We start from the raw sequence: 143,760 nt of genomic DNA, 5'->3' as shown, positions 1-143,760 counted from the left end.
AAGTGGCATGCTTGTATAGATTTCTGTGAATTCCTTGTTTGTGTTGCTTTTAAGAGTAGCCTGTAGCTAAAAAGAAAGCTGGTAGAAAACTAGGTATGTGATTTCACTGGATTTAATTGGCATGGGTTTAAAAATAATTTTTCATAACAAAAATATTATTTGAAGCATGTGCCTCTACCCAGCTAAATACCTTTTTTAAAGGATTCAGTATTCTGTTTCAACAAGGATATGCTGTAGGCTGGATATAGAAATAATAATCAGGAATGTGTACTAAGGGGAGAATTCTAAAGAAGCAAGCTTTAAAGAGAATTTCCTGCAACAGAAAGGAAGGGGGGAACATGGAAAGAATGGGAAAAAGAGAAACAAAAGAGATTCTCAACTGATACTCTGTTCTAGTGTGGATAGTACCCATTGAGAAGGCGCATACACCGCTTGGAATTACTTGAATAGTGCTCTTGTGCCATTTAACACTACCAGACATTAAAAAGTAAAGAAATTCAGTAGCAATTATTCCATTAAGTAAAGCATTTCAGCACAAGATTGGTATAATTTTAATATTTAAAGTTATCAATACAAAACTGATCAATTTCTTTTTGTAGTGGCAAACAGAGTAGCCAAAATGTTAGCAAAAGGCTGCAGAACCATTACATATAAAAATAAGGTTTGTATTCAGTAGTAATCAAGCAAGGTAAGTCTTTTTGCAAAGCGTTGAAGGATTCTCACACTAACCCTTCTTGTGCCTTCAGTTGATAAAAGAAACAGGAGTTTTGTGGACTAGAGGCCACTTCAGTGGAAGGTGTGACAAAAATAAACAGGTTCAGGGGCCCATGAAATGCAGGAAGTGCAGGGGTGAAATGTAATTATTTAGTGGAAGATCTAACCAGCTTTTTCGCTCAGTTCTTCTCCTTGCTATAGCCCCTATCCCACATTGCTTTTATCCTTAGTCCCATGATTTCTAGGATAGTCTTTTTAGATAGGGTCCCCTTGTCACTTGTACGAAACCCAGGCTGGGGTTTGTATGATAAGGTACCATTTTAGAGTCATTATTCTTGCTTATGCTTTATATGTCTGCCATTGCTGTTACTGAAGATGTGTTTTAACCTTGTTGTAAACCTTCCTGAGCCCTACCTTGGCAGGAGGAAGGTGGGATATAAATAAAGTGTTGTTGTTATTATTATTATTATTATCCAGCAGAAAAGCTGGTTAGATCTAACCCATAGCATTCAAATCTGATTGAAAAAACAGAGACCATTGACTAGTTTCACTAAGCAGCACAAGACCTGTAATGGTGGTGGTGGGGGTGATGGAGGGAGTCCTGGGTTTTGCTCAGATAGCTAACACCTGTAATGAGAAAGAGGCTGTTGGGAACGTCTGAGCCAGTTGAATAAGGTCTGGGCTGAACAGCTGCTCTCCCTTTTTGCAGGGAACTTGAACTTCCATTAAATGTGTGCATGTGCATAATAAATTGCTCTCTAGGACACACTGTAAGTGTGGAAAATGTGACAATGACTTTGGTTGGTGCCACAGCATTGAAAGGTATAAAGGTATTAAGAACATAAGAAGAACCCTGCTGGATCAGAAAAGTGGTCCATCTACATTTTCATACAGTGGTCAACCAGTTGCCCTGGAGGGCCTACAAACAGGGCACAGAGGACAAGTCATCCCCTGATGATGCTTCCCAGCAATGGTATTGAGAGGTTTTCTGCCTCTGTACATAGAAGTTTCCTTTACTCATGATGGCTAGTATCCATTGATGGATTGATCCTTCATGAATCTAACTCCCATTTAAAGCCATCTATGCTTGTGAGCATCAAGGGGCAATCAATTCCAGGATTCAATTACTTGTTGAATAAATAAATGTTTATTTTTGTCTGTCTTGTACCTCTTGTCCATTAACTTCATTGAGTACCCCTGAGTTCTTGTATAATGGGAGAGGGAGAAGAAGCTCCTATCCACTTTCACCACCCCATGCATAATTTTATAAATCTCTGTCTCTTCTGCCTTTCCTCATTAGAAAGGTGCTCCAAGCCCTTGATGGTTGCCCTCTTCTACACTTTTTTTCCAGTTTTGCAATATCCTTTTGGAGATATAGCAACCACACATGTCCACAGCATTCCAAAGAGGCTACCCCATGGCTCTGTACAAAAGCATCCCCATATTGGCTATTTTATTCTCAATCCCTGTCCTAATAAACCCCAACATAGAGTTTCCCTTTTTTGCTGCTGCTGCACGCTGAGGCATGCTTTTTTATTTCTGAATTGAACCTGAGCACACCCTTTGTTTTGGCTGAGTCACTGTTCTGATGGGCCTAAACGCCTGTCACACTGTTTCTAGACCCATACCAGGTCCTGTCAAATCACACATTCTGAATACAGAACTCCCAGGGGTTCCTGCAATTTAATTTTCACGTGAAGGGTCCTGATTCAGATTGTAACTACAACACATGGGTAGAAGGGACTTTAGCTGATGGGCCATGTATGCACTGGTCATATGTTTCTCCATTGGGGCTGTTTCCGGTTGGGAAAACAACATACCCTCTTCCTTCATGCTGTGATCCAAATCTGAATTAGGCCCTCCATGTTCCTGTAAATGTAATTTCAACAGGGATCTCCCAGAGCATATCTGCTTGACAAGACTCCAGGACTTGGAAACCGTAATGTGAGGTTAGGGCCTGAGAGTGTCTTTTGATCTGGAAGGAGGCAACCCCAGAGTAGTGATTACTGCAGAGAGTCAGTAATTAGCATTGGGTGTGATTGTATGATTGCATGATATAATCATGCATGATGAATACACACAGCAGAATTACATACCCCTGCCACAGGCAGACCAGGAAGAGGCGTAGCCAGAGCAATGAATCATGCCCTGGTGGTTCACAGAAGATTTTCATTTATTTCTTCCAGCACGCTAACAGTCCACTCACCAGTATTAATGTGTCCCAGCACACAGTTTGAGAAGTACAGCTAGAATGTATTAAACTATCCACCAAGCCAGAGCTGGTATTGTGTCGCTGATTACAAGCAGATGCTCTCCACCTTCTTCTGCAGTCTGTTTGCAACTGGAAGATGGAGGTTTGTTTATATAATGGCCCCTTGAAAAAGAGTTGATGACTGGGGAAACTTATTAAGGAATCCAGGATTGGCAACAGTGGGATGCTTTAAGAGTTAAGGTTCAGACTCCTGGCTGTTGCAGTCCTGAGACTGACAGCTTGCTTATAAGCTATCTTTATCCTCTTCTGTCCTTCATTTTTGTTATCCATGACTGTTGTTGTCTCAAGCTGGAATCCTGAAGGGGGGGCGAAGCTCCTTAGGGGCCGGCATGACCCTGTGCTGGTGTAAGTGCCCATTTAACCCAGACTAAGGGGTGGTTACACCATCACGGGTGGCACCCCCGCCGGCACCAGGACACCATGCAGTGGCATGGGGCTTGGGTGCCAGTGCTGCCTCCTGGTAGCGTTCCAGTGGCGCAAGTCCCCTCTGGCATCCTGGGAGGTGTTCTTGGGGTGTTTCTGAGGGTGGAGCTGCCTTTAGGCAGCTTCCTGACCCCTTTTGCCCCGGGAACGCCCCCTTACACTGCGGCATTGCTATGCCACCTTTTTCGATGGTGCAGCCTCACTGCAATCAATGGGGACATTTTTTTTTTAATTTTAAAAATGTTTTACATTTATTTTCAGTGGCTGGGAAGCCTCTGTGGAGGCTCTGTGGCAGCTCTGCTCCTGGCCTTTGCCTAACTGCCCCCCCCTTCAGAAATGGGCTGCCTGACAGTGTGCCACTGGTGATCTAGTGGGAATGTCCTCCAGTCCTGGTTTGGTTCAGAGCTCACCCTTTAGCTGCAGACCGTGTTGTAGGTGATTTTAATGGCAACTTTCATTCAACTTTCCAGGTGAGAGGCAGGCAATAATCCCCTTTCTCTTTGCTACTGCAGTCTTCATTTCTAGGCAGTTCCTATCACTAGCCAGTCTGGGAATGGCAAATGTTGACTTCCAACAAAATGAGTGCTTTCCCTTGTCGATTTGTGTAAAAGTGCCTGGGCCCTCACATTGGTAACATGAAAACTTTATTAAGCAAGAAGCCAGTAGCAGCGGAAGCAAGGCAGTTCCACTCTGCTCTTCTAGCTTGGGACAAGCATAATTCCTGCAAAATTTAAACACTGACATTGTGTGCAAGTAAATCTTGGATGGGGAAACAGTTGGTCTAACTTGAAGGTCCAACAAGGCAAGATGGAAATGTAGGGGGGTGGAGTAAGGAGGGTTGACATAGTTGAGGACTAAATTACATGTGGCACTAATGTTCTGTGACTGGAGCAGCTGTGGGGGGGGGGACTCTGGATTGGGGCTGGGGAAGTAGTAGTGTTTAGAGAGAAAACACGGCAGGGGAAAGAACTGTATTTTTTAAAGTTTACATTATTTTTGGGAAATGAAAAAATGATTGTTTCCTTAAGTGAAAGTCAGTGGCAGTTTTTTAATGGCATAGTCAATATCATGTGGAAACAGGTTCTAAAGATTAAAACCATGAATAGTGTTTGGAGTTATTCTCTCCTTTAATGATACCTTCTCAATCTCAAGCTTACTTCTGCTTAATTAAGCTTATCTCTCACTCTTTCCAGTGTAGAGAGCTTAGAGTTCCATTCTGGACATCTTAACCAAGTGGATCTTTCATTTCTTTCAAGATTTGTTTGGTTTAATTCACATGCAAGATAGTTCTACTCTTCCTCTCACGATCTTCAGTTTTTGGTAATAGTAGCCTTCCTTGCAGTAGCAGCTTCCTTTGAATAAATGAATAGCTATTAACTTGGACCAAGCCATTATGAAGAGCCCCCAGACAGTATTTCCAAGACAGCTGTGTAATTTAAACCTGACTGCTTCAGTATGTTCCGTTTCATCTCACTTGTTGCATGCAAAAGGAGGGAAAGGGAGGATAACAAAGATGGAAACCAACTGTCTTGTATAATTTCTCAGTTGTTGGCATTGCTGTGTGATGACAAGAACAGGACAGATGGCTATACAGTCTTTGTGTACATTTTATAACTAGAACATTTACTCAGTATTATGAACACAAGCCTAGTTTATTGGCCTGGAAATTATCATTTCCAGAGTAACAAAACTTGGTAAAACAATTCAAGTCCTATTCCCCTCCATCTTTAAAAGTTAGTGGCTCAGGGCAAGAGGGGGAGTTCTTTGCTTGTTTTGTAGGGCCAACTGAATGCAAGAATTTGGGACCATTTTATCAATGAGTAGTTGAGGATTGTCAGTATTTAATGGCTTCATGCAGGACAGGTCTATCAGCGGTTGTTAGTCCTGAAGGCCAAATGGACCCTCTGTTTAAAGAGACAGTATACCTCTGCATATCGGGGTGTGGTCATAAACCGTAGGGAATGGTCACCGCTTTCTTGTGTTCGTTGTTAACATCTGTCTGGCCAATGTTGGAAACAAAGGGAATTTGGACCATAATTCAATCCAGAAAGGGAGTTCTCCTGAATCAGGTTCATCTAGAAGGGACTTAGGCAGCCGCTACTACAAGATCATGGGTTGGTTGAAATCCAGAGAGCCCAAATCAGCATCTTGTGTTGAAAAGGTCAGACAGTGGAAAGCGCCCTGCATGGTGGGCAGGACATGGAATCTGAAACCCATTCGGGGAGCTGTCCAACACACGTGAAATGTGGAAGAGTTTGCATAGGCAAACTACATTCTCTGCTAGTGATAGTTCATTAAATTATTTTCCATGTGTTTGTTACTCTTGGCTGCAATGACCTGTTCCTTAAAACTGGAAAACTAGGGGATCAGAAGGATATTTTAAAGAGGTGCTACACAAAAATGATGAAAATTCCCTTTTGGGAGGGGGGAATTGTTTGAGTCACACTATGAAGATCAAGCAAAACTGCTTATGTTTATTATAAACCACAATCCATATTGTAGGGACCAGCTACAATGAACCACTACACCATGATCAAAAGTATTCTTGAACTGGACAGGAAATTGATAACAAATTGGTAATTTTGGATAGGCTGTATTATCTGGATGTACAGCTGTGCATAGGGATGGACAGCTGTGCATAGACATGCTCGAACCTCTGCCATTTTGGTTCATGTCCTGTCCACCAGTCATGAACAGGGAGCCAGTTTTCTGACAGTCGACCCATTTGTGGTGTTCAGCAGGTTCTTCATCTGCACAATTGGATTTTTGAGCATGTGAGTTCTCATTCAGTCCGATGGAGTTCAACTCCACCCCACCTCACCTGATTAAATAGTTAAATCAGTCACAAATCATAAAAATCTGCCATTAATTAATGGTGTTTTAAAAAAATCCTACAATTCAGTGTTAATCTAAGCAGGCCTTAGCAGCATTAATGGTTGCCAATCTATTTGGATCAGCAGGGTTTTCATGCATACAAACTTTGCAAAAAAAAAAAAAAAACTAATGCTAACTGTTTGGCAGCTATTTGAGTCATTTGGTGTTGAACCAAACATACCTGATGATTGGCTCACATCCGACTGCCACAGTCAAACATGGTTTTTGTGAATGTAAATTTTGTGAGTTCTGTGTTCTGTAATAGAAGACTTCTATTATATTAAAACATTCTGTGCCTTTCTTTCCTCCAAGATGCACCTACACACATGAATTTTGTGGTGAATGTGTTCAACAGTCAAATATACCACGTGGTAACTGTTGAACACATTCACCACAAAATTCATATGTGTAGGTGCATCTTGGAGGAAAGAAAGGCACAAAATGTTTCAATATAATAGAAGTCTTCTATTTCAGAACACAGAACTCACAAAATATAAACATCCAACCACAAATAAATGCTGAGGTATTTAATTAATTAGACATGTGTCTCCATCTAGTGTAGCCAATCTCTGTTTAATATTTTCATGTGGTTTGGCCCCAGAAGACTGCTACACAGAAGGGAAAAACCCACATCCAGTACTTTGGATCCAAGCTCTAAATCTTGGTAGCAAACTACTGAAAAAAACATTAAAATATCCTAGTTTACATAATATAATCCAAGAACAGAACAGATTCAGCAAACCCATCCCCAGCATTGAGATGCCTCTCCCTGAAGCAAAGGGTCCAACTATATCTTACATGTGACATAAATTGGGTTGGGGGCTCATTTGACCTAGGACTTGGGGAGCCCGAGGAAGGGGCAAACATTTCAACTAGGGAGAATGGTATGGGATTGAAGGCACAACCCCCCCGCCCCCTGCCTAGGGCCCTGAACATAAGAACATAAGAAGAAGAACATAAGAGAAGCCCCGCTGGATCAGACCAAGGCCCATCAAGTCCAGCAGTCTGCTCACACAGTGGCCAACCAGCTGCAGCAAGTGACAGAGCAGTTTTTAAGGGGAATCCCCCCCCCAAGGTACATGTGACTAAGTCAGGCCTGGGGACCCCCCAACCCAACTTGTGTCATGTATAGTCAGACCCTAGGAAGAAAGAAATGATGTAGAAGTAAGAAGTATGAGAGTCTTCATCATCAAAGCCCATTCAACTATTAAGCAAAAATAGATGTATGGTGGGTTATAGCTGCTGTTGCCACTTACAAATTATCAGTGGTTTAACTTTTTTTTTTTATTGCAAGAGGAGGCAATAATAAGCTCCTTTGCCTGGAAGGAAGTCTTCATTGAATGTGCATAGGGCTGCAGCCTTTGTTTAGTTGGTACTTGTTCCTAGCAGCTATACCAAGCTGAGTGAATATTAACTAACTTCAGTCTTTTTGGCTATGTGCTATTGACACTGGTTGTCATTAACAAAACATGCAAGCCTACTTTCAAAGGCCTCCTGAAAACTTTATGTTTTTGCTGCAATCTTTTAAAATCTTTTTTTTTAATTTGATCGTTTAAGATCACAAGGAGAATGATTTAAGATCACAAGAGTCCACTCCCAGGCTTCTAAGATGTCAGATATACATACTTTTCTTCAACTTTTAAAGCATTGGGTTGTCAGTTAACATTTATTTAAATTAACTGAAAGTATTTTATTGTTCAGCTTTGATACCATATTTATCTGGCAGTTACACAGTAAGCCCTCTTGGAGCCTTTACAGTTAATAAACATGGTATGGAAACATGTAGTTGCCACTCTCCACAGGAAGAGTGAGCTACCACAGGCAAACCCAGGCATGCTGATGCAGAGAAGGCATAAAATGGTAGTCCTTAAAATGCCATTTTTGGTTTTGGCATGCACTGTGGTCCACTTCACATGAAACAAAATATCAATGTAAAAGGGACTTCAGTCACTTCACACTTTGCTGATGCAGGGGTATAACAGTGAGCATGAAAATGTACACCCTTGTCTGGAGATTACATACATGCCTATTTTGTGGTATATATACACTAGGAAGCCATGATTTACAATGGATTTCTAAGCTGTGCACCAGCTGCAAAACCAACATCATGCTGATCTTCAGACACAAGGCATGATCTCCATACATTTCCTTCCCTTTCTTGCAGTGGCACCCAGATCATAAGAAGTGATCCTAGAACAAGGGGACATTCTTTAAAAAGGGAGTTGGATTTGGTTGGAGAGCCCACACATACAAGCCAGCATCCCAGTTTTGCAAGAAGAGTTCGGCTTGCTAACCATCTGTCAGTCTGCATGTAATTCAATCCATTCCAGGCTACAAAATAGTGCTATTCTTAATTATTGTCTTGTGGAGTGTGGCCTCCTGCTGCCTCCCTGCATTTATCCTCAGAAGGTGTGGCCATCTCGGGGAGCTCTCCTCCTCTTCTTCAAACATTACATACAGAGCCAGCTGCGGGAAGGAGATAGGGTTGCCAGGAACCCCCTGACAACTGATGGGGGAGTGGGGGAAGACTTGGGGGAGACTTACTGGCAGCAACCTCTGTCACCAGTGAAGTGTTGATGTCACTTCTGGTGCACACTGGAAGTGATGTCATCACATTGCTGGTGACAGGGGAACGCTCTGGTATTTGGGCAAAACATAGGGTTGCCAACTGCCAGGTAGTAGCAGGAGATCTCCTGCTAATTCAACTCATCTCCAGCCGATAGAGATCAGATTACCTGGAGAAAAATGGCCGCTTTGGCAATTGAACTCTATGGCATTGAAGTCCCTCCCCTCCCCAACCCCACCCTCCTCAGGCTCCGCCCAAAAAATCTCCCACCGGTGGCGAAGAGGGACTTGGCAACCCTAGCAAAACTCTATGGTGGAAGCCGTTTTTACCATAGAGTTTTTGCCCAAATACCAGAGCACCCCCACATCACCGGTGACATGATGATGTCACTTGCGGTGACTGACAGAAGTGACATTGCTGCATCATCACCAGCAACAGAGGCCTAGGCCTCAGTTTTCTGCTGGCAAGTCACCCCACTGGCCAGCCGAACAGAAGGAGACCTGAGCCAGGACAGCTCCAGCTGAAACTTGCATGTGAAAAATTGGAGCTGATCAGTGTTTATGGTCTTAATTTCCTTTATCTCTTGGCTTCTGCCAGGCACTCCCAAAGCAGCTTGGATAACTAACAGAAAGACAGGACTGGGGCAGGCTTATATGTGTATAAGAGACATACTTTTGTATAATTAGTGGGGATATGGGTATTAAAGAACAAATGGTCACAGGTTATAAAAGTTCAGAGAAGAAAACTGGGAGTGTTGCAGCTTATAGGCCCCCTCACACATACCTGTAGTAATGCGGGTGATGCTGTCGGGTAAGAAGATCTTGCAGTACTGCCATGCTGGTGTGGATCCCAGGACCTCTTGGGTCCCTCCCAGCCATGAAATGGTCAACAAGGAAGGACTGATAACATTCTAGTATTCTCACACACACTCAGAAAAGCTCGCACCATAAGTGGTATGTGTGTGTAGGATAATGCAATGCCTGCTGAAGCTGCCTGGAGCAATTTGCTCTGCTAACACCTCTTTTTTGTTGTTGTTCATGTTGATCCCATATGATAGCCTGGGTAATGTGGGCTGATTTTTGGGGCTGATGAGTAGATTGTCTTCTCTTGCATCAAGATGTGAGGAAGCTAAATGGGCAGAGGGAAGAACCAGAGATAGGAATGAGCTAGATTACTTAAAGATAATGTTTTCTTGCCTGCCCACCTGATGTAATTGCTTGGTGGCTTCTACTCTTCCTACCTGCTTACCCATTTCCTTTTCTGCCACATGAGCAATATTTTCTCAGCTATAAAAGAGCCTTGTAGCGTTCTCTGGCCTGTGATGTCCTGGCAGCGTTCTAGCCGGCTGCAATTGTTTCCCACCTGAAAAGATCAGGAGGAGGAAGAATGGGTAGAAGGGGGGTTATGGGTTGGAACCATTGCGCAGGATTAAGCCTGCGTCCCTTCCTCCTTTCTGCTTCTTCCTCCTTGCAGATTCCTTCATGGATACATTAACATTACAATGGAAAGATGGATTTGGGACTCTCATGTATGCTTCCTAACATGTCTTTCCAACCTTAGAGAGCAGGAAACAGGAAGAAGACTAAGAGCACAGCCAGTCTTATTCTGGCACCTTTATAATAAACTTGGAGTAGCATCGTATTCACTCTGCTCCAGATACTCTTCTAGCAGGACAGAATAGAGATGTTTATGCTGCTTGTTTTGAAATGGCTTGCTAAATGAAGAAGTCTCCAGGGCTGTCAATCTGGCCCCATTCTCTAGTGCTGACCTTTAACACCCCATAATAATGAATTTCAGAGCATTAAGTTACATCCAGGGCTTAGGAAGGAGCCCTGCAAGAAACACAATTTTTTAGTCCAGATGGTCTTAATTTACTTTTTTTTTGTAAGGCCTGCTTTGCCTCACAAAAACCCCAGACTTGAACCACGCCGAGGGGGGGGGGACTTTTTAAAAAACAAAGCACCATTCTGACCTGGGTTTACTCCCCCTCCCCCACCAGCCATAGAAGTGTTTCTTCTTTCATAAGTAACCTGCATTGCTTGAGCCTTTCAGTACTTGTAAAATGAAAGAGTCAAATTGAGGTTAAAGTGAACTGTGGGGGCAAATATGGTATGGGCTCTCACTTTAGAGGATCCCGGCTTTGTTACTGTTTTGAGATAATTCTAGCGGGGTAGCTATGTTCGTCTATTGTAGCAAAAAAACAAAAAACAAAAAAACAAAACACAAGTCCAGTGGTACCTTAATGACCAACAACATTTATTCCTGTACGAGACAGTTCCAGGGGACTGGATCAAGAAATATGGGTGTGTATGCAAACTCCCCACCCCACAAACTGGCAGAGATATTTTAATTATCCTTGTTGCTGCTGCTTGTTTTACTCTGTGGACTATACTACTGTGGATTGCTGTAAGTATGTTCCTACTGTGAAATTTCTGCACATCATTGAACACATCATGTTTAAATGCTTATGCTTTGTTTTAACTCTATTTCAGATTTCTACTATCCAAATCCTATGGTATTGTTTATTGAATGTCCCATCCTGTTGATTTTTATTATTTTTATTTTCAGTGGCTGCCATGCAAAAGTGACAAAATTACGCTTGCTCACTCACCCCAAATCAGCAAGGGAGTTCTGTGCACTGCAGCAGATTTTTAAGATTAAAAAGGGGTCTGGTGTCTGAGTATTGTGATTTTTAATGGCATATTTGTGCCCTTTTATTCCTTTGGGTACAGACTGAAACCAGTAGTGAATCATTTTAATATTTCAAGGCATTCTGTTGCTGGTCTAAAAGTTACAGCCCTCTTACAAAGGAACTTCAACAGGAGAATCCAATATGAAATTGTTAAATTAGAAGTAATTAACAAATTCCACATAGTGTAACCCCAAGTTAGGAGCGCCGTGGCACAGAGTGGTAAGCTGCAGTACTGCAGTCAAAAGCTCTGCTCACAACCTGAGTTTGATCCCAACGGAAGTCGGTTTCAGGTAGCCGGCTCAAGGTTGACTCAGCCTTCCATCCTTCCGAGGTCAGTCAAATGAGGACCCAGCTTGCTGGGGGTCAAGGGAAGATGACTGGGGAAGGGAGTGGCAAACCACCCCGTAAACAAAGTCTGCCTAGGAATGTCGGGATGTGACATCACCCCATGGGTCAGGAATGACCCAGTGCTTGCACCGGGGATCTTTACCTTTTTAACCCCAAGTTAATAGAGACTGGTTATTCCTAACTCACTATAGGTTTTAATCTCTTTCACATCCCACCCCTTGCAGTTATTTACTTTGGCTATTTTCATGTAACTTCCTATTTTGTCTGCTTTTAAAATTTCATCCTGCATTAGGTTCTACTTTGCTTAATGGGAGTGTCTTACACCCATTCTGAGTGAACTGATTACTCTTTGGATTGGATGGTGTCTTGAGTTGGCCTCTCTTTGTAACATTCCCTTCCCCCCACGTTTGTGTGGTACATGTAAGTCAGCCTGATGGATTTGCACTCATGTGTGTCTGAAGAAGTGAGCTCTGACTCATGAAAGCTTATGTGAGAATAAACTGTTAGTCTTTAAAGGGCCACTGGATCCCTGTTTTATTCTGCTGCTGCAGATTAACACCCCATCTGGACTTTCCCTACATTGTTGTCACTTCTATGTGAAAGAAAGAATGTACAACTACAGACCTATTGAAGAATGTCTGTTTTCTGCAATATACAAAGTTTGTATCATGTAACTCTTTGTTGCTCGGCCATTTTCTCCAGGTGAACTGATCTCTGTCGCCTGAAGATCAGTCATAATAGCAGCAGATCTCTAGCTACCACCTGGAGGTTGGCAACCCTACCAGTATACCAGCATGTAGTTGTTGGTTTAAAAGTCTAGGAAAAAAAGCACACATTACCCCCTGAGTAGGCTCTCGGATCAGTGCTTAAGTACACAGCTGAGATCCCGCCACCAATCCTCCAAAAGGGCTATGCATCCTTTTCATTATAATTCTTAATTTGGTCTTGCCCCAAATTTGAAATAGAAGGGAATATGTTTCTCTAATCTGAAGGCAGAAGGGAATCCCAGTGCAGCAAAGCATGCCCTCCACTTCAAAGAAAGGAAGGAAGGTAATAAGCAATATGCTTGGGAAAGGAACGAATACCTGCAAGCTCACTCCTCGCCCCAAAATTCAAAGGTAGTAACAGTGTCTCAATTAAATGCAGCATTCCACAAACACTCTGTCCATGATTTAGGAATGACACATCATCCATCTCTGGTTTTGATACATTTCCTTCACGATATCTCCCCCCTATTCAGTCTAGCCAAATGGAGACCATATAAGCTTAGCGTGTTATTTCATTCGGGCCATAAACCTCATCAGATAAGACATTTCCTCAATTTCCTCCTCCCTTAAGAGATATTTTTCCTTGTGCACCCATTGCACAGATCCACCAGTGACGTTTAAAACTTTGGGCTCCAATCCATTTCAGGAAGTATCCTCTTTCCCTCTCTATCTTAGAACATAAGGACATAAGGCCATGATGGATCAGACCTAGGCCCATCAAGTCCACCAGTCTATTCACACAGTGGCCAACCAGGTGCCTCTAGGAAGCCCACAAACAAGATGACTGCAGCAGCACCATCCTGCCTGTGTTCCAAAGCACCTAATATAATAGGCATGCTCCTCTGATACTGGAGAGAACAGGCATGCATCATGATGAGTAGCCATTTTCACTAGTAGCCATGGATAGCCCTATCCTCCATGAACATGTCCACTCCCCTCTTAAAGCCTTCCAAGTTGGCATCTGACACAAAGGGGGCATTCTCCTGCGGTCAGGGTATATACATGTGTAGGCCCTTTGAGTAACACACAGGTCATATCTACATTTTTATAAAGTTTTTTGCCTCCTGGCTTCATGCATCCCTTCTTTACATATGCATATATGTCCTGGTCCTCCCTGAGGCATAGTGGTCCCTGAGGTGATAGACCTGTGTCTGGGCTGTACCGCTTTAGACTAGAGGTGAGGGGCTCCTCCATAAAAGCAGTTATCTGCCCATAGAAACCCACTCTTCAGAGAGAAGGTTAGGTTAGAAACTTCCATATGCTTTTTTTAATATGGGCAAATATGAGCACACACTTATGGTCTGAAGTAGCCCAACATAGGCACAGATTTGCTACCTCATGGCCAGACAGACATGATAGAAATCAATCTGGTGAAGGTCAATGGTGCACACAGAGTGGTGATTTGAACTGGGATCATACGGAACACAAACCAGGTTTCAAGTTGCACGTGAGGTTAGAGAAGCAGAAAGTAGAGCGCCCCCCTCAGAAATGGTCTGTCAAATTTGTATCCTGTCTTTTCTCAAAGAAGCTCAGGATGGTGTATTCTCCTTTTTATCTTCACAACAACCCTGTGAGATGGGTTCGGCTAAAAGAGAGCGAGAGAGACTGGCCCAGCGTCACTCAGTGAGCATTGTGTCTGAGAGGGTTTAAACCTGGGTCTTCCGACTACTAGTCTGAAACATTTTAACCACTACGACCACAGTGGCTGTCAGCCACCATGCCAGCAGAACTATTATGAAGCATGGATCATTTGGGTCAAATAAATGAGGAATACTAGCATATAGGGGAGGGGAAGGCTCTTGTTTATTAATTCAACCCTATCCTGAAGATAATTTAAGAAACCCAGTTCACATAAATTATGTATACATTGATTAGAACAGTCTGTACTGCATGTAATTCCCCCCAGATAAGTGGTGTGTAACATTATGAATAAAAAGAAATACTGCATTGCCACTAGTAATATAAGATTCATAAACAAAAACACTCTTCTTCAGAAGAAAAAGAATCTTGTTAAAAACCTTTTCCTGTGTGTACAAACCATAAAACAACATGGTTATAACTGGCTATAACCCTACACGTTGAATCAGCCAGGAACAAGCATATGGTGAGTAAACTGAAGCTATGCCAAGTTATGTCTTTTCACAGTTCTGCTGGTATGGCTTTTATAGCCAATTATTAGAAGCCATTTGTGGTGTGACATGCTGTGTAAGATGTAAAGTATACAGCGTGTGTGTTCAATGCAAAAAGAAAATGCCATCCAGTATAATCCCTTGGAGTCACAGTGGTCCAGGGCTGGCATTCCCAGCTATTCAGGTAAATTGAAGTTTGCATCAGATGCTTCAGTAATGTTGGATAGCAAGGAGATTTTGGTTAACTGAAGTGTGTATAACAGTGGTTCCATTAAATGTGAACTGTGTAGAGCAGTAGCTAAAGTATTGGTTTGGGTTAGAAAAAGAAACCTAGACTCAAATTCCTTCTCAGGGCCAAAGGACATGTCACATAGCAGCCAGGGGTCATGTTTGCCCAACAGCACTTTCTCCATGGAAAATGCTTTGCAGTGGATAGACTAGTGTTTAACCCTTCCCCTGCCAGGTACTGTGGCCCATAGAAAAAGTGCTCAGAAGTGATGGATATAGGAACAGGATGTCACATTTGCGGTGGCAGCACAAAATGTCTTTGCCTACCGATACCACAACAAACCTAAACTTGTAAGGTCAGAGAGACATTTGAGTATACATATATTTTTATATATTAGAACAACAAATCAAGAGGTTGAGCATAAGTATCAGAAGTCGAACTTTCACCTGTAGTAAAAAAATAGTCTTATCATACTTCCGCATGCATGAAGCTCCCAGTCCAACATGAGGAGCTACCAGACCATTTGCTAGGCCCTCTCATTTATCGAATGGTGTTTTTATCCCAGCCATCTGACAACCAGTCCAGTCCAAAGGGCTTGCGGTGGTTCTGAAATATGCTCAGTTTTTTGTGCTGGGGGAGATCCACCAAGAGTGCCTCTGCCTACATGCCCTCACTTTTCTAACGTAGCAAAATATATTAAACTCAAGAGGGGCCTTTTCCTTAGAGGTCACAACCTGACATAAATTAGGATTTTTTTCTAGATGGAGTCTGGCTGTTAAAAATACTCAGGTATATCACTATTATTAGTGGTGTGAAAGGTCTGAGCCTTTTCATCCAGCATAGTTGTTCATTCTTTTGTCCCAAGCAGGTCTCCAGTTGCCTGTGGTTCTGTCATTCAGCCAGGATCATAAATGAACTGTGAAATTGGAGGGATAGGATTCCGTGATTCTTTCATTCCCAGCCTGTACAGATTTTCCACTTCACCAGCAGCCCAAACAGCAGCTGACATTTAACAAGATAGGAACACTGAAGGTTCAGGTAATATTTGGAGGATTTTCTCGACCCCTTTAGCTGTCAGTTAATCAGCAACACTGAGCAAGGCAGGCAAATCTCTTGGCAACCTCTTGAGACAAAGTATCCAGTAAAGAGAGATTCTTCTCCCCAGTTGTTTCCAAACCGTCAGCAGGTCATTTCTCAGTTACTCAAGGCTTTATGGGGAGCCGGAGGCTGGGTTTATTCATAGTCCTCACCTTTTCATCCTTATTTTGTGTTCCATATATTCAAAATGCTCTGATCTGGATGGCCCAGGCTAGCCCAATTTCATCAGACCTTGGATGCAAGGGTCAGCCCTGGTTAGTACTTGCATGGTAGACTACCAAGGGTTGCTATGCAGAGGCAGGCAATAGCACAAACAACCATCCCTTGTCTTTAAAACCATATGGGGTACCATAAATCAGCTGTGACTTGTCATCACTTTCCTCCGCCACCATATTCAAAACAAATAGGGGGAAAATCATGTTTCTCTCCTTTCATATAGGGGGGTTACCCTGAATGTATTAGCAGAAAATCTGAGATAGGAATTGGAGATTCTTGGCCAAAACCCAGCTAATCACTGCAAAGCCCATAATGTTAGGGGAGGAGCTAAACAAACTCTCGAATCGAAACACTTGGTCATAAAAAGCACTCCTTGGCATATTCTAGAGCCTTTCAGAAAACCTGATATGTGTAAATTGAATATTTAGATATTTATCTAATATCTGTGAAAGGTATAATTTTGCCAAATGGGAGACCTACTGATATTGGCTGAAACTTTGAGGGGTCGTCGTAAATGATTTCCATCAGTTTATCCTCCCCCTCTGCTGTGAAGTATGAGCAGCCTCATTAGTTCCCCCCATCCATTTTATCCTCACAAAAACCCTGAGAGGTCATTTAGGCTGAGAGAGAAGGTCTTGCCCAAGATCTCGCAGTGAGCTTCCTGGCTACATGAGAACGTGAACCCACATCTCCTCAATCCTAATCCAACATTCTATTGTGCCCTATTGATCAAGTAGAAATAAACAAGTTGGTGGGCAGTAGCTTCAGGACAAAAACAATGGATAATTAATGTGTGGAATTCACTACCTGCTGCTTATATGTTGTTAAAAGGTGATTAAACCAATTCACGGAGGATGGGCACATTAATGGTTTTTATCCATGATGGCTAAATGGAACATCCATGTCCAGAGACAGTTTACCTCTGAATCCCTGCTGCGGGAGATGACAACAGAAGGAGGCTTTGGCCTATGTGTTGTTTGCAAACCACCTGCTTGACTGCTGTGGGAAACAGAATGCTGGACTAGATGGCATTGGTCTGATCCAACAGGGCTCACACTATTAAGTAAGCCCCTGGACTGAAGGTGGGCAAACCCTTCAGCTTCCACGCAGCCTAGTCTGACAGCTGACTTCTGTTCTCCAGCCCTGAGCACTCTGCAAGAACGTAAACTGAATAGTATGCATGCAACCTTCTCTTGCATTCATGGGTTTGTGGAATGGGCCCAAAGTAATTGTAGGACTGAGTTGTAAATGCATGAATCATTATAGGACTATTTGGGATACAGCTAGGCATGCAGGTCGCAGAAAAGTGAAAGGTGAAATCTAGGGTATCTTGAATGTTTCTTTTACTGACACACTGCCTTTTATTCCTCCTCTGCATAGCTGCTTCTGCTCCAGTAACTAAACCTGAACTCCTTACCTGTTGCCCTGTCCTCCCTCCCCATCCCTGTCACTGAACTTTCTCTCACCCATGACCTCAGTAGCTTGTAAAAAACCCATTATCCTAATGAGTCTGGGTTTATTGTTACCTAGCACAGTACACTGTTCAACTGGAAGCATGAAAGACAAAACAGAATTTTGTCCATTTTGAGCTTCTTAACATTCACAGTTGACATAGGCCTTGAAGACCTAAAGCACAGCTAAGATGGCTGTTGTGACGAGAGTGGGCTGAACGTTTAGCGAGATATCATCCAGTTTATGTTTTGAATCTACAAAGTTGATTTATATTGTTGTTCCAACAATATACATATAAAATTCCAGATGTGTCAAATGCCATCTGCTGCTGCATGTCCACTTTTCCACACCATCAAACAAAAATAGCATGGCATGTAATCTTTTAAAGACTGTATGCTATTAATTTGCCCAATACCAAGCATGGCTAGTATTGAATATAGTCATAAGAGGATTTTGAGGATGGGAAAATGTATTTCAATGTCACATGAGGCTTCTAGGGCTTCATACTTAAAGTAGAATTAATATTTGCATTAGGGTTCCAAATAGTGCTTTCAGAGCTATTTCCCAAACTTCATTCAAGTGTTATTAATTCATGCTTAATCGGTGACATTAATACAAAATGCTACCAAGTTCCTGTAGACAGATTTCTGCTTTAATCTCCCTTCTACCCTGTTATCTTCTGTGCTTTTGAAGAGGTGTCTTGTGTAGATGCCAGTTTAAATCACTGCCCCATGGTTAAAGAAGGGCTTCGTCTGAACACTACCCTGGATTCCTCTGATCACCTTTCATCTTACATGTAAAGTTCAAAGAAGACAAAATAGGTTTTTTTAAAAGTTGGTGACAGCCTGGCCTTCCCTGTCTGTAACAAAATCCTCTCAGAATGTGTTTGTGTGCTGGTGGAGAAGGAGGGAGAGCCGTCAGGATGTCTTGCCAATGAAAAGGAGGAATTGAAATGAAAAAGTTCCTTCTGGCGTGCAAAATTGAGACATAATCACTGCTCTCCATAACTAGCTGTTATTTCAGGACGGGTGTGAGCCAGAGGAGTGGAGGCTTCTTGGCTGAGGAACAGACCCCCCCCCATTCCTATCTCACCCTCAGGAGGGGAGTGTGTGTGAGGGGAAGATTAATCCACTGTCGGTGTGGATTAATCCTGACAGGAGGGCCTGGACCGTGACAAGATAGATGACATGGTTACACGGCACTGCGTGAGAACCCTGTCCCCTTGGAGCCAGCGCTGTTTTCATTGCGTGACTGCCTTCCTTCTCCCTTCCAGCCAGCTTCCACCGTGTGACAGGCTCCGCTTAACTCTTTGCTTTCCATCTGCAAGAGAAGAGAGGTGGCAAAAGATTCCAGGGGAAACTGTGACCAGTTTCTGAGAACCACCAGGTACTGGGAACTTTAACGTCTTGTTAGTGATTCCTGCTGTACGACTGACTTTGTTCATTAGGCCTGCCATGATGCAGAGGCCCAAGGGAGCTGTAAACTTTCAGGACCAACTTTCAACAGCGGAAGGTTCTCACAGATCCCGAGTTGCTCTGAAAATCATTAAACAAACATATGTGCATGGAGCTGAAACTAGTGCCTGGATACATGAAACTCACATTCAAATCACCACTCAGCTATGCGTGTTGGGAAAGGCACTGCTTCTCACCCCAATTTACAAAAAACAACAAAAACTACTGATCAGTGAACAGAGGCCACCAATGTAACAATGTTTACTGAGAACACAGGCTCGAGGGTTAAGCAAGTGAAGTTTTACTGCTATATATGTGTGCGTGTGTGTGTGTGTGTGTATATATATATATGCATGAATTTAAATAGTTACTCTATCCTTGAGGTGGGTGAGCCTACAAATGCAAGCATATATTTACAGACCCATAACCATTCTTTTGCAGAGGTGAACTGTGAGTATACTAGAGTCAGCGTGGAGTAGTAGTTAAAAATGGTGGACTCTAATCTGGAGAACCGGGTTTGATTCCCCACTCCTCCACATGAGCGGCGGACACTAATCTGGTGAACTGGGTTGGTTTCCCCAGCTGGGTGACCTTGGGCTAGTCACAGCTCTCTTAGAGCTCTCTCAGTCTTACCTACCTCACAAGGTGTCTGTTGTGGGAGAGGAAGGAAAGGTGATTGTAAGACGGTTTGATTCTCCTTAAAAGGTAGAGTAAATCGGCATATAAAAACCAACTCTTCTTCTTTTGCACAGCTCCCATTCATTTCAGTGAGGTTTATGCAAGAAATATTAGTGGATTGTGCCCAGCCTGCCTATTGCTTCTGATGCTCTGACTATAAAGGAGAAAAATGGGGTAAGATCTGACTCCAAATACAACAGAGGATCACAAACTGACACTAGACCAAGGGGCTGTGCCAGCAAATCAGGGGCTCGCCTGGGTTGCTTGGGCAGAGAACTGGCCCTGTGTGCCAAGCTAAACAGCCTGGTGTGTTACAGGCTGGAGGTTGCCTACACCCACCCCCCAGGTCCAGTAAATCAATATCCATTAAACATAATGCAGTTGTAATGCAAGTATTCCTCAGCTGATTGTAGCCCATTATTGGCAAAATTAAAAGATAGATGGCATGTCTTAGCATATCCTCTATATTTACACCAATTAAGTCCACATATGAAAAAAATTAGCATATGCTTCTGAAAGCTGGGCAGAGAACTAGACTGCGCTGACCACACACAGTGTCAACTCCAGCCAATTCCTTGCCCACAAACTTGTAACAAGATGTGGGTTTTCTTTTCTAGAAATGAGAGAACAGATTTCTTAACAATGCAAGACAACTGGGAGTCTGGTTCAGTTCCTCTGGCCCTGCTGTTCATCCGCATCTCACGTATATTAGGCATTTTAATTTGCGTACAACATGCTAATTGCACAGTCATTGGCGCTGCCAGTTCTTCAGGATCTGCACAGCAGATGTGACAGACCTCCAAAGAGTGGCAAGCAGGATGTTCGTGACTGGTAAACTCAACCAGTGTACCAAAAACATTCTGGGTCAGTCTAGGCAGCAGGATGCCTCTTCTCCCTTCCAACTGTCAAGTAACTCTCAGGGGGAAAGGAGCACGCACAAAAACTCATTCACAAAGAATGAGGTTTTGATTTGTCCAACCTCTTCAGACTTTTTTTCCTGCCTGCTAGCCCTTGAGAACTCCTACAGCAATACGACAAGTGTCATGCAGGTAGTGTCTAAAGTCTTGCTAATATGGAGCCTTTCAAATTAGTCACAGATAAGGCTCAAACGGTGTTGGGAAAGTGAGCGGATGTGAACAAGATGCAGTTCAACAAGGACAAGTGCAGAGTTCTACATCTACAAAAATGAGAAGCACACATACTGGATGTGGGATACACTTCTGGGCAGAAGTGTGTGTGAACAAGATCTTGGGGTACTGGTTGATCATAAGCTAAACGGAACTTTGGCTTACCTGTGAGGGTTTCCTTCAGCTCTGAGGAAAGGAGGACATCTTCAGCAGTGAAGAAAAGCTGAAGGACTTGGGAATGTTCAGTCTGGAGAAGAGGAGGTTGAGGGGGGACATGATTGCTCTCTTCAAATATTTTAAGGGCTGTCACTTAGAGGAGGGCAGGGAGCTGTTCCTTCTTGGCAGCAAAGGATAGGACTTGCAATAATTGGTTTAAATTGCAGGCAGAAAGGTATTGTCTGGATATGAGGAAATTGTTTTTACAATGAGAGTAGTTCTACAGTGGAATCAGTTGCCTAGGAAGGTGGTGAGCTCCCCCTCTGGCAGTCTTCAAGCAGTGGCTGGATAAACACTGGTCAGGGATTCTCTAAGCTGCTCTTGCATTGAGCAGGGGGTTGGAATAGATAGCCTATATGGCCCCTTCCAACTCTATGGGCGAAAACGCATGGTCGCTTTATCCTCCTTTAATCTGTTTCAGCCAGGATCGAAAGCATGTGTTTTGCTTAATGTGCGTTCGATCCTGGCTAAAACAGGGAATAGAGGACGATAAAGCGACCATGCGTTTTCACCCTATGATTCTGTGATTATCTGGGCTGCCACTTGAAAACAAACAAGCGCTACCTGCAAGGGTGGACTGGGATGTTAACAATCCTGGAGCAGGCTGAATTAAAGTGTCCCTGAAGTGCTGGCTGATCTGCTCAACTCAGACCCCGGCTGCAGCAACAGTAAGAATGGGTACAGTCACTGCTATTGTGGGCCACGATTGAGCCAAGTGGATATTTTGGTGCCCATGGGCACCATTGTGCCCGTTGACACCTTTTCTGGTGCCCACCAAGTGTTTTTAGGAAGTGGGTGGCACCAGGTAGAGCTTTTGCCCAGCAAGGCTTTTGAATGCACAGAAGGCTGTGCAGACTTCTTTTTTTAATGTTGCTTTGGGAGGAGCTGCCACCACAGAAAAAGGATCTACACATTGTTACTGAAGTTAAATTGTGGCAATCATTTTATGACTTGCTCCGCCTCCTGCAGCAGCCATTTTGTTGCTGCACCCACCAAGCCATGTCAGAATTCCAAATGTGCCTCTGCGGGCTCATAAAGACTGGGGACCTCTGCACTACACCACATTAGGCTCCCAAAAAAGAATCCCTGAAATTGGTGTATGTTAGTGGCTGGATGTGAGGCTGGTATTGTGTAAGTGATAAAGATCCTTCCAAGCATGTTTACCAGCTACATGTCTCATGTGGCCACTATCTGACCATTTAGCTTCCTAAAATTGTACATCTATAGCTATTTGTGGGTTGTCTTCTAATGTGTATGTTAAGACAGTGCACGCATGGGGGGAAATCAGCAATAGTCTCATAGTACTCTCCAACATGCACAAGTATTCATGTTTGTGTATTATTACATACTTTGTTTAGGTATAAAAACCCAGCTTGCAGAGATCAAATCTACTATACCGGCTCAAAGCTGAAGAATTAAGAGTGAAGATTAATGGAGCTGCCCTTTGAACAGCTTTTCCCTTCCTGCCAGTCCTCTACAGACTTGTACATTTCTTCCTGGCTCACTCTTCATTGCCCTAACAGCTTCAGTCCTCCAGACTTGCAAAACTTAGATACCGCAAAGGAAACATTTACAGACATTCGCATAGTAGGAGTCACAAAATTTGAATTCTTAAGATCCAGAGCATGCCCCAGACCATTTATATTAGTTATCTACCTGAACCTAATGTTACTGTTTTGCATGGCTATCTTCCTAACAGAGACAAACAGGTAAATGGATACAAAAAGGCAGAGATCTCCACAGCCAACATATATAGGTATAAGATTTAATTTAATCAGTCTTAAATGTTGGCACAATCAAGATGCCTTGGAAGTATTTACAAGCAGAAGATATGACCTCACCAATGCTGTCAGAAGGACACCTGTAATTTGTTTATCACAAGAATAACACAATGCCTAGCTTTTTTGGGATAAGGCAAAGAAGGAATTAATTTAGAAGACAGATTCAAAAAAATAAAGTTGCAACTAGTAATTTCCATTCTGAAGTTGCAATTCAACAAATTTTCTGCTCACATTTTCAACAATAAAGTTTCTAATCAGAACTTTATTGTCATAGCTTCTTTGCTCAAATTCTCAGCCAATGCTAAATAGATTTAAAAAACAAACAAAATAATAGTTAAGACACAGTACACTCTCAGCCATCACAAATAATTTCTTCCCGAACTTTTACCAATCCTTAACATGCCATTCTTCCAGACTTGTTCCACAGTTTTGGACATTTGACTAAAGTTACGCAAGAGTGCAGTATTTCACTCTTCATATAGCCATCAGTCCTGCAAATAAGGTGTTTCTCAGAGTTCTGGCCACACTACATTAAGAATGAAATTATTCAACACAGCAAAAGATGTCAGGAGGTCAACAGGACAAGAGGTCCAAGGGTTTTTTTTTAAGCTAAGTATAGAAACTCCAACAAGGAGGATCAGATGTTCAGTCAGAGCATCCCTAGCTAATGACAGCTTCCTCTGGCAGTCACAAAACTTGAGGAGAATCATCAGCAGAAGAACAGCTGCCTTTCATTAGTCCGTTGTCATAAGATGAACACTTTGGGTTACTCAGTCCTTAGCATCTCCCACTCCATCAGCATTAATGGCAAACATAGCTTCTGCTTCAGGAAGACAAGGTGAATCATAGATTTTACATATCCTTGTTTCACCCCGACCTTTCCTCAGGTACAGTCTAAAAGGAATCAATTAGAGCATGTATTAGAACCAGGACCCTCTACAGCTTAAGAAAAAAAATCACCTGGCTTTACGGCAATTATCTGCACATTAATTACCATTTTCCCACCCCCACTCTATCAGATAACCTACCAGAACCTAAGAAAAGCCACATCAATTCAAGCTATCGTTTGGAACACAGGCAGGACAATGCTGCTGCAGTCGTCTTGTTTGGGGGCTTCCTAGAGGCACCTGGTTGGCCACTGTGTGAGCAGACTGCTGGACTTGATGGGCCTTGGTCTGATCCAGCATGATTATGTTCTGTCTTACCTGGTGGTTGAAGCATGTGCAATGATGTTCCCTCCAATAGGCTTCTTGGGATCTGCAGCAAACATCGCTGCTCCATCTACTTGGGCGACCACCTGGTTTGTAATCACTACTGCCACACCAAACTGTCACAAGAGAGGGATAAAATTGCGATTTCTTTGCCAGAAATGGAAAGAGCCCCAAGTGATCTGTCATTGCCTACTTATACAATATAATCACATTCATCCCTATGACTACCTAGAGAATACTGTAAATGGAACAAAATAAGAGAACAGAATGCAGTCAGATTAGCTCACCTCATCTGCAAGTCGAAGAAGCATGCGCAAAAATCTGGCCAAATGCATCTGTCTGGCTGACAATTCACCTCGGCCTGAGTAATCTGTCCGGTAAAGGGCTGTGGCACTGTCTACGATCAGCAAAGCATATCTGGAGAACATAGCATATATATATTACTGTGTATTCATTCCAGCTCTTGGCCTCAAACAGAACAGCCTAATCATTTGTCAGAGACAGACAAGAAGGGTAACAGAATGTGTTCTAAAATAGACTCAGGTGGTCTGTACCAGCCATACCAGGTAGAAACCTACCAAGGTTTCAGCCAATAAAACCCTCATTTCCTTTTTGTACTGGCTCGATTCTATGTCCGTTAAATTCTACTATCAGACACTCCTTAATAAGGTAACCCAGACTGCCTATCGTCCTTCATCAAAAAATTAAAGTAATAAAACTGTGATTGGTTAAAAACTCCAGGCGGTAGTCCTTGAAAACTACTTTTCTTAGTGTAAAAAAGAAGCAGCTGTGGAAATGTATGTTTCAAACTCAGCTTGTCAGAAGCTGTGCAAGTGAGGCATATGTTTTACTGTTGAAAAGAATGTCATCTATTGGCAAACTGAGAGGTGACTTTCTAAACAATTATTACCTTGCTCTAACTTAGATATCATTGCTATTATCAGAATTCTGGCTAAATTAGCATGCTATTTTGGTGTTTATTTTCTTATATATTAATTTGTATTCTATTTCCCCCTCCGAGGTATTTTCTAAGATCACTCATTTTGCTTCTATTATTCTGAAGATACTTGGATACAATATTCTTTGCGAGACTGGAAAGACTTCTACATTATACAAGAAAAGGGTGCATGTAACTTATCCACATTAAGCATTTCTAGCGTGTTACCTACATGTTTTTGTCTACCTGGCTACACTGTATGGCAGAATGGAGGCTGTTATTCTGAATAAAGCATTAATGTGAAACTGGTTTGTCTAGGCCTGGTTCATACATTCTTGGGCTGGAAATGGACTTTGCACAGTGGAATGAATGCCCCTCCACAGACATAGCTTCTGAGCTAAATGCTCCACATAATCATATAATTGCTCAGTCTTCTACTTGCATTTCCTCTTCCCCTTTAACAAAGGGTGAAGAAGCAGGTTAGCACGAAGCGCTTGGTTCACGTGTGACATTACCTGGATGGTAAGAGGAAGGGTGCTTCTAGTGTGGTGGCCCAGTTATGCCTGAACAGTCTTTCAAATGTTAAGATCATCCTAGGGCCGGATCAGAGCGTGAAAAGCACAAGCGTTCAACTGGATGAACCCATATTTGTGGCGCATAAGATACCTTTCATGAAGAACAGGATTAAGTTCTGGATGAGGACTAATGTGTGTCCCATAATCTGTTACGATAAGACCTTAGATAAATGTACTTGGCTTTACTTTAACACTACTAAAAAAACTGTGTGGGAGCTAGCTACTTTTTAGTTGATGAAAAAGGAAGGAGGGGTCCCCTCCCCACACCTGACCTCCAAAAAAAGCTCTGCTGAGGATCATGGAACCTACATGGGATGGGGACTGTAGTAAAGAAAGGGATTTGGTGAGACGGACTGAAAAATCTGGCTGGATCCAATCCACTGTCTTTTATTTGTTCAACCACATGTATTCCACACAAAACATCTCTTTGAAGAGAGGCATCAAGTTTATTGCTGCCATCTTTTACTTACTTAATTGACATTTTAAGAAATTCTGAAAATTTCAACTATAGTAACAGAATGTTGCAAACTGGGAAAACTGTCTGTAGCGAGAGTAAGGCCCATTTCACAGGGCAGTTATACAATCAAAAGGGTTCTGGTGAAAAAATGCCAAAGACTCTTACGAGGCCATTATCCTGCCACCTTTAGAGGAAGTGTATAAAATGCTACAATTGTTGTGTCATGTACGTTCAACATAAAGATAGCACGCTTACGTTAAAGGAAGCAACCCTCTCTGAACATGCTACATTTGTTACCTTGATTCTGTCATCATAGCAGAGGCTTGGTATAGGAGCTGCGTCTGGTGGTCCGTATTAAAACCTCGAGCATATGCCACATTATCGAGCACATCGCTGCCAGATAAGCCATACCTAGGGAGGCAAATCAGACAAAAGGCAAGTCCAGCTTTGAGGAGCATCCAGTCGGGTCTGATGCCCCTGCCTGACTGTTCCAGATGGTTTCTGTTTGCCTCATCCCTCCCTCTTCCAATTGTTTCTGTGCAGCTCCCTCTGCATCAAAGAAACCTTGTTCCTGTTGATTGGATAACCTGGAGTGGAAGCTGCATTCAGCCGTGTTGGACGTTGCTTTTTTTTTTGGTTGCCAAAAATCTATATATGCGTGCTCTCTCATTTTTGTTTATCTCCATTTTTTTAAAAAGAAAGAACAGATTGCATTTTGGGTAGTAATAGTGATTTATAATCCTATTTCATCTTTTTATATATGCTTAGTGAAAAATATACCCTAAGGATTTATCTTGCAGCTGTACCTGTTTTCTGATCTCTGTCCATTTTTAAAGGTCTGAATAGCATCTCAGAAGAAACTCTAAATAAAGAATCTCCATAAATTAAGTCATCAGTATGTTATCTCAACCCATGAGTAGCTCACCAGTGTTTTTTTAAAAAAATATCAAAGTAGCCTACTGGAAAAAAGTTGACATTTCTTTAGTTATAACTGACAACATGCAGCGCATTTAGTTCTGTGTTTTATCATCAAACAATGACCCATGCCTTAATTACATCTAGACTGGAATATTGCAATGCACTCTACTTGGGGCTACCCTTGAAACGCGCTTGGAAGCTGCAACAAGACTGCTGGTTGGGGCCAGCTATCGGGAGCACATGACCCCGATACTACAGCAATTACACTGGTTACCAATCCACTCCAGAGTCCAATTCAAGGGGTTGGTTTTGACCATTAAAGCCCTAAAAGATTTGGGACTGAGGATTGTCTTCTTCTTTATGTTTCTGCCTGGGAGTTAAGATAACAGGGAGAGGCCCTCCTGACTATTCCATCACTCAAAAAAGTACAGAGAGAGGGACTTTTCAGTGGCAGCCCCACAATTATGAATCAAACTCCCCAGGGAAGTGTGCCTGGCCCCTTCACTCTCAAACTTTAAGAGGCAGCAGAAGAAGGGTTTATTCACGATGGCATTCAATCAGTTTCAGTTCTTCTGCCTACCGGTAGTTTTAAATTATTGATTTTAAAGTCATGGTTTTTATGATTTTTATTGTGTATTGTTATTATTTATATTTTATGCCACCTCGAGTTCCTGTAAGGTAGAAAGGCAGCTAATGTTTTAAACCAATTAAGCAGTAAATAAATAGTAGTTATGGAATGAACAGGGGCATAGTTAGAATAGTTCCATGGATCCTAGAAAACAAAAGCTTGGTTGGCACACAGTCAAATATATATAATTCCTTTAAAAATTACATGGACATTTATACACGTGTCCTTTAAAAAAAGGAAAAACAAAGTGTCTTTCCAACTAATACAGATACTTCTACAATATTCAGAAAGCTGTAATTTGGCAAATTTGTGCCTGATTCAACCTGATTACAATAATCTGAAATGGAAAGTTTTGTACATCTACCCCCCAAAACATAGACATAAAGTCTAGGCCTGCACTGTTGCACAGAGAAAGTCTATTCCAATGGGAATTACACTACCTCTTAAATCACTCTTTGTGGCACAGGGGATTTGCAGCCAGGAACATGTTTTCAATGCTTGTTGAACGCAAGTTATGTGTATACAGTCACTGTTAGAAAAATACACATCTTGTACAATTCTGTACTAATCTTACCTTTAAGCTGACTAAAACAAACAGTAAAGAGCTTTCAATAACAAAGCAAGCGACTTAAAAATAAACAAGGCTTATCACACATTTGCTTTGTCATCAGGAGATGGCGCTATTGTGACACAGCATTATGGAGCAGCATAGGGTACAGTCACAGACCTTTCAGCCACAGCAAGCAAACGCTCTGGACGGAAAGTGCCCTCCGTGTCAATGTACATGGCTTTCCCTTCACCACCACCTCGGTCAATAGGAAGCTAAGAAAGGGGGAGAAAACCCCAGATTGTCACAAAAGTGCTTTGATCTCAGAAAAGATAAACCAGTAAGCTTGATATCGTAAAACGTGAAATAGAACGTTTAAACATTGCAATCCTGGGAGTGGGCTGGATTAGGACATTTTCACTCAGAAAATTATGACTTGTCTTACTGTGGAAATGACGAAACCAGAAGAAATTGAGTTGCTCTAATAGTGAGGCAAGATGTGGCACAAGCAATCAGAGGCTGTAACTCAAAGACAGACGAGAAGCAAAAGTAAAAGGTGACAGAAACAAAATCAGAAGTCTAAATGCAGCATTCCAGCAGCTTGTGCATAGACACAATTATAGTAACCAATGCAGAGAAATTGAAGACAACAAAAAAGGAAGAACGAAAGATCTGTTCCACAAGATCCAAGAAATCAAAGGGAAATTTAAAGCACAGTTAGGCAGGCTGAAAGTTCAACATGGAAACACATTAACTGAACAGGACAAAATAAAGAAAAGATGGGAACAATACACTGAAGAACTATACAGAAGAGATGAAAGGATGACAGATTCCTTCCAAGAAGAATCTTTTGAAGAAGAACCTGCAATTTTATAAAGCAAAGTGAAAGCTGCACTCAAAGCAGTTGTGAGAAACAAATCACCAGGAGAAGATGGGATATCACTGGAGCTATTCCAGGCCACAGAAACTGAGAAGTTTGCCTCATTGTGGTGACAGTGGCTGGAGGAAGTGGATTAGAGACAAAAGTGGCAGATACAGAAAGGAATAAACATCCTTTCCCCATCCGCTAATTCTCTGCTGCAAATTACACTTTCCCATCTTTGCAGCTCTGTTCCGCAGTAAACAGGATCCCAGACTCAAGTCTGTTGCTGAACCTCTAGCTAAGTCCTCAGTGTCAAAAGGTCTACACAGCTACAGTTCTCTTGCATCATGGGAATTATATCCCATTGAGGAAGACTATTTTATTTATAATATTTGATTTCCGTTGGAGTTTCATTTACTTACCTGGCAGGTTACGGCCAGTGTGTGACACAACTGAGTCTTGCCTGTGCGGAATTCTCCAAACATTTCTGTTATAGACCCGGTTTCTATTCCTCCTGAATAAGAAACAATGATTTTCAAGCTCATTCACAAATAATATCTAAAACAGATACATATTACAAATGCATGAATATCAGTTCATGGGTATCTTGAGGTCATATGGGTTTCTTATTTTTGCACAGTGGCTTTTGCTGAGTGATTACTTCTGGAAAACTCAACAGGTTCCAAGCACAAAATACATGGTGAATAGAGTTTAGATGGAGAAAGGCTCTTAGAGGGCAAATCAGTAACACTGTGCCACAGATCTTTTTAATCATATTTACTTACTAAAGATTTATATCCTGCACCTTCCATAAAGCTCAAGGTCTGAAACTGGCAAGATTTGCTTTTTCCAAAACTAACTTCTTTAGCAATTGCCTTAAAACATCTTCCTTCACACACTTCATAAAAGTCATTTCCACCAGAAGAAAATTTACTATTATGGCAAGCAGCCATGTAAATTCAACCAGGATAAGCAAAGATCTGCTTTGCAAGTGGTGGGCTTCCAAAGCCCAAGGACCCTGCCTGTATCAGTCAAAAACATCAATCCAAAACTAGACATTTATGACAAATATCTAGTAATATTCAATATCTAAATATGGATCTGTATGCAACACTATTTGTGTGCTTCTTTTTCTCAGTCACTATTTTTGAATAGGTTCTCTTGCTATGGAATATGACACAAACAGGTATTTTCATGAACCAGTGAGGCTAGTATTAGACAGGAATCTGTTTTAAGACCACACAGTCTTTAAGAGTAAGTCCAGTAGATGACAGGAAGATCCTGGATCTTTTGAAAAGGTGGTTTCCTTTTCAAAAGATCCAGGATCTTCCTGTCATCTACAGGGCTTACTCTGTAAAGACTGTGCGGTCTCAAAACAGATTCCTGTCTAATACTAGCACTTAGAATCTATGTGATGCAAGTTTTGCATGTGTTTGTCTATGTTCCATTATGAATGCAAACATTTAATAGACATATTAGAGGAAGCAAGAATTCTAAGCAAAGATCTGCACCTTGAAGGAGCTTATCAAGTTCTTTGGACCCAGTGGTGATCTGAATGATCTCTGACCTCCGCTGATGAAACTCTGTTGCTGTGGTGAAACCCATCGGAACCAATTTTGCTGCTTCTGCCTGAAAGTGATAGGAAGGGTAAGTGACAGTGGTAGAATAAGCCTGTTTCTCAATAAGAGCATCTACATGGAGCAACAAAGGCAATTGTTTACTGAAACAAGGCATAACGCAGCATCTAGGTGCAAAGTCACAGGGATCTTTTGTCTTTGACTTCAGAGGTGGTAAGTGAACCATTAGAAATGTACCATTATACTTTGCAGCAGTACCAACACGAACATGCTACTCCAGTTCTCTGCTGTGTCTTCCTACCCCCTGAATTGCTGTAATACTTTGAGGAAAATGTTAAGAAGCCCTTAAATTTCTAGATACTTTCAAATCTAATCTTACTTGAAAAAGCTCATGGAGCACAGTTTGCAAGAAGCAGTCTTCTTAACATTTTAATAACTTTAATGTATAATTACCAAGATTTTGTCAGCTTTAGCTTCACTAATGCCTTTAATATTGAGCAATTCTTTCTTTGGTGCATAAGCAACAGCTTCAACAGTGTGAAATCCAGCTTCTTCTAATTTCTTCACATCATTTGCATTTATACCACATTGCTATGCAAAAGAAAACATGGTTATTGGGTATGAAGCATTTGGAACAGAAGCGAGACACATCAATTATATGACAAAATACTAAGTGCTACTATTCCACTCAACCAAATTAAGCATAAGCTGATAAATATACTTCTTTGGATATATTTCAGTTATTTATTCTAATATTAATATAAGAAACAGTGATGCAAAGTTAGTTCTCCTCCTAGATTGCCTGCTCAACAGCATAATACATTAAGACATACAATTTAGTCCCCCCTTAAGAATTAGATTGATGGTTATTTACTCCTTAGTAAATGATAAATCATCACCTTTTAAACACTGTTTCAATTGTTAATAATCAAAACATTATGTGACAAAAATTGAATTTAAGATTAACTCACATTTCTGCACCTTCATTCCTTCAGACTGGTAAGAATAGGAGCAGAAATGAAAATGCCCTTTGTCTCAGAAACATACCCAGCATCATGGCAACTTTAAAACTTTTTTAGAATGAGGAAATTAATTTCACACAAAAATTAAGTCATAGTTATAATGCTTGAAAATGAGTATGGCATAACATTTAATGTCTGAAACAGCCGTAAGCTGTGGTTCCAGCTTGAACCACAAAGAAAGGGGGGGGGGGCATAAATGTTTAAATAAATAAATAAAACAAATAAGCCCCAGTATATATTTTACAACAAGCTCATGATTATGCGAGGGTCTTTTTCCTGCATGCACAGACATTATGAACGTGCTACACACAGAAACGTTAATGCATGATGCAGCCCTGAAAATCAATAGCTCCTAGTGGAGTCACTGATGATATACCTCCAGCCGTGAAATGGGTTGAGGACCAAAGCTTCCCTCATCTGTCGACAAATCTGTGCTTTCATCACACTGCATTTGCATGGCCATGGCACAAAGTATTCAGTCAACGTTCCTACAAGAGTAAGACGTGGTCAATAACACTCGCCGTTTTGTGTTCCAATCACAGCACATACATTTGTTTGCTGTAATCAACACATCTGACAACTTCGACTGCACCCTGGATCAAGCCTCATTCTTAGGCAGCGCCATTCCTTTCTCACCGCACCCCACGCCTTCTGACCCAGATAGAAGGACTGATGGATCTTTGTTCTCATTTGTATCTGACAAAGTGAGCGTTGACTCACAAAAGCTTACACCTTGGAAAATATTGTTGGTCTTTCAGGTGATACTCAACTTGAATTTTGTTTCCCTAAGCAGAGTTATACCCTTCTAAGCCCATTGAGGTCGATGGGCTTTAATAAGTGCAAATGCTTAGGATGGCACACACCACAAAAAGCGACTTTTTATCAAGTATTACATCATGTTTAGATTCAAGAGAAAAGCTGTAGGCATGCACCCCTTCAGACTCTCTATGCCCCCAGCTGTTTACCTACTAACAAGTAGATGTAACTTGTTGCTAAAATCAGTCTCTGTGCTGCATGACTGGCAAACAGCAAATGTCAACCCAATTTTTAAAAAAGGGTCCAGGGGGGATCCCGGAAATTACGGGGCAGTTAGCCTAACATCTGTTCTAGGTAAATTAGTATAAACTGTTATTAAAAATAGAATTATTAAGCACATTGAGGAACAAAGTCTGCTGAGGGAAAATCACCCTGGCTTCTGCAAAGGAAAGTATTGCCTCACCAACCTGTTGGAGTTCTTTGAGCAAGTTAACAAGTATGTGGATAGGGCAATCCAGTAGACATCATATACCTGGATTTCCAAAAGGCTCTAGATAAGGTACTTCACCAAAAACCCCAGAGTAACCTTACCAATCATGGGATAAAAGGACTGGTCCTCCCATAGATTAAAAGTTGGTTAAAAGGCAGTAAACAGAATATCAATAAATGTACCGTTTGTGCAATGGAGGGAAGTGAGCAATGGGGTCCCAAAGGATTGGTATTGGGACCTGGGCAATTTAACTTATTCATAAGTGATTTGGACTTGTGTCTGAGTAGCATAGTAGCCAAGTTTGCAGATGATACCAAATTATTCAGGATGTTGAAAATCAAGGTGGATTGTGAAAAGCTACCAGAAAATCCCTCTAAATTGGGTGATTGGGCAACAACGTGGCAAATGAAGTTCAATGTGGATAAGTGCAAAATGATGCATATTGGAACAAAAAAATCCTAATTTTAAATATATGCTAATAGGGTCTGAGATGACTGAGATGGAAAGAGATCTTGGGGTTTGTTGTGGAATCAAAATGAAAATGTTGACCCAGTGTGCAGTAGTAATGAAAAAGGCAAACTTCATGCTAGGAATTTTTACGAAAGGGACTGAAAATAAAACAAATATTGTTATGCCCTTGTACAAAACTATGGTGTAGCCTCATTTGGAATACAGAGTGCAGTTCTGGTCATTGGACCTTGCAGAGCTAGCAAAAGTACATAAGAGGGCAACCAAGATAATTAGGGGCTTGGAGTACCTTTCCTATTTAGAAAGGTTGGAGAGACTGGACCTTTTCAGTTTAGAAAGAAGACAACTAACGGGAGATAAGAACATAAGAAAAGCCATACTGGATCAGACCAAGGCCCATCAAGTCCAGTGGTCTGTTCACACGGTGGCAAACCCGGTGCCTGTAGGAAGCCGACAAACAAGATGACTGCAGCAGCATTATCCTGCCTGTGTTCCACAGCACCTAATATAATAGGCATGCTCCTCTGATCCTGGAGAGAACAGGTATGCATCATGGCACATATTCATTTTTACTAGCTGTCACGAATAGCCCTATCCTCCATGAATGTGTCCACACCCCTCTCAAAAGTCTTCCAAGTTGGCAGCCATCACCACATCCTGGGGCAGGAAGATCCACAATTTAACTACAATATGCTAGATGTTTATCAAATTATGCAGTGGTGGAGAAAGTGGACAGCGGGAGCCTTTTCTCCCTCTTCCATAATATTAGAATTCAGAGGCATCCAATCGAATTGTTGGGAAACGGGCACAGAACAGTCAAAAGCAAATATTTCTTTACTCAATGAGTAATTAACCGTGGAATTCACTACTGGTAGACACAGTAATGGCCCCAAGGATGGATAGCTTAAAAAGAGGACTAGACCGACTCATGGAGGAAAGCTCCGTGTATAACTACCATCCATAACGACTAAAGGGAGCCTCCATTTCCAGAGGCATTAAACCTCTGTATACCAATGCTGGAAGGCAGCAGCAGAGGGAAGGCCTCAGCCTCTACGAACTGTTAGTTTCTTCTTCCAGAACAACAGGCTGCTCGACCATATGGACTAGTGGCCCGACCCAGCAAGCCTTTCTTGTTCTCCGGAGCTCCGTTCAGTTCATTAACGGCTGAAAACGACGCCAGGCCGAGAAACCTCTTACGAACCGCTAACAGCACCTCGCTCTCCGCCTTGCCTCGTCAGGTAATCCAGCAACGACGAGCCTCCCCCCCTTTCCCGCTCTTGCCCCCGCTTCTCGCAACGGGGAAGGAAAAGCTCCTGGCCTTACGGAGGAAGGGCGGCGGTCACCGGCTCACCTCGGAAGCCTCCCGCAACCACCTCGGCGGGCCCGTCCGCCTCCGGTTTCATAAGAGCCCGCCACTGCCTCACGTGACAGTACGTATCTACGCAGCGACGCTTCGCTTGCTCGCTGATTGGCTGAAGGCGATCCTCTGGCGCATGCGGGCCGCCGTAGGGCTGTGCTTCGTGTTGTATTTCCCAATGGGAAAGCGGCGCGCGTGTTCCTGGCCCTGGCCGAGATCGCGAGTGGGGTGCCGGGAAAATTAGCTGTGTCAACCCACCCATTATTTATATACACGCACACGCTAAAGAGGGTGAAAGAGGTGAAGCGCGGCGCAGCAGTCGTACGAAAGGAACCGGCTGCCAAGGACCGGAAGAAGGGGGGAGGGGGTCAGTAACCTTGCCAAGCGGTTTTCCACTATGTGCATGTTGTCACGCAAACCTAAGTGACAGCCACATTATTAAAAGGAGTAGTGAAATCGCCAAGGTACGTCGACAACAGTCGATAAGCTCCGCGACCCACTGTAGTGTAAAAAAAGGGTGAAGTCTGAGCATCTCACTGTCTCTTGAAAGCTGGGATACAATGCCTGTGGCAGCTGCCTCCCTGAAGCAAGCCAAGGCAATTTAGATTTCCTCTTTCGTATGGTTGCCGCTCCCTGCCACTTTAGTAGGTAATGTTATTTGCCGTATCAATCACTGCTTTAATTGAGCCTGTATGTACTGTTTTTCTATATGATAACAGTATATAAATGCAGGCAGGAGAGAATTCTGGTGAAGTTTTTGAAATAATTTCACATTCGCGAAAGCTAGTCAGGATGTGGTGATGGCTGCCAACTTAAAGCCTTCTAAGAGGGGAGTGGACATGTTCATGGAGAAGAGGGCTATTCATGGCTACTAGTCATGGTGCCTGCCTATTCTTTCCAGTACCAGAGGAGCATGCCTATTATATTAGGTGCTTTGGAACACAGGTAGGACAATGCTGCTCCAGTTGTCTTGTTTGTGGGCTTCCTGGAGGCACCTGGTTGGCCAATGTGTGAACAGACTGCTGTTGAATATGAAGCCTTTTGTACAGTGCTACCCTCTTGAATAATTAAGTTTTGCAGTTTGCAGAAAATTTCAAGTCAAACAATTAAATTTACATCACAGAAAGCCAGAGAGGCTCCTGAAGATCAAGATCCAGTTTACAATTTAGACACAAAACCTGATACAACCTAGCTATGTAAAAATCATGCAATGTTTTGTATTGCAGAAAATAGACACAATTGCCATTTTGGGACAAGAGTAGTCAAGCAAATACATGTTTAGGACTGTGTATAACAAGCACAGACTCAATCTGTTACCCTATAGCAGCATCCAGACAGCAAAAGTGGAATCAATTGAACCCGATTACACGCTAGACATCAGTGATTAGCCTAGGTCTCTAAATCAAGTTAAGAATGTACTTGCTTTTGGGATGAAACCCTTATAAGGATTGTAATGAAAAAAATTAATATAGAACTACATATTTCCAGCACACACATTTCCCACATGTATTCTATCACCTTTGTCCCACTAGCCTTAACCATTATGAAATATTGTAAGAGTGCCCTCTGCTGATTAATTACTGCTATAACATTTAAACTTCAGTTTATGTTCAGTAGCCCCAAGCCTTGGGTCCAGTTATTCCTACCAATAATTTCCTTACTTCTGTAGAACCACTACAGCAGTGAAGAAGTTAAGCATCAAAAAGCATCTCTTTTCAGCAGATTTTATGGGAATTTTGAAAATATTTGAAATTTACTTCATTTATTAACTGACATTTCTTCCCAGCAGGGACCAAATTGCTTACATTGCTCTCCTTTCCTCCATTTATCCTTACAACAACCCTGTGAGGTAGGGTCAGCTGAGAGTGTGTGACTAGCCCAAGGTCACCCAGTAAGCTTCTGTGGCAGAGTGGGAATTCGAACCTGGATCTCCCAGATCCTAATCCAACACTAATCACTACACCAACACCTGAGTTTATTTACTAATAAATTCATGTTAACTTTGGTACGATGGCACAATTAGTAGACAAGTAATATACTGCTGTGGACATGAGTTTTGGCATAGCAAGACATTAAGTAGATAAACATCAAGATAAGGAAAATGAAAGTACCACGTGTAGTGAAGATATTTTCTCTAATGAATTAAATGATTTTGATGGAAGAGCCAAGAGAAATGAACAATGAACAAAAAGATTGGGGGGGAAGAACTACCTAGAAAGGGATCAGGAGATAAAAACTGGGAAGCTGGAAGCAACAGTGATATTATCCTACTACTGAATACAACTAAGAGTGGAATGTTATTACAAAGAGCCTTTTGTGCCAACAGAAAACACCTATAGTTGCACACGGTCATAGGATACAGCCATTTAAAAACTGCTGACACACAAGTTAAGGCAATAAAAGAAATAAATGCAAACACACAGAAAATACAAATGCATTCTGTGAGGAAAAATGTGAAAAAATAAAGACAAAGGGACAGTTCAGAAATTGTGTTTCTAATAATTAACAGATAAAATGGAAAGCTCTTGAAAGCAAAAGTTTTAACATGGTTTTATTACACAAGTACTTCTGAAACAGGTTCAGGAAATACCTTTTCTAGTACTAGATGAAAAGGCTATACAAAAAATGTCCGAAGTAGGGGGGGAAAGGGGGGATCTAAATAATCTCTGAAAATGAAGTTATGAGAAACACAATACTAAACCTAGGGATAAAGAGTAGATTTTAATTCTGTTAAGTCACTTCAAATACAAGTTTATTAGTATAGGAGTATTTATTAAACTTCTGTCTTCAACAGAAAAAAACAATACTTCATAAAAATACCAATTCTCCACCTTAAAAAAAACATTATAAAATACTATAATTTACATACATACAGAAACTGTCAGGCAACTATACAACAGAGTGGAGCAATTCTGGGTGCTACAGTGTGGTAATACCAGCTGTGTGTACCTATGTTGAAGCCACATCAGCAACAATCTAAAATACTTCACTAGTGACATAATTGAAATCTTTTCAAAAACTGAAGAATTCTTTCAAAACACGTATGAAAACAATATTACACAACTTCATCCTGGAATCAAGCCTACTTTTCATAGGTCTTGGAAGGCACTTCTAGTTTTCCTGAGTGCAATATTTTAATTTTCTAGTGCCAATTCATGAGATTTCAGTTTAGGAGGTATTCCAGCAAGTTTATGAAAATAAAAATTCATTATTTGTGCTGGGGGTCAAAGGCTAATGCTACTCATCTACATACACACAAACCTTGGAAGGTACCTGTAACTGGAGTAAAGAACTTTCAAACTGAAAACACTGAAATTGAATTACACCAGTTTGGTAGCTTAGAGGAACTGGTTTCCTAGAAATAAAAAAAGCCATGGGCAGCACCAGAAGCTATGAAAAAGGGACGGGGGGAAAAACACAACAAAACCAAAAAGGAGCCATGTGAAATTCTTCTGTCATTACTGTTTTCAATAGGCTTTGCAGTACTAAGTACTCATGCTTATATTGCGTGTAAAGATCTAACCACAAATATTGCTCTCTTGGCAGCTGACATCATCTTTCTCAGCATTCAAGAATCAGAGTGTCCCATTTGAGAGCAGCACATAGAATTATTTTCGTTGTTGGTGAATTCTTGAGGGATTCTGGAGTAAACTATGATGAATCTGATTGACCATTCTCTTCAAATAGTCAGCCCCCACTGGAACGCTAGACAAAACCTCAGAAATTTCTTCTTGGCTGGGAAGAGCAAACACACAGATGTACGGTGCTGGGAATACAATTATTTTCTTAAAACAATTCCACAGAACTGTAGATCTCTGCTTTGTTTTACTTACCCAAGATTGCCTGTGTAGTTTTGAACAGTGAAAGCCATTGGAGATATAGGGTAGCTGGCAGAAAGAGACAGCTCAACTTCAAACTTTGCAAAAGCCAGAGAACTGGAAAATAGTAGTTTCACTCTATGTATGAAACAAAATATAGATACAAAAGTTAAGAGTTATATTTCATTACTTGAATATTGCTGAGATGAAATGTGCCAATTTTGCATTGTGCACACAAAGTCCTCAAAAATCACTACCAATCTTAACTTTAACAGGGTTATTTGAGTCAATACATTTTATATGATTAGACATCAACCACTTACTTGCTATCATTCACTGCTGTCTTCAGAAGATTAAATTTCCCACCCCATCTGTTCAGAAACTCTATCTCTTCTCCTAGGCGCTTACAGCGACTCACCACAAGGGAGAGGTCATGCAGCAACTGTTTTGACAATAAGAAGTCACAATCAATGACAATGTTTTAAAATGGCAGCTCTATAACGCATTATTTCATTGCCAAGACAAGATTTGAATGAATTATTTGGGCAATCAGAAATATGAATCAAGTATCAAATTAAAGCACAGAATACACAGAGTTTTGTAGAAAAGCAGTGATATACTGTTCCTCAAATTTTGGAAATTTGCAAAACAACAACAACAACCCCCCCCAAAAAAAACCCCAGCATCTGCATCAAATAAACACAGACTGCAATCAACTACTGTCTGCAATAGTTCTGGCTTTGCTTTTTTTCTTCAAGTGAGTTGTGCTCCCCTCACCCTGCCAAGCTGCTAGGGATGTAAATAACTGTTGTAATTGCCCAGCAGTGAAGACTGACAGCATGCAGGGCCTATGCCCAGAATAGACTAGTGTCTGTTCATGGAAAAGGACACAGAGAAGCAAGGAGTGCTGATCAGCTAAGGAGCTTGGCAACCTTCAAAGCTTCACTGTGTGCACGCTCTGAGAGATCGGAGCGCGCGCACAGCAGGGCTAGGAGGAAGGCTCCAGCCTCCCTTTCCACGCTACAAGCCAGATCAGAACCGATCTGGCATGCAGTTTGGAACGAGAGGCTGGAGTGTTCCTGGGAGCGCACAGAGGGGAGCAATCCCCCCCTTACTGCTTCTGCCCACTGACCATCAGCTGGTCAGCAGGCAGCCCAGTTGATTGGCGGGCAATTGCCCACCACAACAGAGCAGTTGGCAACCTTAGCCTGCGGTGGGCAGCAACAGGCAATCAGGATCAGGCAATTTTTAAATGGCTATTTTCTCCTCTAAAATGGCCTCGGTGGCCATGGGTTAGCGCCGTGGCTGTTGTCATATTTAGTTTGGCCCTAAGCCACTCCTCTTCTGCACTGTCTTCAAAAAATTGGCACTGAGTGCTTAGCTGGATTCTATCCTATTCTAGATATGACAGGATGCAAGATAAGCCACTGGCTTCTCCTGTTATTTTCTCATTTATTCACATTGATTTCTTAACATTACAACTAAAATAAGGGAGATGTGTAGAAAGTTACAATCTGAAGCTAATCTAAGTGCCTACTACCAACACAGGCAGCAAATACTGCTGCCAAAGTGAATACTATTCTGCATTTAGAATTCAGCTCTCTACCTCCACTCCCAATCCTACGTTTTAAGTAAATAAACAAGACAATGGACCGATTAAATCTGCAGAATTTAAAGAGGTTATTGGTTTTACCAGCATGCCCTGGTACAGACCACATTTTAAGCTTTACTTGGAAAAATGTTTCTTGTTACCGGTAAATTACCTGATGAAGGTGGTGCACTTCTGAGTATTTCTCCTGCCATGAACTCTGATCATTAATAAACTGGAAAATGAGTCTTTGCACTAGTTTGGAAGAAGCTGGAGCTTTTCCTTCTGCAAGAACAACCAAACCATTATGGTAATTTAAATTATATCCAAGGCATTTCATTCACAGCTGAAAAATTATAACTATTTGGCTACTGGCTTAGTTCTCACTGAGGTAGCAAACCTGTGCCATATAAGACTGAATGGTTCCCAGGAGAAGGGTTCTAGCCTAGTCTTCTCCCAAACATGCTAGTTTTCTATGTGCAGGGATTTTTTAAAATGGAGAAACATGTGAACCCTTACGTACAGACTAAAATATCCCAGGTATCATGGTGGGATGGCAGACCTATTGCAGGCATCCCCCAACCTTTTTGAACCTGTGGGCTTCTTTGGAAGCATGGAGGGCTCAGCTACAAAATGGCTGCCACAGGAAGCGGAGCTAGCAACAAAATGGCTGCCATAGCTTACTTTTGGTCACACAGTGAAGATCCTTGTGCTGTGGTGGCAGCTGCTGCCAAAGCAACATTTTTAAAAATCTGCACAGCCAATCAAATCTCCAATGGTCCATCAGAAGACTTGCTGGGCAGAAGCCCCACCCACTTTCTAAAACACTTGGCAGGCATCAGGAAAGGTGTTGGCAGGCATGATGGGCACCATGTTAGGGACCCCTGGCCTACTGAGTAGGTCTACTGAAGCGAAGGAAATCCCTAGGCTGGAAAGCTTCCAGAATACTGTAAAGAAAGAGTTTCCAATTGAAGCTTCTATGGTCATTTATGCATGGCCACTTCAACCTCCTTTATTCCCCATTTCAGCCAGGATCAAAGTAACCCGGGCTGGGGGAAACTGTATGCATTGGCTGGAATGATCAGGGACAAAACTGTGCTAATGGAGGCATGAATACAGAAAAGCAGCCTCCCAAGTTCAAATCAAGCCCCACCCCTTTAAATGCTGCTCTGTAATCGGCTGACTTTGCAACTCACACTGAGAGAAGACTTCCTCCCCCCCCGACCCAATTGCCGCATAAAAAAGCATTTTAAGAACAAAAAATGGAGCCATCTGAAAGGGGGGGGGGAGAAATCCAAGCCTCGTTTTAAAAAAGCCTTTCTTTTGCTCAGAAAGAGCTCCGAGGTAACAGGAAGCACTTGAATCCCTGCCTCTTTACACACTGCTTCGTGATTGGCTGTGAGAGAAGCCAATCTTCTGTGCTTCCCCTGTTTGGCTGCCTTGAAGAAGGGTTTGGAAAAGGGTGGAGCAAAGCTCAACCTGAGAAAGGTGTACACTCGCTCTGTGGCTCTGGAATGAGCCAGGAAGAATAGTTTGACTCGGTCCAGAAGAGGAATGGGAAAAGCCGGGTTCGTTTTGTGTTAAAGCAGCGTTGAGCTTCCAAGGATTGAGCTAACGTGCATTCCCAAAAATTTGATCCTGGCTAAAACAGGGAATAAAGGAGGGTTAAGCAACCATGCATAAAACACTTTTGTCTGCGGAAACTGGTAGACGTGTAGAATTAAGAACTGCTTTCTGGTCTCCATTTTTCTTCAGAGCTGTGAAAAAGGTGGATAAAATGCCACCACATGACTCTTGTACGGATTCTTTCGATTGCCTGAACACAAGTTGTTGCAATCTGGTCTCTACTATTAGTCTAGTTTCTTTGACCTGAGTACCCAATGAACTTGTAGCAGGGAAGGCGTGTCAATTCCATTCAGAAGCTCTTTGAATGGTCTCCAGCAGCCACAGGATGGTGGTAAACATTTACCACGTTTGAAAGAACTGTTCAGAATTTGCCTCCTATGGGTAGGATCCTGGCATCAGGCTGATGTTACTGCTGGGTAAGTTTGCAGCTGCAAGTTCTTGGAGAACTGCTGGTTCCTAGAGGTAGAAAACTTGAGCCATGCTCAAGAACAGAAATCCCTATGTTTGGGATGAAAGGAACTGAAGACAGGTTTGAAAGTTTTGCGCAACTCTTGTTGGGGAGAGAACACCATGTGCTTTTTTTCTTTAATTCTGAGGTAGTACTGGTTTCAGCCAGGTTCAATCTAAAGTGTCTGCCCATTTTCCAGTTGGGGAACAAATCACTTCTGCCAGAACTTTAGATAAGTACTGTGTACAGACTTGTCTCAAAACTGTCAGAAGGCAGCTATTTTAACTAATTTGTTAAATGCATTCTTTCACATGCCTAAGATTAGGGGAAGGGGTGGGTTGATCTCCACGAGGATCACAATCCTGAAAATGGACAAAGTATTCACTTACTGTGAATTTCCTTTCTCAGTGGTTCCAGGGTGCTGCAGTCTAGACTGCTGGGAGAAGCACCTCTTCCTGGACACAGGCTGCATTGTGATCTGACTCCAGTAGGAGAGGCTTCATACATACAGGAAAAGGTGCTTAATAGTCTACACTGCAGCATCCCAGGATCCACTGGAGAACTGAACTGGTAGAAGCCTCATGCACCTCTCTATTTTTGCCCCAATTGTCCTTGATCAAAGGACACAATCCTGAGGAAAGAGAGCCCTAGTTAAGCACAAAGACTCGTAAAAGTAGATTTTTTTTTCATATTTTACTGAAGGGCATGCTGGCAGGACATTTCAGCGGCTGAAATTTTTAAATCCATTTCAGGGGGGCGGGGCGGGAAATGGTTTCAAAAGCAAAAGAGTTCAGAACCTTACCATCCAACACTGATTCAAAGTTCATACCAACTATCTTCCTGTAGAGCTTTTTGGCGGTGAAAGCAGCAGCATCTATGAAAAAGTAGAAGCAAGGTAAAGAACAAGATGGATTTCTGAGGTAATAAACTTTCTCTGGGCAATATCACTTTAAAGTGCAAAGGGGGGCTCACATCAATAAATATCAAAACTCTGAACACAAAAACCTAGCATGCCCAGGAGAAGGTTGGCTGGAACTTTTCTCCCTGACATCTAGCTTTCTGTATGGAAGAATTGGCTTTGTAGGAACCAAATTCGTATCTAAAGTTGTACAACTTTGACACAGGGTGACTACCTCAGTTATGAATTGAGAATGGAAGGCAAAATACTTCAGTCTGCAACCATGCAGTTTTTACAGATTTGAAAGTCTGATCAAAAAGATCTCCAGCTGCTCCCCAGTTAGTTATGCCTTACCTGATCTGGTGTTTAAAGTTATTAAAACAGTGTTAATGATATTTTCACAGCTACTGTGAGGATTTTGTCAAACCCTACTACAGGCCGAGTATCCCTTATCCGGACTGCTTAAAACCAGAAGTGGTCCGTATTTCGGATCTTTCCGTATTTTGGAACATTCTGAAATTTTTGCATATACATAATGAGATATCTTGTGGATGGGACCCAAGTCTAAACACGAAATTCATTTATGTTTTATATATACTTTATACACAAAGCCTGAATGTAATTTTAAACAATATTTTTAATAATTTTGTGTACACTGAACCATCAATGGCGCTGAGGAGGACCTTTGAGTAATGCCTGCATGCCAGCTCAAAAGGTCTGGTTTTCAGATCAATCCAGATATAGGCTGTCCTGATAAGGGATACTCAACCTGTACTTGTAACAGATAATAATTTAGATTTTTATTTTGTTTTTGTCGTCAAGGTGCAGCCAACTTATGGTGACTCCGGAGGCTTTTCAAAGCAAGAGATGTCCAGAGGTGGTTTGCCATTGCCTGCCTCTGCATAGCGAACCTAGTATTACTTGGTGGTCTCCCATTACTAATCAGGGCCAACCCTGTTTAGCTTCCAAGATCAGACGAGATTGGGCTAGCCTGAGGTATCTAGGTCAGGGCAATAATTTAGTACACTGGAACATAAAAACATACATTCAGCAATGATGCTGTCAAGCAATCCTTTATAAAGCAGGAACAATTTCTTCCAGTTTTTGTTACTTACCCACAGGGCATTCAAGTGCAACAGTGAGTTTAATAGAGTCACAAAGGAAGGTGAAAACTGCCTGCTGATCATTCCATTCTTTCATTACCCACTCAGAGAAGCTACAAAAAGATATTGCAACCATAATTTATCAAAAGACAATCAGGACAAGGCAAATATACACACTAGTAAGGTTCTGTGGCTTATTGTTAAGTTGCTTCTTTTAAAAGACAGGAGTTTCTTAACGTAAGAGTATTAAAAATGCAATTCATAAAATGGAACGCCGGCATCCGAGCAATTTATGCCAGTATTAGTGGCCCGAATGCCAGCAGGAAGGCCCAGGCGCTGGCCGCTGCCACACCATCCCAGGACACCGACGGGGTCTTCAGCCAGCATCCCACTGCTGTAAAAGCCCGTGCCAGCGTCCTGGTAGGCATCCCGGAAGGCATTCCCAGGGCGTTCCAGTGCCGGGCTGGGGGAGGAGCAGCCTTTAGGTGGCCTCCAAAGCACTTTCGGGCTGGGAACGTCCCTTTTTTATTTTAGGTGTATCTCGCCTTTTTAGGTGGCGTATCTCCCGTGCAACCCTATGAAGGGTTGCATGGATTTTTCACGCCGCGGGGAGGTACTTTTGTCATTTGAAGCTCCAAACAAACTTTCCTATATTGTAACTCTTATTCTCTCGAGATCAGTAGCACCTGTTCACAAAAAGGCAAAGTTTCAATTTCATGCTTCAATTAAAGTTGAGATCTCAGTCTCTAATGAAACATAATGTAGTATCTTTATGTTAATCTAAGTCTTAAGTGTATTCTCAAGACAGTAAAAAATTATCCATAAAAAAACCTGCCCCCCCCTCTTTAAAAGGTGACAGGGAGACCTGAATCCTAGATTCACTGCTACTGAGGATGAAACTCAAAGACATCACTAATCATAAATACATTGCAACAAGATCTACTACTACAGAACTAATTGGCTGTTGGGGTAGCACCAGCTCTTTTAATTTAACCTTCTTACTTGTATTTCTCCATAAGTTCCTGACAACTTTTGGCTTCTTCCTGGAGACAGCTTATTTCAGAAATTCTCTGTTGCTGTTGTCCTCTAAGATTTGACTGATTTCTGCAAGTATGCAATTGAAAAAGCACATTATGAACAAAATATCCTTAATAAGTTAACCAGTAAACTTTTTGTGGGATGCAAATGTGGGTCAAAATCTACCTTTGAAGTTCCTCCTCTTGAGCTTTGTAGTTTTCTAGTTCTATGAATGGGGAAAAGGCAGTAAGAGTCTAGCACTAGACAATAAATACATAATATATAACTATTTGATTAACCCAGTCAGTTCTCAACAAGACTCAAATGCACGTTCCTAAAGAACAATGTGCGCATGAAGTTCCTACGTGGAAATAATTTCAATATTATGCGATTCATATAATCATAAATGATGATCCTACAAACAAGCAGTTTGCAGTATTACACAAAATGTAAATGTACATGTTCTGAGAAGCTACAGCCAATCATAGCTTTCCAGCGCATTACACAATTATGATAGAGGGATTCACCATGTAGAAAGCTGACCTGAATGTACAAGATCAACTTTATTTTTAACAATACTAAGACAGTCCTTGAAGTAGTTAAAAAGGTGGACACACCAATTCAGAACATTTATTCACAACTGACAATACATTTACCATGTAATGCAAAACAGCCCCATTACCTTGCTCAGTCTGTCTTAATCTGGACTCATACTCTGCCACAGAGTCATTGATCCCTAACTCAGACTCTTCAAGTTTAGCAGTTTCTGAAAAGCAAGCAGTACAAGAATAGTCAATCAAAAAATCTCACTTTTACTCAAGTGAACCCAGCAGGAATTGCAACCTGTGTAACAAAGTAATAATTTGGGGGATTCAACTTCCAATAAATTGAAGTTTTATTTACATTAACTTTACTTCACATTTTTGCCAAACAGCTTAACAGAATAAATGAGTATACAAGAACGTCTCAGACAACAGTAAATTAGAGATATTTTTGCTCTCATGGTATCATTAAATATATATTAGGACATGAGTAAAAATAGAACTCTCCCATATATTAGTTATCCTACCACAGGAAGTCCTGTAAGAAGGGGTGCAGTTTAACTGGTTTAGGTTTTTAAAAAGAAAGCAAGTTCAGCCATTGGGGCTGTCATAGGAAGAGGTGCCCCCTTCCTCTTCAGCCCCAAGCAGGCAAAGGCCTTTGTTAGCAGCACCACTCTGGTTCTAGGGCTTGACTAGAGAGGCCCACAGCACCCTCCCTGCCCCTTGCCAGCAGCTGACTCTTTGGCCAGGGTACGCCTTGTTGTATGGCTGAATATGAGGCATAAAGGACCCAGACAGAGTTAAAAAAAGGACCAATTTGATAAACAAAACAAGTATTTAGAAAGAGCAGATCAACACAGGGTACGTTACAGACACACAGGGCAAAATTCCAGGAAAAGAAGCCGGCTGGAAAACAAGGTTCCCTAACATGACTATCTGTCTGGATTCCTGTCACTATCTCCATACCTGATCCCCTTCAGGTCAGACTCGCCCCCACCATGGGGTTAAGGGATCAGCTCCCTCTAATAACAGCCCCACTGCAAACCCACTTCCCTTCTGGTGCAGAACCTTATATGCTCCCTCCCTCCTTAACAGCAATTGGTTCTGTTTTTCCCTTTATTTTCCCCAGCCCAGTCCTGAGGCTTGAAGAGTGCCTGGGACACATAAGCCTGCAGGAAAATTTGCAGCAAAGTATGTGAGTAAAAGGCTGTCCTGAGGCCTACTAGCCACTCTTTCGCTCAGCCTCAGTTTTAGGCTCATGAGAGGGGCCCAGAGGGAAAATAAGGAATATCAAACCATATAGGAACTATATGGGGCTCCAGCAAAGACGTTTATTGATCAGAAGGAATAGGTATAGGGGGGGGGGGGAGATGAGACCTAATCTCTGGTATTTCTCATTCAAATTCTGACTACAGGAATTAGATTTACTGTTGATAAAAAGCACCATCAGCTGTACTTCAATTCAATTCTAAATCAAATTAATGTTTTGGGGCCATAAGACTTTCAGCATGTAGTTGTAGCTAATGGGGAAAGAGATCATTGCAGTTAGATCTACCAGAAAACAGAGTGTTGAGGCTGTACCTGCTTCTAGAGCAACAAGACAGTTATCAATTTCTTTGAAAAGTTCATCCATTTCATTTAGTCTTGATTGCAGTTTCTCCCACTGAAGCTTAAATGGAAGAATAATGGATACTTAGAATCTAATTTTTATTTGTGGGTGGATTAAATCTTGGCAAGAACTCTATTGGCTTACCTCCCGCATAAAACCAGTTTTAAAAAATTCATTATCTTTTCATGTAACTGTTACACAAAACTTCCATCTAGGAAACTGGATCAGTTCCACACCTGCTTATCTTTAAAATTACCACTGTGTTAGCTGTTCCTATACCATTTACTGGTCCCCTTGTCCTTTTGATTTGCAAGAGGGGAAAAGGCCATGGTGGTTAACTTGCTGCCTTAGGTAGACAACTAAGTTTTGATGCACTAGATTTGAGTCCAGTAGCACCTTAGAGACCAACCATGGAGACCAACCATATTTTCGGGCTATAAGCTTTCGAGAATCAAAGCTCCCTTTGTCATATGGTAGCTGACAGAGAGAGCTTTGACTGTCAAAAGCTTATACCCCAAAAAGCTGGTTGATCTCTAAAGTGCTAATAGACTGGAATCTAGCTGTTCTACTCCAGACCAACATGGCTATCATCTGAAACTAGGTTTTGATGGGGAACTCTGTTCAAAGTTAAAGCTCATTTTACAAGGGTAGCCCTGAATGTCATTCTCACTCACCTCACATGTCTGTGGAGAGAATTAGAAAATACCCTGCAAACTAGGAGAGACTAGAAATGATAAAAACAAAAAGGATAACCAACAAGACTACATACTTTAATGAGTGATATAGGCTAAAGTATAGCTTCAAGCTACCCCCATGCTCTGCTGAGATGCCCTACCATTACTCTAGCCTCTGTATTTACTCCCTCTCAAAGTTAACTGCAAACCCTATAATCCAATGCCTTCCATCCATTTACATAGTTATTCCTTGTTGTAACTGAACAGAAACATTCAGGGGCATTTAGAGTATCTATCCAAGAATGCATGAGGAAAAGCCTCTCTCTCAACAGGAGTTCCTGCTCTAACCAAGAGGTAAGCTGTAAAGAAGCTGAGCTGTAATAAAATATATGTTGCCCTAGATTTGTTCTACGCAATTATGGATAGTTAGTCATTTTGTAGGATTTGAAAATCCTGAGTTCCTGCTCAGCCATAAATCATCCTTGGACCCAGTCTAGCTTACCCCATGTGATTCTTAACAGAAAAAAGAACCAAAACCCCTGTTGGAGAAATGGCAGGAAACAAATGTATTAAAAACAGCTTTGTATGCCAGAAAAAAAGCCAGATTGACCTCACACTGGCTTCGTGAAATAGTTTTACCTGTGCATTCTGCACCAGCTTCAGGTATAATTTTGCTTTCCCTCTGTGAGCCAGTACTTTACTCTTCTTGGTGTAACAAGATTTCATTTTGTTCAGCTCTGCTCCAAAATTTTTCAGCTGCAGTGGAATTCAAGAAAGTACCAGCAAGAGTAAAAAAGAAAAGTGATCCAGTTGAGAACATGGCAACAGCACATAGCAGCCATGGAAGAATAAAGTTTCGAGCCCAGAGGTGCCTAAATACTTACTTAAATTGGAATCAACCTGTACTTGGAAAAAAACAAAACGAATTGTGGTGTTTCTGCAACATTAAGTAGGATTTTTAACCCAATACATTTCTGGGCAGCTTTTGTTTCTGGAGTACTCAGCAAAAGGTTTAGAGTATGCCCAGATTACCTTGGATAACAGACTTAGAATGATTAGGCCTAGTCACTATTCTACGGGTATGTCTGCCCCAGATTCTTTTGCTCTATTTGTGACTGATTCAGTTTGCACTTCATCCAGTGCCCTGTTGAATGCTGCACATCTGGATTTAGTGAGCAAGTGAATTCCCTCCCATCCCTCTGTGCATATGTGCATACACATAAAGTCAACAGGTACTTTTGTACATCATGCTGGTTTGGACAATCTCTCCACAGTGTCGCTTGCTGGCCACTTCCTGATGTTCTTTCTTCTCTTTAAGGAGTACTGAATAAGTGTATTTCCACCTGTTCAACTATATCTATCAACAGGCAATTGATTTTGCTCATTTTTCTTTGCATAGCTCCTTGTAACTTCTGAATTCCAAGCCATTAAATCCCACCTTCTAGAAAAAATATTATCATAAGGGTGCTGAGCCATCTGTGTACATGTACACATCTTTATTTTTAAAAGATACACCTCTGAAGAATAGCCTATAGTTCTAAAAAAAATCAGTGTGTTGGCAGACAAGCAGTGCACAAAGAACAGCTGACACAACCATATATAGATGAAACAATACACAACAAATACCAGCACTGGACTGTAAAGACAACTCAATAGCTACAGTTACACAAATACATGCCCATACCTCCACATCAGAGCAGGTTCTCATTACTTCCCACATACTTTTATACACATTCACCAGAAGTTTATCTTTGTTATCAGCACACAACTTGAGTCTGAAACATTAATAAAAAGTGCATATTTTGAATGAGTCTGCAGATTTGGAGTATCAAGTGACTTAAACCATGTTTTCAACTAACTTTACAATCCTACAGTATTTTCTGGTATTCATTATCTTTTCTATAAAACTATTAAGGGCTGCTGTATTACTTGTAGATTATTTGCACTTGACTACAGGATTCTTCCCATGGTTCTAGTAGAACCCCTCAAAAGTTCTAAGAGAAATAGCCCTAAGTGAAGGGGGTGGTCCCTAACCAGTTTTAACGAATAAAGCTGCAGAAATTGTGTTTGTTCCTAACTCCTCCAATTTAAGAAGTATTGTTTCAAGAAGCTTATGTTCATTCAACTAAGCAATGACTTCCGAGTGAACTCTCTCAGTAAACATCAAAAGTATCAACACCTGTCTGTGAAATACATCCTAATTACAAAATATATATTGTGTATAAACCTCTTAAGTTTCCTCATTCTTGTTGTTGTTACCAGCCAAGTTTATTTTCTGAATCCTCCTCGCTAATCTGACCTTTCCATTTCCCCCCAAGCAGTCAAATAAAACCATTTGAGTTTTTATTTCAATAAGCCTCTCTTGTGCCATATCTGACGACTGCAGCAAGGATAGTACTAGCAGCATCATGGAAACAAGAGACTGTTCTGGATTTATAAAAGTGGCAACAAAAAATGGAAGAATATGCGGTGATGGCCGGACTAACTAACATCTTGAAAGAAAGAATGATTGAAGACTCATTGAAGAAATGGGAATGTTATTTTGAATATGCTAACTGGAAACTGTAGAATAAAAATTTAATAGAGATAGAAAATAATAGTCATATATCTTGAATAAGTTGTAAATAAAGATAATTTTTTGAGTAAAAATAGTTAAGTTCAGCAATGTTTAAGTAAATATAATAACTACAATGTTCATGTAAACTGATAATCTGAAGTAAGCACAAAATGTATGAATGGAAGTGTTTGTATGTTTGTTATTTTATTAACATTTTGAAAAGCAAAGATATCTTTTTTTAAAAAGCCTCTCTTGTGCCATATATTTCTGACTTTTAGAAAGAAAGGGTTTTCCTTGGCAGATCCTCCAACCATCCTAAGTGTGGGACAGAAAAACAACACGAGACAAGTCATAAGTCTCTGAAATGATAGTGGTAGTTGGAGAGGGAATAAATAATTAAAACAAAAAGGAGGTCTGTCAGAAGGCACTATGGAGGATCCCTCAAGCCTTGAGAACAGCTTTTAGGCAGATGGGAGAGGGGGTTCAAATGCCCTGGTAAATATGTATAAGAAGCTTACTCTACATTTGGAGCTTCCCCCCTTTGCTTACGGCTTTATATAAATATTTATCTGCATAAAGCTGTTCAAGCTTTCCTTAACAGTTCAAATATTCTTTTGTAAAAAAGGCCAAAGATCTACAATACTATGGCACATTTTACCTACTATTTACTCAGACCTCCTGGCATTCAATTGCACTGAGCTTTCTATAACTCAAAACCTACACCACCTCCCTTTTTCTCAGTTCTGCTCCGTAGGCATGCACAAACTCCAAAGGTATTGTGGAAAAGTTTCTACCTGATAATGTTTGACCACTGAAGACCACCACATGTTAATTAACTCGATGTTAACTTTAATGTTAATTAACAAGAGAGTTTTGCTGATGGCTAAGGCAAGGTGTTTCTACTATACTCTTGAAAGTCAGGAGTACCATAACAGGAGGGAGGGAGGAAGGTAAAGCTCAATACAGGAAAGCGACTAGGCTTGTATTACAGTCTGGACATATTCTATGAAGGGTAGGAAACCTCAACCCACATTTCAAAGAACTTGCAAAACTCAGCAGCTAATGTCAAGCAAACACTATTGATAGGAAACAGAAATCTTCTGAATGCCAATGATACTGCAGCTCTGTCAGGTGTAAGTTACATGTTAACACATTTACAAAAACTCTAAGTAGCTTACTCTTCTATTATCTTAGAGAGAGCTTGACAATCTTCATTGTAAATCTGCAACTTGGGATGGTAAACATACTCTGTGAGAATCAAATCTTCTGGGGCATTGACTGTGTACTAGAAAAGAGAGGAAAAAGCAGACACAACATGGTTCTATGTATTTCAGATCCAAAAACATGATGCACATGCACAGCCAGAGGAAATAATAAGCAGCTTATCAAATTGTGTAGTGGCTTGCCTCTTCCAAATTGCTACAGCAAGAAATAGGAAGTCTGCATGCACAGGCTGGCTGCAGAGTATTCTGGACCTCACTGGAGTATGAGCTGCCCCTCCCTTCACTCTAGTGACTTTTCTTGCTTTTGGGTTACATGAAGGGTACATATCTCACTCCTAAGTTCTTTTGAGAGGCTGCAAAACATAAATATTTTTTGTTACAGAGCCTATAAGGAGGGAAGTGGGACAGCACAGATGATCACTGGGATGAACATCAGTTACAGGCAAGAACAGCAGATTTCTGTCAAGAATAAACAAGCATGCTGTATTATTTTGACAGTACAGCTGAGAAGGAACTGTCAGATCTACTTGATCTTGCTGATGCAAGGTGTAGTAATGACTTGCACCAGCAGAGTGGACTGGAGAGAACTGGATGGAAGCGGTGGTGTGATGCAATACACCAGGTGGCCAGGCAATTAACTATACCTGAGATGTGTATATAAGGAGCACAGCTTCTAGGGTTTAGTGTTGGACTGAATATACTTCTAAGCCGGAGGCTCTGCTGGAATTTGTATACAGAGCATACTAACTGCACTGAGAATAAAGGAGCACTTTTGTATAAGCTGCCGTCTGGAGGAGTTTCTTGGGCATCTGATTAAATCCGCTGAACTTGCGCTAGGGTTATGGGCCCAGAAGGAACCGCTGTACCGCAGGTGTGAGTGTGGTAGCAGCACTACAGAGTCCAAGACGTCCAGAGGCCACAATTGCAGGAGCTGAGCCAGGGAAATGGCACAGACACAGACGTTCTTCCCGGTGGAGAGGCTCACAGCTGAAAACTACAGCGTATGGTCAGTACGGCTGGAGCAGTATTTAAAGAGGGAAGGTCTGTGGGAGGCAGTTGAAGCAGCACCAACCACTGCCCAGAGAGAGAAAGAAATAAGAAGGCTCTCGCCAATATAATTTTGTCTGTCTCAGATAGCCAGTTGGTCTACGTGGCGAAACAGACAGAGGCAAAAACAGCATGGGAAGCATTACAAGCTGTTTATCAAAGAGAGACTGCGGGTACTATTTTGTCCTTGACAAGGAAATTGTACAGGAGTCATAAATCACCCGGCACAGCTGTGGCGGAGCACCTCAGAGTGTTGGCTGTCCTGTTCCAGCAGTTGGAGTTAAGGGGAAAAACGTACTCAGCCGAAGACAAGGTGCATATAATGCTTGGTTCTTTGGACAGTAGCTTTGACATGTTAATTACAGCATTGGAATGCATGTCAAAAGCTCAGCTAACCTTTGAGTACGTGAGTGGACGGATCCTGGAAGACGAGGAGCGTCGGCGAGAGGGAAGGAGTCAGATGACCTCAGCCGAGCTGAGATACACCCCTGAGGTTAAATCAACGAATAGCCCATCTGCCAAGACCTCAGCCCCCCAGAGCGTTTTTCATCCCAGGCAGAGAGACCGGATAGAGTCTACGCCGAGGGCTGCAGCCGAGCTGTTTAGACAACCCTGAGACGGGCAAGAGGTCTACTCAGCGCAGAGACAGTGGCAGCAGCAGAGGGGAGGCGACGGAAGGCAGAGACGGAGCTTCAAGCAAGAGCCCGAGGAGCATGCTCTGTTTGTCAGAAAATGTTTTTCCTGTGGAAGCGCACGTCACCTGATACGAGACTGTCCTCAGACGCACAAGAAGAAGCAGCTGGCTGAGAGGCAGGTCCAGGGAGCTACACACACGGCCATGGTGCTAGCAGACTCTGGAGGTGGTGAGGAATTATGGCTTTTGGAACACTGTCTGCAAGTCAGTTAAGAGCAGACGTCACCCAGTGGCCAAAGAAAGCAAAAGAGTGACAGACCCCTAGAAGTGGTCCATTTGGATCTCTGCGGCCCTTTCCCAGAGAGTGTGTCCAAGAACCGGTGGGCATCGTCCATAACAGATGATTACACTCGTTTTGGATGGTTTTATGTTCTGAAACATAAAAGTGAAACTGCAAAGACCATAAAGTACTGGATAAGGAGGGTGGAGAGACAGTTAGGTCTCCAGGTGGCCAGTTTACAAACTGACGGGGGGGGGGGAGAAAATCTATCCCATGAACTAACCAGGTGGTTAGAGAGCAAGGGCATAGAGCACAGGTTGGCTAACCCATGTGTCCCCCAAGAAAATTCCATAGCAGAGAGGAGGATACAGTATCTCAAAGCAATGACTCAGGCATTGCTAGAGGATGCCAACTTAAAGCCGAGGTACTGGGCAGAAGCTATAAAGGTGTCCAATTATTTTATTAACCGTCTATGGACTTCCAGCATAGACAACATTCCATAGAGCCCTGTACAAAAGGAATCCGTGTTTAAAGCACTTGAGATTGTTTAGTGTGAAGGCATGGGTTAATATCCCTTTAAAGCACAGAAGGACAGGAGGACACAGATCAAAGCCTTTAACTTTTGTGGAATACCAGAATGCAGCAAAATCCTATCGGTTTGCAGATCAGTTCAATCGCATAATTTTTAGTAGATCTGCTACCTTTGGGGAGTCAATTAACTGGAACCGGCTTCATGGCTTAGAGGAGCCTGACTTAATCACTTTGCCAATTAGTGAGCAGCTGGAATCCAGAGCTGATAACAGCATTTCTCCTGGAAGAAGCCCAGGGAGGGTGGCAGTGCAGCCAGAACCTCCAGCAACAGAAGAAGAAAGGGCAGAGGGAGAAATGGTTAGAGTTTCAAGCCGCAGCACAAAAGGAATCAAACCAGTGAGATTTGGGTTTGAAGATTGTGAACTTGAGTTTAATGTGCAAGCTGTGGAACCAAGCAGCTATGAGGAGGTTTTATCACTGAGAGAGTCTGAAAGGAACTTATGGCTAGGTGCCATGGACAGTGAAATTGCTTCCTTGAAAGAGCACAAGGTCGTTACACCCACACAGCTACCTCAAGGTGCAAAGGTAATAGGCTGCAGGTGGTTTACAAACTGAAGCCATTGGCAAATGGCAACATTAAGAGAAAAGCAAGGCTGGTGTGTATCAGCAGAAACATGTTAATTACGATGAAGTTTTTAGCCCAGCTGCTCGAAATGAATCGGTTAAGTCTTTGCTAGCAGTGGCTGGTCTAAAGGGTCTAAATGTCTATCACTATGACATAGAGACAGCCTACTTAAACGCCCCATTAAAAGAAACATTTTTTATGCAGCAAATTCCTGGTTATGAGCTACAACAGGAGAACATGGTTTTAAAGCTGAACAGAGCTTTATATGGGCTGCATCAGTCAGCAAGGGAATGGAACATTTGCTTGACTGAGGCTATTAAGCAAATGGGTTTTGAACAGTGTGAAGCTGATGCCTGTTTGTTTAAAAGGTGTTCTGGAACAAAGGAAATGTATTTATTGGTGTATATAGATGATCTTTGTTTAGCCACAAATAATCAAAGTGAGAAGGCATACTTTGAAGAGAAACTCAGCAGCCAGTTTAAGCTGAAGTTTATGGGGCCAATAAAACACTACTTAGGTGAGACAGTGAGCAGAGACTCAGATGGCATGTATTCTTTGTCTCAAGCTGATAAAATAGAACAGCTACTGGTGAAGTTCAGTATGCTAGATGCCAACACATTAGAAACCCCTATGGTGCCAGGTTTTGAGAGCAGTACAACAGAGTCACAGGCTTGTGACAGGACAGAGTAACAGTCCCTGGTGGGAAGCCTATTGTACCTGTCATGTTGGACCAGGCCAGATATATTCCAGGCAGTGCATTGCCTGAGCAAGAAAACTATAAATCCAACACAAGGTGATTGGAAGGCGGCAAAAAGGGTCCTAAGGTACCTTAAGGGGACAGCAAATAAACAACTGTGCCTAGATGCAAGCGGTGGGAACTTGTTTGGTTTCGCGGATGCTTCATGGGGCGATGAAGAAGGTGCAAAATCCACTTCAGGTTTCATAATATATCTAGGCAAAGCTCCAATTCATTGGAGGTCGCAGAAGCAAACATTTGTGGCACTAAGTACATGTGAAGCCGAGTTTAGTGCGTTAAGTGAAGTTGTAACACAAATGGAATGGTTCAAATGTATATTGACAGAACTAAATGTAACTGTAGAAATGCCAATAATAATATATACAGACAATGCAGCAGCCATGCAGCTTGGAACAGAGCAAAGTTTCAAGAATAGAAGCAAGCATATCAGAATAAGATATGGGAATGTGGTAGACGCTGTAAACAGAAATGATGTATGTATTATGAAATGTAAAGGTGAAGACAACGTGGCAGATCTGTTCACTAAGATTGTGACCTGTGACAGATTTAAACAACTGGTAAAAATAATATAGATGTTTGAGAAGGAGTGTCAAGAATAAACAAGCATGCTGTATTATTTTGACAGTACAGCTGAGAAGGAGCTGTCAGATCTACTTGATCTTGCTGATGCAAGGTGTAGTAATGACTTGCACCAGCAGAGTGGACTGGAGAGAACTGGATGGAACCGGTGGTGTGATGCAATACACCAGGTGGCCAGGCAACTAACTATACCTGAGATGTGTATATAAGGAACACAGCCTCTAGGGTTTACTGTTGGACTGAATATACTTCTAAGCCGGAGGCTCTGCTGGAATTTGTATATAGAGCATACTAACTGCACTGTGAATAAAGGAGCACTTTTGTATAAGCTGCCGTCTGGAGGAGTTTCTTGGGCATCTGATTAAATCAGCTGAACTCGCGATAATTTCTTCATCATGGTCTCTGGACAGTCCCGCATGAGAAATTAGCAAGCTAACACTGAATTAGATGGTGGGTGTGCGGCTCACTGTTGAATAAGCTATGGTAACAGTTTTCTCCACTTCTATTTCCCTCCTGAACATTATTTCTGTTGAGCAATGATTGATAAATGCAGGCCTACCAAAAGCAACCCTGCATGCACCTTCTACAGAAACTCCCCTCTGAAAGGCAGCCGAAGATGCTTGAGTTCTGGTTGAATGGTCAAGGATCCACAACGGGCACTTAACTTCTGCTATCCTACAGCATGTTTTTATCAAGAGAACAATCCAGCAGAAGTAAGGAGGATCTGCCCCATCTGGCCTTTCATTTTATCATCATAACAAACAGAACTTTCTGATAAGCTTCTCCACAACAGCAAACAACAAGGCATGGTCCCCCCACCATCTCAAATGACTGGCAGGTGGGAAAAATAGTTAGCAGGAGAAGGGGGAGCATCTCATGCTCCAATTAGCTCCAGAACATTCCATGGCTGGCCTTTGCAGTTCCTATGTGAGGTTGTACTGCTGAACTGGTTTTCAGTCAAATGAAAAATTAACATTGTCTGTGCCATGTATAAGATATAAACATGTATATTTATACACTTACTTTGGGTGGGAGTAGGCTCTGGCGAGGTTTCTGTATGAGAATGTGAACTTGGAGAAGTGTAAAAAATTCTCCAACCGTGATAACGCCATCCTGCAGTTTCTGAAAATCAAAAGTTCAAATTTCCACAGTAGACTTATATGAATAAACTTAGGAATTTACATCAAAGACATCAATACAGTTCTTGTTAGAAAAGAGAATTAAGGGTTATTAAGCTTCTTACATACCTCCTGCAAATTTTGTTCACAAGTACTGTTCATAAGAAGCTCAGCTTCCATTTCAGCATTTCGCTGAACTAGGAAAGAAAAGGAAGCATGATCAACAAGACCCGCGCGTGCCCACACACACACAGTATGGGATGCCATGAGTACAAGGCATAAAGGACCAGGGAGGAAAAGATGTATTTACTAACCAAGTACTGTAACAATTGACTGAGTAACAGAACAATTATAAAAATAAAAGTTGAAAACACAGGAATGTTATCATTACACAGGGTGATATTCCTATGAAAAACTTAATGTGAATGAACTCTTCCCTGTGCTTCAATACCTGATCCTCTTTAGCTCAACACACTGTATTGAGGGATCAGTTCCTTCAAATAGCAGCCTCATGGCAGCCCAACTTTGAGGAGTGAACAGCCTCTCTCCCAGTGCAGGGTCTCTAAATGAACTTTCAAGGCTCTGCCTCTTCAACAGTAACTGGTTCCTGTTTTGCCCTCCGTTTCCTCTGATCTACTCCAGAGGCTTGGAGCCTGACAATTTATGCCTGCAAAAAAACTTTTTGTAGAAAGGCCAGGGATGGGTATGTGAGGGGAAGGCAATCACGGGTGATTTCACTCTTCAACTTCATTATTTTCCCATAACGGCTTTGGATCACTGAAGGTACTGACCAGAGAGAGGGTAAGAGAGACTGCTAGTATGGAGATCTTTGTCTCATTTGCATTGTCCTCATTTACATACGCGTAAGTCACACACTCACACCCAACATGGTAGAGTTCCTTTACCTACTGGATTAGCTGAAGTTAAAATAATCAGTTTAGAAAGAATTCTTACTGCTGAGATCTGAATCAGCTTTCATTGAATCCAAAGAGCTGCCATTACTGCTGTGTGTCCTTTCCATATTTGAAGCCATCATGTCCTGGTTGTTTTTACCTTCAAGAGTTTCTTCATTAACTACTATAGTACTGGAAAATGGCTGAAAATAATAATTATTCAATACACATTTGGTCGGTGAAATAAGAAATAGTTTGAAGTATAATTTGCTGTGCATCATCATAAGAATCAGGTTTTTTAGGTTATCCAAAACAGCAAGATCACACATGAGGTAATCACAAGTCCCCCCCCTCCCCAGACTGTTGTATTTGAAAAACTTCTGTAGTAAAAGCAAACATTCAACTGTTGCTGGTCGACTTAAAATGTCACTATATCAATTGATCTGCAAAGTACAAACTTAAACTACATTCATTAGAAGAAACACTAAAAATAAAATCTGGTACCTGCATGTTCCTTCAAGCCTGATTTCACTAGATCACTTGGGGGGGGGGGGGAATTAAGCACACAACATACAATAAAAGCCAATATAAAATCTAGAAAAAAATGAGGCTCAATTAGGTATGCATGTTTATCATAGACTTCCAAAATAAGGCCATGGGCTGACTTGAAGCTTTGCTCATTCATCACCTAACTAGTCCCAACAACTATGACTGAAAAGGGAAATAGAACTGTTTTAAAATAACAAATGCTTGACATAAATGAACCATGTGGACTAACAGGTATATTTTATTAATCATATTCAGCACAGGTATCACAAAATAAAAAGCCAGTTCAAAAGCTGGTTCTGTGTAATTTTTTTGGGAAGTCCATACTCCATTGCCCTAATTTCCTTCCCAAAAATCTCATGCCTTTCCTTCAATGCAAAAAAAATGAAACATGGAGAGGCAGTTAAAGGAAAGCTTCACTATAATATTGCTTATATGTTTCTATATATTACCTTAGTCACTGTTACAGTAATACAGTACAGTAGCTGGATATTATCCCCATGGTGCTTGGTGGGGGGATTATTAGCTTATCACTAAGTGAGTTTGTAGCCACTGTAACACATTAGCTTCCTTCAGGATAAAACCAACTATGGCTTGGACAGAGCAATTCCCACCCAAGGAGCACAAGTTGCTCTGTTCCCTCTGCAGCCTTCAGGGGGGCATTATGGGCTACAACAGGAGAGAAAACACACTCTGCAGGCAGAAATGCTCCAGTGGATCCAAGCCCTTGAATTCACTCCCCTACACTGTAGAAAAGCTGATACTACAGACTTAACAAGAGTGACCATGTGCCAGCGGTCTTACACAGAGCTGTAAACACAACACCACCATGCCTGTGACTGAATCGTGATTCCCACACAGCCCATGACACAGCACCACCTTTGCCAAACAAGCATCACAGAGCTGGCATTGTGCATCCCTGGCCGCCTTCAGAACCAAGCTCTAATGACACCATCACACCAAACACTGGGTTCTGGCCACAATGCAGCACATCATCAAATACCCTTTAAGCAACAGGAGGTACAGAGTGGTATGAGTGCTGGAGCATTTTAGAAATATACATGTAATATGTTTCATTTGGTCTTTTATTCCCCAAGTCATCTCATTACCTGCATTGCGAGCTACATGAGGACAGTGTTCACATTGGGGGGGGGGTGTCCTGCTGTATCTCCAAGGGAACCTATACCATATTATACATTTAATTTTTAAAAAAATCAACACACCTACCTGCTTCAGCTCTGTAGTATCACCCCAGCCCTCATCAACTCTGAGCTTCTTTTCTTTCTGAAGCTCTTCTCCCTCTTGATTCCGAACTCTTTTTTGCCTATTAGTTTCTTTTAGATGTCTTTCATCAGTGATCTCTTTTTCATCCATCACATCACAACCCTTTTCCTGTAATTCACAATTTAGAAGCTCACTAGAATCCATTTCCTCTACACATGGAGGAAGTAATTCTTCACTTATATAGTGAGATGGACTCAAATATTGTGTAATTCTATCTGAGGATTTCCTAATGGGCAGAGAATTTTCTGAATCTTGAGGCTTTGTTCTTTCACCAATGTCTTCTACAGTAGAAACATTGAGTTTTCGTTTGTTTGGCAGTTTAGGTGGAAAGATACCCAGGGGTAACTTTTTTATTTGACAGTTGTTCGTTTGCGTACTACTGAAGGGTACACTGAAGGGATCACACTCTGTAAAAGACTTATTTTGCAGTTCAATGGAAACAACAGAATTACTGGATTCTATTCCAATACCTTCTGTTAACTTCATAGGATCTTTTGGCTTCATTAGCTCTTCTCCAAGACTGGGCCTAGTATTTTGAGATGTTAAGCCAAACTCTGGCTTCTTCCCAATGTCAATTATCTTTGAACAATCATTACCAGGTAGTTTAGGCCGAAGGACTAGATCTTCCTCTGAGCAGAAGTTATTGATGGGAGGATCAAAATTAGTTTGCCGATCTTTTGTAATATGACCTAGTTCACACAGCACAGCCCTGCCCATCTCAGTTGCTGTGTCAGCACCTGGAAGATCTTCTCTAACTCCAGTGGGGTTATTTTCATGTCTTGATAGAAATAATTTTCCTGGATAATCTTTTGAAGTTCCACTTCCAGCAACTAGCATGCACGTTCTCTGTGTGTTCAAATTAAGAGTAGTTTCACCATGCAACTCTAGATGTTGAACTAGCATTTCAGCTGGCAACATGCGCTCATTTTCTTCACTACAATGCACATAATTTGCAGCAACTGCTGAAAGATTATTAATTCTAGATGTATGGGATTCTAGTTGGTTCTCTTGGATTCTCACCAAATTCTGTCTGTTGACATTATTTACAGGTACAGACAGTTCCATATTAGAAGATGAAATTGGCTTTTCAAGCATATGTTTGTCAGTTTTAGTAATGCCTAATTCCTTTTCATTTGGGTCAACCAAAAGTGAAAGTTCAGAGCGAGATCTGGCCTGGGAACAAGAGCTGAGTTCTTTGTTACTATCGTTTATATTCATAAACTCAATTCCAATTGTGTGATTTCTAGTCATCTCCATGGTCTCACCATCTGAAAATGCAATTGTCTTTTCTCTTGATTTTGTGGCCGAGTTTAGTATTGGTTTTTCAGGATTAGGTACATAACAACTGGGACCATAAATATTAACTGTGTGATTTCTAGTAATGTCTATATCTTGTGCTATTCTATGACTGGTAAAGAACGACATATTACCAAAGTCCTGCTTTGTGTTTTTATTTGGTGCTTGTTTCTCCAACAAGCATGGATCAGCAGTAGCATTAGGAGAAAACTTAGTGATTTCTTTGCCATCCTGGTAACATGTGAACACACTACTTTTACTGGGAGGAATTAGGAGCCCAGGTTTGCTAACTGATTGACGATGCTGAACTGTTTGGTTATTCATCGGCACTGTATGCCTTTTAGCACTCTCCATATTATCACCAGTAGCTAATGCCAACATTTGGTTTGAGGATGCTTTCCATTTCGATTCCTTTCCCAATTTCACTATGATCGCATGCATACTTTTCCTTTCGTTATGAGATCCTCTAATGTCTAAACTATCCTGACAAAATGGCACTGGGGGTCTTCTTTCACACTGAGCAAAAACATCAGGGTTCGCTTCAGCTGTGAGACACTTAGTAACCTCCTCCGTTTCATTATCATGCAGCTTAACAATCGTAGCATTGCCTTTAACTGGCCCAGATAACATTGCCTGGTGACTTTCCTTCTCCTTTGGTGGCAAAGCATTGGAACTGGTATTTTTCAGTGATTTATCTGTTAAGGATTCCGTTATTTCCATGTCATTACTGTGCATCCACATCAAAGTTTTATCTGCAGGAACAAAACTTGTGGCCATGTTACCATTATGTCCAGAAAGCTTGGTTTTCTCTGTAGGAATCAAGGACAGCTCTTGGGGTGCAACCTCCATTTGCTGGACATCATGGTTTACTGCAACTGTATGGCTCTTAGTAATCTCCATCTCATTGTCTTCGCATAAAAATGTAACTGTCTCTTCCTCGACAAATCCTGGTAGGGTTACCTTATCAGTTTCTTTTTCATTACTTTTCTGCAATGAATCTGTTACACATTCTATAGGTTTAGTTACTTCCATGTCATTGTTGTGAATAAGCATCTTTATTTTGTCTGCAGGAGTATAACTTGTAGATTTATTTACTGCCATGTTACTGTTATGTACCACTACGTAAGATCTCTGTGCAGGAAATGCGGAGGGTGCTTGAGGAGTTCCCTCCATTTGTTGGATAGTATCATGATTAACTACCACTGTATGACTACTGGTAATTTCTATTTTACCATCTTCACTAAGAGAGAATATAACAGTCTTGTCTCCGGTTGATCCAATGAGAGTTCTTCCATCAGCCTCATTATCTAGTTTGTGCACAGCTTGGGCACTGGCATTATCCAATGACTGACCTATCATACTTGCAGGTGGCTTAGTCCTGTCCATTTCATGTGAGGCATAAACAGTCTTATCAACAGGCTTTAAGGGCAATACTTGAGGGTCTCTCTCACAATGCTGCATAAAGTTATGGTTTACTGCCACTGTACAGCTCTTTGTAATCTCCATTTCATTATCTTCACCGAGGGAAAATACAACAGTCTTGTCACTAGCTACCCCAGTGAGCCTTGTCTTTCCAGCAAGAGAACCAGTCACACTTTTCAGAGATTTATCCATTGCCCCTGCAACAGGTCTAGTCATCTCCATATCCTCACTAAATGTAAACATTACAGTTTTATCTGGAGGCACATATGTTGCAATGGAGATTTTGCCACTTTGGGGGGCATCCCCATAGTTTAGTGCCACTGTATGGCTCCTAGTAATTTCCATTTCATTCTCATCACTAAGAGAAAATACAACAGTCTTGTCCTTCGTCGACCTCGTGGGAGTTTTCCCATCAGCCTCATTATCTAGTTTGTGCACAGGTTGGGCATCAGCATTTTCCAGAGATTGATCTATTATGCATGTATTTGGTTCAGTCATATCCATGTCATTGTGTGGTGCGTAAACAACAGTCTTATCAACAGGTTGCAAGGGCAACACGTGAGGATCTCTCTCACAATGCTGCATAAAGTTATGGTTTACTGCCACTGTGCAGCTCTTGGTAATCTCCATTTCATTGTCTTCAAGGGAAAATACAACAGTCTTGTCACTAGTTGGTCCAATTACATTATGGTTATCAGATCTTGTTTCTTTCTGTGGCTTCTTGTAAAATCCAGCAGTTTTCAGAGATTTATCTATTAGGTATGCTGTGGGTTTAGTTAGTTCCATGTCTTCGTTGATTGTGAACATAATGGTTTTATCTGCGGGAACTGGAGGTACACCATTGTTTGAACAGCAACTTTTTCTATTACTTTTATGGTTTACTGCTGTTTTACCACTCAGCTCAGCAAAGGCTGCCTTGTCATCAGACAGAAGAGATTGACATTCTACTTGCTTTCCTTCACTCCAGGCAACATAATTTCTACTGACATCTACACCTTTTGCAGAGAAGACAGCTGACATGTCACTTGGTAATGATACAAGCAGAGTGTCTTCTTTCCTCTCAAGAAGGGAGGATCTTTGCAGCTCCTTATTTCTATATATAGCCTCTTGCTTTGAGGCCGCCATTTCATTGTAGGGGATGGAATGAGGCATATCATTCATATTAGCATTTGTAGAAGCTTGATTTTCCATAGTGTCCATATTATAGTCTCCCAAAACAGTTCTTTCCATCAGCCTAGAGACAGTCTTGTTCTGTTTTTCAGAAGTTCTATGGACAAGTTCGCTCATTTCCTTAGAATTAGAATCACAAATGAAACCTGTGCAATTTCTAGTAATGTCCATATCTGAACAGATGCTAGAAGAAATAGTTGTTTTATTAATACACATAGCTGGTTGCTGGTGACTAGAAGGCTTTGATTTGCAACCATCATAAGAAACTGAATAATCACTTTCAAGGTTCTGATGTTGTTTTGCTACAGTAAATGAGGCAGGTCCAGCTGGGATAACTCTTTCTGTACTGGCAATAGTCATGTCCATACTTTCATCTCTACAATGCAGAGCAACCGCCCCACATCCTGTCTGCTTTGAAGCATGACAAGTAGGAGGTGCAATGCTCTCATTAGATAAGCAATACTGCGTAACAGCTGTTTTATTATCAAGTCCACCAAAGACTTTAGCAGTGTTGCTTTTCCCTTGCAACTGGAAAGATGCATTCACCTCTGAAGAGTGCGGTTTTCTTTCTGAGACCTCTGAAGGCAGAAAAGATACTTCAGCAACGGTTGTGGGAAAGAGTTTAGTTGATTTCAAGCTTTTCAAAAAGTCATCAAATTTAATTTTCTGTGTGCTACCAACGTTTGTCTTCTGTTGAGATAGAGAAGTCTCATTCCCTTTTACAGGCCCGCGGAGGAAACTGAACTCATTCACCTCAGAGTTTTCCTTATTTGGTTTTAATTCAGCTGAAAATGATTTGAAATCTATTTTTCTGGGCTTGTCGGTTTCTTCAAAGATCCCAATATCATGTGTAATCATTACAGTGTGACCAGCTGTCATATCCATTTCATTTTCTTCAGAGAAGAGAAGTGTTCTACTCATTTTGTTCCATTCCTGACCATGGCACTGTAATAAAAACAAAACCGTTAGTGATGTTTCTAAATATTATATTGCAAATTACATTTAACAAAGGTTTCACTAACACAGGAACTATACAGCCAGTTTTCCCTATTGACCTTTTTTAAACACATACACATAAACCAAACCTTATGTTCTATGAAGTGCCATACTTTGGTCAAAGTACCACCGGACCAATCTTACTGCTCTTTTTAAAAAATAGAGGGAGTAAAAGAACCTGAAAACCATATCAGTGATGTCTGTACATTCACAGATATTGCAGAAGGCAGCCAAAGTTCTTTGGTGCCAACATCACCCAAATACTTCTGTGCCTTTGTTGTCCCTTTAGGACTGTGAATACTTCACAGGATCTTAGTCCCCTCATAATGATGAGGCTTTTGCCTAACATTGTGTTATATGAATTAACTGTAGGTTTAGTGCCCTTTGCCAAGCACTAGGTAACAAGCAGCTCACCTGATGCTTAGTAGAAGCAATGTAAACTTTTAAGTGGATTGCCAAAACTGCAATAGCTTCATTACTGTGAGAGGCTGCTTGGCAACGCAGAATACTGTAGTGACAAGGGCTACGAGAGGGGAGGCGAGGTCCATGGGAACTGAGAAAAAGCTAGTGGAGAGGGAAATGAATGCAAGAGGGGCGGAGGAGTGATTTCTCCCTTGCCTGTTTATCCATGTGTTTAGACCTCTTGTTTAAAATATTATTTGAATGTAAGAAAGTTCTGTATTTTACCTCCACTTGTTGCAAAGGTTTCTGGATTGGGGCATGAAGTAAAGTGTTCATCCCTTTTAGGAAAAAGATAAAGATTAATTTCCAGTCACTGTATTATAAAGATTTTGGAACAAGGAGCTTGTAGCCATCAAATTGACTGGTTAGTTAAAATTAACATGTGAAACTCAACCCTGCTATCATCACTGCTTCTATGCCTTTGTTGCTCCTTTGGGATTGTTCAGATCACAATACTGCAGTGACCGTAGAGGCTACAATTATTAAGGTCTCTACTAGGGTCCAGACACTAAACCTAAACCCTTTGCCCTTGGCTGTAACCACTGCCTAAATTCCTTCCTGCCAGTAGCACATGTGGGTCTAGAGAAAAGTAGATGTTTTTACACCAGTCCTACTTTCTCATTCTCTTTTCCCTTTCAGTTACTTCTCTCACTTGGCTCATTGTTTTCTCAAGCTCCTGTTTTTCAGGTAACTGCCTGCTTTGTTTCATTTCCTTTAGCTACCTTCTCTTGAGTAGCCTTCTTAGCATTGTTCTACCCTTCAACAGCATTGAGTCCTCCTGATTTCGAATGCTGAGCCAGTGACATTTCTTCAGAGCTTTCCCTGTGATTATCCTTTTGCCACCTCAGTTCCCTGGGTGCTCTGCTGTTTTCCCTCAAGCCTCATTCTACACCTAACCTCCCTTGGGTTCCTTTCAGTCTGATGTCTACTTTGCACCTTTCCTTTTTGGCTCCTTGTCTTTTAACTTCCCTACTACTAATGACCTCTTGCCAGTCCTGGGCCTTCCTGTATTAAGGATTATGTTCCAGGCAAACTGACAATTTCCCCTAATGTGACTGAAAACGTTTTAGTTTCCTAAGCAACTGAACATTCCATGCAGCCACACGATCTATGCTAATCAGGATCAGAGGAATCACTGGTGCAACAAAATACGGGTTACTTTGATTGCCTGTAGCAATAATTATCTTTAGGTAGCATGATTCGGAACAGGGTCTAATTACTTCAAAATTGCTCAACAATTTACAAAGATTGTTAAAAAATACAACTTTTAAAAGAACAGCTCTATACTTACCAGTGATCTCACACTGCACCATCTCTGGTTTTTCTTTTCTTTAAAAAAGCCAACACATTTTTGCAATGTAATTATTACAAAGAGGACTTCAGCAGCAAATGTGAGCATTAACAGAAAACTGAATTGGACCTCCTCTGATGTAACCTAAAATCTCAATAACTGAAGGGATATTTTTTAGAATGGTTACAGCTTGGCCAATGTCACAGCAAAATTAAATATCTGCTGTAGCAAGCAGTAACTTACCTACCAATTCCAAAAGCTTGCAATTAGAAGAAGAGTTGGTTTTTATATGCCGACTTTCTTTACCACTTAAGGGAGACTCAAACCTGCTTACAATCACCTTCCCTTCCCCTCCCCACAACAGACACCCTGTGAGGTAGGTGGGGCTGAGAGAGCTCTAAGAGAGCTGTGACTAGCCCAAGGTCACCCAGCTGGCTTCACGTGGAAGAGTGGGGAAACCAACCCGGTTCACCAGATTAGCATCCACCGCTCATGTGGAGGAGTGTGCAATCCCCAGATTAAAGTCCACTGCCCCAAACCACTGCTCTTAACCACTACACCATGCTGGCTCTCTTTCCTATACTGTAGATCTGATAATTCCCAAACTATATTTGGGGGCATACTAGAATGCAATGAGGAATAAACAGTTAAAGGCTGCTGTAGATTTGAAGCTTTGTAGCTCAAATGTCAGATGAGGCTGTCCATGGCACATCTACATTATTTACTGCTCTAGGCCTTCCTCTTCAGTTGGGGTTTAATGTTGCTGCATCTCTTCACTTGCTGTGATTAGAGCACAAGGATACAACAGAATTAGCCGCTGTCAGAAGATGCTACCAATTACCATTTTAGAATATTCTAGAAATAAATCTTAGTGGGCGAAACAATGAAGTCTGGAGAATTAAATTGGGACCATTTTAAACTGGAAGATTTGTTCAGTCAGTGAATTAATTCAAAACTTACTGATTAAGCGATTCTTGGTGCCTTGCTTCTACAGTTTCCTCTAAAATTAGAAAACCAAACTCTGTGAAAAGCATCAGTATAATGGCATGCATTTATCACAACTCTGCATGTAAAAAGGCTTCTTTTATTATTCCTAGTCAACTAAGAATGCAAATATTAACAGAGGTTCTCACCTGCATGACCTGACTCCGCATTTGTTTGAAGATCTGCTGGAAAAACCCTAAAAACCCACAAACAATTTTAATAACTTGGAAACAATCTGTTTATGAACACACACACACAAACCCTCTCCCATCAAATGATTTCATCGGGTCCCTGGCCAGTATTTAAATAGCACCAAGCAAGTTGCCTAGTACCCCTCCCATTACAAGAGGGGGGGATTAAGAAGCCAGATTTCTCAGTCAAATCACCCTGCATTCTAAGATCCTGGGCTTAATCTGGAATTGTACAGTATCAACTATTTTCAAAACATATGAGAAAAGTAACGTTGGTGGAGAATTACTATCACAGCTCCAACATAGCCAATGTCTTTGCAAAGATTCATTCAAAATTGTGGTTTTGGCAGTTTTTAAAGGAGTTGAACAAGAATATATCTTTGTATTCATTGAAATGAAAACATGGTTTGATTTAGATATGATGCTGGTGGGCAAGAATTTACAAGCACAACATCTGCATAGGAGAGATCCATAGCCTGGCGGGGGTTGTCCTGGAATGCTAATATTATATGTAGCTGCACTGCAGATGCAGTAGCCCAGTTTAAACCAGACAGTGAGTACATGTGCACATTTTAAAATTGGTCCTCATTTTAGCCATAAGATAAGGAGCTGGGGAACCTGGTGGCAAAAATAATACCACGGGGAAGTTTATTTAGGATAGTGCCAATATCCCCCAAGTTACTTTCGCTGCAAACAGGGGTGTACATTAGGTAAACCAGAACTGGGGGAAAAAACCTTTTAACCTGCAAAAAAAAAAATGGCAGCAATAAAAGGGAGCTGAAAAAGTGGATCCGAATAATGCTGCTTTGGTCCTGCCACTACTTCCCCCCCTCCCTCCCCTTACTTACCTGCAGGATGAGATCCAATCCAGGCTACCTGCCGGCTTCTACTGAAGGCCTGTGAGGCTCAATATATGTATTCATAATATTTGCATGTATTTAAAACAAATTTCAAAGGTCAACAAGTTTTTGCCTGAAGAATCTGCACAGACTAGCATTTATAGATATGCATTTGAAAGGACAAGCTCACCTTATTGTATCTGCAAAGCTGACACGCCGGGAGTTTCTCTGACGTTTCTCGTTATCGCAACCCTGAACATGCAACACAGAAATCAAACCCATGGAAAGCAAATTCTCATTTATATGAAAACTTCCAATAAGCATATACAGGTCATTAAAATAAACAGCATTATGAATACTGCTCATAATCATAAAGCACTTTTCATACATTAAGTACTAGCCAGGAAAAGTTATAACATAGCACAGTACATACATTTTGTATAGACATTCATAGGGGGTTCCTCCCATACCTACCAAAAAGGCTCCTTTGTGTGTTTGCACTGGCTCAACTTCTCTTCCCACTACATACTACCATCCTTTTCTGTACACAAACCTGTGCAGGTTAGCAGCTCAAGAGGACAAAAACTAGAACTGCAACTCTTCTTTTGTAGTTAACTAACCTACCGGTATTTAGTCTTGCTGGCTTGTAGACAATGTATAGTGTTTCCATTAAGACAGGAATACAGTTTGCCAAGCAAAGCAAATTTGTTGGAAATTGAGCTAATGAAAGTTAGATCAACCTGTGACTATTCAGTAAAATAAAGGTAGCATTTGGTAATGCATCTAGAGGAGCAAAAGAATTAACCAAAAGAAGAGATCAGAATTAAAACAGCTTTAACAACATTGATTGGATCTAGCAAAAAGTGAGCATAATGGCACTCACAGACAAGCACTTGCTGCCCTTCCACTTCCCTCAGCAACTCCCACCCCCCTGGAAAGATGATGATAGAGTTTGTAGGACAAACAACCATGCAGCTGGAGTCAGAGGCTGCAGTGAGGAATAGGACCTGGCCAAAATGATTCGTATCTTCCAGCAAAGCCAAGTAACTAAGTGATAACTGGACACATCATCACTGATAATCATTTGATCTCATATTAAGAACTTCCAACTAAAATGTAGGGAACAGGGCAATGATTTTTCCCTTGGAAAATCCACCTCTCTTCCACTAAGCCTCCTTGCTTAGGGAGGAAAATGAAACAGGAGTCCAGTGATACCTTAAAGACTAAAACCATTTATTCCAGCATAACCTTTTGTGAACTCTCTTCCTCAGAAGAGGCATAGGAATGTAAATCCATCAGGCCCTATCTTATATACACAAGAGAAGGAGGGTGATAAATATACATTCCTATGTATCCGAGGAAGAGGGCTCTGACTCAGTTTGTGCAGGAATAAATGTTGTTAGTCAAGTAGCAGCAAAATAAAAACAAGTAATCCATAGCTAAAAAAGACGAACACAGCTATTCATCTGGAATTTTCCCTTAAGGAAAGAACCACAGGATTCAACAGAATATTTTATAATGTATTATGACTCTTTGGTCCTAAAATATGACATAATTAGAACCAGGGTTTGCTTGTTTAGACAAGGGGTCTCAAAACTGCGGCTCCAGAGCCGCATGCGGCTCTTTGGCCCGTTGAGTGCGGCTCTCCGAACTTGGTTCGGAGCCCCTGCTCTTGCGCCCACTCGCGCCGGCAGCCAGGCTGCGGAGCCAGCGCACCTGAGAAAGAGAGAGAGCGGGCGAGCGGGCGCTCTGTCTCTCCCCTTCCCTGCCATGGAGAATGGCCGGGTCCCCCTTTCCCTCAATGGTTGGGAGGCTAAAGCCTCCCCTCCCCTCTAGCCGCGCGATTGCTGGGCGGGCGGCTTGGTGGTTCCTGCCCCCCCCCCGCCTATCAGCTGTTGGGCAGGGCGGGCTTCCTTTGGTAGACCTAGCCTCCAGCTGCGTCCCATTGGGAGGCCATGTCTACCCACTGGCTTTCTTGGTGGTAGACCTGGACTCCAAGGAGGGGAAAAAGTTCCCCTTCAGAGGCCAGGTCTACCAATTGGCTTCTATGGGCCTCTGGAAGCCAGGTCTACTGCCAAGAAAGCCAATGGGTAGATTTGGCCTCCCAATGGGACTCAGCCGGAGGCCAGGTCCACCAATAGGCTTTTATGGCGGTAGACCAGGCCTCCAGACGAGGACTCTGGATGGGGAGGGGGAAATGGCAGGAACTTACAATTTATTTTTTATCAATAAATAAGATCACTATTAAGTATGATATCAAGTTTTATTCAGTGTACCTATAGTTTAATTAAGACTTAAAACATTAATTAAAGTTTATTAAGTTAATAAACAGTGTACCTACCTATATAGTTTAAGTTTAAGAAATTTGGCTCTCAAAAGAAATCTCAATCGTTGTACTGTTGATATTTGGCTCTTTTGACTAATGAGTTTGCCGACCCCTGGTTTAGACCTTCTAAGCCAAATACACATTAAAGGAGCAAATAAAATGATATGTAAGAAACTCCTGGGATTGGAAAATGTGGAACAAAATAGGCTTAGATCCAGAGCTGACATTTCTGCAAATGTAAGTACAGTTTCCCCACCTCCTTCCTTCCAAATCAGCCTGAAATCCTGTTCTTAGGGGAGAGGAAACCCCCACAGAAACAGGATTTTGGAGAGGTGGGTGGGAAAATTGCACTCTTTGGGCAGAAATCCTCGCACCCGTGGAAACATTATTCTGGCTCCAACCCATACATTTCAGTCCCAACAAAAGGAAGATCTGGGCTGTGCCACTACACATGGACCTGGCAGAACGTACCATCTAATTTTTTAACTTATGCACAACTTTGAACAAAATTAAATAATGTAAATAAGTAAATTAAAAGCACACCTTGCATAGGCAAACACAACAATTTGAGCAAAGGTGTCTTTCCACTCCTTCCCTTAGCAGATCAACCCCCTTCCTGTCCACAGCACCTCAGCAGCTTGAGGTTCTATGTCTTAGGTGTGACTCGGCACCAGGGTCACCTCTATTTTTATGGCACTGAATGGCTCTGCACCAGAGAGATGACTCATACCAACTTATCTCTCAACCTTCATCCTGCTAACCAGCAAGGAGCACCATATAGCCTCTGTGCCTGCACAGAGTACAAACCCAGTGATTACCCTGTGGAGCTGTGACTTTCCATACTAAACTTCTGGGGCTATATTTCCAGGTAAATCCCACCACTCTTAATCCCTCGTAAGTGATCCAAACAGCAGTGATCCTGCACGTTTTATATTTTCTAAGAGGTAAAGGTTTCCAAGTGAAAAACAGCCAAATCACAACTAATTTTAAGTTATAAAAGGAAAATCTATTCTGATACGCAAGATAAACAATGTAGCTCAAGAAATCTTCTCTAATATAGAAAATATAGATAAAAGTAATGCCGGTTAACCCTTATAGAAAATATCCATGACATATAACAATCTGATCCCAACCCTTATAGAAAATATCCGTGACGTATAACAATCTGATCCCAAACACCAGTCAGTCCTAGTGATTATAAATGTGTCAAGAATTCATTTCTACTTGTATAGATACCACTACAGATATTTTAATTAGCAGGATGTTAGGTACTGACATAGACTAGAGACCAGCCTAATTTTAAAAATACTGACAGAGTAAAGGTTTGATATTTACCTGGATGCACTCATTTCTACTACCTATTTCACGAAGAGGTGTTCGGGGGGCTTTTAAAATCTAAAAGGAAAATGAATGGAAATTAAAATCTCTGCAGTGCCACTAATTCTTCTTTTTTTAATGGTCAGCTGTTATTTTTTAACTAAACAGTCTCTTCTTCAGCTGATATTGGCTTACATTGCTGACAGGGTAGCTACAATAGTAAGAGCCACAGATTACACCCTTATCTGTGCATAAATGGCTCCTTTGGATCATTGACTAAATTAAATCTACAGAATAACTGAGAAAAGCTTCTTGACCAATCATCATTGGTTGTAGGTCATAAAGTAATGTTTTAACGATGAACCTTAAAATAGAGGACATTTGGCTCAAAAGGCAGTATATAACTAAATTATTTTTATATATAAAAATATTAAGACGTTTATTAAGAACCACCCTGGGCATAGTGGAAAGGTGGAATATAATTGTAATTATTTTATTTATTTACAATGTTTATCATGCAACACATAATTTCAGATCAGCAAGTCTTTGTAATAGCAAAATGCATTCAGTGTCACAAAGTTCTCTCAAATTTTTTTACTCGAGTATATCAAATAATGACATTTCATTGGTAATAAGCATGTCTTGATAAGTCATTTTGTTTATGCCACTCTGAAATATTGTTCCTGCTAGCAAGTAAGATAAAGATCTATTTCTCCAACAAGAATAAGCTGCACAGTACAATAGATAACATGCTTGGTCTTTTTTCAAAGCGATAGGATTTTATTATCTACATATAGGTGTTAATAAACAGCTGACCTGGATGGCCCAGACTAGCTTGATCGTTTCAGATCTTGGAAGCTAAGCAGGGTCAACCCTGGTTAGAATTTGGATAGGAGACTGGCAAGTATAGTCCAGGGTCTTTATATAGAGCCAGGCAATGGCAAACCACCTCTGAATACCTCTTGCCTTGAAAACCCTCTAGGGATGCCATAAATTGCTGCAGCTTGACACCACTTTACAAACACATTAATAAATAGCCTAAAATTATAACTTTTTTTAGCATTTTAGCTTTACACTAACATTTCTCTTTATGCAAATTAGAGGATTACCACTTATCTCTGCAAGAGAAAAAATAGGCCTTTGTCTCAATATACTTACTGATGAAACTCGTCTTTTAATTGTGTAGTCACTAAAAACAAACAAACAAACAAGGAGGAACTCAGTGTACAAGCTAAATGATCCCATCTGCTCCTCATTAACACTTGTATAACACAGTAATTAATAATAAAAAGTAATCATCATGCAAAATGTAAAATAAAAAGTTCAAATATAATTCATTCCACCAGTTTTCTGACATTGCATTTATTATGGTATATCTCTTTTCTAACAACTGTACATGAAAAACATTTCCCAAAACAGTGAGAAATTTTGAGATCTAAAAATTGTCTAGGTTGGTATTCTTACAAGAGTATTAGAAACATATAGTACCATTGCAATATTTGCTTTATCTACAGATATATAGGTGGAGCGCAGCGGGGGCACAAAGCCACAGGGCTACAGATCCATCACATCAGATCTTCAGGGAGAGAAATCATGCACACTATATGTGCTTTAGCAACTCTCACAGCAACTCGCACCTGCCTCTCTTTCTCCCTAATCTCTCCAAAAACTTCTGTCGATATCACAAAAGCGCAATCAAAGAACTGCAGTGCTTTCATTTAGCTCAGAAGGCTATCTATCACCCAACCTCCCTAACAAAATGACAGAATACAACCGAGAGAGTGCTCTACAATTTTTGGTCTACTTAGGCAGGTGGTTTAGCTTAACCTCTGAACATTCACGGGAGTGTGAATTAAATATTAACCTCAAACCCATTACAGTACATTCAATATGTCATGGACATATTCAGTTCTTAGTACAGTAACTATATAAAGACAGTCAAATAATAATCTTCCTGTTATTTACTATAAAATGTATGGTTTCTGTTTTCAACCTTTTTTCCTGCTTCTCATATCCCCAAAACTAAGATGCTCTTAGATAGCATAGGACACAACAGCGTGCAACTCAGTCCCCCATCCATTTGGTAGACTGACCGTCATTTGAACTAAGCACAACACTTGTACTTTTAAACGTCACAAATTTTAAACTTCATATACCAATCGTATACTAAGAAAGATATGACTTATTCATGCTATGTTCTTAAAATTAGTTTAGGTATTATAAGAAAGTTAGTATTGCATATATTTCAATTTCTCTCAACACTTCTTCCCCTCCCAAGACATCCATGTTTTTTTTGTCCACAGCTGCAACAATTTCAGAAAAACATACATCTCCAGTCACATCCTATATGTAGAAGCCTGCAAAAGCATCAGATTTTCCAATAAAGGAGGCCGTTTTCTGGGCAAATAAGACTGCTTAATTAAAAAAAAAACATCACCATAAAAACATTTGTTGTGGAAGTTCGACTTACTCTTCTGTATTCATTTCAGAATAAATTCTGTCCATCTTGGAGGGCTCTGGTTTCTGCAACAGCCATAACATCAGTATCACAAAATACTGAGCACAGTAAATTGAGCACAGTCAAGAAAAGTTAAAGAAACCTCTCTGGGGACTCATTTATTTTTCCCTTTCCAAAATCACCCCATAAACGGCGGCTTAGTACTTATGGATCACCACAGAGCTCCCCCCTAGCCCCGGATTTCAACCATAAATGCTGTTTAAGATTTTAAACCTGGGAACATAATTCCTGGGACTACAACATATCCCCCCCCCGAACCCGCACCTTCCGGCTGCAATCCTATACAAGCTTTAGTTGGTAATCATTCAGGATCGGGCAGCAAATAAAGCTAGGCAAGAGCTAGGCTAGAACTGCCCTTCCTGATGCAGGTTGTGTGTGGGGGGGCTGGCACTGGCCTCTCCTCCCCCCACTGAAGCCTCAAACGGCCCTGCCGATTCTTGCCCCCCTCCGGCGAACTCTGCCGCTGGAGCCGAAGAACCGGGTTGAGCAGAACTGCTGCTTCTTGGCCTGGTTCTCCCTCCGACGCCACATTTGCCGACCCACGTCTTGGGCGACTAAAGGGAGTCAGCCCACGAGCGAGGTAGGACTTACTCCCGTGGAAACGCTGTACAGACCGGGGCGCGTGAGAAGCCCGAGCGAACGCGGATTAGGGCCGGGTGAGCAACTCCGGCAAAGGCGGCGGCGGCGGGGCGGCGGCGGGGCGGCGGCCAGCGCAGAGCGGCGAGGGAACCTGCGGGAGGAGGCAGCAGAGGGGCCGGCTGACCGCGCCGCTTGCCCGCCCGCCCTCCACTCACACCCGCTCTCGTCCAAGCGAAGGGCTCGTCGAAGGCTCTCCGTCCCCGTCAACGCCCTCCGCGGCAAAACGTCTGACTGGGAAGAAAAACCCCGCGACCTCCAGCGCCTCTGCGTTTCAGCACCCCCATTAATTACGGCTGGGCCCGCCACAGAATTCAAACTAACCGCCAGGCCGCACGCATGCGCCTAGCTCGCCGAGTACAGTAGAAATGCACCTAGGCTATTGCGTGCCCGTACAACATGGCAGCCTTCACGTTCCGTACAACATGGCGGCCTCCAAGTCGGTAGGCCTGTTCCGCCTCGGCCGCAATTGCAGGGAGTTATGGTATAAAAGACTCGACGAAGCAATCTGCGGGGTTTCAGAAAGAGTTATTATTCGTGACGGCTTTGGTTCGACGTGCGCTCTGCGTTTATTAGTGGGTGGGGGTGGGGTGGGGGGGGAAGACCACGGAACTATATAAATAAATAAGTGAATAGGAACAGCGATTTGGCAGTAGCAGTTTCCTCTAGGCTTGGAGAGAAATGAGATTCCTGTGACGAGGTGGCCGAGTGGTTAAGGCGATGGACTGCTAATCCATTGTGCTCTGCACGCGTGGGTTCGAATCCCATCCTCGTCGTAAATATTTTCCTGAAAACTAACAGCCATTCGCGCTCCTCTTGTTGTAAAGGTATTGGTGTTTCTAATGTTTATTTGCTAGCTGGACGATGTATTTTTTAATACACACTTGCAACCTTTTACTCTTCTCTAGACCTTGGTATTAAGTAGCTGGCGATAGATGGTTTGCTATATTACGAAAATATAAATGCTATACAGTGTAAATCCTCAAATCAAAATAAATTTATGTATCAAGGCTGCTGAGCTTGCAAAAAGAAATATTTGATATAAGGGGAAAGCATCACTGCTCCCTGTTACTACAACATTGTTCTTTCCCAAACGGGATCAAAACATTCACACAAATTCCTACTGGCAATAAACGTTTCAATAAATACAAACAATATAACACAGTCAAGAACATCATTCGACAGGGGACTGGGTATTTTCTACTTTACTCTGCTTCCATTGTGATTCCAAAGGACAGCTATGACTGCGATTTAATATTATAAACCCCCTGATTTTGGGGGAGAATACTTATTTACTGAGAAATGCTGGTTCCCAGTGTCACAGCCACAAAACTCTGTTCGTGCGAAGGGACCTGACAATAATTTCAGCTATTTGACAACTGTGGAAAACCGGAAAGAGGTTGCAGAAAGCCGCACGGGTCCACAGCAAAAGCCAGTAACAAAAGCCATGTAACACCTTTTATTAAAACCAGCTAAAGTGACACAAGCTTTTGAGTTCTCTCCAGAACTCTTCATGGGGCATATATTAAAAAGGGTGAGAAAAATCATCACTCAGGCCTTGGTGTAAAAAGAACTGTTTGCTGCTGGTGTAGGATACCAGTGGGATGCTTAGCAGGCTTCAACGGAGAACAGGTGTGGCTAGCTCATTGCTCCCCTGGCATTTAAGACCCTTACGTGCACAATGACTCAAAGTGTTCCCTAGCCTGTAATTCTTATCCGTGCAATTAAAAATAACTTTTCTGCTCAGTAGCAGTGCAATCCTAGACAGACTTACACCCATTTTATTTGTTTGTAAACTCCCTATGCAACCTCTATAGAGAACCTGCTTGAGGCAGCTTACGAAGGAAACCAAAAGAAAACATAAAAAACCCATAAACGTTGTTAACGATTAATAAACCAGTTACCCCCCCCCCCAGTATTAAAAACCCAAGCAGAGCATAAAAACAGCATGAAACACCAAGCGGTCTAAAATAAGTTTCATAAAACTGTTCTTGGCTAGAAACAAATAACGTTCAAAGATCAACCCCTTTAACTAAAAGCCTGGATGGAAAGAAATTTGGGAGGTCCAAGCTTAAAGGGGAAAGGCGTGCCACAGGAAAAGAGCCACTATCGAAAGAGCTCCTTCTCTGGTCACCACCTGCCTAACCTCCTGAAGGCAGAAGCATAGACAACAGGTTTGTGAGGAGGATCTTAGCTGGTGGGATGGACAGCATCCGATGGTCTTTCAATTACCCTGGACCCAAGCCATTCAGGACCTTAATTGTAAGAACCAGCACTTTGAATTGTGCCTAAAAACTGATGAGTAGCTGGTAGAGTTTTGTCTTTGACCAACAGACACTTCAGCCTTGTCTGGACTGAGCTTCAGTTTATTGGTCCTCATCCATCCCATTACCTTATTCAGACATCTATTCAGGACTTCCACAGACCCACCGGACGCAGCTGTTTAGGAGAAGTAAACCTGGCTGGGTGTTATTTACATATTGGTGGCACCTTACTCCGATTCCCTTGATCTCTCCCAGCAAATGCATGTAGATGTTAAATAGCATGAGGAACAAGGTGGCTCCCTGTGGAATTCCGTAGCATAAATGCCACTGAGGCAAGCAGCAGTTCCCCAGTACCACCTTCTAGAATTGTCTGTCAAGTAAAAGCTTAAGCTTCATCCCTTGACTCCTAACCCGGCCAGCCTCTCCATGCATGGCTGAATCTTCCAATCTTTTATGATTCATTATGACAGTGGCCAGCAATTACTTCAAGGATGATTACAAGAGCACAATTGTACAGTTTCCTGCTGCGAATTCCAAGCATCCATCCGACAGACTGCCTAAAAAAATGGAGATTGTAGTTTTGCCTATTAAGATTGGTGGCGGTAGAAAGTGCTATCAAGTTGCAAACAACTTATGACGACCCCATAGTTTATCAAGGCAAGAGACTTTCAGAGGTGGTTTGCCATTGCCTGTCTCTATGTAGCAACCATTTACTTCCTTGGTGGTCTCCCATCTAAGTACTAAACAGGGCTGACCCTGCTTAGCTTCCAAGACCTGATGAGATTAGGCTAGCCTGAGCCACCCAGGTCAGGGCTATTAAGTACACTAGCCATTAAATGTTTTCCTTCATGCACTTAATTTCCAATCCTTTTAAAGACCAGTTAGCATGTCACAACACCCTGTAAACTGAACTTATGTAGGAGCAGCTTAACTTGCTACCTATCAGTTCTAGTATTTGTATTATTTTTGAAGGAGCTTGTTTTGTCTATAAATGTTCCTCATACTGCTAATTATTTTGTAAAAACATCATATGTGCCCTTGGTTCTACTTGCTTTGCAAACCTACCGCCTTTCATGCTTTCTTCACAAAGATAATGGATTATCCCAATAATTTTTAAATAAACCTATCTTTTCTTATCTTCTCCATTACGTTTTTTAGATGTGCAGTGACCAGAAATGTGCACAATATTATGTCCACATATGTAGACTTAGGAAATGACCCTATATACCTTTCACAATAGCAGGTTTTTTTCACGTTGCCACAGCACACAGAAAAACATTTTGTTAATTTTTTACAATGTGACTTCAAACAGATTTTGAAGTTTCCTAGTCATTAATACATTGATTTGGACTACATTATTTTGCTTGTGTGTATTTCTACATGCTTAACACCAGACATCACATGCCATTCTTTTTCCAGTCACTCAGATTGGATAGGACCTTCGATCTACTGTGGATTTATTTTTCCATATTTACTATGAAAAACATGGCCTATGTATTGTTTTTAGTTTAACTAGGTCCTGGTTTATTAAGGGATCTCATTTCATGATCGGCAAGTGCCTTTGTCAAATATTTTTTAATGTATTTCTTGTTGCTGTACAGAATCCCAAAAGCTCGTATAGAATTACTTGTATTGTCAGCGTTGTCTCAGAATCGAGTTTTGTTGCAAAAAACAAACTAATTCCTCTCCTACTTACCATGGTAATTATGTATGTGTACTGTAAGTGAGTCAGAAGCTCCAGGTAAAAAGCACTAAATACACTCTTGCACTTGCTGGGTCCCTGCCTCAGGCACTTTCAAGCATACAGACCATGGCCAAATGATTACAAAGACATTTTGATATGTGTATTGGAACTGGTTCAATTCTTCCTAAAAGGCTTCAGATATTATAACCAGAAATGATTGCTAAGAGGCCAGGATGGCTCCATCATTAGACAGATTTTGAAAGCAGCGAAGCTGGCAGTTAAAGGCTCCCACCGGGCAATTCTGCTCCGCAGGTTAACTATCATTACAACTGTTCAATGAGCCCCCTTGTACAATTAATTTGTTGGAATGAGAATGTGCAGCGATCCAGGAACAAAGCAGCAGAACAGTAGCCAACCATAGTAAAAAAGTCTGTATGGCAACAGGAAGCATTTAAAAAACTGCTGTATTCTAGGCCTGTTGAACCATGCGGTCCCCGGGCTACCTAATCCAGATTCATACCAATCCATTGCAGCCCATTATGGTTTGTTGTTGAACCCATCATTCTGAGGCCTGCTCCTGTCCAGAGAAAATATGATTAAGCAGATGGTGATCTGAAATGCATTATTGGGGAGCCACAGATCGGGCAAGTCTACTCTTCAATGTTAAAAGCTTTTAGAAGTATAAACACTCCTGTTCACAGGGTACGAAGTATGCACAAAAATCTCCCAGCTACTTGCATAGGGGCAATTTAGAGATTAATCTCCACTCGCGCCATGGAAGCTTGCTGGGTGACCTTGGGCCAGTCACACACACTCAGCTCTGACTCCTGGCTAGTATTTGGATGGGAGACCTCCAAGGAATACCAAGAGCATGATGTGGAGGTAGGCAATGGCAAACCACCTCCCAACGTCTCTTGCCTTGTAAACCCTACGGGGTCGCCATAAGTCAGCTGTGACTTGACAGCAAAAAAAAACTTTTTTAAATTATACCCTTCCTTTTGTAGAAGCCCTAACAGCCCAGACTTTCCCAATCTCATCAGAGCTTAGAACTAAGCAGGACTGGTACTTGGATGGAAGATCATCAAGGAAGACTGAAGCTGTGATGTAGAGGAAGGCAGTGTCAAACCACAACTGCTCATCTCTTGCCTTGAAAACCCCATGAGATGGAACTTCACGGGGTTATCATAAGTTGGTTGCAACGTGACAGCACACTTTTACTATGCTTTTGGGGGACCGAAAGAAGCCTACAACATTGCTCTCCCCCCTCCATTTTGCTCTCGCAACCACCACGCGTGAAGTAGCTCGGGCAGAGAGTGTAACTGGCCCAAGGTCACCCAGCGAGCTTCCATAGCAGACTGATGGTTTGAACTTAGGTTTCCCAGATCCTAGTCTGACACCCTTTACATACCCTTTACACAGAGGGAGACAACACAGTGATGCCCCCTCGTATCTGCTCCAGCCATCTACTCCCACCTGATTTAATGTGCTACAGTCCTGCTTAACAGAGCAAGTAAGGAGGGAATGGATGGGCAGAGCAGTGGCTGCCCCATTTCCTTCTGTAGTAGAAGGTTGGAAGCTACACCTACTGGCAGTAATGTAGTAACCCTAGTGTGGACAACAAACATATTTGATTATGTGATCAGGTAAGCAGTGCAGTATTATTTTCCTTGCATACAGAAAGCTAGCATCTTTGTCATCCCTAAGTGATAATGTAGCTTAAGTGAGGGGCTAGATGTCTTACTCAGACCCAGCAATGGGTGGCAGAAAGGATTCCACTATGGAGATGTCATCCTGGGACATTGCAGAACTTAAAACAAAAAAAACAATATGAAGTTCAGTATAAAACAGGATGAATACTGGGGGGGGGGGCTCCTTGACGAGGTAAATCGAACCAAGAACACTGCAAAGCAGTTAATTTCATTAAACTGAGAGTTTCACATGAAATGCAGATCTGAGGCTGTTTAGATTCTGAACAGTTCAGTTTTATTACTTCTGAACTGAATTAGATCATAAAACTTTTTGGGCAGAAGCTATGCATTTTTCTATGTTTTGAAATCTGTTTTGTATACTGTTGGAGATAAACATATATGTAGACTAAGGCCAAAGACCAAGCTCATTAAGGAAGGACCACGAACTGCAAGATGAAAACATCACGTTTGCCACACTGACATCAGGCAATTTTATGGAGGCTGAATAAATCTAAGTGCTCATTGGTGAATAGGATTGAGGTAAGTTCATCAGTTGATTGAGATAGAAGGAAAACAACAAAGTACCAAATTATTATATGAGATCTGTTGACACAAGCTATGATTAAAGACTAACATTCCACTGGCTCTTAACACAGAGATAACATGCCCGTTGTAAGCATTTTGTAAATGGTGAATATAGGTAACTGGCAAATATTTTTAAGAACATTTATCTGTAATTTACTCATTTCTTTTCAAGAAAGAGAAAAAAAAGCAAGGCAAAACCTGAACAGCCACCTACTCCCTTATGAACCTGCCCGACCACTGCGGTCATGTTCCTAGGCCCTGCTTCAGGTGCCCCCATCTTCTGAGATTAAGAGGGTAGCAATCTGAGAGAGGGCTTACTCGGTCATGGTGCGCCAAACCTCTGGAACTCTCTCCGAAAGATCTTGTCTCTGGACAAGAGATTTGTCCATCCTTTTCTGTTGCCAACTTCTGCCATTGGGTGAAGACTTTTCTGTTTCATCTGGCGTTCTCTCAGTGATCCCTCCTTCCTGCCCTATATTTTAATTGCTGTTTTTACACTTTTGTATGTCTATTTTAACCTTTGATTTTGATTGTTTTAATGATGTGTTTTTATTTGGGTTTAACAGTTTTAAAGATTTTTTAAATTATACATATGTTTTAGCTTGTTAGCCCTTATGAGAAAAGGTGGGATATAAACCTTTGTTGCCCTTATGAGAGAAGGTGGGATATAAACTTTGTAAAATAATAAATCATACTGCAAAAGCTAGTTTGCAAGACATTCATTCTTTTGAATGGCTTCTACAAACAATTCAGAAAAGAATTCCTTCTCCTCCTTCACTGTTCATCACAGTCAGTGATTACCAGATGGTTTTAAAAAAGCATTTGTGGGAAACAATTCTTGCCATATACAAACTTAAGGCTTTATAAAATATTATAATCTCAGGTCTCTTCCCAGTTGTCCTGTGCCCATTCAGGCATCTTGGAGCAATAATCAAAGTCTGCCCCTTTGTAGCGCAAGGCATGGAGATACATCACAAGTTCTTTGGGTGATGGGTCCGGCCTCACTATTTTGCATTCTTTACATAAATGATCCTTTTCATCCTGGTGCTCGCTTGAGTGAGCTTCTCCACTCTCTGACTCATGAGCCTGTAACTGGAGGGCAGAATTCTGAGGACACACCGATGTTCCACCTTCACTTTTGCTCTTTGATTCTTCAGTTCCACAAAAATTGGTGCTTACCAAGCTGACCTGTGCAGGCTTCACACAATTCCCTGGACTACCATGTCCTTTACCTCCCACAACTGGTTCCAGATCTTCCTCAGCGATGTCCAAGATACACCCACTCTCTTTCAAAAGGTGTTCCTCCACCAATGCCTGAAGCAGCTCTTCATCTGTTTTGTTAATACTGCCACCTTTACCTTTTGCAGGTCCCCAGACATCTGTGTTGTAGATGGGATCATTGATGATAGGGTGCCCCAGAAACTGCAGATGGACACGAATCTGGTGGGTACGCCCGGTGTACGGAAAACACTTCAGCACACTAGTCTTGCCATTGTAACTGAGCCTCTGGAAGACCGTTTTGCAGGGTTTACCCTTGGGGTCCACTCGACACAACCCCACTTTATAGGAAACAACCAGGATGGGTTCTTCACAGGTCGTCTCAGTTTCTGGAAACTCTCCAAGTACACGGCACACATATTCCTTCTTCAGCTTGGGAAGGGGGAGAGAAAGAGAAAAAGCAAGAATCAGCATCAATTCAGGATCTAGAATGCAAGTGTGAGTGACAACAAATTGCAGCCTAGTCAACTCTACTTCCTCTCATTTTAGGGCACTGCTACCTACAGCACTGCCTGCTCAGCTTCTTTAGGCTACTCCTGTGATCTGAAAAGTTACCTCGCATCCCATTTACCCATTATTGAAACCTTAAAACATGGAGGTGAACTGAAAAAAAAAAGCTCAGTCCATATATAGCTGGGCTTTTGAAAAGCACCTCAGGGGGAAAAAACTAATCTATTCAATGGCTACAAATATTTGTGTATTCACTTGGCATTCAGGGTATAAATTACACTTTAAATCAGAATAAATACTTATTTTCACATTACTAGCTTTGATGGCTATCCATGCACCCTTATGGCTTGGATCCCAAGGAGAATTTTCATATATTGGGGAGGGGGTTGTCACCAAATCTCCCTTTATGCTGTTCCTGAGAGGGGTTTGGAGGCAAGCCTGGCTCAGTGGTAGAGCATCTGCTTGGCATGCAGAGGGTCCCAGGTTCAATCCCCAGCATCTCCAGTTAAAGGGACTAGGCAAGTAGGTGATGTGAAAGACCTCTGCCTGAGACCCTGGAGAGCCGCTGCCAGTCTGAGTAGACAATACTGACTTTGATCGACCAAAGGTCTGATTCAGTATAAGGCAGCTTCATGTGTGGGTTCCCTTTCCCCAGGAGCTGCTTTTCAAGGGGCATTTTGGACAGCAGATGGGGAAGATACACTCCCTCCTCCTCTGCTGGATCCAACCCAACGACTGGCAAATGCTGTAAAATTCTATCAAAATCCAATACTGCCAGTAGAACTAGGTTAATCCCAAGCACAACTTGCAGCACCAGCTAGACAGCATGGTGAAAAGGGCTGGAAAAAAAGAACGTACATAAGAAAGAGACTTTTTATTTGGCAGAATGCTGTAATATGCAGGTTTAATTAGGCAACGCAGACATTCCTTTAAGCTCCCAGCTCTACTACAGTCTATCTACAGCCACAGCAACGACCAAAACAAATGACAAATATTTGCCAGAGCATAGGTAAGTATGCTAATGACCAAGAAGCAGACCTCCTGTACTCCATCAAAGTCGCTGTCCTTTCCCCCCTGGCAAACTAGCAGCAGCATGCACCATCAACTGCCAATTATTAATGTATCCCATCACATTTGAAATGTTAGCATTCTGAATTCTGACATTCAATTTTTGCAGCCAATATAAAAGAGATAAGTGTAGGCATGTTAGCACACTCCAAATGCAGGCCTTGTATTCTTTTGTCAACAGGCTGCTGCAATCTCAATAGTGTTTCAAACCTGCCAGCATGTTGCACTTATTGTACCCATTTCAAGAAAAATAAGGAGTATATCAAAACAGCACTTGATCTTCACACTACAAGCAGCTGCAAATGTGAAAAATGGAATCAGCTGCACAACTGCACATCTGTTCCCCACGTAGAGGTACCAGTTCACACGATCTGCACTTGCATGCAAGGCAAGTAGATTGGGAACTTTGCTAGCAGTCCTGTTGGGATCTACCAACTATCTGAACCAGCCCAAAGAAAGATTTCAAGCGCTGTATCCAAGGGTAACACTTATTGTACCCATTTCAAGAAAAATAAGTATAACAAAAGAACACTTGATTTTCACCTGTCGTTCTCGAACTTGCTCATCAATCCGCTTGGACACTTCTGCAGATTTGGCAAACATAAGGACACCTGAGGTCAAGCGATCAAGCCGATGAATCGTGTGCAGCTCCTTTAGGTTATGCTCTTTACCCAAGATGAAGATGACAGTGTTGTGCCGAAATCTGCCACATGGATGGACAGGTAAGGATGAGGGCTTGTCCACAACCACCACCTCCTCATTTTCTTCCAGAAACTCAATCGGCTGTGCTGTGACTGGGGGTTCGTGGCGATGTACTTTGTTTTGCAGAAAGTCATTATTCTGTAAGCAATGCAATTTATATTCAAAATAGCAAAGAATTTTCAGGGAAAGCCTGTTTGTAGAATTTATGGTTAAACTCCACAGAGTAAACAGGAAATAAACATTAACAAAAACAAGCTAGAAAAACACCAGAAAGGAAATCAGGGGACAGACATGAACAGCAAAGCAAGTCATGTGGGGTCTGCAGCATGAAGAAAGAATCAGCAAAAAACCCCTCCCCCACCCCCACAAAAGTGCTGCTACATTATTTTCAGGATCAGCAAACTGCTGAAAAGACAATCACTGGAAAAGACAATCACTGGAAAAGACAATCATGGTAATCATGGTAGGAAAAGCTGAAGGCAGCAGGAAAAGAGGTAGACCCAACAAGAGATTAATTGACTCTATAAAGGAAGCCACGGCCCTCAATTTGCAAGATCTGAGCAAGGCTGTTAAGGATAGGATGTTTTGGAGGACACTGATTCATAGGGTTGCCATGAGTTGGAAGCGACTTGACAGCACTTAACACACTCACACTGCTGAAACCTTTGGCTCCAAATCCATACATGTAAGATACATGGTGGAAAACTGGCATTCATTTTTTTTAGCCTCCTGAAGCCAACCGATCATACTAAACTTGTGTCAAGACTCCATCAGTGAATGAACTGTTGGAAGAGTAAAGGCCTTTTAACACAAGAGCTCAACCCAGAGTACCAGCAACCGAAACAGAGCAAAAGAACACAGACTGAAGACAAAGAAACAGAGATGAAGGTGCCACAGAATACTCTCAAAATACAGAATTCTGGTGCCTGGGTGGGGCCCTGGGACAGAGTCCAATCTGTCTGGGTGAGTCTGAAGCTCAGCACAAAGCTGTTTACCTGTTAACAACCAAAACTGCTGAACTGAAAAAACCACAGCTTTGCCCTTTTCTGGCAACTGACCAGAAGAAAAAAAAAGCAAATAAACCCTCCACCCTACTGGCCATTTTTACCCCTAAATTTAGCCACCCTAAGGTGGTGAGAAACCTGTGGGCTGGAAGCAGAAAGAGGATGCAATAAGATGGTGGTGCAAAGCATGTGCAAAGGGCAGGAGATATGATGGGGTGCTGGCTATGGGAAATCCAATGGCGGGGGGAGTAACAGAGACTGCAACCTGAGGGTAGTGTGAAGAGCCATGCAAGACTGCTATGAAGGGAGAGTGTGTTTCACAGTGAAGAGAGAAAAGGAGGAAGCGTTACGAGATACTGGTAAACAGAAACAAGAAGCAAACACTGATGTGGCTCTCTGGAGTTAATACAAATTGTGCCCCTGAGCTTTACATCAGACAGCTAGCACTTGTCATCCTGATCTACTTCTGCAATAGTAAAACTGCTCCCCAACTGCATTGCTTCATAAGTGCAGGATTATATGTCTGATCCCCAGGGGGGAAAAGATTCTCTGCACGGAAAACTGGACACCAGGGTTCTCCCAATATGCCCCACTGTATTCCTCTGATCGAAGTCTTCTGAAGGTGCCACCCTGCAAATGGATGAGATCAGCAGATGCCCACACCCAAGCAGTCTCTGTTGTGGCCACACTGTGGAATGGCTTGGCCAAGGAAGTCAAGGTAGCTCCTGCACTTCTAATTTTCCACAGAATTTTAAATGGAATTGTTCAAGAGGGCATTTTCTTAAAAGGTGTAGTAAAGGGAATTGGTTAGGAGGGGTGCTTTCCTAATGGAACAGGGTTGTCATTTATGTCATTACTTATTGTATATATTATCTTGTTTGTACTGTTTTATTTGTGACTAGTTGCAGCACTGTTTACATTATATTTATATTGCTTTCTTTACTCCATTTTTTCCTAATTTTGTAATCTGCTTTGAGCATCAGTGAGAAAAGCAGTGAACAAGTACAGAACTTATCCATCTATCCATCCTTCTCCATCTACCATTCACCATTCCTGGGTGGGAAAAGCAGCAGTTATGGGGTTTTTATATGCCGACTTTCTCTACCACTTAAGGGAGAATCAAACCGGCTTACAATCACCTTCCCTTCCCCTCCCCACAACAGACACCCTGTGAGGTAGGTGAGGCTGAGAATGACTTGCCCAAAGTCACCCAGCTGGCTTTGTGTGTAGGAGTGGGGAAACAAATCCAGTTCACCAGATCAGCCTCCGCAGCTCATGTGGAGGAGTGGGGAATCAAACCTGGAGAAGAATGTGAACTGAATTTTTTACTTGACAAAGGCCAGTAGAGAAAATAAGCACTCCACCCCTAGTGCTGTTGCCATGTTTAAACCTGCAATCCCATCTCGCACCCAGGTTGCATTTCCCTGGAAGAAAAAAAGGGGGAGTCAGAAAAAGAAGCATGCATCTCCCATCATTAAGTAAATGTATTCCCTATTCCTGACACGCTAGCTTTCTGCACGCAGTGTCTTTTTACCTCCTTTCAGGAAGGGTTCAGACATATGACACATTCTGAAATGGTACAGTCCAGGAACAAGTAAATCACCCCTCCTACCATGAGTTGTGACCTGGATGGCCCAGGCTAGCCTGGTCTCCTCAGATCTCAGAAGCTAAGCAGGGTCAGCCCTGGTTAGTATTTGGATGGGAGACCACCAAGGAATACCAGGGTTGCTGTGTAGAGGAAGGCACTGGCAAACCACCTCTGTTAGTCTCTTGCCGTGAAAACCCCAAAAGGGGTCGCCATAAAAGTCGGCTGCGACTTGACGGCACTTTTACACACACACACACAGCTGGGTCTTGCATTTTCCATAGATGCTATTTTTAAAAAATTGTGTTCACGGATGAGTGTCGGGCTTTTTTTTGGTCTTGTTTTGTGAAGCGATGGGCTGGGCTATCTACTTTCATTCCTCACTCGCCTTGAGGACGACGCTGAGGTCCCGGACGGGTTGCTGGTTGAGGCGGAGTCGGCCGGCGCTGGCCGCGGCTCGGTAGTACTCGAGGGACTGGGCGCGGAACTCGTCGCTGAAGACGTCCCGGAGGCTCTTGCCCAGCCAGCGGCCCTTGCAGTAGGTCTGGAAGTCGAAGTAGTAGGGCCGCACCTTCCGCAGGCCCCCCTCGAAATAGTAGCTGGTCTCGGCGAAATGAGCCTCGCCGAAGCTGATGCCGGGATTCCGCTTCTTGGGCGGCGGCACGTACCGCTTCTCGCCCTCCTCCGGCAGGCCGGCCCTCTTCTCCGGCAACAGCCGCCGCCGCCGCCGCTTCACGGGTGGAGGGGAGCCGCCCGGCTCGCCGGGCTCGGAGAGCGCCTGCTCCGCCATGCCTGCGCCGGCCAGAGGAGCCGGTGAGCCGCGCCGGGCTCCCCAGGCAGCCACGAGGGACCGAAGCCCCCTGCGTGGCGCTGGCTGCAGCAGACGCAACATGCCCCGCCCACTTCCGCCCACGTGCCGCCCCAGGGCCTGGCGCCTGGGTGACGCAGCGCCCCTCGACCAACCCGGCCGGCGCTGCCGCTGACGTCGCGGGAAAGCGACAAGGAAGAGGCCGCCCCCTCTTGCCCCAGCCTCGCCGCGAGGGAGTGAAGCCGCTCGCTTTCTTTCCCGTAAGCTTAAGGCGGGGGAACGAGGCAGGGACCAATTTGCGGGTAGCCGTGTGGGTCTGCAGTAGGAGAACCAAGAGTCGAGTCCAGCCGCACCTTAGAGGCCCACAGGATTTCACAGGGTGTCAGCTTTCCAGAGCCAAAGGTCCCTTCGTCAGATAGCCAGACATAAGGTGGCAGAATGGACTGCAGGTTCTGGAGTGCTCACGGATTTCCTGCAAAGGAGAAAACCAGACCAGCAAAAAAAGAGAGAGAGGAGGGAGGAGATTTCTGCTAGTTTTTGTTGCATATTTCTAATGCGAAGCCGGCATCGATCACCTAAGAGGCCAGAGAGATACATTCCATTCTGCCACCTCCATAAGGTATTACCTCTGCCTGTGTAAACTCCTCCTTAGGTTGTCACTACCTAACATGCTAAACTGATGTCAGGATTACGAAGCATATATGCTATGTACCATATACCAGTGTATAGTGATAGTATTAGCAATGTATCAATTTTATTAATGTTTTAGTCACAGACTTAACGTTCAGATTAAAACCATACAAAATGTATAACCCACAACACCCAGAGTTACATGAATAAATTTTTTAAAATGTTACAGCCACATATATACATATTGATTACTGAATCGAATGTTATAGTTCTCCTAAATTATTCTTTCTGTGTCAACTTCGGGGTCTAATTTTCAACAAATTTCTTCCTTCGCTTAGACGCTAACATGGTATAAAAGGCCACACTAAGCGTGATCTTTGAATTAACGTCTGCCATTAAAAATCTAACTCGGCCCTCAACTGTGTCTAAAACATCTGGGATATGCTGGGTTAATTTAAAACGAATGGAGTTGTAAAATGGGCAACTAAACAAAATATGTGGGAGATCCTCTATTGAACCTGAGGAGCAGGGACATAGCCCTAGGTTATGAGGAATTTTTTTATATCTACCATGGGTGAATGCTGAAAGCATCGTTTGGAATCGTGCCGTAGTAAATGCTCGCCTTAACCCTGGGTCCGAAAGTTCCATTAAATAATTTGAAAAGAACTTATTCGATTTGAATAGTGGATACCATGGGGATAACTTGGACTTTTGTATTGGGCACATATCATTATCAGTTTCTTTGTCAGCAATCCATTTTTTGATATCTTTTGGGTCCCGTGTGTTTTAGATTTCTAGCAAAGGCAAATTATACAATTGTAGGATGGGTATACGGACCTTATCACAATGATCAATTGTGCTATGTTCCTTACAGAAACTGGCTTGTTCCTGGTTAAGGAGGTTTACCTGGTCTGCCCAATCTACCAACTTATTTAACGGTGGCGAGTATATAGCTTAGAGGCGACATCTAAGAGGCTGATAGGTCGATAATTGGCAGGGTCTGAGTTTTCCCCCTTCTTAAAGATAGAGACGATGATGCTGTGTTTCCATCTGGCTGGTATCACGCATAGATGGTTAATTGTTGTAAATAGAGCTGCTAACACTGAAGCCCACCAATGGATATTCGATTTAAATAATTCTGGAGGGATATAATCTTCTCCCGGGGCTTTCCCCCCAACTAGCCCCTTGATCAACTGGACACATTCCTCTGGTGACACCCGGTCCCATGTGGTATTAGCAATGTAGTCAGAGCCAGCGTGGTGTAGTGGTTAAGAGTGGTGGTTTGGAGTGGTGGACTCTGATCTGGAGTTTGATTCCCCACTCCTCCACATGAATGGCGGAGGCTAATCTGATGAACTGGATTGGTTTCCCCACTCCTGCACGTGAAGCCACTCCTGGGTGACCTTGGGCTAGTCACACACCTCTCTGAACTCTCTCAGCCCACCTACCTCACAGGGTGCCTGTTGTGGGGAGGGGAAGGTGATTGTAAGCCAGTTTGATTCTTCCTTAAGTGGTAGAAAAAGTCAGCATATACAAACCAACTCTTCTTCATCAGCAGTTGAAGCTTGTATGTGTAGTATTTCAGCACCAAAATGGAAAGCTAACAACACTGTATCCTTCTGATCATCCAGTGGCAACTAGGTGAACACCAGTGGAAATAAAATGCTAGAACTTGGTCTGCGTTAGCACACTTCCACCCAATGAGTAAATGATAGAAAACAAGAGCCAGATTTAATATTTTATTAACTGTTACAAATCCATGTTCTTCTAGTATATTACTTTCAGCAGTAGATAATCAAATGGGAACATTTTCCAAGTAAGAGCTGAACAAATAAAACATACTATGATCTACAAAAAAGGACAGCTGGACCAACATTAATGGTTATTCTTTAATTTACTTAAAGGGTTTCTCTCAACTCCAATAGTTCTTGGCATTAAAGATCCTGTGTCAATTGTTAAGCCTTTCTCCAGACTCTCTCCTCATTACCCAAAATTGTATTTGTGATAGTACCAAGGGAGAAAAGAAAAGGTTCATTCAAAACCCCAAAGCTTTATATATTTGTATATGCAGCATATAAATGCCTGTTCCAAGCACAGTTTCCTGGCTTTCCAAGAGATCCTTTACAAGTGATTTAAATCTTTTAAATTTCATCCCTAGAGAAAGAGAGACAATGGACTGTTAATATTGTGCCTGACCGTTTTCCAAAATGTGGTGTTCACACTTGCTGTCAAGAGAAATATTCCCAAAGCTAAAGCAACACTGCTTGCCAAAATTCCTTTGTTCTATAAACAATTAGCGCAATCCTATGCATAGCTTTTCCAGTATTAGCCCTTGGAACTCAAATTACTTAGAATGTAGTAATAAACTGCACTGTTATGTCTACAACTTTTACAAAAAATACTGCTGGAAGCAAACTACATCTATATCTTGTGTATTGTATTTCTTACTCTGTTCCATCACCATAGACAGTGTTCAGAAGGAAGAGCCAAAGTTAAATGCATATGCTGCTGACGCAAAACTGTTTGGTTAATTTCCATTTTTAGTTTGAGGATATTGTACAGTAGCCTTTATTTTACTTTTCTTTTCTCACTATAGAATGATGGGCATAATGGGTGAGATCCCATCTAGTACTTTCATGGGCAGAGGGGGAGGCAGTCTTTACCAGTTCTCCCTTGTTCCAGACTTCCAATGTTCCCCCCTTTATGCTGTTCCTGGGGTCCCTGTCATCCCCCCTCCCCAGCAGCATTTCAGGAGGCATTTTAGGTTGCAATGGGAGGGGAGAGGGAAAGAAGTCACACTCTGCCGTCATCTGTGGTAATTAACTAAGACTTACAAATAAAAACTGTATTAATTAATAAATCCTTGTTTTCTCACCTTCAGTTTCATACTGTCCTTACCACAGGCTGGGAATTGGAAATTTGTATGTACCTTTCATATGCCTATCTGCCTGTCAGCTGAGACTGAGCTTTCATTTGCTTTGTCTGCATGTATCCATGTGAACTGTGGGGTGATGTTTTTTAATTCTCTCTCTCACACACAAGTTCTGTTAAGCCCTAGGGGGATCTCTCCTCAGTGGTCTGCAAAATGTAGCTGTAGTTAGCCATGACACATGAAGCTGCCTTATACTAAATCAGACCATCAAAATCAGTATTGTCTACTTAGACAAACAGTGACTTTCTAGAGTCTCTGGTAGCAGTCTTTCATATCACCTACTACCACATCCTTTAACCTGGAGGTGAAGGGGACTGAACCTGGGATCTTCTGCAGGCCAAGCAGATGCTCTAGCACTGAGCCATGGCTCCACTGTCACCCCACAGTGAGGAAAAGGGTTGTCTCCCATATTACATGTGACTTCTCAAAGCCCTCCAAACGCCCACAAAGCACAACATGAGTTCAGGAACAAGCTCTACCCATCCAGCCCTCAGTTCCAACTATTCCAAGCTTTTTGTGCAGCACTTCTATGCCATGGGATCCACCACATTGGAAAGGATTACGCCCATACTGCTATACCTATTAAACCATTCCCAGTATATGGTATTTGGGCTCAAGACATTGTGGATTAGTGTTTCAAAGTTGTTAAGTTTCAGTGATTAGATTACTGGCCTCTTATGAAAACATCCACCATAGTTCTCTCATCTACACTCTACGATGTAAATTATTCTACCCAGTTATATATTATTCTCAAGTAGTAATGTAGTTCCTTATCCTCTAGATAACAATGTACTATACCCAACACTTGGTCCTACTGTTTTCCCGTGAACAAGGGCTAAATACAAACAGTGATTTTTCCCTTGTGCAGTATCTAATTAGTTACATTGTTTACTACAGCTGAAGCGGCAAGAATAATGATTTCAAACCTTATTTACACCACAATGTAAATAGGGATTTGTACAGCCTAAAAGCATTGTGAAATTAAGGAGCCCCGGTGCAGGATGTCCAAGTTCATCTATTATAATACGTGCAGTTTGATTTCATGCAGGTTTCTTTGGATGTAAATCCCATGAAGTACAATGGGGCTTACTCGCAGATGTGCACAGGCTCACAGGACAACAGATCTGTCATCCTGTCCTATTTCACAGAGTTGTTGCAGAGGGATAAAATGGGACCATTCCCATACATGGTTCTGAGCTCATTGGAAGAAGGATGACATATCAGTGTGACTGCTATTTATTACTAGTTTCGAACATTCGTGGCTGTGGCAAAAAGTTCAATCAGTAAAATACTGAATCCTTATATGGGATAAGAAACTCAAGTTATGAGATTCCTTTCTTTGGTTCCCAAGGCACTTCCCTCTCTCTGCTTTCAAGAACTTTTACAGTAGCCGCTCTTTGCCTAGTAGTACAAGGAGAAGAAGCTAGGGATTTTCTTTTCACTATTAAGATGTAACGATAGGAAAAGAACTTTTTTCAAGCTGTGCCTTACAAAAGAGGAGTAGAAGAGCTAATTAATATTTTACCGAGGCCACTGTTTCTCCTTATCTGTCAGAGGAACATAGATTACACTCATCAGTTGCTTCTCCACAATTTGTCCATCTTTGGTTTTGTCATACTGCATCATAACCTGGTTTCCACCCTCAGGCCCTACAGGCAAAATTAGTCGTCCTCCAGGTTTCAACTCATTCAGCAACTGGTAAAAGAGAAACAGAATCAATTAGGTGAATGGAACATAACATGGAAACTGAAAAATCCAGTATTCCCACATAACAGGAAGAGAAAGCCAAAACTGGACATTGACATCAGATCTATAGCAAGTGCAGAAGTATTGGTTGCTGATCCTCCGAGAATGCAAGCTTCTCATCTACTTGTAACCCAGCTGGGATGAAACTAATAATTTCTTACTCCTGCGCCAATAAAAAGATAGACTTTTATCTATTTTGTGTCTCCTGTTTCTGAACTGGCTGTTCCATTTCAGTCAGAGGATTTAAGAATAGTTATTCCCAAAGGGACTATCCATTGCACAAATACTCAGCATCAATTAAACATTGTCCCAGCAAAATTATTCCTTCAGAAAACAGGTCTCATGTTTGAAAAGGACTCTGTTAGGTATGCTATGTTATTGTCACAAAACAAGTGACACTTTGCCATCTAAAAGATCTTTCCCAAAACAAGTCACAAATAGCTGCCAAATTTCCAAAGCAATTCTCATTTTCTGAGAAGGTTGTTTTACTTAGGTTCACTAAATACCGTATCTTGTGTAAGTATATCTGTATGGCACATTATTTTGGGTTATTCAGGTTTCTTACTACAGTCAATCTGGCTGTAATGAATAAACTTCCCAGTGGGAAAAGTTTCTGCTAAAGCCACCAGTAACCAAAGAGGCCCTGGGGAATCTAGTTAAATTGTATCTCACAAAACTTTAATTAGGATTTTATCTAAAGCCAATATAGCCTAGTTCTGATAGGACTCTAGCATGAATTAAATAAATCTTCTGGAGTCACAAACCACCGACATTTAACAGAATTTTTTGAATATTTTTGCATTTTGGCAGAGAGAAAGATGCCAATAGTAATGGATTTTATGGATTTTTTTCCTGACATATCCTTTTTGCAGAATACAAAGAGTCAAAACTCTAGACACAAGACTATTGCTGAGCAGAAATCTCATGTAAAGCTTCCCTGTTCCAGTGTGGTGTAGTGGTTAGGAGGGGTGGACTAATCTGGTGAACCGGGTTGGTTTCCGCACTCCTCCACATGAAGCCTGCTGGGTGACCTTGGGCTTGTCACAGTTCTCTCTGAACTGTCTCAGCCTCACCCACCAAACAAGGTGTCTGTTGTAGGGAGAGGAAGGGGATTGTAAGCCGGTTTGACTCCTTCAAATGTAGAGAAAGTCGACATATAAAATCTAACTCTTCCATCTTCTCCAGTGACATTACATTTTCCACAGCAATCTTCTAATCATAGTTAGCAGATTTAATAATTAATTTCTTTAAAGGCTTTAAACCCCTGGTTTTTTTTTCATTCTTTCTTACCTCCTTTGGCACTGTGGGTGCAGCTGCTCCAACATGGATGGCATCGTAAGGGGCTTCTTCAGGGTAGCCCTTTCTGCCATCCCCAACTGTGGAGAGAGAATGTGCAGTGAAGGTTCTTGTTCAGATGGCAGCTGCTCCTAAACCATTCACCTCTGTCTTTCACTTGAAGCCTATATGTAGGAGAGACTTGTATGCAGATTATGTTAGCACTGGGGAGGTCCCAACACAATATGGATACTGAGGGATATCTAGCTTTTCAATATTTTGTCCTAGGCTAAATGAAACTGGCAAAGCAAACCTTAAAGGAAGAAATACAGAGGGAAAAGCTAAACAGACTGTAGACTCTCAGAAGCTAGTTATCACATAAATATACTTCTAGATATTTGGCTTCAAAGAAAATCTTATGCACAGTTAGCTTTTTTAAAAGGCTTATTTCAAAAGTATCAGGTTTTGGTTTTAAGTTGGATAAAGAAGCTGGTTAAAACAGTCATCTTGTATGAGCCCGCCAACTTTATAACCAAGGACTAGCAATTCCACATAACTCCCACTGATTTCCTTAGAACTTGATCCTAATTAAATAAATTTAGAATAACTGTTATAGAAATAAAACATTAACTTTGAAATGGTGAATTGGGATGGAAGCACCTGATATAGTAATATGAGAATTACAAGTCTCTCTCAGGCTTGCACAACAGAATTAGGCATTATTTATTTCATATACTTGCCAGCAAGGACCTTTACATTTCCCAATCTCTGATTTAGCTTCCACAAGTAACACAACACACTCCAAACACAATTCCACACCCTCATATAGTTCTAAGGCCAACTACTTGATTTCAGTAGCATGTTCAAAGTAAAAGTGTTACTCAAATGTCAAGACAGTCTGTTTACATCAGAAAATCCAGAAAGCGCATCAGCAAAAAGATGAATTTCTTGCATACCATCTGCTTCACATATTTTCAGGCAGCACCATCTGCTTCTCCACATATTTTCAGGCAGCACAATTAATCATTTAATTTATACTTACCGGTAACAGAGAGCAGCTAAATGCATTTTAAAATGTGTACCCTGCCAAATATGGTTTCATGGAGCACCGCAGGCCATCAACAAATTACCAGTTTGAAAATGCACACCTACCACATCATGCAGAATACACATTGGCAGTAGAGTCAAATACAAAAGAACATGTCTGTCAAACTCCAAAACCTACACCAGCTGCTTAGCCACCAAGGGGACACAAAGTATCTCACACTCATGTAACGACTTGCCAGAACCAAAAAAGGTCTTCACCAACCTTCTAAAACTAAGGAGGACTGAGGACTCTTTGCAAATGGAGCTCCAGAGCAAAGGTTTTGCTATGCAGGCTTTTTATGCATGGGTTGTTTCCGTTGGATATGCTGCTCTCTCGATGCACAGTATTTGTGGTTGAATTCTCAAATCACTCTGCACAGGGGCTTTCTCCCCCACACCGAATAAATTCTCAGAGTACTTTGGATTACTCAGAGTACATTTCTACATGCACCAGAGAAAATGCAGAGCATCTGAACCAAAGGGGGAGTGGTCAGCAACGCATGAGACCCCCCCTGCAAATACTGCTTTCTAATTGGCTGTAGTGTTGTTTTTTTAAATACGTCACCAGCCCTGCAGTAGGATTCTTTCATTTTAACTGAGCTGAGTAGCCCCCACTGGCTGGTGGGGGGGGAGGGGAAGGTTGAAGAGGATGTTAAATGTAGACTGGAGAAAGCAGCAGCAGCACAGGTTGTTTATTATTCCAACTTTATATCGCTAGACCTGCACTCCCAAACAAAAAATAATGGCTTTCGTGCCTATCTTAAAGAGGAAGCATATAAGGGGAGGGCGGCAAATCAGCCAGGCTCTGTTCAATGGGGCTGAGGTCTGAAACTGACACGCTCGCTGTGAATCTGACCAAATAAGCAGCCTCTTAGTATTCCAGCACTCACAAACAAAAAAGATGGCTTTGAGGGGAGGGGTTGAATGAGGGAGAAAGACAAGTGGGAGGGAGAAGCGAGAATGGTATGGGGAGAAAAACCCAAATTGACAAGTATGCATGGGACCAGCTTTCGATTTGGGATCGAGGCAGACTTTAAAATTGAGCTAAAACATTCCGAAAATGTGGGGAAAATGAAAGGGGAAAGCAAGGCAACTTCTAAAAGTCGGAGAAAATGTGCATAATGAAAACAAAGCTCCAAAGTAGTTGTGGGGAGAATGGCGACAGAAACAGCCCATGCATAAAAGGCCACAGAAGCCCTAGTTCTTTGTCATCAGCCTCACCTCCAAAAAAGATTATCTGGGCCCCCTCAGATAACTTAAATGAACGAGGAAGAGACTTGTTCTCCAAGATAAATAGTCTAGGTCTGGTTCGTCATAAGAGTTGAAATTAGTAACATCAAGGCAACCTAATTCTCACATCCTAATCAAATGCACCTCATCTTTATTGTGGAACAACACTGCCCCTGCTGAAGAAGCCTATACCAACTGGTAAGGGTAAATGGCTCCCAGTAAAGGAATTGGTACCAACGCTACAATCTAAAGAGCTCACCTAGAAGTTTCACACGTCCAGAGCTAAGCAAGGTTGGGTCATCCTCTCTGACATTTCTCATGGATTCATGAACCAAGTCTTTAATGTGTTCAATTCCCACTGCCTTCCCCATAGGACCCACCTGTAAGAGAAACCACACGAGTTTCAAGCTATGTTGTAGCTACAGATTAAAGAGTTGAGAATTTCCCTTACTGGGATTATTTTACAAACTGGACATTGATATGCAACAATGTCTTTATTCGGTCTCAATATCTGAAGGATATACACATTCCCTATAAAGTACATAGCCTCTTTATGGTTATCCCTAGACATTCTCTTCATGAATATGAAATCTGGCCAAATCCCTACGCGATTGTGTTAGGTAATGTCCAGGGTAAGGAAAGACCATTTCCAAAAGTTCCTAGAGACTAGTATGTGCACACTATTTAAAACTGAAAAACCTGCTTTAGTGGATTCATCAATACCCTTATTTTAACTTATCCAAATATCAGTTGGGCTCAAGGGACATTAAGAGCTTCTAATAAATACATAATACTTAAATACTTGAGGTTCTTCTCAGAACTGCTTGTGAGATATCCAACAAAAATGGATGTCCACGTTTCGCCACAGATTCTCAAGAAAACATTCTGCTTACCATCCTAGCAAAGCAAGCAGTGAGGTATCCACTTCCTGACCCCACATCCAGTGCCTTTGCTCCTTCCACTAAGTGATCCTTCAGTAACTCTAGGGCATGAGCATGCTGTAGAAACAAGCAATATTTCATGATCTCCAATACATAGAAATGTTATCTTATGATACCCGTGCCCAATGCCAATAATAGGGTATGATTTAATACAAAATAGCAACAAAAATTTAGAAGGTATACAGTGGGATTTCCCAAACCTTCCTTTTAGGTAGGCAAATAAGAAGGAAGGTCACATTGTTCCTGGGCAATGCTGCATGACTTTGAAGACAAATGGCACAAGCACAGTTAGGTTTAGGGAATCACCTGTCCCACCCACTTCACTGATGTGCATTCCCCAAACGTCTTAGGAAACAGATTATTGCTCTTTGGTCCACATGAAAGGTAAAAGAAAGCAGCTGTAAACTGCAGAATCTCGAGCTCAGGGCCTACAAATTAAGGGCATTGTTTTTGCACTGTACTAGCCTATACCCACACTAGGCTCCCATTCCACCAGATTGTAGGCATGTGCACTCTTAAGTTTTTTACAAGAATTTGTGCACACATGTTGATAAATTTGACACCAACAGACATTTCAGCTAAAAAAATCCTCTAGCACGTTCCTAGGATATTAATTTCACAGAGATACAGTACATCCATGTGGCACATGGGAGTAAATGGTGAGTAAGGCATGGTGTAGTGGTTAAGAGTGGCAGGATTCTAATCTGGAGAACAAAGTTCGATTCCCCTCTCCTCCACATGAAGCCTGCTGGGTGACCTTGGGCCAGTCACAGTTCTCTCAGGACTCGCTCAGCCCACGCAGAGGCAGGCAATGGCAAGCCACCTCTGAATGTCTCTTGCCTTGAAAACCCTATGGGATCGCCCTAAATCAGCTGTGACTTGACAGCACAGACATACACATGGCAAATAACTTGACAATGCTTCCAAGGAATGGGAAGGGCCATATTCAGTTGCAGAACACATGGCTTGCATGCAGAAGGTCCCAGATTCAATCTTTTGCATTTCTACTGAAGTGGAACGGGACTGGAAGAGGACCTTCCCTTAGTCCTAAGAGAGCTGCTATCAATCGGAGCAGACAGCATGACGCAAGATGGGTGAATGATCAGATGGAGCACAAAGACATTTTCATTTGTTTCAATACTTTTGGGGTCCCTCTACATGTGCCCATTTGTCCTCAAACTCTGTTTAACAGATGTGAAAGTAGGCCTTACCATGTGAGGTGCACTGATTGTAGCCTTGTATCCTGAAAGAAACATTTTCTCCATGTCAACACTTTATAGTAACTTGAGAATTTTCTATGGATTTGAATTGTCACCATCATAAAAACAACCCCCCCCCCATTTTCCTAGGCAATTCAAAGATGTCCTGCTGTGTCTCTTAGAACAGAAATATTATTCTGCTAACGTTATATCAGCAAAAACTTTCCAGAATCCACTTTTGCACCCAAAGCAGAACTCTCAATCTCTGAAGGTTCCAAGAACATAAGGTTCACGTCTCCATGATCTTCAGGAAAGTGTAACATTCTTTATTAACTGGTAATTGTCTGTGACATTTCTTACCAATGGATTGAGGAGAGTCCATATATGGAAAATACTTGATGTAGTGTGCTCGATCTGTGGCCAATAATACATCATGGACTCGCTGAGACTTAATCACACCATTTTCTACAAAACAGGGAACATGCAATGGATAAAACAATAGCTATACATAAGTTAATGTGAGCCCAAACACACAATTCAGATTCAGATTGTATTGTGCTCCACTGTGAATTCAGATTGTAATTTGGGTAATCTTGCAACAGACTTATTTGGACCATTGGCTGGACCTCACGTAAATAATTTTGTGTCAGCAGATTTATGTAAAACTAACACTGACCCCTCCAGTTCAAGGCAGGTGTTCTCTACAAGGCATAATATATGGAAAAGTACCAAATAAGAGAGGCCAGTTTTTACCTCAGAGGTAATAGTTTGGGTCAGGTTTATGGAACTCTAAGAAGACTGTGGAGAGGGCGGGGGGGGGGGAGAAGAGTGTCAATTTCCCAAGATTTATCTTGACTGTTAACATTGTGCCCTCTCAGGTGCCCTCCACGCACAACAGCCCACTCTAGGGGAAAGACCCATGCAATTGGTCCTGTCCACATGCCTTTAAACATCAGAAGCTGCACACTGAAAGAGCCCACAGAACAGCAGCTCCTATGGCAGGGTGTCTCAGTTTCCAATCAAGAAGTTATAGGTGGATGAGCAGATACAGAAAGGGTTGCAGCCAGCCACCCGGGTTTCTTTTTACAGTAGTGCCTGCTGTCATACAAGCAGCAGAGACAAGAATGTGCTCACATTTCAGACCACTAGTATGAAGAGCATAAGAGTACAGAGCACGGCTATATTTCAAAGGAAACTTAGAAGAGATTGCTATCTACACCAGTGGCAGTGGGGCTTCATCCTCTTTGTGGACAGACTCCCCCCCCCCCTGCATTAGATACTCAGAACAGGTTTCTTGCTCAGGTCATTTCTTGCTTATGGAATTAATAATCACAAATCCAAAGTAATCAGAAAGAGATAGACCCATTACTTGTCTGGTAGCCCATGTCCAATTACAATATTTATTTTTAAAATGTATTTATACCCCACCTTTCTCCCCAATGGAGACCCAAAGCTTACGCAGTTCTCTCCATTTTATTCTCATAACCACCACCCTATGAGATGGGTTAGGCTGAGTGTACATGACTGGTCAAAGGTCACACAGCGAGATTCCATAGCAGAGTGGGGATTCCAACCTGGCTCTCCCAGATACTAGTCTGACACTCTAACCATTATACCACACCGGCTGTCCGTATCATCACAGATCCCTACACAAACATCTGCATTTCAAAAAAGTTACAGAGACAACACCCTTTCCTGGATGGCCCAGGCTAGCTCGATCTGGTCAGATCTTGGAAGCTAGGTAGGGTCAGCCCTGGCTAGTACTTGGATGGGAGACCTCCAAGGAATACCAGGGTCATGATGCAAAGGCAGGCAAAGGCAAACCAGCTCTGTTCATCTCTTGCCTTGAAAACCGTACAGGATTGCCATAAGTCAGCTGCAACTTGACTGCACTTTCCACCACCACAGAGACAACATTGCTAAGAATAAATTAGCATGTGTTAGACTAATTCATTCAGCACAACTCGTATTTTTTTAATTAAAGAGGCATACAACATATCTAGTTACTTCAGCCAATTCTTTGCAATTGCACTCAGAATGCAGACAGCTTCCTGTACTCACTGTAAAGATTGTTGATCAGTTCAGCATGCGTCTTCCCAGTCGAGGTCCAGGCCATGGTTCTGGTCAGCAATAGTCCCATCAGCAAGGTAGCAAAAGGCACTGTACAGCTCATCACACAAAAATGTACAGGGGGTTCCCAGGCCTGAACAGCCAGTCATGATGAAGCAAAGAGGGGAAAAAATGTGTAAGGCAAGCTCATGTAACACTCAACAGAAACCAAATCCTCTGTAAGCAGATGCAGCCAAGTTTAAGAATAGATGCACAGACATAAAAAAGAAAACTGGAAAATACATTTGCTATTAAAGTCAAACACAGACTACTTGATATTAATAGAACAGTTTGTGCCACTTCATTTTGGCAAGTGTTCTTTTTGCATTACAAGTACTGTACAACACCCTCTTACAGCCAGACTATCCCTAACTCCATCTATTTGTATTTGGAGTAGTTATCATGCTATTATTTTAAGAGCTGCCAGAAATGCAAGTTACACTGCAACTTGCAAAGTATCCTGCTTATTTATTCTGCTTACAATTTTTAAAATTTTTATCCTGCTTACAAAAGCAGGGAGAAAGACCAAACATTACTGGCAATACTTAACTGAACAAAATTTCTCCTCCCTACCAACTCTGACGTGTTATTGCTCATGTTTAGCTAATTCCTACCACACATATCCTATTTAAGAATTGAGCAAGGGGGAGAGATAAAATGAAGTCCCACCTCCTACTCCAATCACTGCTTTATGTTCAAATATAGGTCTTTTCAAGATATTGCTGTACTGATTTTGGCTTAAGTGCCCAATTTTCTTCTGGAGCCAATTCAAGGTGCTGGTTATTGAAGTCACAATTGGCCTGGTCTCTGCTTTCTTCTATATACTCTGACTTGTCATTTCAGGTAAGAGAATGAGGTCTTCCTTTATATCTTTTTGGGTTTCTTCTGAAGTGGTGCTAACCTGGCAGTTCCTGGGAAGATCACCAGCTTGCTTCCCTAATCTGCTTCCGTTGATATGATGCTTCCATCTCCAGAGGAAATAGAAGAGGAAGAGGAAGAAGAATTGGTTTTTATACCCTAATTTTCTCTACCTTTAAGGAGACTCAAACTGGCTTACAATCACCTTCCCTTCCTCTCCCCAAAATAGACACCTTGTGAGGTAGGTGGGGCTGAAAGTTCGTCGAGAACTGTGACTAGCCCAAGATCACCCAACAGGCTTCATGTGGCGGAATGGGGAATCCAACCCAGTTCTCCAGATTAGAGTCCACTGCTCCTAACCACAACACCACACTGGCTAAAATGTTATGATAATATGAGGGAAAAGCTGAAGATTGGAGCCCAAACTAAAAACATTAAATAAATAAAGCAAGTACTACAGCATAAAAAGAATGTTACCTACAGCTTTCAATTGAAGATATTTCAGTGCATCATAAAAAGATCGAAATCCTGTTCTGGAGAATGACACTACTCTCAGAAAGAGTGGAAGGTAAACCAATGGTGGCATATATACAGTACCCTAATTTAAAGCAGCTATTGTGGGGGACTAGAAACATCTTAGTAGAAGGCACAAGACCATGCAGTATGAAGTGCCAACAGCCCCATTAGTCCCTGATGCAGCAGGACTAGCCTATCAAAAGCACACGATCTGTATATAAAGAGACAGCCTCACTTAAAAGTGGGAACAGGATTTTCTTATTTTCTAGAAATACTATCATGGCTATACTAGATTACATCAAGGGAATTGCAGCACTGGAATCCAAACCAAACCCCTAAAATTATATTGAGTAAAATTTCAGCAGCGAGAGGCAAACAATTCAGAGTTAAGCAAACACAAGGCTACTATGATCACTGCAACAGACATCTTGCTTGGCAAGCTTGTATTGCTTGTAAAAGCAGCCTGGGAATTTTCAATGCTATGCCAGACATGCAACACCCCAACGTGCCATTTTTTCCTTCCCTGATCCATTCATTTATTTCATGTGCTCGTACGCTTTCCCTCTGCATGCTGGAGTTCTACAACCATCCTTTCCCCTGGTTCATCCAGTTTGTTCTTTGATTTATTTTGTCTTTCTTTGATTCTCTTAACAATGCCCTCTACTTCTCCATTGCTTGTACAAGCTAGAAGCTGGGAACAATTTGGAAATCTGGCAACAAACAAAAATCTCCTCCTCCAGGGTTCAACAAGCTCTCAGTCACTTGGGCAGACAAATTTCCCTTAACTGCCACTCAGCTGTTCTCAACATTCCATCCTTGCTAGAGCATTTTCAGGCTGCATCAGTCCAACCTTTAAGGTTTTTCTTATGTTAATATACACAGTCATATTTTCCTGTAAAGCTGGGGAGTCTTCCCACGCAGTCCATGGGTGGCTCGATATGCTACTTGTGCAATCCATACAGGAGCCGGCCTCCCCACCCTTACCTCTATGTTAATTTCCCCCCTGTAAATGAACAGTTGGTTTGGTTGCTGTTTCCCTCACCTTTTTCTCTGCCTTTTCCCGTTTAATTATCCCTTACTGTTGATTACTGTTAGGGTGTCTTTCTGAATTTTAGCATGTATGAGGTTAAATTTTATAATGTATATTTATACTGAATTGTTTTTTTTTCCTGTTGGTAGCCGCCCCCCACCCCTGAGTCTGACTAATTAGCAAGAGTGGGATATAAATCTAATAAAATTAAAATAAACAAATGTGGTAATTCTCCAGATATACTTCCCCTAGCCTTTATTTTTGTAAAAGCATTAGATAGAAATAATCATAAAGTTGTCTTGAATGAAATCTGACAGTTTTACTGTTACATTTTGAATAAAAGAATTGTTATGCTTCCTGAACCCTCCCAGATTCCTAGTACAAACACCTTGTGAGATGCTGAAGTTTTTAAGAACATTAAGAACAGCCTTTCTGGATCAGACCAGTGGGACATTTAGTCCAGTACCCTGTTTCACACAGCAGCCAACCAGTTGTCCTGGAGAACTAACAAACACCACACAAAAACCAAGCCTTCCCGGATCTTGCCTCCTAACACAGCTTTTGGAGGTTTACTGTCTCTGAATCTGGAGGTTCCCTTTTGGCTACTACAATTGAGGGACCTCATCTCCACGAATCTGCCCAATCCCCTTTTAAAGCTATCTATGCTCGTAACCATCACTACCTCTATTTGCAGTGAATTCCACAATTTAATTACTCATTGAATAAAGAACGGTTTCCTTTTGTCTGTCCTGTACATATTGCCCATGAACTTCATTGGGTGCCCCTGACAAGGAGAAAAAGCTCCCTTTATCCACTTTTTCCTCCCCATGCATAAATTGATAAACCTCAATCATGTCTCCCTTTAGCCTTATCTTTTTCTAACCTAAAATCTTCCAGGCTCTTCTGCCTTTCCTCATCAAAAAGGTGCTCTGAGACCTTGATGGCCACCCTCTTCTACAATCATCCAGCAACCACACCTGTACACAGTTATTCCAAATGAAGCTACATCATGGCTCTGTGCAAGGGCATTAATATATCTGCTATTTTATTCTCAGTCCCTGTCCTAATAAGCCCCAACATGGAGTTTGCCTTTTTCACCACTGCTATGCACTGGGTCGCTATTTTCTTTCTTCTGTGCCCCCACAATCATTTCCAACTTCACATGCAGAAGGATCTCTTATGGAAAGTCACACGTGTGACGAGGATCACTTGAAGGGAACACCACGAGCATACCCTTCCCCTACTATGACAAACCAGGAGGCGATAACACTAATGTATAAATTGGATTGCAGGGCCCTGGAAGTGGGGTTGCCCACTCTCCTCCTTCCCTGTAGGGCTGATTACACCTTCCCCAGTTGAACACCCTCTCAAAAAGCCCAAAGAAAACTATAGTCAGCAGCAAATTAGAGCAGACCTTCAATCCGCCAGCCCCCCACCCCACTTCCCCAGGAAAAAGTCCCCAGCCCTGTAACAACACCTCTAGGCGCCCATCAGCAAACGTCACAACAAACTGACCTGCGGAGCCATGCAAACACTCCTGCCCTCACATTCTAGCCTCTGACAGCAGTTGCTATTAATACTTTGAAACAGGAAGGGGGAGGGGAGGAGAGAGGCCAGAGATCCCTATGGTCAGTGACGAAAGGGGGATCTTCCGCCAGGCATCAAGATGTCGTACTTAACTACACTGAACCGCCTCATCCGCTTTTCCAAAAACGGATAAAGCAGCAAAACAATTCTAGACATCTCTGACTTCCGGTTCCGATTGGAACCATTTCCCCACCCCCATGTGGGGTAAGAACGGTGAAAATACATCCGTGTGAAACTAGAGTCCCTTTTCGTTGCTGTGCTTTGAAGAAATCGTTCACGCCACCCAAAGCTATTTTTCGACATTAAAATTACAGCGTTGAAACGTCCTTTGTCAAAGCTGTGACCGGCGGAAATTCCAGCAGGCACAGGTTACCGCATGTATCTCAATGAGGCGGTGAACTAGTTGAATTTCTGCTTGTCGTTAATGCCTTAAAAACACGGGATAAAGACCCTGCCCCGGTAGTATTCTACTGCATCCTTAAATTTATAAGTCAACAGGATAAGCCTTTCTCTTTACTACTTCATCGGTTGAATTTCTGTTTGGTACGAACCATTGAAAAGCATGGGATCCGCCAGGGGGAAAGTCAACCTTGTCTTGGTTTCCCCCCTTTTTCTTAGATATTATTATTATCATTTATTAATAATAATAATAATAATAATAATAATAATAAGCATTGCAATGAAGGCCTGTTCCTGCCTGCGTTGAGACTTGTTACATTGCTACCTATGTGGTTTTACACCGTTTGCCCCGCATATGGAGACTTGTAGGCCATTTATTCATGCAAGGTTGTCCATTGGATTTGTCACTCTATAGATGCACATTTTCCCCATCTGAATTCTCAAAACTCTGCATGGCGGCTTATTGTTGAGTTTTGAGAATACGAATGGGGAAAAAGTGCATCTAAAGAGTGGCAAATCCAATGCAAAACCTTCCATGAATAAATAGCCGTATTGACTACAATGGTTAACCGGACGTAGCTTCGAAGACTCGTTCACCTTGTTAGTTCCCCTCTCTCTTTAATCACAAGAGGTGATTGACTCTTGCTGCTGCCTATAGCAGCGTGAAGGCGCGACATGTCCCGGCCTCTTCACTGATTGGTCAGTTTGGGACCACAATAGAGCTAGTGTTCTGGCTGCAGAGAGTGTTGCCCTTTGTGGGTCCCTGAAAACCAAGGAGGGGGGCAGAGTGGACGTAACCAATCCAGGTAGGGGGGGGGCATCTGCGCGCGTAGAGGCCTGAAGGAAGGGGTCCATCCGGGTCCAGCGGCATTCGGCCAGGTGGTCAGCCTTCACGGCCGCCCGGTAGGCTCTCCTGCCCTGGCTGTGATGGCCCGAAACGCCGCTCTCGGTCTGGAAGGGGCCCCTCCGCCAGTGTGCTTTTCTTCTCTGGCCTGCAGTTCCAAGATCTGCGGTTGTCCTACTGGGGATGTCTTGTTCTTATCGCCTGTGTAGGTTTGTTTAGAATCCAATTCGTTGGGCTGTCCTCATAGCCTTCTCTTCGCAACACCCCGTAGCAGTCGATGGGGGCTGTCTGTGGCTTATCTGAAGGCAGATTTTCAGGGGCTGCTGCATACCGCGAAATAAGTAGATAACCAATAATTTATTGTCTTGGCGTTAGGCTTCAACAGAATAAACCCCCCAGTAAAAACAACAACAAAAAAACCCAGTGGAAACAGTTGCTTGACCTCCAGACTGTCTGCTATGTGAGTGTCATTTATCTTTGCCTTTATCTTTCTGAAATACCAGATAAAGGTTTGCCTTTATCTTTCTGAAATGCCAGATAACCTGTGGCTGGTCCTTGTTACCATTATATGTGAGTATTCTGAGATCTGACGAGATCAGGCCAGCCCTGACCTGGATGGCCAGATGGTCAGATCTCAGAAGCTAAGCAGGGTCAGCCCTGGTTAGTATTTGGATGGGAGACCACCAAGGAATACCAGGGTTGCTGTGCAGAGGAAGGCACTGGCAAACCACCTCTGTTAGACTCTTGCCATGAAAACCCCATAAGGGGTCGCCGTAAGTCGGCTGCGACTTGACGGCACTTTACACACACACACACACATACGCAGCATGATATATCTGTGAATGTTAGTAAACTCTGGTAAGGTACCCATACCTGGAATTATGAATTCTCTCCCCCTCTATTGTTATCGTTTGCCAGCAGGTGAAGAGTTATCTTTTTTGTCTAGCATTCCCTCACTGACCTTCCTTCCTGTGTATGGGTTTGTTTAATGGTTGTTTTTAATTATTTTCTCACTGCTTGTTTAAATGTTTTTTATTGTTTGCATTTTTTTTATGTTGTTTGCCATCTTGGGGACCCTAAGCTAGGAGGAAAAGCAGCATAAAATGACCTGGATAGTACAGGCTAGCCTGATTGTGTCAGATCTCAGAAGCTAAGCAGGGTTGGCCCTGGTAAATTTGGATGGGAGACGGCCAAGGAAGTCAAGGGCCATGAGGCAGAGGCAGGCAATGGCAAACCACCTCTGAACATCTCTCACCTTGAAAACTGTACAGGGTCACCATAAATCAGCTGCAGCTTGATGGTAAACAAACAAAAGCCACATGTCTTGTGTGAAGTGGGCCTGTGCTTATGTCTGATCAGGCATGTAAACTGGGGCCTCTCTTTTCCAAACCAAACACTCTATGCCATATTATCAGTCTTGTTATTGTAATGTCATGCCCCTGTGCACCAGGTAAAATCCCTGTGATCACCTGCTTCGGTGTGCATCTTTTCTGCCTTGTGTGCATCTTTTCTGCCTTGGTGAGGGTGTCTTGGTTGTTGGATTGATGTAATGGAATGATCTACCTGAGAAGGCGCCATCAGTCCCTATTTTTTCCAAAGACCTGTGAAAAGTCCTATTGCAGAGAGCTTTTTTGGGAAGTATGCTGGATATTTTGGATTTTAGGCTGTTTAATGTTTTGTATGTACCTGCTGGTACCGTTGTTATCATCTTATTGCGGTTTTGTGTTTGCATTGGTTAGCCACCTTGAATCTCCAGAGAAAGGCAAGGTATAAACATTGTAATAAATAAAACATTTAAAATATTAGGGATGAAAATGCATTTGGGACTTTTATTTGACCTTTTCCCACACTCTTGGAATAGTGATCTGCAGTTTGTATTTTGTTCATGTGTAGACTGTAAATGTGTACCCCCTTTGTGTTTGCCTGGTTATGCCTAGAGATGACATATTGGAATTTATTATTATTGTTATTTAGATTTCTGTCCTGCCCTTTCCCGGCACAAGCTGGGCTCAAGGGTGGCTTACCACAATACATTAACCAATAATTGAACAGATCATAAGGTGTATGCGTGCATGCACACACACAAATGTATATTAGTATAAAATGGAGGCAAATATAGATGTGTAGTTCATTAAATTGCAGTGGAAAGTTGAGAACCAATTTTCCTTGCCCACACTTCACACAGTGAAATGGTGTTTGGTTGGACAGCCTGAGAGTCTTCTCTTCAGAATTTTCTATTTGTCAGTTCCTTTGTGTTTAAAAAAGAATACATTTGCATCAACATACGATTTCTGAAAAATAATACTTATTCTCCTAAGGAACTCAGGTTGCAATCTGAAAAACACTTTTCTGGTGGTAAGCCCCATTGAGTAACATATGGTTTACTTCTGAGTAAACGTGCTTAGGCTTGCTCGGTCAGAGTACTCCTGGGGTGACTTGCCATCCAGGCAGCAGTTCAGCCAAGGCCAGATCTCCTTGGCTTTAGCAGCAAGCCTGCATCATGCTCTTTCAGCTAGTTTGGTGCAGTGGTTAAGAGAGGTGGTTTGGAGTGGTGGACTGGAGAACCGAGTTTGATTTCCCACTCCTCCACATAAGCAGTGGAGGCTAATCTGGTGAACTGGGTTGGTTTCCCCACTCCTCCACATGAAGCCAGCTGGGTGAGTTTCGGCTAGTCACACTTTCTCACCCCCACCTACCTCACAGGGTGTCTGTTGTGGGGAGGAAAAGGGAAGGTGATTGTAAGCTGGTTTGATTCTTCCTTAAGTGGTAGAGAAAGTTGGCATATAAAAAACCAACTCTTCTCCTCCTCCTCCTCCTGATCCAGAGTATTGCAACAGCAGTTTTTGTACGGCTTGCTTAAAATTGTTCCATAATTTATTTATTTGCCCTACCTTTCTCCTGACATAATCAAAACCCAAGACATGTGACAACAATAAATAAAACACCTAAATGTTAATGTTTAATTACAGTGCATAGTTAAAAATAGGTAGTTAAAATATAACTAAACCATAATTAAAGCAGTGAAACTGCTCAATTTTATTATATCTCTTATTTCATATTTATATCCTACTCATCCTTTTAGACAGATCCCAGAAATCACTAGTCCAAGCAATGACTAGATCTGTTTATCTTTAACAATGCTACAACCTTGGATGTTCCAAGAGCTAGTTCTTATTGAAGGTTAATAACCCCCGTAAGCAAGTAGGTGGAAGGAAGGAAGATGACAGAGGCCGTGGTCAGGCCTCACTGGGGACAAACTCACCACCCACACAAAAGTCTAACTGCACAGTACAGTTGCATGGAATAAAACATTGCCGTCAGTGGAGACAGGCTCACTTAGAAAATCTGCTTTTGGACTCTGCTATTGTCCAACTGTAGCTTCCTCAGTGGCATAAAGCATAACATTACACTTGCCTAATGGGGTAGGGGTATTAGTTATCTAAGAAATCTAATGAACGTTTTAGAAGTTATTCTATTTAGAACTTTCTGTCAGAGCAGTTCCTCAGTAGAACAGGCTTCCTCGGGAGGTGGTGGGCTTTCCTTCTTTGGAAGTTTTTAAGCAGAGGCTAGATGACCATCTGTCAGCAATGCTGATTCTGTGAAATTAGGCAGGTTATGAGAGGGAGGATAGGAAGGGACATGCCAGTTTTTGGCTCTCGTGGCCCTTTCTTACATGCCCAGGGTAATGTGGATCGCCATTTAGGGGTCAGGAAGCAACTTTCCTCCAGGCCAGATTGGCCAGGGATCCTGGAGGGCTTCTTACCATCTTCTGGGTGGGCATGGAGTAGGGGTCACTTGGGGTGTGTGGGGGGTAGTTGTGAATTGCCTGCATTGTGCAGGGGGTTGGACTAGATGACCCTGGAGGTACCCTTCCAACTTTATGATTCTACATGCCTTCATTTGACAAAAATGTGGGAATCGGAGTAGGAAATTCTAATTCCATGGAAGTGAAAGACACCTATGTAAACTTCTCTGGATCCAGTTTTCATCAATTTGTTTTGGAAAGGGGAGAAAAAAATTGGTGTGATTTCCATGTCCTCATGTAGCTACAGTCCTACATACCATGTAAAGACATAATGTTACATGATCTTACAACTCCATCTAGCTGACCTGAACTTCTATCTATAAAGTTCCAGTAGCCTCATAAATAAGTACATCAAAGAATTTAGTTTCAGTCTCTAATATACTTCTAGATTTTAAGGGTGTGTGCCATGGCACAGAGTGGTAAGCTGCAGTACTGCAGTCAAAAGCTCTGCTCACGACCTGAGTTCGATCCCAACGGAAGTTGGTTTCAGGTAGCCGGCTCAAGGTTGACTCAGCCTTCCGTCCTTCCGAGGTCGGTAAAATGAGTACCCAGCTTGCTGGGGGTAAAGGGAAGATGACTGGGGAAGGCACCGGCAAACCACCCCGTAAACAAAGTCTGCCTAGGAAACGTCGGGATATGACGTCACCCCATGGGTCAGGAATGACCAGGTGCTTGCACAGGGGACCTTTACCTTTACTTTTTTTAAAGCTGAAACTCTCCAAGGCTATAAAGGATAGCTCTGTGCAGACTGAGCGCATGCATGTTGACTCAGAAGTAGGCATTCAAAATGTTGGCTAACCTTATGAGCCAGTGTGGTTTTTTAGTTCTTGCAGAGGAGGAGAAACTGACTTCACCCAAATGCGAGACACTTGATCCAGTTTTTTAAGTTCTTGAGTTTTTTTCCCCCAGGGTCTTTTAAGAAGTTAAACTTCTCAGTCCAAAACCTGAGAATTAAAAATTTCTTGACTTCCCCTCTTTGTGGGTTAAAAGAAGAAGAACGTTTTAACTGTCTGTATGATAAAGCTCATAAGCCATCTTATTTTCTCAGGATTTCTCCATTATAATGATTGAAAGTGTCGACTCGGTAGTCAGTATCTCCAGCCAGGACCTCTGGGCTGAAATCTGTTCATCTCTTCCACATCCAGACCAGACTGAAGACTCAAGCAATGCATTTGCAGATTCCTTTACAGATTCTTACTTTCACGTAGAAAGCCAGAACGGAGTAATGGACACCTCTTTCCAAGCAAACTTGAAGCCCTGGGCACCGCTAAAAGATTCAGAGGTCTATTTGGCATCTTTAGGTCAGTGTATCTCTTCGATTGTTGAGATTTGTGCAATCTTTATCTTTCAGTGAAGCATATTGCATGCAATTATTAGTGTAACCTATGAATGAAATAAATTATTGTATGTCCTTGATCCCTAGCAAGGTGTTAGTGCTGTGGAAAACTGAAGGCTGTATTTTAAAAACCCATTTACTCCAAGGTAGTCCTTTTCCAGTTGATGGAGCTGGTCTATGATAGAAGGATGTGGATTACACGTAATTATTCACCTTTTCCTCATATATGCATTTTAGATATTTTTGATACTTAAAAATAAAATATAAAATCTTTTTTTAAAAAATTGGAAGTAGCAGAGTAATCGCTTCACTCTCCTCCAGACTTGAACGAGACACTGTGTGTGTGAGAGAAAGAGACTCTTCAGGCTATCCAGATTTATTTGATTTGTTCCTCGATAAAAGCTTGAGGGGTATATGAGATCATTCTGTCCAATATCTTGAGTTAAGCAGAAGAAATGCAATTTATCTTTCTCTGTCTAGTGTCTAGTTGGGCAACAGGAAAAATGCCATAGCTGTAAGCAGCTTGAATTTCCAAAACTAGTATATGAAGATCTTCATGATGTTGCTTTGCATGGAATAGCATCAATTGGTTATTTCCTTTCAACTGTTGGCAGGCACAGGGGTGAGCTGTGCCTCTCCTAGGGTGCAGTTCCACAGTTTACTATAAGTGTAAATGGGGCTCTGATGTTCAGATATTTCAGATCACATTCTTAATGTGGGTTTTAGAATGGGGACACCAAATAGGCAGTGAAGAAAAAAATAGTTCACTGAAGCAGCACATGCTGTTCTGTTTCCTTTCTGACAAAACTGAGCTGAAGATGTAAAAGAGAAATCTCTGGATATCCTACCATGGCAAAATGGATGCTTTCAATGGTGTTTGCAGTTCATATTAAAGGCAATCTAACAGTTTTAGCAGATAATTTCTTATTTTCAGTCAGCCTCCTGTTCTCATTCTGTTCCAATAAAGCACTTTCCCCCTACTTTCTGTCGCTAGAGAGAAGACTGATGCGAATAAAGGGTTTGTCTCAGGAGGTGACTTCAAAGGATATGCTGCATACCCTTGCTCAAGCCAAGAAGGAATGCTGGGACAGGTTTCTGCAGGAGAAGTCCGAGTCTGACTTTTATATGGAAGGGACAGAACCTGATGAGAGGTGATAATATGGCAGCGAGGGTCTGATTCATACAGTGCCTTCAAAATGAATATCTTAGGGTTGAACTGCTTCTCCTGTTGGAGATCTTTGAATAGATCTTTTCACGGTTTGCTGAAAGGCAGCCCAGTTTGTGGTGCCTGAATTTTTGTCTCTTGTGAGACTGATAGAAGCTTGCTTCGCGAGTGTGATTTAGCAATCCTAATCTGGTATACTCAGAGTCCTACTCAGGTCTATTAAATGGTGTTGACCCCTAGGGAAGTGATCTCAGGATCACATTTTTAAACAGGAATGTTTTAAACACCTTCCTTCCAACCCGAAAATGGCTGCTACTAGCCTCCAATAGCTGTATATCATTGAAAATAAAAGCAGTACCTGGAGATGCAGTCATTGATCTCCTCCTATGTAACTTATAGTTAGGCCCTTTGGGGAAGGGGTGTTGTGTGGCTTCTTTTACACCAGGGTTCGTTCTCAACTCGGAACATATTTCCTGACTGCTGAGTAAGCTCTGCCCACTTTCCTCATACTTTCACTTGTCTGTGGCTAGGGAGCAGAGAAACAACAACGCAATAGCTCATTTAACAACTTGGTTCTAATTTGGCAATATACATCCCCACCCAAGCACCACATAAGCCATTCAACAAACAATGAGGGAGTCCACATAACTTGTTAGAGCTATGCACTCTCAATAAGCAGTTGCACTTCAATGCAGACAAAAGAATACGTGGCAGGCTATGGTCTGTAACAGTCTGTTGCTTGATATGTGAAAGTTTCTGTTCCTTGGCTGACTTGAAGAACTAGCGCTGAGATGTGTCAGACGGCAGCGCTGAAACAGCTTGGAGAAAAGCAAATGGTAGCTAGCTCAGTGCAGCTGTTTCACACACCCACAGGGTTAATGCTTCGTCAGTTCTTCTCCAACCATAGACTGCACAATATAATTAAACAGGGGCGCTTCTAGCATGCCCTCAGAGAAGCGAATTGGCTAGGGAGCAACATTTGCAGTCAGAGAGGTAAAGGGACAGTATTTTTCTTTATGTTGGTAATTTTAAGTACAAACTTAAGAGTTTATAGTTTTCGCTCTCAGCTAGTTAACACTGAGTGCAAAAGCATTGCTCTGTAAGGGGCAAGAGGAGAAGGAATTGGGGGGAACTGATTTGTTCTTTCATTTGAAAAAAAAAACTAGCTGGTGCTCTAGGAGTGAGCCTCCAGAAGTACACTTTATGCTCTGAGGCCTTTAATGGCTTATTTTAGCCTTCTGGGTACAATGCAAAGTGATGCATATCTTCACTGTGTTGCACTTTGATTCTTATATTATGATCAGCCAAAAACCTCTTAAGAACATCTATACATTTCATTCTGAACCAGGTCACATCTATACATTTCATTCTGAACCAGGTCACAAGAGTGTGATTTTTTTTTTAATTTGCAGAATGGGGCCAAGTAAAGCAGAGGGATATATTTCTCAAATCCAGGGTAACCCTGAGGCTTTCAGAAAAATTTCCAAGGGAAAAAAAGGGATAAAATAGAAGTTAATGCTGCGATTTTGCGAGGTTACCTCACAAGATCTTGGCACCTATTTTGGATTGTTTGTGGTTGCCTAGGCAAACCAAAATGGCGGCTGAAGAGATAAGTTGGAGGGGGAAGGAATAAACGAAGGACAAGAAGGAAGATGGGAGGGCTGAAGCAAAGTCTTTAGAGTAGAGAGAGAGGAAAGAAAAATGAAGCGAAGGAAGAGATGGGGCTAGAGGGAAGGAAGGAGAGAGAGAGGGGAGAAGCTGCAAGTGGGAGGAAAGGAAGAAATGAAGGGAAGGTTGCAGATGAGGGGACTGAGCAAGGTAGGAGGGAGGAATGGAAACGGAAGGGAAAGGGCTACAAGGTGGAGGGAAGGTTGAGATAGCAAGAAAGGAGAACTGGCTCAGGGAGATTCTTATTGCCCTCCGCCCCCTGAAACTTCCTGCAGGTCCCTATTTGTTCATCTATAATGTTTGAATTGCTTTCACTGCAAAGCTTCATGGTTGACTATACCACTTCACAAACTCCCTGCCTATAGATATCGAACACATCAAAAATTAACCTATTTGTGCAAGGCATTTTTTAATGCCGAGAAGCTTGCAATAACCCCACCCCCACCCCACCCCGGTCTGAAATTATGTAGTCTCGGTAGGACAGTTCTTCAGTAGCTGCTCAGTCCTTGGAGTTTAGCCAAAGCTGGAATATTTTCCAAAGGCAGCGAAATATTCTTTTACTTGAGTTGGCATGTGGTAGCCAAGGATTGCCTCAGTAACTTATGAGTGTGGGATAAAAATACTTTAAATTAATAAATACAATTAACTGATTGGATATTCTTACTTTCATATTTTTTTTCCTTAACCTACCAACGGAAAAAAGTAAAATAGACTATTGATAGCATGGTTATGCTATTGTTTTTCCCTACTGCTACCTTGTATTTTTACTTGACTCTTTTTCTTTCTCTCAGCACTTTGGAACACTTGAAGCGCTGGCTGCAGCCTGATAAAGTGGCAGTCAGCACTGAGGAAGTACAGTATCTGATTCCCCTGGAAGCCCATATAGAGAAGTTGGAGAATGAAGAAGAGTCTATGTCAGCGGAACAGTGAAACACATTCCAATCTTGCCTCATGTCAGGGCTAATAGGGTTTGTGTTTAAAAGAGCATAGGGAGTGGGGAGTGCCAATGCTTTGTTAAACTAGGCCTCAGTTTTCCCCCTCCACAATTCTTCCTCTGTTACAGCAGCTGTTCCACGGTACCGTGTCCCAGAATTTTAGTCTTATGTAATTTACTGAGACACAACCTGAGCCGAAAGGTGGTGGGGTGGCTGCAGCTTTGGCTAATATGATGAACTGGAGCCGGATGTGCAAGTCATAAGACCATTAGCTTGTATTATTATTTTCCCCCTTTTTTGGGTCTTCCTTTGTGTATGCATGGTTCTCAGAACATCTTGCTGTATTATTTTTGAAGGACTGACACACACATGGATTTCTTGTATAATGTCTCTATAAGTGTAATGCACGTTGTGTCAGCAGGCCCCAATCCTGCCTTGAGATGTGTAGAAGACTGTATTTTGAAATTCCAGGATACAGTGTGCAATCCTAAGCAGAGTTGACTTCAGTGGACTTAGAAGGGTGTAACTCATTTTAAGACTGTACTGATAGAAACATACTTGACATTCCTTCCATTACAACATGCCGTTCCCTAATGATAATTCCTAAGGCTGATATTCCTCAGGATTTGAAATCATGTATGTCTTTCTCCCAACATTGTTCTTTTTTTAAACCAAAATGGTGCCTGATTTTTTTTCCCTTGAGTGAAAAGCATCTGCTGGGAGATCAGTGTTGAGTAGCCCTCACTACTGTAACTTTGTTTTGGGGGGTTTTAAGTTGGAAGAAAGATGCAGATTGCTCTCTGTTGTGTAGGTTCAGCCTTAGATGTATGAAAAGCATCTTCCAGCAAAAGAAGTCCTTTCCATTGAAACTGGTGTTTGCATCTTCACAAAGATTTCCCATTGATAAACAGTTACTACTTTACATGATCATTTTCCCATAACTTCGAATTAAAAACTTTTTGGGAGTTGATTTTCCTTGATTTATCATTTGTATTATCTCTGTACTTGATGTTATGATCTCTCCAAAAAATATTTGTTTCTAGCCAATATACTCATAAATTTCTTCTTATTCCGCCTTGGTTTTTGTCATTGCAAGGAGTGAAAGCCAATGAATTCTGAAGCAATTCAGGAACAAACCTTTATTTAGCAGTGCATTTGAATAAGACAGTGAATAAAATATATGAGTAGAAATATATGATTCCAACATATCTCATGCTTTCACCCTTTTCAAAATTTGAGGGGTTCTGCTGTTTTACTGAAATGGATAGGGAATACAGTATCAAATGAGACAAAACATCTGAATACTTGGGAATCTTACGTTTAATTACTTCACTTAATTTAATATTTAGCCCAGCTCTTCTTCCTGCTTTAATATGTGTGGATGCTGAACTGCATACTTTCCAGTTGCACTGGTGGCATATGACTATAATTGGTTTATTTGCATAGTTAATTTTTTTATTGTCTTAATTGTTACTTTCATCTGACAGAATATGTTTGTGTAGGAGCATATAGTATAACATTGTGGCTCACTGTGTTGATTTGTATTGTTTTGGACCATACCATTGCAAAACTGAGATGATAAATAAGTACTTGCCCTGCTTCAGCCTCTTGGTTTAAAAGAAGCAAGTAAAGTGGACACAAATCTGAAATTAAGGAATATCAGCATAGCTCTGGCATTAAATACTTCTGACTGGCAAGTTTGATGTGCTTCATGACTGCATGTGATCCCTGAAATAAGTGCTGTGGGATGTAGCCTAAAGTAGATATGGTGGGGTGAACATAAGAAAAATCAATAGTACTATAGAATTCACATCCACATACTCTGAAAATTGTGGAGTATGTATGAAAAGGTCCATGCTAGTGCCTTATCTAGAAGAATGGTAGAGGAATTCATTTTATATTGTTTCAGGAACAATACTTCCAGAAATAATGCAATACTTGTTTTTGTTACTGTTCATCAATGACAGAATCCTGTGTGCTATGTGCTTAATGGAGCTGTACAATTTGTGAATGTAGTCTGGCTTGGAGGTATGCTTTATGGCTTTATTTTCTGCTAAATGTAGATTAACTTGCATAATGATTGCATATTTTCCAAATTAATGCAGCAGCTTTCCAAATTAATACCTTTATCGACAGGTCAAGTGGGACTCATTTCACAATGACGAGCTGGTTCTATTTGAAAGCTACGGTTGGAGCTAATAACAGTAATTGCACCAGACTCCGAAGAGGCTTCCATTAAAATGCTTTTCCGTTTTCTCCGTGGACCAAGTTATTAGCAGAGGGAGTCGCGAACCTTCAGTGTTACCTGGTTCTATCTTGCACCTGTTGTGGCAATCATAATGCTGCTGTCTGAGCATCTGGCATCTCCCTCTCTGAGTCAGACCAAATGTTGTGAAGATTTAAAAGCGACCTGGAGGTTGGCAACCCTAACTGTGTCTGAGCCACAGCCCACTAGACCTTGAATTTCTGCTCAGTTCTGGCCTTACCTATGTTTGCTGCTCTCTGGTTTTCTCACCACTCCGTGAATGTTTTACTTGAATCCTAACTATGGAGTGTGTTTTTTGTCTGACTTTGGTTATGTCTGGCACCTTTTTCTTTGATTAAGCCTTCTACCTGGCTATAGCCTTGGCAATTCAGTCTTAACCTTGGTTCCAGTTCTTCATAGTCCCTGATCAGTCCATCTATCTTTTGTCAGACTCTCTACAACCACTGTCTTTCTCTTGTCTCTCCCGAAAATGTGGTCCAGTGGTCTGCCAGGCACTGATCCTTCCCATGAATGACCTAGGAGTTTTGCAGCTATGCTGCTTGATTCAGAGCCTTAGACTGGGGCTGCCATGGACTCGGTCTGTCTCACTCCCAATGGAAATGTGCACCTCAAGAGCTGCCTTGATTTCTGTTTGAATGGAAATCAATGCAAATGACACTCTTCACACTTGCAAAGCTACTACAATTCATTAATCAATGATATTTCAGGTTTTAATAAATTTGTTGGTGGGTTTTTTTTTAAGTTTATAGGCAGGGAAGACAATATTTGAGTAAAAACAAATTAGTGCATCAAATGAATAATTTTCTTATGTTTAGGTTTATTAAGGGAGTGGTGATAATGACTTTGAACTATCCAGGGAGGGATAAAAACATTTCATTTAGACACATTTACTTCTGCCAGTCATTAAAATAGTTTTAAATTACATGGGGTAGTCTGCTGTTGATTGCTTTTTCTGCCTCCCAGGAAAGGCATATGTTAATTGAGAAGAAGGAAATCACATACTCATTTCAGATTTTAAACACTTCAAGAATTAAAGCATGAGCTGGCATTGCTAAGTGACCATTAGTGCAAGATTCTCCTTAGCAATAACACTTTCTGGCTGATGGACTTAGCATTTTTGTTTGCAGGCATAAGAATTTAGCCCCTTTCATGTAAGTCTGTGGCAACGGATTTCTTGTACTGTGAAAATCTGCTTTCCACTCCGCAGTTTAGATAGGGAGGTGTTCTGTGGGTAATTCCTGGGTACAGAAGTACCTCTTGAGTTCATTTATTTATTTGAATTTTAATCTGCCCTCCCTCTACAGTTTCAGGAGGGAAGTAACTAGCCAAAGCAAGCACTTTCAACTCTGGTTTTCAGTGGCAGAAATTTTAGCATATACTTAGCTCCCTTATTTAAATTTATAGGATGAGAAAGTGCTTAATAGTCACTGGATCATGCACTCTTTCATTTCCCCCTTCTCTGTGCTTAGTTACTCAAGAACCTCCCATTTATCCCTGGCTGTAACAGGTTTTCCTTAAGACAAAGGTCTTTCAGTGACACCTGGGGTGCATCTGCACCAACTTTTGGGGGGCGGATATAACCTAGGAAGAGCAGGTCCTATTCTATTAACATCAAATTTCCCATGCAATAATTGTTTCACTTTAGGACTGGTTATGGGGAAAGCAAGCACTCCATAAAAATTGAATGATCTTTGTGATGTCTAAACCTATGCTGAGAAGTGTTGGCCATCCCCCCCCCCCCAGCCCCAGTAATAATTTGAGGAGGACGATGATATAGCATAAGCAAGCTTCAGAGGGTTTGTCTGCAGTAAAACAGATTCAATTCCAGTAGCACCTTAGAAACAAGCGTTTCAGGGTATAAGCTTTGGAGAGTCAAAGCTCCCTTTGTCAGACAGGAATAGAAATGGAAATATCTGAGTCCTTTTATTCTAGTCAGAAGGTGGAAGGGATGTAAAGATTGCTGTAAAAGATGCAAAGGTACCATGTGTTTGTAATCAGCTAGATTAGAGCAGAGAGGAAATGCCTGGGGCAGAAAATTAGCATATGTAATGAAATAAGAATCCTATGTCTCTAGTCGGGGTGGATTGCTCTGAATTTGTGAATTAACTCAAATTCAGCAATCCCACTTTGCACTTTTCCCTTGAAATTTCTTTGTTTGAGGATTGCCACTCTTAGTTCAGCAATGGAATGACCTGGAAGACTAAATTTTTCTCCCACTGGTTTTGAGTGTTGCAGTTTTTAATGTCAGATTTCTGCCATCCTTCAGGAGGCAGGGAAATACATTCCCATTCTTAGCAGGCTCTAGAAGCTACAGTTATATATACAAATAAGGTGGGCTAACGTTTATTTTTAATGCAAATAAGCAAACTCTGATTGTGATCTCGTTACCTAAGAAGAATATGTCCAGTTTCAGTATATCCAAAAGGTAGGAAGTAATGAAACTGTTCTGCTGAAGAATGATAATTGAGAGAATTCAGAGGATGGGAACAAAGATGATATGGGGTGAAGGGATTTTGAATGTGTAATTTTAGACCGTGATTGTGAACAGACATGCATGGAAGTGAAGTTCCATTTAATCTATTGAGACTTGCATCCATGTACGGCCCCTGATTCAGAGCCCCTTGCATACTCTGAGATGCACCTGAAACTCCAATGTGGGTCTGCTTGCCCAATAAGAAACCACTATTCACATGCATCCCTTGATGTACACACAGCTGTCTCCTCTTTTGAAAGTTTTGGAAGCTTTTCAGGTGAGGAGCATCAATGTGTCCCATAGACATCATGTGTCCCCATACCTGCATGGAACAGATGGAATATAGCTAATATATTCTGAAAGGGGTGGAGGAGGCACATGTAACATTTAATACACCTACTGATTATCACAATGCTCTTGTAGATTTGAAAACTGAAAACCAGAGTTTCCAAAAGAGGAACAGAATCAATAGGGTGGGATTTGTCCTGTGGGGTGCCACAAGGTTCTACTCTCACCTGCACTCTCCCAACATTTGCATAAGGCTGCTGAATGAGATTGGTGGTCCAGAGCTTCAAGTATGGGTATCATCAATATGCAGATGACACCAGCTCTTTATTTCATTATCTAAGCCTCCAGAGACATTCATCCTGACTCTGAACCAGTGCTTTGAGATTGTGGTCTGGTGGCTAAGGTAGAACAAACTGATGCAGAATCCAGGCAAGATAGAGGTGACACTGTTGGTTGGGATTGGATTACTTTAACACAATCTATGATGAGCTGCCACTGAATATTTTTTTGCCATCAAGTCACAACCGACTTACGGTGACCCCATAGGGTTTTGAAGGTAAGAGACGGTGGTTTAGCCTTTGTGTAGCGATCCATGTATTCCTTGGCGCTCTCCCATCCAAATACTAACCAGGGCCGACCCTGCTTGGCTTCCGAGATCGGGCTATCCAGGGCAGGGTACCCTTAAATACAACCCAGAAACTTCAGCTGGTTCAGAATGCGGCAGCTTAACTATTTTTAGGAGCTAGCCCATGTCAAATATGTTGCCCACGTTGAAACAGCTTCACTGACTGCCAGTTTGTTTACGAGTCCATTTCAGGGTACTAGTTATGACCCTGAAAAAGTTCATGGCCTAGGATCATAACTAAAGGATTGTCTCCGGCCATATTTCCCCATGTACCACCTGTGGTCCTCATGGTGCCATCTACTGGCAGTTCTCCCAGTTTAGCTAGCCTACCAGACATCAACCACAGCCTGTGTCTTCTCCATTTGTTGCTCCCACTCTGTAAAACTGGCTGCTGGGAGGGGTGTGTGTGCCATCTTTAGGAGGCGCTGTAAGGCGTTTTTATTTGCCAGCACTTTTCATAGAATATAAACAGCAAGTATTTATTGTTGTGGGTATTTGGAGTTTTTAATTTATTTTAAATTGTAAATGTTTTAAATTATGATTGGTAAGCCACCTGGAGCCATGAGGAAAGGTGGAATATAAATATTTTAATTAATAAATCCCAGTTTACAAAAATACTTTCTTAGCTATTATTCAAATACATTCCATGCAGAAAAACTGGCAGAGAGTATACCTACCAAATATGATGGCTCATTCATCAGGATGAACTCATTAGCTTGATATCGTTTTGTATTACCCTGAAAGGGCCATTTGCTTCTCTTGTTAGTACCCAATGATGTTCAAGATTAGCAAAAGATTCTTGCCGGTAAATGATAGGTAATTAAAGATGATTGCCCTCCCACTGTGTAAGAAATCCTGACTCTGCTTCAAAGAGATGGGCCCCAGTAACCTCTGGCTATTTTTTTTCTAATTCAGGTCCTTTCTCTGATATTGTTAATAATGGTTCCCATCCTGAAGCACCAAAGGACGCTTCCTGCTGAATTTTGAGCTCCTTGATAGCCACTGTGTGAAAAGAGATGACAAGAGCTTTCATTGGGGATGAAACATTTTAAAGTAAAGAACACTAAAGACAAGTGCCCTACTTAGGAATTAAACATTTTAATGGGCAGATTCCCTTCCACACCTGCTTGCCAGCTCATTAATCAAAAGAGCACATCTTATCTTCAAATGAAGCCTTCAGAGAAATAAAATTTCTAGTTTGGGTTTTTTCTTTTTTACAAAGAAAAAGAAGTGATTAAAAAAACCCAACCCTGATATTTCTCAAGGAAGTGGAGCTACAAAGCCATAATTTCCTTCTACCACTTTACTGCATGAAAAAAAATAACTTAAAAGGCCAAAAGCTTTTAATGGGTATTGATTGTCGTAGTAACTATTAGCCTCTGAAGGCTACACAAATTACACATTGAATGGCAAGTCCCGCTTGGTTTCTTTGAAGATAATTCACAGTGGGTAGCCATGTTAGTCTGTCTGCAGTAGTAGAAAAGGGCAAGAGTCCAGTAGCACCTTAAAGACTAACAAAAATATTTTCTGGTAGGGTATGAGCTTTCGTGAGCCACAGCTCACTTCTTCAGATACAGCTAGAATGTGAATCCATCTGTCTTTAAGTAGAGGAGAGTGAATTCAGACAAGCATTAGTATGTAAATGTTAACAGCCTGCTATTCACATTTACATACTGTTAACATTTACATACTAATGCTTGTCTAAATTCACTCTCCTCTACTTAAAGACAGATGGATTCAAATTCTAGCTGTATCTGAAGAAGTGAGCTGTGGCTCACGAAAGCTCATACCCTACCAGAAAATATTTTTGTTAGTCTTTAAGGTGCTACTGGACTCTTGCCCTTTTGTTTCTTTGCTTATTTCTGTGGTCAGAACTAGGTGAGAAGTAAACACAACTATGGATGTCTTCATGCCTATTGCTTTGCCCGCTTTGCCCTCTATAGCCTTTCATATTATTTTGAAGGGCAAAAAATAAAATAAAAAATGAACAGTGACAGTTTCCCTGTAATTTGTTGAAGGAATAGGATAGGTCACTTAAGACTGAGATTGTTTAGCTTCCCATGCCTTGCCTTCTCTCTTGGGCATTATTGTAGACAAGATAGATGCAGCAACAAATGCACATTATGCACCACCCAGGCAAGAGTGGATTTTAGACCCTGCTGGATTCAAAGGGAACGTTAAACCCATGCTTCTTTCTGTGACACTGAAATCAATAAGACCTAAAAGGACGTATGTGAACATATGAACCTGCCTTATACTGAATCACACCACTTGGTCCACCAACATTGGTACTGTGTATGCTGACTGGCAGCCGCTCTCCAGGGTCTCAGGTACAAGTCTATCACATCACAACACAATGTGGTATAATGGTTAGGAGTGGTGGACGCTAATCTGGTGAACTGGGTTGGTTTCCCCACTCCTCCATATGAAGCCTACTAGGTGACCTTGGGCTAATCGCAGTTCTCTCTGAACTCTCTCAGCCCCACTTACCTCACAAGGTGTCTGTTGTAAGGACAGGAAGGGAAGTTGATTGTAAGCCAGTTTGAGACTCCTTAAAGGTAGAGAAAACCAACTCTTCTTCTACCAAATCCTTCTAGTGGGAAGATTCGGGGGTTTAACCTGGGACCATCTGCATGCAAAGCAGATGCTCTACTGTAGCTACAGCCCCATTGCCTTCTAAGAGATGGGTGTGTACCATTCATAGTTTATCTACAACAAATTATAAAATGTTTGGATTCAACTTCAGCAATTTCCCCAGGTATAGTCAGGACTTGTATTGTTGCCCCATCAGGGCAAATAGCAACGCTAAGGAGATGTTTTCGGTTGGGAAGCTAGCACAGGAAAAAGACTTCACCCTTGGTCCCATGCTGACACTCGTGCATTAAAAAAAGCAGGGGGGGGGGAGATGCTGAGAAGTTCATTTACAGAGTTTCTAGCATCACATATGTTTTGGCCCTAAGCCTGCTTGTGTTTTCAGATTTTCTGCTTTCTCCGCAGAACGATCAATAGAAATATCGAGTTCCTCTTGTATTACCTGAACTGCAGAAGGTATGGAGTTGTAAACTGTGGGGCTGAAGTTGGTCCTCAGTTTGCCATTTGCAGTTACTGCTTCCTTTGCCTCCAATGCAACCATAAATGCTGATGTTACTTAAACAGCTCTGTACCTCAAAGAAGCTTTGGACCACCCCAAATCCTGGTCTAAAGCCTGTTTATTGTTAAGAGTTCCAAAGCGGGAAGAGCTAAAGAATAAATAGCTGAGGGCTGCTATACTCCATGATTTGGGGGTATACATCCTTAGAATCAAGAGGGATGTCATAGTGAGGCAGTAGTTCCAACAGAGTCAGGTTCAGAGGGCTCTCCCCTCACAAAAGCTCTCCCTTGCCTTCTCGCTGTGGCTGGGCTTGACCAAGCCCGCTCCTTACCAGTGCTCTTTGTCCATGTTGGGTTGTAGAACCCCCTACCCATGAAAAACAGCATCCTTGGTGAGAAAGGGCTTCACATTGCAACCCCATGTGTGGAGCACTGGAGGAGAGACTGGAGGCAGGCTATGTTGGATGGGAAAGAGAGACAAGAGCTTTTGCAGGCAGTGGGTGGATCTCTGGACCTGCTTGTGCTAAAAAGGAATCCTCTCCTCTGTCCATCTTGTCTGCTATCTCATGTCTTCCAGCTCTTTGAATGAACTTGGATCTTCAAATTAATTGCTTTTTTGTTGTTCTATTAGAGAAAGTGTAATCAGCACAGAACTACTATAATATTAACAACCCCCAATCGCTTTTTGAGTTGATTGTTGAGTTAACTTTGAAGAAGAGGAAGAGTTGGTTTTTATATGCCGATTTTCTCTACCACCTTCCCTTCCCCTCCCCACAACAGACACCCTGTGAGGTACGTGAGACAGAGAGAGCTGTGACTAGCCCAAGGTCACCCAGCTGGCTTCGTATAGAGGTGAGGGGAAAAAATCCAGTTCACCAGATTATCCTCCACTGCTCTTGTGGAGGAGTGGGGAATCAAACCTGGTTCTCCAGATCATTCACTCCAGATCATTCATAGAATCAGCTGATTCTATGAACTTGGGCAGTTCATGGGAGGAGGGCATCTTGGCTGTCTTCTGGGCACGGGGTGTGTGGGGGAGGTAGTTGTGAGTTTCCTGCATTGTGCAGGGGGTTGGACTAGATGACCCAGGTGGTCCCTTCCAACTCTGTGATTCTATGATTCTGTTAGAGTCCACCACTCCAAACCACTGCTCTTAACCACTACACCATGCTGGCTTTGCTGATGCTAAAAGGAATGACCAAGTATGACAACTGGGATGCAATGTGTTACCTGCTTGGATTCTCATAAGGGGATGTAGCTAGTGTCCTGGTACACTCCAATGATCTGCCATTGGCATGGCAATCTGAGGATGCCGCTTGCCAGCAGATGCTCTAACTAGGCTCAGAGATGTTCTGGGGATGGTACTTGCTTAGATTACAGTATCCTCTTTCTAGCTTGGAAGCTTCAGCAGAGTGTCCATGTTCAGATCAAAATCCACAGAGAAGCCCATGGCATTCAGTGTCCTATTCCAAAAAGAAAATATTTTTCTTGGTATTATTGAATGCATTATCTCTTTTTGGTTAAAAAAGGGGTCGCCATAAGTCGGCTTTGACTTGACGGCACTTCACACTCACACACCCTTCTTCGGTCAAGGGAATACCATAGCTGCACTCCCCTGCTAGAACCTCCCAACAAGAACAAGGACACCTGAAGGTAGTAGGTATCAGCGTGTCTGAAGTTGCAACGGCTGGGGAAAAGGAAGGCTGAAGAAATCACAGCAGGTTCATAAGTAATTGCTTCAGTAGCATTATTTACACACAGTCGTCCGCCTACCTTTGGCTCCAAGAAAGCAGAATGAATTTTGATGCAAGGGGGTGGTCGGGGAGGAGAGCGAACAGAAAAGTAGCCCCCTCTTTTGGATCCAGACAGAGGCGGCAGCAGAGGGAGGGCGATTGTTCATCCCTCGCTCACTTGTAGAGTCAAGGAGAGCTTTGCTTCAGCACCACAAAGGGAGGACAGCTCCGACTGGGGTTCTCTCTCTCTCTCTTCCCCCCCCCCCCTTCATTCCGCTTTGATTTATGGGCTGGGCAAACTGGCAAGAGCGCCGGAGCTTTCCCGAAAGAGCCCGAATAAAAAGTCAAAGGCCAGAGAACCTGTGAAGAAGCGCGTCTTCCTGTCAACGATCGTCCCACGGAACAAAACCGATCTATCGATTTATTTTTTCTGTAGCCCATCTTCCAAGTCAATTTTAGCAGCGAGCGGATTAGCTCCGGGTTTGCGAGAAGCAACAGGCTGATTAGCCCAAGTGTGGGCGAAAAGGACCCGACCAGCTCTCTTTCCCTCCTTCCATTCTCTTTGAAGTTTCTGTATAAAACTCATCTTGCGAAATCCCCTCCTGCATCTCAGAGACTGGAGAAAAGGATCGGGATTCATCCAAGAGGTAAGACGGGGGCGGGGGGATAAGGTGGGATCTCTAAACTCGAGAAAGGGAGCCAAAGAAAGTGTTCTTTTGCTCTCTTCCGGCATTTCTTACAACTTTGGCACCTGTCCCAGGGAAGGTGGATCACACAATCCATCTTGTAAGGAATGCTTTTGAATTCTCTCAAATCTTGATGGCACAATTATACGTTTTTTCCACTGAAAGCACTTCTAGCTGGCGGGAAGGAATAGACTTGCGTGTCTATTCTGGTGTTTAATAATGCACACATGTGTCTTGCAGCATGATACATGCAAGGATGCTTTCCCTATGTTCAAATGCTTTCTGCATAACAAAAGCGTGCCGTGCAAAGCAGTGCCTGGTGAAGCTGGTTAAAATTCAGCAGAGCGGCGTAGGTCTTGTCCCCTCATTTGTCATGCTGGTTAACACACTCCCGTTGGAAAGGGGAATGACAATCGAACAGCTTTCTACAGTCTGGAGACAAGGGGCTCAGTGACATGAGGCCACCTTTGGTCTCCCTAGTGAGCCAGAAGGGGAACAGAAATATCCCTGTGTGCTCCACTCTAGGAGTGATTACTGGGCAGCACAATCTCTATCACAAATATCTTTGAAATGTATCAAGTGACATGCAAAGATCCATCCATCCATCCATCCATCAAGATTAGGTTAAGTATTGGAAGGCTAAGGGAGATTTATTTGGATTGTGCTTGGGGGGGGGAGGTTCCTAGATTGGTGCGCTCACACCACATTATGGAGGATTATATGGAGCCGCCCTATACTGAGTGGGACCATTATCCATCCAACACAGTGCTTCAATAGTCTTTTCTACCCTTGTTCACTGAGAATCCTTCCTGTAACTGGAGAGACCGGGGACTGAACATGGGACCTTTGACATGCAACGCGTATGCTCTGCTACGATGGCCCCTATCCTTTTGAGACATTTCAGTAAATAAAAATGAGGCGTGCCACCCTTTCATTGACTCTTTTTCATTGTACAGCTGAACCAATTCTTGGTCAGGTTGACTTTAAGGAGACCTGCATATCATTTTATGGGGTTAAAGAAGGATAGGATTGTGCATGGTGAATTGTCAGGATAGAGGTGATTGCATTAATCTTGGGTAGGGTCTTAAAAATAAAGGCTATATGCTTAGAACTGGTGTGAAGATTACACTCATGGCAGCACTGTAAAATATGAGCCAGCAGCTCACTGACCTCATGGCCGTTTCCAGTCACACACATCCCTACTCAGAAAACACTTCTTTGTCGGAATTACTGTGAAACTTATACATCGAGCTTCATGTGGCAATTCTGTGTGTGGGTGATTCACTTCATGCTAGGAATACATCCACGTAACTCACTGTAGCTTCCATTGCTGATACATGTAAAAACTGTCATTTGTAGGATTGTCATGTGTTGTGACCCACTGTGCCCTTACTACAGCTAAAAGACTTGTATTATAACATTGGAGAGACTACAAATAACATACATAAATAAATTCCCACTTCCTGTAAATCCAGGGATATTGATATCTGAACACATGGCATATAGATGCCAATTGAGCAAAGGCTTATTTTTAGATATTTGGAAATCTTTTATAGAGACCTATGTGTAGATCTGCCACCACTATTGTTATATTTTTGTTTCTACATTGAGTATACTTTTTTCCTTTTCCTTTTTTAATCAGTTGCAGGGTTTTCTTTCCTGTTGTTTTTGAATGAAAGAAAAAAGAAATTAAAACATTGTCATGACGTTTTGCTCCCTTGATTGCAGATGTAGGGAATGACTCCTTGCAAAACCCTGCCACAACAGATCATGGGAGCTAAAATCCAGAGTGTTTGTGGGGATGGAAGAAGATTATTTATTTAAGCATTTACAGGCAACCTTCTCCCCAATGTGACCCAAAGCGGGCTTACAATACAAACGCACTAATGTGAAGAAACAAATTGGGGTGGGGTGAAGGGCTGAATGCAAAGGCAGGTCTTTCTGCCAGCAGATCTTCCTCCTATTCCAGGCTGTGCACCTTATGCTTTTTGCCCTTTTGCTCACACCTCCAGGTCAGTTCAGACTTACAAAGGTTACCTGCAAGAATGGGGCAGAGCAGAGGCTCAGCTACATGATCTCACAGCAGATGGCTAGGGTTCCCAATTACCCACCCCCTAAACAAACCCCTACTAAAGGCACCTTGGCTTGATACTTCTGTTTGTATTTGCATAAGGTATCAAACAGCATCTTTGTAGCTCTTTTGTAGCTTTGTGCCTGGCATGTGAAGGTTGTTAAGAAGAACAGAGCTTAGGAGACAAGCTGAATGTACATCACATCTGGTGCAGATTTTCCAGTTTTGTGACATACAAATTTAAACAAAAGTTTATTGCATTCTCAAACATGAAACTGTCCGAAATTCTTCTAGTCCATGTTTGTTTTTTCAAGCAGGCTGTTCAAGATCCACTATTGAAAAGACCAGTCTGGATGTAGGAGAGCTAACAGTGTAATAAAACTTATTACTGTGAAGAAGAAAGTAAATGGTTTCAGGTTTCTTATTCAAATAGATGAAAACCTTTCTTTCCATGTACACATATGTAAACACATGCACCCCGAGCCTTCCTTACAGGTAGCATTTATCCCACCAATCCCTCCTTTCTTGTAACTGCTAGAGATATAAAGTATATCCTCTTCCTATACCTCACCCATCTAGACAGCTCCATTTATGTTTTAGCAAACAGGCTGATTCAGGCCACACCTACAATTGCTGTTGCCACATAGTAATTAAGGCCATGACAGTAACGCTGTAATAGGGCTGCAAACCTCAAATATAACACACAAGTGGGAACCTGCAAGGACATGTGGGAGGCATCTCATTTCCCCTCCCCCACTATTTCCACTTTCCCTTTCCTGCAAGCCCCCACAGCCTCTCCCCTTTTCCTGCTTCCTTCTCTCCTTGCCACCTAACAGCCAACCTACCTTTATGTGCCCCTCTGTCAGCTTTCCCTCCCCCCCATCAGCAGCCTTTGCCTAGGAAAGCTATGGCCCAGTTGTGTGATGGTGGCTACTGGACCAGGCCCACCTGCTTGATTGGGAACCCTCAAGGCCTTGTGGGGGGCATCTCCCTTTCCCCTGTATCCCCCGTCCTACATTATTCGCCCTTTTCTTCTAGTAAGCACCATATCCTCACCCCTTTCCCTGCCTCATTCTCTCCTTCTCAGCCATTCACCAACTGACCTTTCATCTGACTCCCATCTTCAGCTATATTTATTATGTATTTATTTCTTTTATACCCCATCTTTCTCCACACTGAGGACCAAAGCAGCTCACATTATTCTCCTCTCCTCTTTTTATCTGCACAACAACCCTGTGAGTAGGTTAGGTTGAAAGTATGGGACCTGGCCCAAAATCACTCAATGAGCTTCCACAATTAGATTAGGATTTGAATCTGGGTCTTGCAGAGGAAGATCTAACTGCCTCACCACCCTGGCTTACATAGGGTGGCAACTGTTGAACAGCAGCAAGCTGCCAGGCTTAGCTGAAGTGGGGATGTATCAAGTCATCCAGAGGTTGTTGCCAAGCCCAAAGTTGCCAGTCTTCAATTGTAATTTCCCAGAATTACAACTGAACTCCAGAGATCTGTCCTCTGGAGAAAATGGCTGCTTTGGACTCTGTGGCATTATATTTGGCTGAGGCTTCTCCCCTCCCCAAACCTTGCTACCCCAGACTTCACACCAAAATCTTCAGGAATTTTCCAGTCTGGAGCTGGCAGTCCTAGCCAGGCTTGAACCCCATGAGTTTTCTCTCCAAGGTCAAAACAGCCCTGGAAAGGGCCCTTCCCTCTCCCCCTGCCTTTTTACTCATAGAAACTCAAAGCCTGGAACGTTGTGGTTGCCTAGAAACAGCCACTGAGGAAATCAGTTTGTTAAACCTGCAGGTGCTCCTTTTACCATTTTTGGGTTTTTTAACCCTCCCCCTAATGCTCTTCTGCAAACCCTGGGTCTTTCTCAGGTTTGTAGAAAGTATGTCTTGCCTGTTCACAGCTCCAGTAACTGGATTTTGGTATTCAAAGAATTGGCTGACTTCTCTGTTAGAATATAAGAAGATGATAATGCATTTGCATTAATGTACATTGGATTTTTCCTTCCTCCGTGAAGAAACTTACTCTTTAACTCACCGTGCAAAGCTTTGCTAAGGAGGAAAATGCCACTCACTCATTGTAAAAAAAGATAATTGCCCTCCTCTGCACTCTGTTCTGAAGATCTTTTGCTCCCCCATGTGACAAGACATGGAATACTCCAGGTTATCTGATGACAGAGAAATTGGCATCCTTAAAACCTTCAACCAATGTCACTGAATTTTAACTGTTGTGGGGTAATTTTATATTTCATAATATCACATTGCTGCTATTATATGGTAATTTCATCCCCCACCTTACAAGCACAGGCAGGAATTAGTATTTTTTTTAAAAAATGATTAAACATTAAGATAACCAGTTGAAAAGTATTTTAATGACTTGAACTCAAAGCATTATATAGCATCAATGTTGGGAGTGGGGGATCAAACAATTTTCAAAAGAATGGTTTCCCAAGTCATGAATAGGACGTGTTATTAAAGCAATACTTCCCCTCAAAACACATTTCCTTACTTTACAGACGGTTATAACAATTGAGGAATTTCACTAGAATTCATCAGACTGCAGGATCGATGCATAGTGTTGTAAGCAAAGAAACTGCTGACAATCTTCACAACCTTTGTGTCAGCTGTCCTTGGTCAAATAGTACAACAATAGTACAACAATAGTACAACATCCACTCATCCTTGCTGCGTTTTCTGCCATGATGGAATCTGAGACTTGGTAGTTTAGGCAAAGTATAGCTGATCTGATGTACCTGTTCAGATTTCAGTCTTTGTTTTATTTGCCCAGCTATTAGCTGTTCTCCAAAGTCAGCCAAGAACAAGCACTGTGTCTTTGTAGAAGACCTTTGTAGAAGGTAGAGCTGTGGCATAACCAAGCAATAAATCTTGGTAGTCCTATCTGGAAGGATGTATAATGGCAGCTTTGCTAAGAATGTAACAACACCCTGAGATAAAAAAGTAAGTCTACAAATAAGCTGAAGTTGTCCACGGGGACCTGATCCTTTACCCTGCTCCATGTAAGCAACCTGTTGGCTGGTAGTTGTTATCAAAGTGGTTAGGCAATACTCCAGCTGGCCATCTTTGACTTTTGCAAGATGGGAAGCTACAACCTCCTCTTAATTCTACAGTTTATACCCTCAGAGGAAGCATTCTCTTGAGTGGAAATCATGAATTCTAACAATGGAGACCAATCTCTAGCATCTCTGTACTGCAGGTTTTAGGGGGGGAAAGGAATAAAAAATGTAGAGCAATGTTTGCTTTTGTGAAAGCCAGGAGGAAAATGTCACTTCTAGCATCTTAGACCAACTCTGGCATTGTGGAGGCTCTTGACTACATTGGCTTACCTGGGATTCACCCCTGTATTAGAGTTTAGTATGAACAGAGGATGTCTGGTGAGGAATGTGTGACGTATGAGAACCAACGTGGTGTAGTAGACAGAGTGTCAGAGTAGGATCTGGGAGACCCATATTCAAATCCCCACCCCTCCATAGAGGGGACCTTGGGCCAGTTGTGCACACTCAGCCTAACCTCCCTCACAGGGTTGTTGTGAGGATAAAATGGAGGCAAGGAAAACCATATAAGCTGCTTTGGGTTCCCAATGGGGAGAAAGGTGGGGTACAAATTAAGTAAGTAAATAAATAATATGAACCAAGAGAATGTCCAAAGTACCTTGCACCATCACAGAGGAATCAAGACAGCCTTCTCATTTCACACAAAGCTTGGCAAAGTTGGAGATGACGTTTGCCAGCGGTGGCCCACCTAACTGGACCTTGTTTCAAGTGGCTTGTTTCCTGGTCAGCAAGTCTCTTAGAGACCAATCCTACAGTGGCCTCCTCAGAATCCTACTCAAGTCTCTTCATTGGGGCTTACTCCCTGAAAAGCGTTCTTAGGATGGCAGTGTTAATGGGCTAAGGCACCATCAATGGCCCACTTGCTCCAGACTCTGGCCCAAGCTGTTATTGTAGTTCTTCCTGAAATAGATTACGCTGGCAGCAGTGGGAAAAGCAGTCCTTATTCCTTCGTTTACATAGACATTTATTCTGAACAAGATTTTCCCATTACAACAGACCTTCTAACTCTAGGTTTATATTCCTATCATTGCAAGAAATCCACAAAAGGCGGGCAGTCTAACTAGATTTTCCCATTACAACAGACCTTCTAACTCTAGGTTTATATTCCTATCATTGCAAGAAATCCACAAAAGGCGTGCAGTCTAATATACAATTTGAACAGCTCATCTTTCAGGAATGGACGTTTCATCTATTTCAGAGGGATGATAACTGCATATTTCTTGCAAATGCATCTGAAGATATATAACACCCTTTTCCATATAATTGAGAAACATTACGCAGTGTAGAATCAAAATAATAACCTTCACTTTTCATGGAAGAAAAATAGAAGTAGGATCAAAAGGTTAAATCTCTTGGAATTTAGAGCACTTTACTGGGAGTGAAAATGATCAAAATAAACATATTTGAAAGATTAGCAACAATTTCTATTGCAGAGGATACTATCATCAGGTACAAAGGTACTTTTTCAGTGACCAAAGTTGTTCTCTGTGATCCAAACTCTAAAACTTTACTAGGGCTCAAGAGCGCCACCTAGAGCATCCAGGATCTTGAACACCTGGATTTACTTTAGAATAACCCATTCATTTCCATTCCACATTGGCCCATCCTTCCAGAGTTAATCATTTTTGGACAAAGGGCAATCCAATTTTGGCCGGATCACCTATTTGTCATGGAAGTTTAGGGACATTATTAGATGCTTGAAGAGGTGGGACTATCATTTTATAAGCCTCTGATTGGTACCAGTAGCCTCTGACCTCAGAGATGGTGCTTTGTCTGGCATTGGATAAATCAGCTCGTCATTCTTAGAGGGGATGCTGTCTTAGGCCCAATTCCATTGGCCATAAATATCTGGATATTTGGGATTTTCCCTTGTCTTCAGTCGAAACTAGGGTCCAGGGGCTAAGGACTCCTCTAGCATCTTGTTACTGCAAGGAACTCTGCACACGCTCTGAGGAACCTGCTACAACCTAGGCATTAGGCAAGATGTATGTAGCTGAGTTAGATCAACTGTATTACTTTCTATTTAGAAGACTGTGAGCTATGCTCTTGTGTGGATTTCCCCTGTATTTTGTTTTGCTCTTTTCCCATCACTTTTTGAATCTGATCACCCTTCCCCCCCCCTTTTTACAATAAACCAACTCGGAGCTGGCAACTCTAGCTTCTACCTAGTAACTTCATTGCTGGTCTAGTACTGTGCTAGAAGGATACTTTTTCATTGGGTCAGTCTAGATGTTCTCAGGAGATACCTGGGTGATAGCAGCTGGCTACCGGGGTGATTTCCAGGGAACCCTTGGTCCAAGGGAGTTTCTCTGCAAGGAAAGACACCATTTCCTCCTTCCTGCCATAACATTCTCTTTATTCCAATACCAACCAATCCTGCAGAAAGCCTAGCTAATAGTTGCTTACTTAGGAATTATCCTGAATTAGTAATCAAACCTCTTCACTCAATGCTCAGGGCACATTTTCATTCTAGGGAAACCAGATTCACAGAAAAGTTTAAAATTCCCTTTCCTCTTCAAGATTAAACTGCATTTGAAGAATGCATGTGGTTCTTAATTTTTCATAACAATCAGAGAAGTAGATGATTCCAAGGAATAATCACATGTAACTGAACCTGAGGGGGCAACAGATCACTCTGAATGGAGCTCTTTTTATGGCGACATCGAGCCACCAGATAGTACCACTTCCATCAGAGTATTGCATTCATTCTAGCAAGAACTCATTTAGACCATTGCAAGATCCTAAAATCTGCCTGGGAACCTGTGTATGGGCTATAATGCAGAACAGAAATCAAATGTATATTCTTACCAAAGTGGTTTTTCCATTACAGTTTTGCATTAGGCATTCTAAATGTTGCCGATTTTGGATTCTGTTTAGATAATCTAGCAGTGAGGAAGATTGCCAATTCCACAGGTTTCCACAGTAACTCACAGCTAGATGATGTACAAAAGTGCATGATTATACAGCAGAACCTCACCTGTTCCATTACTTTTGTCTTTGGAGAAGAAACTATTTTGCATTTTGATTCAGCTGAGCTGGGGACTACAGGCAGGGGTGAGTTTAAACTTTGCCTTTAAAAAAAACAACAACGCTGGGAAGCCTTACTAAACTGAGAATTTAATTGTGGTTTGCTGGGAGTGGGTTGCGATTGTTGTGCCAGTGGGTGATTAAGGCTGATTGCTGCCTGAAAGCTTGATTGTTACCTTGTTAAGTGGGGTTGTTGTGATTGGACCTTGTGTGGGAGAGGTGGGGCTGTGAGCATTTAAATTCCAAGGCTCCTGCTCACCAGAGGCTCTTGCCCTGTGGCTCTTAGCCTGTGGATCATGATTGGGGATCTGTAGGGTGAGTATAAAATCTTTTATCTTGGCAGAGTGACTTGCTCCATCCAGTTGAATGTGAATTAGCAGCAGATAGAAGATAGCTGCAGGGCAAGGGACTTCGGCACTCAGTTCTTATTTGGTACAGGAAGAGTGCAAGAGAGTAAAGGGCAGGGTTACAACACCAAAGAATAATATAATAACAAATTAATTAATAAAATACCAGTTATGAAGGTAGAAAGCCAGCAGGGGTTGGGGGGCTATCCAGTGTGCTGCATGGAGTGTCACATGTATGATTATCTGCCTGCTGGACAGAAGTTGTGGGTGTGTGCTTGGTGCAGGGAGCTCCTGCCTCTCAGGAAGCGAGTTCACTTCCTTGAGGCCAAGGTAGCTCAACTGGAGGAGCTGAGGCAGGCAGAAAGAGAGGTGACTAAGGACTCCGGGGATGAAATAGTCACATCCCATTCCCAAGGTGACGGCAACCTGCCAGTCACGGATGATGGAGCCCTTGGGGAAGGAGGCCATCTCACTGAGGTAGGGGGATGTGGTTCCTTAGAAGGGACCTCTTCCTTGGTGGATGAACAGATATCCTCTCATACCGAGGATATGCCTCAGAGGGGAGGGGGGCTTCTTGTAGTGGGGGATTCAATCCTTAGGAATGTAGATAGCTGGGTTTCTGGCGGGTGCATAGACCGCATGGTGACTTGCCTGCCTGGTGCGAAGGTTGCGGACATTACCCGTCATATAGGTAGTCTGGTAGATAGTGCTGGGGAGGAGCCAGTGATTGTGGTGCATGTTGGCACCAACGACGTGGGGAAATGTAGTCCGGAGGTCTTGGAATCCAAATTTAGGTTGCTAGGCAGGAGACTAAAAGCCAGGACCTCCAAGGTAGCTTTCTCAGAAATGCTACCTGTTCCACATGCAGGACCAGCTAGGCAGGCACAGTTGGTGAGTCTCAATGCGTGGATGAGACAGTGGTGCAGGGAAGAGGGCTTTAGATTTGTAAGGAACTGGGCAACATTTTGGGACAAGCCGGGCCTATACAAAAGGAATGGGCTCCACTTGAACCAGGATGGAACCAGACTGCTGGCGCATAATATAAAAAAGGTGGCAGAGCAGCTTTTAAACTGAACTTGGGGGGAAAGCCGACAGGAGCTGAGAAGCATCCAGTTCGGGCAAACTCAGTGCACATGGACAAAGGGAAAATTGCTTCAGATTGCCCACATAGGAATTACTTAGACATGAAAGGAAAGGAAAAAAGAATGATGCCCAAAGGCACATGCCAGGCAAGTCGGAAGAGAGAAACAGTGTGGAGGTGTTTCTATGCTAATGCTAGAAGCCTCCAAGCAAAAACGGGGGAATTAGAGTGCATGGTTTTAAGAGAAAACATATAGTGAGCATTACAGAAACCTGGTGGAGGGGAGAGAACCAGTGGGATACAGTCATCCCTAGTTACAAACTGTATAGAAATGACAGGGAAGGGCATATTGGAGGGGGTGTTGCTATGTATATCAAGGAAGGCATAGTGTCTAATAAGCTAGAGACCATAAAAAGGGTAGACTCGTCCACAGAATCCTTATGGGTGACGATTCCGGGCCCCAAAGGAGATTTAGTACTGGGGACGCTCTATTGGCCCCCTGACCAAATGGCTCAGGGTGATCTTGAGATGGAGAATGAAATTAGGGAAGCATGTAAAGGTAACGAAGTAGTAATAATGGGAGACTTCAACTTCCCTCATATTGATTGGATAAATGTATGCTCCAGTCAAGCCAAAGAGATAAAAATTTTAAACATCCTAAATGACTGTGCCCTCGAACAGTTGGTCATAGACCCAACCAGAGCCTCTGTAGCAGAGGACTGGAGAATGGCCAATGTATCACCCATTTATAAAAAAGGTTCCAGGGGGGACCCAGGAAATTACAGGATAGTTAGATTAACGTCTGTTCCGGGTAAATTAGTGGAAAGCATTATTAAAGATAGAATTGTCAAGCATATAGAAGGGCAAGGTCTGCTGGGCAAAACCCAACATGGCTTCTGTAAGGGTAACTCCTGTCTCACTAACCTATTAGAGTTTTTTGAAAGCGTCAACAAGCATGTGGATAGGAATGAGCCTGTGGATATTGTGTATTTGGATTTCCAAAAAGCTTTTGACAAAGTCCCCCACCAAAGACTGCTAAGCAAACTTCATAGTCATGGGATAAGAGGACAAGTCCTCTTATGGATTGAGAGCTGGCTGAAAAATAGGAAGCAGAGTAGGAATAAATGGTCAGTTCTCACAATGGCGGGATGTGAGCAGTGGGGTGCCTCAGATCTGTGTTGGGACCGGTGCTTTTCAACCTGTACATCAATGACCTGGAGTTGGGGATAAACAGTGAAGTAGCCAAGTTTGCAGATGACACCAAATTATTTAGGGTGGTTAAAACAAAATCGGACTGTGAAGTGCTCCAGAAGGATCTCTGCATACTGGAAGAATGGGCATTAAAGTGGCAAATGAGATTCAATGTAAGTGTAAAGTGATGCATATTGGGGCAAAAAATCCCAACTTCACATATACACTGATGGGATCTGTGCTGGCAGCGACAGACCAAGAAAGGGATCTTGGGGTGGTAGTGGATAGCTCAATGAAGATGTCAACCCAGCGTGCGGCTGCTGTAAAAAAGGCAAATTCTATGCTGGCCATAATTAGACAAGGAATAGAGAATAAAACTGCTGATATCATACTGCCCTTGTACAAATCTATGGTGAGACCACACTTGGAATACTGTGTACAGTTCTGGTCACCACACCTAAAAAAGGATATTACAGAGCTTGAGAAGGTGCAGAAAAGAGCAACCAAAATCATTAGGGGACTAGAGCAACTGTCCTATGGGGAGCGGTTAAGACGCTTAGGGCTGTTTAGCTTGGAAAGAAGGTGGCTAAGGGGATACAAGATAGAGGTCTATAAAATTATGCATGGTTTGGAGAGAGTGGAGAGGGAGAAGTTTTTCTCCCTCTCCCATAATACTAGAACACAGGGTCATCTGCTAAAGCTGGAGGGCGAAAGATTCAAAACAGATAAAAGGAAATATTTTTTCACACAATGCATAGTTAAATTGTGGAACTCCCTGCCCCAGGATGTGGTGATGGCTGCCCGCTTGGAGGGCTTTAAGAGGGGAGTGGACATATTCATGGAGGAGAGGGGTATTCATGGCTATTAATTAGAATGGATACTAGCCATGCTGCATACCTGTTCTCTCTAGTATCAGAGACGCATGCCTATTGTTTTGGGTGTGGTGGAACACAGGCAGGATGGTGCTGCTGCACTCGTCTTGTTTGTGGCTTCCTAGAGGCACCTGGTTGGCCACTGTGTGAACAGACTGCTGGACTTGATGGGCCTTGGTCTGATCCAGCAGGGCCTTTCTTATGTTCTTATGGAACTAAAAATGCTGCTAACAAAAGAAGCCTTCTTTAGAATCGGCAGCCTGTCATATTACCACCTCTAAAAGTCCTTACCACATGCCTCATTGCCCCTGCACTCTTCTCCTTCTCCTCTTTCCGCCATCATCCTATACAGCTCAGATCTTGCCTTGATTGAAGCTGAATGACTAAGGAGCATCACTCATTTGAGGAGAGTAAAAAATACCAAAGTGTAAATTAATTTCTAGGGAACCACCTCCTTCTCTCTGGAATCTCTGGAATTATTTTGAACAACTTCAAAGCTGCCAACTAGAGATGTTAGCCTTGAGCATACTCACACAGCAGCAGACTCTCTGTCCATCTCTCTTATACATGAAAAGTGATATGGAAAACCAAATAGCTGATAATAATGTTAGGACCTGATGCCAAGTGGGAACTAGAATGGGGTACAGTGAGTTTTATGGTAGAGGATGCAGATCAGCCTAGGGCAGGCTGGCCACGTGGGAAAGAGTCTTACATTCTGCATGAAAACTACTGTTACTTCTCTGTTTGTCTGAACCTGCCCAGCAGATACCCTTTTGCATGTGCCCTCAATTTCTGAGATAAGTTTGGGTAAGTATGAGAGACAGGGCCATTTCTGGTACCTCACTCTGTGGAACCCTGGTCCCCACGTTGGTTCTCCTGGCTTGTTTCAGTGGCCAGGCAAAAACATGAGCTTTGTGTGTGTGTTTGCGGCTGCCCCTTGTAGCCTTTGCATGATGGATATTTTCCACCCCCTGTGGTATTGCTCCTTTTATTGATTCTTAATCATTCTTTTTGCTCCTTGTTGATTTGTTTCAGCTTTGAGAAGGGATTGTTGAAGAGATTTAAGAATTTTAATTGCTGGGATTAATGGTCTTTGGGGGGGGTATCTTGTTTGGGTTTTTAATTAGTTTCAGAGGGTAGCCGTATTGGTCTGCAGTAGAAGAGCTAGATTTGAGTTCATCAGCACCTTAGAGACCAACAAGATTTTCAGGGTATAAGCTTCTGAGACTCAAAGTGCCTTTTGTCAGATAGGACTAAGGGAGCTTTGACTCTTGAAAGCTCCTACCCCAAAACACCTAAGCGCTTTTAACAGAGACTTGCCCATTAAATTAAATAGTGGTTTCTCCAGCTCCACAAAATATCTGCAGGGGGTGAATGGCTTTACTACTTGTCCGCAGCGTGAGTCTTTTTGGAGGAAGCAAGGGCAGTTTATGAACAAAAGGCATAAAAATACAAACAAATCCAGCAAATGTATCATTAGGGAGATGAAAGCAGAATGACAAACAAATGAATTTTATTGTTCATAGTATAAAGTTGTGCACCTGCTCTATATGTAGCAGGTAAGTTCATGAATGTCAAAGTCTGAACAATATATAATTGCCCAGCACAAAAGACAGTTCTGTATTCACATAGTAGCATATGAAGAAATCTGTCAGTCCAGAAGAATTTGCTTTGGTGCTGTCCTTTGTTGTTAACTTTCTTTAATGAGAAAGAAACCTGAATGGGAAATAACAAATCTTAGATAGTCAAGTTCCAGTTAGGCCTCGTTGGGCTGTGAGGTGCCCCTGCTGCCTTCCTTCAATGCATTGGATTTAGCCATTATACAAGGCAGAGGTCTCCAACTTTGTTGAACCTGAAGGCACTTCTAGAATTTTTAGACAAAGCACAAGAAAATGGCTGCCATAGTGGCTAAATCCCATGTTGGGAGGCTGCAAAAATGTTAGATGGTTCACCGTAAAAGTCTTCCTACGCTGCCCATAGCTGTTTCCAAATGAATGCTTGCCGTGGGCACAAAGGTTATGTTCCTGGACTCTTCTAAAGCACCTTCTGCTCCAGTGAAGTGGAGGAAAGCCAGGATTGGCTCATTACTTTGTGGGAGAAGTAAGTGGGCTCCAGGAAATACATCAGCAGGCAGCCCAGTGCCCAAGGACAGGTAGTCACGGGTCCCAGGTATCAGGACAGCCCACCTCTAATCCCTGAGACAGCTGCCATGCTACAGCAAGCTACACAAATCACTGCCAGCCCTCCTTACCTCTCTTTCTGTGCAGCGGTAATGGCAGCTATGAGCTCCCTGAAGGGACTGGGGCCTCCTTCCTCCCTTAACACACATGGTGATGGGTTTTTCCGCTTTGTCCCTTGCCAGGCAGCAGAGTAAGGAATGTTTCAATGGGGCCAGTTCCCAACATTGTTCTCACTGCTGCTGCTGGCAAGGAGGACAGGAGTGCAGGAAAAGAGTACAAGCAAGCCGTGGTAGGGACAGCAGCTTTTTCCATCTGCTATTTCCGCACCCTCACCGGTGCGAATGAACATGCACCAACAGCATTATTTATTTATTTAGCAATATATACATAGACCATCTCTCTAGCAACCTGCTCAAAGCAGCTAACAAAATAAAAATCCAATAATAAAATCATACCTACGAGTTACTGTCAATACTCTTTTGGGGGAGTCATTTGGGGGAGGGAGGGGGAGTTGTGCACCTCAAAAATGCTTGATTGGCATGACTTCAATTGAGGGGTTACATGAGATGAAGATGATATTCATGTGTTTATTATACATATTGCAAAACTCACTTTATAGAGGACATTAACAATATAGCCCTTTCATCAACTGAAAATGGAAGGTAGAGTTTGGGGAAATGTAGTGCTTCAATTTCATTCTTGCTAAGATTGCTCATGCTTTTGAATTCTGAAATTCTTGACATCAGCTTTCATGTGTGTATGTTTACAGAGGTCAGTGTGGACAGACACACACTTTGAGGAGGACAAAGTGGTTAATCCTAAGGCTTCGTGGAAAAGGTGGGTTTTGAGGAAGGGTTTGACCTGAAATAGAGATTGAGAGAGCGAGCACTCCAGTTCTGGAAAGGAGTTCTAGGCTTATAGGGCAGCAAGGCAAAAACTGGTAGGGTTGTTTTAAAGAGCAGGCGACCTTCCAGTGGGGTAGAGCTGCAGGAGTGAAAGTCATGGTCAGGGATATATCAGGACAGGGTGATAGAAGAATGGGTCCTGTTGTGGAGAAAAGCAGGATAAATGGCCTGATAAATGGAATAAATAAATGGAGGGGAAGGATATAGAAAGCGCTAAAACTCTTTGTAGGGAGGACCGGGTGAGCATGCTGCAGGAACTTGGCAGTCTTGGAACACTTGAACATGGAGCATCTGAACACAGAACAATTTAAAGAGAACCACTGTTGTAATAGCGGTTAAAGTGTTGCACTAGACTAGGTCATGAGAGACCAGGGTTCAAATCCCTAATTAGCCGTGAAGATCATTAGGTAACCTTTGGACAGTCATTCTTTCTCATCCTGACCTGCCTGAGATCATAAGAACATAAGAAAAGCCATGCTGGATCAGATCAAGGCCCATCAAGTCCAGCAGTCTGTTCACACAGTGGCCAACCATGTGCCTCTAGGAAGCCCACAAACAAGATGACTGCGGCAGCATTATCCTGCCTGTGTTCCACAGCACCTAATATAATAGGCATGCTCTTCTGATCCTGGAGAATGCATCATGACTAGAATCCATTTTTATTGGTAGCCATGAATAGCCCTATCCTCCATGAACAAGTCCACTCCCTTCTTAAAGTCAGAGTTGGCAGCCATCACCACATCCTGGGACAGGGAGTTCCACAATTTAACTATGCGTTGTGTGAAGAAATACTTCCTTTTATCAGTTTTGAATCCGTCACCCTCCAGCTTCAGCAGATGACCCTGTGTTCTAGTTTTGTAAGAGAGCGAGAAAAGCTTTTCCCTGTCCACTGTCTCCATACCAAGCATAATTTTATAGACCTCTGTCTTGTCTCCCCTTAACCGCCTTCTTTCCAAGCTAAACAGCCCTAAGCATTTTAACCGCTCCTCATAGGGCAGTTGCTCTAGCTCCCTTATCATTTTGGTTGCTCTTTTCTGCACCTTCTCAAGCTCTGCAGCATCCTTTTTTAGGTGTGGTGACCAGAACTGTACACAGCATTCCAAGTGTGGTCTCACCATAGATTTGTACAATGGCTGTATGATAGCAGCAGTTTTATTCTCTATTCCTTGTCTAATTATGGTGGGAATGGGAGGTAACATATGGGAGGTAACATGGTAAAAGTAACCTGGAAGAAAGGAGAATCATATAAATCACCCTGAGATCTTTGAAGGAAAGGTAAGATAAAAATAGATAGATTAAATGTAAGGGGGAACTGGTGAAATTGTAAGGACGAACAGAAACTGGTGAAATTGAAATATATTTTCAGCTTCCTGAATCTTTTATATGGATGCCTATATCGTTGGTAAACACAGGACACCATCAAATTAAAATTGTGCTGAATTAATTTGAGTTTGTTTTGCCTGCTCTCAATTATATAAGGTGCAGGTCTGTGAAATACCTATGCAAACTGCCTGGCGAACAAAATCGTCTTCTGAATGGCTGAAGAGAGATTAAAGTTATGAAAATTGACTGGGGAAGACAAGAAGATAAGGGTTGAAAGTGGTCAAAGAAGGAAGGGAAGACCATTAGCATTGTCATAGCACACCAGTACCGAGAACCATGATAAATGGGTTCTTGGGAGGCTAAAATGTCATGAAAGAAGATGTGAAAGGATCTACAATTTACATTAATGGGAGTAATTCTGCAATTCATTGTT

The 143,760-nt window shown here is 42.2% G+C and overlaps 5 protein-coding genes and 1 non-coding gene across 7 annotated transcripts; 2 read left to right on the top strand and 4 right to left on the bottom strand.

Moving 5' to 3' along the window:
- Positions 1 to 23,759: 23,759 nt before the first annotated feature.
- On the bottom strand, positions 23,760 to 32,253 carry RAD51 (RAD51 recombinase). The gene is made up of 9 exons (XM_056851402.1): positions 32,147 to 32,253; positions 31,202 to 31,339; positions 30,683 to 30,800; positions 29,594 to 29,685; positions 28,490 to 28,584; positions 26,514 to 26,627; positions 24,535 to 24,664; positions 24,242 to 24,363; positions 23,760 to 23,930 (listed from the first exon to the last, which is right to left on the bottom strand). The coding sequence occupies exons 1-9, from the start codon at positions 32,231 to 32,233 to the stop codon at positions 23,807 to 23,809; spliced, it is 1,020 nt and encodes a 339-aa protein (XP_056707380.1). The 5' UTR covers positions 32,234 to 32,253; the 3' UTR covers positions 23,760 to 23,806.
- A 6,196-nt stretch (positions 32,254 to 38,449) lies between these two features.
- On the bottom strand, positions 38,450 to 75,037 carry KNL1 (kinetochore scaffold 1). Its single transcript, XM_056851380.1, has 25 exons — positions 75,003 to 75,037; positions 73,691 to 73,721; positions 72,551 to 72,610; positions 69,080 to 69,141; positions 68,018 to 68,055; positions 67,836 to 67,875; positions 66,876 to 66,913; positions 65,810 to 65,862; positions 60,182 to 65,071; positions 58,470 to 58,611; positions 57,645 to 57,712; positions 57,421 to 57,519; positions 51,900 to 52,006; positions 49,849 to 49,939; positions 48,804 to 48,920; positions 47,463 to 47,550; positions 46,022 to 46,105; positions 45,526 to 45,565; positions 45,325 to 45,426; positions 44,335 to 44,435; positions 43,124 to 43,195; positions 40,423 to 40,532; positions 38,983 to 39,101; positions 38,675 to 38,797; positions 38,450 to 38,576 (listed from the first exon to the last, which is right to left on the bottom strand). The coding sequence occupies exons 1-25, from the start codon at positions 75,035 to 75,037 to the stop codon at positions 38,450 to 38,452; spliced, it is 6,837 nt and encodes a 2,278-aa protein (XP_056707358.1).
- Positions 75,038 to 76,380: 1,343 nt separating this feature from the next.
- On the top strand, positions 76,381 to 76,462 carry TRNAS-GCU (transfer RNA serine (anticodon GCU)). The gene has a single exon. It is a non-coding gene; the product is annotated as a tRNA-Ser (tRNA).
- A 6,278-nt stretch (positions 76,463 to 82,740) lies between these two features.
- Positions 82,741 to 88,886, bottom strand: RPUSD2 (RNA pseudouridine synthase domain containing 2). Its single transcript, XM_056851253.1, has 3 exons — positions 88,383 to 88,886; positions 85,247 to 85,543; positions 82,741 to 83,557 (listed from the first exon to the last, which is right to left on the bottom strand). Exons 1-3 carry the CDS (start codon positions 88,884 to 88,886, stop codon positions 82,787 to 82,789), a joined length of 1,572 nt encoding a protein of 523 aa, XP_056707231.1. The 3' UTR covers positions 82,741 to 82,786.
- A 2,583-nt stretch (positions 88,887 to 91,469) lies between these two features.
- On the bottom strand, positions 91,470 to 102,207 carry LOC130478991 (protein-L-isoaspartate(D-aspartate) O-methyltransferase-like). Its single transcript, XM_056851256.1, has 8 exons — positions 101,903 to 102,207; positions 100,202 to 100,306; positions 99,854 to 99,885; positions 98,595 to 98,699; positions 97,961 to 98,081; positions 95,401 to 95,486; positions 93,890 to 94,059; positions 91,470 to 91,586 (listed from the first exon to the last, which is right to left on the bottom strand). The coding sequence occupies exons 1-8, from the start codon at positions 102,012 to 102,014 to the stop codon at positions 91,574 to 91,576; spliced, it is 744 nt and encodes a 247-aa protein (XP_056707234.1). The 5' UTR covers positions 102,015 to 102,207; the 3' UTR covers positions 91,470 to 91,573.
- A 9,833-nt stretch (positions 102,208 to 112,040) lies between these two features.
- Positions 112,041 to 116,112, top strand: CCDC32 (coiled-coil domain containing 32). Of its 2 annotated transcripts, XM_056851616.1 has the most exons (3): positions 112,041 to 112,290; positions 113,320 to 113,476; positions 115,950 to 116,112. In XM_056851616.1, exons 1-3 carry the CDS (start codon positions 112,053 to 112,055, stop codon positions 116,086 to 116,088), a joined length of 534 nt encoding a protein of 177 aa, XP_056707594.1. In that variant the 5' UTR covers positions 112,041 to 112,052; the 3' UTR covers positions 116,089 to 116,112. The 2 variants fall into 2 exon arrangements, with proteins under 2 accessions (XP_056707594.1, XP_056707595.1); XM_056851617.1 differs by lacking the exon at positions 115,950 to 116,112 and having other exon boundaries at positions 113,320 to 113,480.
- Positions 116,113 to 143,760: the final 27,648 nt, after the last annotated feature.

This window comes from Euleptes europaea, chromosome 6, assembly GCF_029931775.1.
Source record: "Euleptes europaea isolate rEulEur1 chromosome 6, rEulEur1.hap1, whole genome shotgun sequence".
NCBI lineage: Eukaryota > Metazoa > Chordata > Lepidosauria > Squamata > Sphaerodactylidae > Euleptes > Euleptes europaea.
Note: the sequence above shows the minus strand (reverse complement) of the source record. Positions and strands in the feature narration are given on the sequence as shown.

What these genes read in the sequence shown, in the direction of transcription:
- RAD51 (XM_056851402.1), bottom strand. Translation starts at nt 32,233, where the DNA reads ATGGCCATGCAAATGCAGTGTGATGAAAGCACAGATTTGTCGACAGAT. An exon ending in ACTTGATAAGCTCCTTCAAG is followed by an intron (nt 29,686 to 30,682) that starts GTGCAGATCTTT and finishes TTTCTTATTCAG; the next exon opens with GAGGAATAGAAACCGGGTCT. An exon ending in CACTGGCCGTAACCTGCCAG is followed by an intron (nt 28,585 to 29,593) that starts GTAAGTAAATGA and finishes CCCCTTTCTTAG; the next exon opens with CTTCCTATTGACCGAGGTGG.
- KNL1 (XM_056851380.1), bottom strand. Translation starts at nt 75,037, where the DNA reads ATGGACAGAATTTATTCTGAAATGAATACAGAAGA. An exon ending in GTAGAAATGAGTGCATCCAG is followed by an intron (nt 69,142 to 72,550) that starts GTAAATATCAAA and finishes TTGCATGTTCAG; the next exon opens with GGTTGCGATAACGAGAAACG. An exon ending in ACAGCAGTGAATGATAGCAA is followed by an intron (nt 38,798 to 38,982) that starts GTAAGTGGTTGA and finishes TTTCATACATAG; the next exon opens with AGTGAAACTACTATTTTCCA.
- RPUSD2 (XM_056851253.1), bottom strand. Translation starts at nt 88,886, where the DNA reads ATGTTGCGTCTGCTGCAGCCAGCGCCACGCAGGGGGCTTCGGTCCCTC. An exon ending in ACCTCAGCGTCGTCCTCAAG is followed by an intron (nt 85,544 to 88,382) that starts GCGAGTGAGGAA and finishes CATTGCTTACAG; the next exon opens with AATAATGACTTTCTGCAAAA. An exon ending in AGCAAGTTCGAGAACGACAG is followed by an intron (nt 83,558 to 85,246) that starts GTGAAAATCAAG and finishes CCCCTTCCCAAG; the next exon opens with CTGAAGAAGGAATATGTGTG.
- LOC130478991 (XM_056851256.1), bottom strand. Translation starts at nt 102,014, where the DNA reads ATGAGCTGTACAGTGCCTTTTGCTACCTTGCTGATGGGACTATTGCTG. An exon ending in ACTGATCAACAATCTTTACA is followed by an intron (nt 100,307 to 101,902) that starts GTGAGTACAGGA and finishes CCTGTTTTGTAG; the next exon opens with AAAATGGTGTGATTAAGTCT. An exon ending in TGGACGTGTGAAACTTCTAG is followed by an intron (nt 95,487 to 97,960) that starts GTGAGCTCTTTA and finishes CTCTCTCCACAG; the next exon opens with TTGGGGATGGCAGAAAGGGC.
- CCDC32 (XM_056851616.1), top strand. Translation starts at nt 112,053, where the DNA reads ATGATTGAAAGTGTCGACTCGGTAGTCAGTATCTCCAGCCAGGACCTC. An exon ending in GGTCTATTTGGCATCTTTAG is followed by an intron (nt 112,291 to 113,319) that starts GTCAGTGTATCT and finishes TTCTGTCGCTAG; the next exon opens with AGAGAAGACTGATGCGAATA. An exon ending in GGGACAGAACCTGATGAGAG is followed by an intron (nt 113,477 to 115,949) that starts GTGATAATATGG and finishes TCTTTCTCTCAG; the next exon opens with CACTTTGGAACACTTGAAGC.